Source organism: Onychomys torridus, chromosome 8 (genome assembly GCF_903995425.1).
Source record: "Onychomys torridus chromosome 8, mOncTor1.1, whole genome shotgun sequence".
NCBI lineage: Eukaryota > Metazoa > Chordata > Mammalia > Rodentia > Cricetidae > Onychomys > Onychomys torridus.
The window spans coordinates 60,707,134-60,809,921 of record NC_050450.1 but is presented as its reverse complement, the minus strand read 5'-3'; the positions used below and the strand labels follow the sequence as shown (position 1 = coordinate 60,809,921).

Here is a 102,788-nt window from a genome sequence, read left to right as displayed (position 1 = left end):
TCAATTAATTTCCACTGGTGTCTGGAACCAGGCAGAATTCAGGTGCTCGGGAGCTTGGCAGAATCATGATCTGCCTGTCCAAATGCCACTTCCAACTTGGAACCTCAGGCTGCCCCCTTCTTCCTGACCTATCAAGGGTAGAGAGGTTGGAATTCAACCTCAGAACACCCTGTTATCCAATCAGGCCCGTAAATCAGTCTTCCTAGTAACATAACATCAGTATGAGCAAATTGAGAAATGACAACAGGAAAAAGCTATCAGTGTTTCTTCCACTTCAGACCAGAGTCCTCCACATTCCCTCCCCAAAGGTAACTGGCAACACTTGCTCCCATAGCCCTAGCAGCATTGCATACATACAAGACTTTGTAAAAAGAAAAGCCTCTTTAGGGCAGGTAGAAGCCTATGGCATGTACATTCTGTCTTGTGTCTTCCCTTCCACCCCACATGAAAGCCTTTATTGAGAGGTTATTCTATTTCAACTTATATTAAGCTTGGCCAGAATTTTCATTCAATAGTTAATTTTGAATTTGAATTAAGATTAAAGTCAAAGGATGGAGAGACAGCTCAGAGGTTAACAGCACTGACTGTTCTTACAGAAAACCTGGACTCAGTTCCCAGCACCCACATGGTGGTTCAGAAATGGCTGTAACTCCAGTTCTAAGGGATCCAATATCCTCTTCTGGACCTCAAGGGTACCAGACATGTATGCATCATGCAGACATAGGTGTAGGCAAACACTTCTATACATAAAATAATAAAAATAATTTTTTACAAAAGATAAAGTCAAACTTCGTAGTTGGCACAACCTGAAATATGTGCAGTCCAGTGATTTTGACAAAGGCACCTACCTTGTAAGCTACACCCTGATTCCATCACCCTCCCCTCAAAGGATTTCCCATCTCTTCCAGAAATCGATTCCTCCTTTGGGCAGGGAGGTCCTGGTTTGTCTGTGTGCCTTGGTTTTACCCTCTGAACTTCACAGAAATGGCATCACATAGTTCATACTCTTGGATCTGATTTCTTTTGATAAACAAAATGCTTTTGAAATTTATTTCTGTTGCTACATACATCTGTTCATTTATTTACTGTTATTGTTGTCATGTACTAATCCATTGAATGAACTCACTATAATTCATCTTTTCTGTTGGTGGACATTTGGGTGTTTCCATTATGGGGCTATTATGAATAAAGCTATTATAGAAGTTGCTGGATGCTTTGTTTTTGTGGATATGTTCTTTCATTTCTTCTGGAAGGTCTGAGAGAAGATCTTCATAGCTGGGTATTTGGGAGTTGCTGGCAGGACAGAATCTTCTGCCTACATATGGCACCCAACATGGGGCACAAACCTATGACCCTGAGATTAAGAGTCTCATGTTCGGGCTGGAGAGATGGCTCAGAGGTGAAGAGCACTGGCTGTTCTTCCAGAGGTCCTGAGTTCAATTCCCAGCAAACACATGGTGGCTCACAACCGTCTGTAATGAGATCTGGCGCCCTCTTCTGATGTGCAGGCAGAACACTGTATACATAATAAATAAATTAAAAAAAAAAGAGTCTCATGTTCTACCAACTGAGCTAGCTGGGCAAGCATTTATAATTAATATAAGCCCCTGTATGGTAATTTGGGAAGCAGCTGCTGGGTATTTGGGAGTTGCTGGTGAGACAGAAACTTCTGCCTGTACTCCATCTTTTAAACAGCTGTTTATCTTCCACTGTAAGTATGCACCACGGAGTAAACAGGTCCCCTGTTGGTAGACACTCAGGTTTCTTCCCATATATGGCTGCTGCTGCCTGAGAGGAATCTGTGCATAAGTCTTTGTGCACTGAAGTAAGAAAAGTATGTTCCTAGAATGCATGCTTGCTCAAAGGATGTGTATTTGATTTTGGAATACCAACATGAGACAATTTGCTTTCTAAGAGGCTCTGTCCATGTGTGTTTTAAGAGCTGTGCCTAGGCCTGATCTCTCATACGCCTGAGCAACTCTGTGTGGAATCATATTCAACATTTTTTCTTTTATCTTTAAAAATGCTTTTTCATGACATTCATTCACTCATTCATTCATTAATGTGATGCTAAGATCTGATGAATACTAAGCTCAGATATAACAGTCATGTATTTCTTTAAGTTGTGAATAATGTTCCTATTTCCTTATGTTTGGACATATTTCCTTGTGTTTGTAGTCTATTTAGTCTTTTCCTGTAAGACTTTTGGTTCTTGCTCATGTTATTTTATTTTTTAAAGAAAATGTCTTTTAAGAGTTCTTTTCAGAGTTAGGCATTAATGATGCACACTTTTAATTCCAGCACTCAGAAGGCAGAAGCAGGCAGATCCCTGAGTTCAAGGCCAACCTGGTCTACAAATCAAACTCCAGGTCAGCCAGGACTACACAGAGAGACCATGTCTCAAAAATACAACACACACACACACACACACACACACACACACACACACACACACACAAAACACACATACACACATACACACACAAAGGGAGGGAGGGAAGGAGGGAAGAAGAGAGAGAGAGAGAGAGAGAGAGAGAGAGAGAGAGAGAGAGAGAGAGAGATTCTAATTTGTCAGAACTTTTTATATATTGAAGACATAAGCCATATGTCATGGGATTTTATATAAGATTCTCCGAGGCTACTCACTCTTATTTATTCTTTCTTTTCATTTTTGACCCAAGCTAGTCTCACATATTTTTCCATAATAATTTCTGAATCAGCTTCTCTGGTTCCAAAACAACTCTGGCTCTCTGGTCAGCATCTACATCTCTGGCTCTGGCTCCTACTCCTCTTCCCTGCTAACCCCAGGGAGCCTTGACCTCAGAGCTATGGATAATTTGGATGGAACAGTTGTGCTGTAAGGGGCTGCTATTGCTGGATGGTAGGGGATTTTCCACATTGCCTGCCAATAGCAACTCCTCCTCCAGCTGTGACAATGAAAAATGTCTCCGGACATTGCTAGATGTCCCTAGGAGGACAGAATCCCCTGTGACTGAGAGCAACCGACTCCCTTGCATTTAGCTGCACTGGCTTCTGGATGTCCTTTCTGTGCCTCAAATCTTTTCTTAGAAACATTCCTTAAACTGCTTCAAATTGCAGCCCCTCCTCCTGTCCACCTGGCATTCTCCCTGCCATCCTTGGATTTTCTCCACTGCCCTTCCTCCTCCTCCTCCTCCTTGCTCCCTATCTCTCGCCCATCTCCAAGAATGTGAGTATATGTTCACCTGTGGATCATCCTGTGCCTAGAACACATGGTAGATACACAATAAACACTGTCTGGATAAATGTGCAGGGATGGGTTTGTAGATTGTCAGGCAAAAAAAAAAAAAAAAAAAAAGATACTTTTGTTGCAGTAATGCCTTCTGTGAAAAGATGGCATTTCCTCATACATTCAAGTTTGTTTCATTGCTTCGTGTATGTAACAGTTTGTTTTTAAAACATTTGAAAAAATTCTTAGCTGGGCCATAGTGGCACACACCTTGGGAGGAAGAGGCAGGTGGATCTCTGAGAGTTCAAGGTCAGCCTGGTCTACATAGTGAGTTCCAGGAAAGCCAGGGCTACCATAGAGAAACCCTGTCTCAAAAATAAATAATAAATAAACAAATTATCTAATTCCTGTAGTCAGTATGTAAAATAAATTAGAAAAAGTGTTAATTAAATAAAATAAATGTTTTGCGGGGGCCAAGGTGATGGTTAGGGGAGAGAAGGGGTACTATCTGGGCAAGCTGGATGGTTGAATTCAATCCTCAGACCCAGGTTAGGAGTCAGATGTGGTGGCTTGCATTAGAAATCCTGGTGACCCTCAGCTGGAAGTTCAAGAGCCAGCTGACCTCCAGTACACAGCATATCAGTAGAAACCAGAGAGACTCCCTGGGTGTTGGATGGTTCTCTATACCCTCCAAGTCTTCACCAGGTAGTCTGGGAGAGTCTTGGAAGAGAGACCTTGCCCTGGAAGACTCTGAGAGACGGACTCAGCAGAAGACTCCTCTTATCTCCCCTTTCTTCAGCCCTTGCCACTCCTGTATGGCATGAAGTAGAATGCCCAGGAGCCTCCTCTCTCCGGGGCACAACTCTTCCAAAGCTCTGAGGGCTCCCTCCTGGCTACTGCTCCCCAGGGTCCTCCTTGCTAAGGCTGTGGTGAGGGTAGACACCAAGGCCACGTGAGACTCAGACCTATGCTAACAGACCCACCTCAAGGCAACATTGACAGTATTCAAGGCCTCCTCCAGAGGCCTGAAGCTGTGACCTGGTGCCGCAAGCACCAAGTACCCAATGCTATTGGACCCCTCCTCGAAAGACCAGGATTGCGAGACGGTCCCAGGCCACCGTACTCATGTTGAGAGTGCGAGACAGTAACCTCTGCCCTGGGCCCAGTGGTGCTGCTCTGAGAAGGGAGCTGGGTTTTTGAGGCTTGGCAGTGCCAGTCTGCAGCCTGCAGGGCATCTGAGACCAGGCTCCTGCCCACTGCTGGGTTGCGGCAGTGTCTGGTGGTTGGCCGCTTCACATTGATGGCTACAAGGCTTCTCGATTTACTGTCCCTGTGGTGGGAAACCACAGCTATGGTCTGTTGGGGCCTGAGTGTTGTGACAGAAAGGCCTAATGCTCAGCCTCTTCCTCAGTGAAGGGTCCCCAAGCACTCTCCTCCTACCTGATATTCTGCTAGGAGCAGGAATCCTGCCAGAGGTGTGTTGGTTCTTGTGCCCTAGTGAGGAAGGTGAGTGAAGAGAGAGCTGGGAGTGGCGGGAGGCAGGAGCAGGGACAGAGGCCTCCTGACCTTTCGATGCCATTGACAGTGTTGGTTTGGGAGCCCCTGGCTCCTTTCCTGAGGTGTTCACTTGGTGGCTCACCAAACCAGGGCAAAGCCACCTGGGTTTGGGGTTCACAAAATGATTCTGAGGGCAGGTAGGAAGTGTCAGGACAAAGCTATGGCCTCTAACCTGTTTCCTCCCCGCTGCTGGGATTCACAGGGGCTCACTCTGAACCTCCCTCCTGGCCTTACAGTCAGACTGGTCCTCTCTGCAGGAGACATAGGCCATGGAAGAGTTGGGCTCAGGATTGGGGGTAGTGAATCTTGTAAATGTTGGTGACTACAGTGAAGGCAAGTCCAGGTCAGGAACCCTGGTTCCAACAGTCCTTCCTCCCACATTCTAACGCAAAGCTACCTCACTGCTGTTTGAACTGTGAAGTGGGGTCCTCTGGCTTGGCAGAACCTAGCTCCTCCCATGCACCCAGTTGTCAGCTTGCCTGGCACTGGGCCAACCAAGGGACAGTTGTCCTCATAGACCGATGGCCTTGACTGTCATACTTTCTGCCCGAGAGCTCCAGGTCTGGCTCTGACTTGATCCTCACCAACTCCTGGGTCAGGGAGGGATGAAGGGAGGGAGGGAAGGAGTCTCGACCCAGGTCTGAGACAGGCCCTGGGCTGTCTGGAAGTTTACACCCTGCAATCGAGGGAAACCCTGCAGGGTAAACAGGAGGGGAGAGAGGGCAGGTAGAGCCATGATTACTGGGTGGGGTGCAGAAGGGGCCTGTGGGCAGGCAGGGCCCACCTTGAGGAGGTTATGACCTAAAAATGGAGCAGTGTGATATAAATAAAATACCTATGGGTTGTGTTTCTTTTTTAAAGTTAGGGTTTACTTCAGAATGCTCCCATTCTTAGCAAACAGTCCTCTCACATGCCAGCTCCCAGCTGGCCGGTTCAGGTTAGGTGCCCTTAATCTGAGTCTAAAGTCTAAAGTTGTGTGTGTGTGTGTGTGTGTGTGTGTGTGTGTGTGTGTGTGTGTGTAACTGTCAAGAGCAATTCAATTCTATGTTTACTGACCCAGTTAGGTACCTGATCTGTGCTGAGGCAGGGGGGTCACAGAGAATAATGGCTCTCTCCCCCTGCTCTGGAGGATAAGCCTGAAGGTTGAGGTTAACTTCATCCATGAAGAGGGCCTCATAGGATGGACTTTGGGCAAAATTTTGAAGGCAAATGGTTTTTCAGGCTCTCCTTTTTTCTTTCAAGAGACAGTTGGGAGCACCTACCTGTGGGTCATGTGTGGCCTCATAATGGAGAGGTAAGACTCCAGCTGTGTCTTGAGAAGTCTAGCAGAAGATAGTCACATCTGTCTTCAGGGCAAAAGTAGGACTATGTATAAGATGCATCAAGGCAGAAGAGGGGGCCGTCAGTCTGTGTGGGGTCGTGAGAACAAGGGTCTAGAGAACCTGGCTTGATGGGGCCTTGGGTGCAGTGCTCCAGAAGAAATCACACTGAGATGTATGTAGCTCCTGTGCAAGGCTTCCTCAGGTCCAAGTACTTAGCAAGGACATGGGAGCAGCCAAGGGGCTGGTGGATCAGACTCAGAGGTTTCAGGCCAGTTGTGTGGCCTGTGGGGTTCTGACCACTGGGTTCCAGATCTCTCTCCTTGTGAGGGGGGTGACATTTAGTGGTGCATTTCCCCTCTTTAAACTTCATGTCCTCATGTCTAAAATGAAAGTTGTGTGGACCCTGGATACAGTTACCTGGTAGGATGTGAGTAAATGAGAAGGCTGTGCATAGCATCTTAGGGCCACATCTGCATCTTTGGATGGGTGGTGCCATTCTATCTTCTCCAAAGGGCTGTCAGAAGAAGGCTCATCTGACACTCCCTGGAGATACAGTTCATATTCAGGCATCCAAATCCCACCTTGGCTCTGTCTGAGGTACCATCATGGTGCTGATCTATTGGGAGGGTAAGGTTACTTGGTCCAGGCAGGGTCGGTGCCAGGGCCTAGCCATATAACTGGCTGTGTCATGCTCTTTTGATTTTTTCTTCCCTCTCTCCTTTTCCCCATGCTTCCCTCTCTCCCTTCTTTCTCTCTTCTCTTCTTTTCTGAACTTGGTCCTTTTGGGAAACAGGAATCTGCCTGTAGCAAGCAACCATATCAAACAGCCAAGCAGTGGCCCATCCATCCATCCATCCATCCATCCATCCATCCAGATCAGGGGATGAAATTGAGCAGCATTTTGAAATCTTCCAGAGGGCAGAGGCTCTAAGTTGGGCTTGACTCAGGCCTGCTCCCAGGCTTGCCTTGATGCTCCAGGACCTGGGCTCAGACCTGAGGCCCAGAGATGGGCTTGGGCAATACCACAGCATCCCAGCTGCTCCCCACCTTCAGCTGCCTTCTCAGAAACTGCTGCTGACTTGGCCTTTTGAGCAGGCTGCCTGGGAGGGGCTCCAACAAGATGGGCCTTGTGAAAGGCCTGTTACCTGCCAGTCCAGGGCATCTAAAATAGACTCTCAAAGGGCAGCAAACCCTCTAATTCAATGTGTCCCAACAGCGGGTCGGTGTGGGGATAACTGTGATCTGGCTGGTCTCAGGCTGTAATTACGGAGTCAGAATAAAAAATTACAGGCATTGTGTGGGCTTGTTTTAAATATAACGTAATCCATACCGTCCTCTCTCTTATTTTCTAGATTTGAGGTGAAATCTTTGGCAGTTGGTGTAGGTTTTGCCTGACGTGTAGTAGATAAAAATGGCCCTTTCACAGAGAAGAGGGCTCTGTGGGAGGCCTCCCTGGACCCTTAATGTCCTTCACTGCCCCCTGCCCACAATCACACATGCATAGGCATCTATGCTAGCAGTCTTTTCTGTTGATCATATTCTCCGTATGTGATCTCTCTCACCAACTGGCCTCCCTGTCTCCCATCTTCCCAGAGCCAGCCTACCAGAAGCATCTTTGTGAAACTTGGCCTCAATACTTAAAAAAAAAAAAAAAAAAAAAAAAAAATCTTATGAATGGTGCCCCTGTGAGTACAGGGCAGACTCAAGTCCAAGTTTCTCCTTGACTTCCCACAGCTAGAGAACAGAAGGGAAAGGTGAGGAAAGTGCCCTTGGATTTGCACAGCATGGGAACAGGCAACGGCTGCTTCTTGTATGTGTGATGTGGGCCTGGGCAGGTTATTTAACTCCAGCGCTTTGTTTCTCTGCCTAGAGAGGGTGGCAGCATCTCTCACATAGACCAGAAGCTTCAAAGTCAGGAGGAGATGCTCACTCCCAGAATGACCTTCAGGACGTCCTTTAGGAATTTCTTTATCCAAGCTTCCATTGACCCAGCATTTAAAGAAGACAATAGGGGCTGGAGCGATGACTCAGGGGTGAAGAGCGCTTACTGCTCTGGCAGAGGACCTAATTTTGCCTCCTAGCACCCACAGCAGGTGGTTCACAACCACCTGTAAGTCCGGATTTAGAGGACCCGAAGAAGCCTCCTTCTTGCCTCCACAGTCACCGTACAGTCACACCCCACCACAAATGGCCAAAATACACAGACACACACACACACAAATAAATAAAAATAAATCTTTTTCTAAAAGAAGGCAGTAGATTTACCAACTTCCAAACAACAAACATTTCTTGGCATCATAGATTGTGTGTGGTGAGGTGGACACACGTATGAATTCAACCACCCAGAAAAGCAGAAGTGAAGTGTGGACACGAACACTAAGCTAAAAAAAAGTAAAACTGTGAATGAAAATATAACGTGGAAATATTGACCATGCTGTGCTCTCATACTTAAAAAAAAAAAAAAAAAGATTTATTTATTTATTATATATACAGAAGAGGGCACCAGACCTTATTACAGATGGTTGTGAGCCACCGTGTGGTTGCTGGGACTTGAACTCAGGACCTCTGGAAGACCAATCAGTGCTCTTAACCTCTGAGCCATCTCTCCAGGCTCTATGCTCTCATATTTAATAATGTAATTGTTAAATAATTAAGGGATGTCCCTTCAAAAAAAGGCTGTTATGCAGTCATTGAAAGTATTCATGAAGGACATTTCCCTGTTTCTTTATGAGTTCATGTGTTCAACTCTAAAGCAAGACAGAAAATTGTCCATGCTAGACAGCTTCATCAAGGAGCATAGACAAAAGTGAGATGGAATCAGAAAAGCAGTTACCTTGGAGGAGTGGAGAAAGGGTAGATATTTTCTCTGTAAGTTTTGATAGTTTTCCAACATCCTAGAAATGGGTATATGTTTCTCGAGTAACATTTTTGAAAACTGTTAGAAGTTAAAGCAAGGGTATCCTATTGAGGGTTGAGTCCTGGCCTGGTCTGTGTCTGTGGTTCTAGTGCTTTGGACTACTCATGGGTCTAGGAGGTTTGCAGAGGCCTGAACTCTCCAGACTCACCTGCCTCTGTGGACTAGCTGCCTGGGGCAGGTGGGCTGCCGGGGGCAGGTGGGCTGGCAGGGGCAGGCATGCTGCCATTTGCCCTCCCTGGGCATTCACCACATGCATCTGCACACACTTCCCTCATCATCAAGATGTCAGCTGTCTTGATGCCTGTCTGAAATCCTCCTGGTGCCATTGGAAGGTAATGGCAAGAGCCCAGACCTGGCCCTGCTGTTTCATAGGGTACTACTAGTGACCCTCTGTCTGCCTGGGGCCAAGTGGGTTTTCTGCTTGAAGGCTGAGTTCTTTCTATAACTGTAGGTGAGGTGCTATTTGGGTGACAGCCACTGTCATCTCTATGGAACTCTCTGTTGTCCACATATCTGAACTCTGAGGGACCTACTCATCGGCTCTTTTAGACCACAGATTTCCAACTACCCAGACATGAAACCCCATCTGGCAGGTTTCCTTGAGGTGTGGCACTTAGGACACCTCACTGGAGACAGTCACTAAAGGACAGTCTGGCCACTCCTAGCTACTCCTTAGTGCCATTGACTCTAAGCTACAAGTTCAACTCAGGTGAAGCTATCTGGACAAATGAAAAGGGTCCTTGTTGAGGCCCTGGTAGAAGATGGGCACCCTTGGACTCCAGAGGTGTAGTTCCCTAGGGGAAAGCATTGTGCTTAGGGCTAGCTTTAGGTAAGTAGGACTAGCCTGGTACCTCCATGAAGGGGCCATATCCCTGACTGTTATAACCCAGAGAAGAAGCTGAGAGATAGAGCCAGGAAGGCTTAAAAAGAGTGTAAAGACAGACACAGACCAGAACAGTGACTGGGAGGCTGCGGGGAGCCTGCCACTGAGATACTTACATTAGCACCTACAGGCAGGCTCACCCTGTCTATAATCAGGCAAATTAGAGGAGCCTTGATGTGCCGTTTTACACCCACTAAATTAGCGAACATTAGCAAAGTTATAACAGTGCGTACTGCGTGTATGGTAAAACCAACCTAAACATGCTGCCAGCTCAAGTGTGAATTAGCACAGCCCTTTAGGGTTCCAGGCCTATTAAACTGCTCATTTTCCATTTTAATTCCACTCCTGGGAATGTGTTGCAGGGAAGTAACCCAACAGGACAATAACTGCTTTGTACATAAAGATGACCAGCCAGGGCTATCTGCTGCACCCACTGTACTAAAGTCCAATGCTATAAATCTCTTTGTTCTGAGACAGGGCTTCACTATGTAGCTCAAGCTGTTCTTCAACTTGGAATCCTCCTGCCTCAGCCTCCTCAGGACTGGGCATGAGCTGTCACATCTGGCACAACTGTGTTTTAAAATAGGTAATATAACTAATTGATTCCATTATCAGAATTCTTATGGGAAAATAAAAACACCTATACACTAAAACTAATAGTTACATAAAAGCTGCTTGGAAAGTCTGGGCAGCCCCACCCTGCTGAGGTCCTATATTCTAGCTGCCCATCTGGTCGACTAGTCATCCCACCCTTGCCATACTCAGCCTGCCCGGCCACTCCCTGTCTGGAACAACCCTACGTGATCTTGAAGCCTAATCCACAGACCTCAGGCTTGGGTGGGCTGGGTACTGCGTCAGCAGAGCCTGCCCACCTCGCTTGGTTCATGTGGCGGCCCTAGGGATTTGGAAAAGGGCTCTGTGAGTCAGACCTGGAAAGGCCAAACCAGAAAAGATAAGGGATGGTGGAAGTGGGTCTTCATTTAAGAAAAGGGATAGGGTGTTTTGCAGGCTCTGCTGTTTGTAAGCACAGCAGTCTGTCGAAGCTGGCTGGTGTCTGGATTCCTAGCTGGAGCATCATGGGCAGGGGTGGGGGGGGGGGGGGGGGGATGGGAAGGGGAGAAGGTTAAGACAGCTTACGGATTGAAGACAAAAGAAGAGGGATCTTTGGGTCACCTCTCTCGGACTGCTCTGACTTAACATGAGGCACAATCTGACTCCGCACCTGAGTCATCAGTTCTGGGTCTTCTCCTTATCCCTGATGCCCATCACAGAAGCTGGCAGTCAGGGCGAATTCAATAAACTGGGTGAATGAGCAGGCACAGGGATAAGGCCGTGCCATATGTGAATGAGCAAGTCAGCAGACAATGCCCTCTTTGTTCAATGCCTTCCACATGGGCACTAATCTTGCTCTGGGGATGCTACACCCCTTGTATCTGTCTTTTTTTCTGCCAGGGGATGTCCCACCACATGGAGGCCAGGAACAGTCAGTGACCGTGTCCAGGTCCAGACAAGCCAACCTTGTTCATTTGGTCCAGGGTTAACCTAGTGAACACAAAGAGGCTTTATGACAGCCCCTGCCCCTGGTGCTCTCAGAGTCACGGGGAGAGACAGGAACAAACAAGGAAGGAAACTATGGATCACGCACATGGGAGCTGTCAACAGAGAGGGTAGTGGTGGGGAGGGCAGGCACCAAGAGGGGACTTTGGGGCAGAGGGCTGGATCGGGCTCCTTGGGGAGATGAGACTGGAGAAGTGCCTGGAGGAGAGGTAGTCTCCCTCACACAAGGAACACAGGAGGTCTGGGGCAAGTGTGAGTCTACGTGGGTCTCCCTTGGCTTTTGCCCTTGAACTCACGCCAGTCAATCTGGTCCCGGTTGGAGCAGAGTTCAGCATCATTTTCTCTGTTTGTGTCCAAACTCCTAGGACTCTGAATTCATCTTGGTCATTCATTCATTCATTCACTCCCTTGTCTGTTCGTTCCTCAGACACCCACAGCATAGCTGCTGGGTACCATTACAGGTTTTAAGGGGTACATGGTGAGCAAGTTAAAGCTGTTGCCCTTCAATGGGCAATGTAAGACAGTCATGGTTGCTCTGTGAGTGATGGGACTGCGTGTTCTGACAACTGTTATGGGGAAATAGAGGATTTACCGTGGTGACTGGGAGGAAATTGTAATTTTTAACCAGGAGACATTTCAATGATGGCATAGTCACTTTCTTGTGGCTGTGATAAAACACCACGACAAGGCAACTTAGAGAAGGAAGAGTTTATTCGAGCTTATGGGGGAGTGGAGTCCATGATGGCGGAGTGAAGGCCTGGGGGACAAGAGCTGGAGGCTGAGAGCAGAAGCTGGGAGCTCACATCTTAAACCACAGGCGGGAAGCAGCGAGGGAACTGGAATGGCCAGAATCTTTGAAACCTCAAAGCCCATGCCCAGTGATGTACTTCCTGCAGCAAGGCCACACCTCCCAGACAGCACCACCAGCTGGGGACTATGGAGGACATCTCACTCAAACCAAAGCTGTACCTGGTGTAACACCTGAGTAGTGTAAAGAAACACACACACACACACACACACACACACACACACACACACTGAAAAAAAATCTAGAGAAGACTAAAGGTCTCACAGCAAGAGTAAACTTCAGCATGTTTAAGGATTAGTATGTAGGCCAGCAAGCTAATGTGTCAGCCTTCTGTCACTCTCACAAAAGGTCTCAACTGATTAATTTATAAAGTAAAAAGGTTTGTTTATCCTAACGGGTTAGATGTCCTGCAGACCACTGCTTGTAGGACTCCGGTTGAGGATGCCTGATGGAACCCAGGCGTGTGTGGAAAAGCAAACTGGCTAGGAAGCAGAACAGGAAGAGGGAGGAGCTAGGCTTCACGTGAGTCGTCCTCCAATGACCCGAGGCCCTCCCATTAAATCCCACCTCCTAAAGGGTCCACAATCTCTCAGTGGTGTGTCTACCATTGCCCGTGCATGGCAGTTGGGTGTTGAGGGGCACTTAAGGTCCAAACTACAGGAATAGACAAAGAGGAAAGAGAGAAGGTGATAGATAGATAGATAGAGGCAGAAGGTGCCAGACTTGGCCATGGCACTGGCTCTCAAGCTCCTGGGACCCACATCTCCTGTATTATAGCTCGGTTTCTGCCTTGAGTGGAAGGTTTCAGCTGGCATTGGATCCAGGTTGTGCACACTGACGTGCTTGACGGGCACCAGCAGGGGTCACACGCTCATGAGGAGGTGCCTGATGGGTCTGACAAGGACAGTGACAAGCCATGCCTACTCTGCTGCCCTCACAGGGCCCAAGGCTCTAGTTTCTGTGGTTTCATTGCTCTTCATGGGAATGCCACTGGATTTCCAGCATTAAGGAAAGCAAGTCACATTGAGTGTGTCCCATAGGAGTGAGCACCGGTATGTAGTTCAGAGGGACCAGGGGCTAGGCCGTGTCAGAGAACTGGAGGCCAGGGTAGGTATAGTATAAGAGGCAGGGAGGCCCCCAATGTGTTTGAAATGGGGTGGAGGAAAACACGACATAGCTTTTGTTTTGTTTTGTCTTTTGAGACAGGGTTTCTCTGTGTAGCTTGGTGCCTTTCCAGTAACTCACTTGGTAGCCCAGGCTGGCCTCGAACTCACAGAGATCTACCTGGCTCTGCCTCTCAAGTGCTGGGATTAAAGGCGTGTGCCACACCACTGCCCGGCTAAAACACAACATATCTTAAAGCCATAATTTTGGAATCATTTTGGGGCCAGATCAAAGAGAGAAAGGGAGAACAGGAAAGAGAAGACCTGAGGACACCTGACTAGAAGATGAACCTGGCTTCCTGCAGGACAAGGCCACAAAGGCTTGGTGCTCGCTTGGGAGAGAGGTCTGGGTGGGAGAGACATCAGGAGCCAGGCAGCAGGTGACATTGAGTGCTAAGCAGAGTGCCAAGTGAAAGTGGCAGGCCCAAGGAATTGTTCTGGGGGCCACCTGCAGGGTTCCTGCAGGGAGGAGAAGTTGAGCGAAGACAGATGGATTGAGGAGACAGACGGGGAAGTGTTCAGGTTCATGGAAGCCATGGAGAGGAGAACTTGGAAGAGGACACTGTCTCCAGTGTCCAGTGACACAGGGGGGTCAGGAAGGGTGGGGACTGAGAAGCCATCAGCGGGTCCTACAGTGAAATCAGCAGGAAGGGAGGCCAAGGAAGAGAGATTTGGAGAGAGAAGGACTAAGGATGGGGAAGCCCAGGCAGTGACAGCTTTTCAGAGTCTGGAAGAGAATAACGAGCTTGGGTGGGTGGTGGGCAGAGGACATAGAAGAGGGCGTCCAGATCTTGGTGAGGAGGGCATGACTTGTGTGCCTCCTGGCTTCCTTACCTTTCTTCAGCGTCAGGCTGCCTGGGACCTTCCAAGTCTCCTTTGGGATGCCCGTCGGGGGAAATTCCTACTGCATGCATCTTTCTAAGTGGTGGTCTGGCCTTTGTTTTTACAGAGTGAGTCACGGCGCTCACTACTGTGTGTGCAGGTGGGGCGGGAGCAGTGGCCCCAGACATGGAAGCTGGGCTCAACTTCAGCAGTTTTCTCTGTGACTCTGACACCCACACACCCACTGGGGTCATAAACCAGGATTTCCGTGGGTTGGCTGAGGAGGACTGAGCTCTAGGTCTACCTGTAGATTTAAGGCTTTATATTAAGTACATTAAAAAACTCGTCCATTTCTTTCTTTCTTTCTTTCTTTCTTTCTTTCTTTCTTTCTTTTTTTTCTTTTTCTTTTTTTTTTTGAGTCCAATGTGACATTTTGTTGCTTCTCACCCTTTGATTCTGGCTCTTGAGGTTCTTCTCACTTTCATATCAAAGCACCAGCCTGGTCTTTCTTAGAATTAACTGTCCCCTGCTCTTCTGATGACTTCCTAGGCTCCTCCCAGGTACAACACAGAGCACCAGACAACTGGTTCGCATGCAGCAACAGCTGGTGTTTAAGGGCACCATCCGCGAGCAGCCTACCCACATCTGGATTCTGGTGCTGCTTCTTCCTGGCCAGGAATGCTGGGTAAGGTAACTCAACTTCTTGACCTCTCCTGACTGCTTCATCCAGACCTAAGGAAGGCATAGTCGCTTTCAGTAGCGCCAGTGCTCAGCAGCCAAACTTCTGGGAGTGTCAAAATCTCTCTCTGGAACTGGGGAGGACAGAAGGGTCCTTTGAGTCTACATGGGCATGTCCAGTGATGCTTTGATTTTCCAAGATGAACACAGCCATGGCCATGGTCCATCACAGGACCTTGTCTGCATGGCACCCCACTTGGTTTCTGCTGTTTTTGCGGCTGGATGGGGATTGGCTGACCTCTGCTGTCTATTGTCTGTATGGCACCGAGTGAACTGGCTTTGGACTCCGTACTCAGCCAGGGAAACCTCAGAGACACCCTTTTCCCCACTATTTTTTTGACAGTGACTCTCAGTAGAAATGTATTCTACCCTGGGACTCTATACCAACATTCCACAAGACAATTGAAAAGTTCACTATGAGAACTCTGATATATCGTATTTTTTCTATTTTATCTCATGAACAAGAAAATGCTAGTTACATTATACTTCTATGTTCACTGGAATCTGAAAACATTGGTTCAGCCTACCAATAAGTCTTGAATGAGCTTCCCAACCTTGGTGTGTACCAGGCCACTCCGGGCCTTCAGCTACACCCAAGGCTGGCTGTTCATGCAATCAGATTATCCTTCCTTTAAATCAATGAGCTTAAGCCTTTTTTTTTTTTTTTTATTTTATTTTTTTTAATGGGGCTGAGGACAGAACCCAGGGCCTTGCGCTTGCTAGGCAAGCACTCTAACCACTGAGCTAAATCCCCAACCCCCGAGCTTAGCCTTTTAAATGCCCACTCTGGCCTACATAAAATATTGGTGAAATCACAATGTTCAGGAAAAGTTGGTTTTTACCCAAGACAAACTAAAAACTTAGCTATCAAAATGACAAAAAGTGTGTCTATACTTTCTAAACTCACCTTGCATCCTACACCTCCCTTCGAGAACTACGGATTTTGTCCATCACAGTGGGGGAAGTGGGCCACCTACAGGTGGATTCACTTATCTGCAGAACTGCCCAAATGTCTGTCAGCAAGGAGAGAGGTGTCTTTAGCGGCTCTCACAAAATGCTGTGCTAGGTCTATCAGTTTTATGAGCTGATAGAGAGACCCCGTTCTGGAATCTCCCCAGGGCACATAATTAGTGTGTAGACACTTTGTACAGCCACTGAAAAGTTCTTGTCATTTTCGAGGTCCTGATTTGTCACATGATGCATACTAGAACTGATTCACACTGGGACTTATTCCAATTTTCTCTTGTAATTTGAAGCCAATTGAGTTTTTCAGGCCTTGGCTACTTTTCTAGGTCCTTGGCAAACTCAGAGGCCCTGGGATTACAGCCTGTCTTAACTAATGAAGTAGCCTTGGGTTTGGGAAACTCATCAATGAATCCACATCAAGGAGCTTTAAGTCCCTCTCTCCTGGCCTTTCTAAGGGACAACATGGTCAGCCATTGACATTTAAATATGTGAGTTTCCACTGGTGAACTCTGCTGATGAATGGTGACAGCACCCTGCCGATGACCCAAGTGCTGTGTGACTGGCAGGCGATATTAGCTGTTTCTTCATGGAACAAAGGAGCCAGAGTAGCTTGATGATTTTTGAGTATTTTATTTTAGGACCAGGATCCATTTGTAAATAAAATCAAAAGCACAGAGCAGACCTGGGGTGGACAGATTTCTTAGTCTAACAGATATGCAGGTGAATCTGTGAGGCTATCTAGAGGAATCTTACTAAGTGCCTGTAAAAATGGGTATGTTTTCTCCAGACAATGGCAGGTACAAGCACCCACAGAATTCTTAAGCCCCTGAACAAATCTCAGCTCTAAAGAATTCTTGAACCCTTGAACAGATTGGTGGCCAGGCATGATGGTGCACACCATTAATCCCAGGAGGCAGAGGCAGGCTGACCAGTGTGGTCTTCCTAGTGAGAGCCCCGTTTTTAAAAATAAATAAAGTAGGGGGTGGCATGGTAGTTCTCACACCTTTTTTTGACAGTAACACATATGTTCCGAAACACAAGTTTTGTTGTCTTTATGTTGTAAAATAAAAGATCGTCCACACATGAACAGGGGTAGGTAGAGATGTGTAAATATAAACCACAGACCTCATTTAGGGAATCAATTATATTTCCACTAAAACACTTGAGCAATTTTATGATGGATTTTAATGAGGCTAACACCTCTTCTGAGAAACTAGTTACCTATATACTCAGTTTATGTCAACCTTGTGAACAAATGGCCTTTAACAAGTCTACCGATCTTTAACTAGACTTCATGTTTTTCTTTTGTTTAGGTTAATAGTGATGTCTCGCTGTCCATTTCCTGTCAAATGTTTTATTAGTTAGATGGGCTTTAGAAGCCAATTGTTCCCTTACTGCATCACTATAGTAAAATCTCTAACTCTGGGCCATAACTAAATTGTCCAGACCTGGTCTCCTTCCTTCCTCGTCTTCTCTCCCTCTGTCCCTCTTAAGCAACATGATGTGGTCTAATCTCTTGTTTGATTTCACTTAATTTTCAGATTTTAGTTCCTATTATTTTACACGTATGTGTGGTAACTCTAAGGCTGGAAGCACTCATGCAGTGTCCATGTGGAGGTCAGAGGACAACTTCCCTTTTCTTCTTCTACCATGGGTCCTGGCAGTGGACCACATCTTATCAAGTTTACTCAGGATTTTACCTGCTGAGCCAGCTCACCAGTCTTGTTTAATTAAAAAAAAAAATTTATCTGTGGTGTGTGTGTGTGTGTATGTGTGTGAGAGAGAGGTGCCCAAGTGGACAGGGAAAGGGTGACAGACCCTATGGTGCCAGAGTTACAAGCTTTGAGAGGTATCCAACCTGGGTGCCTGGAACTGAACTGTGGTCCTCTGTAAGAGCAGTAAGTGGTTTTGTTTTGTTTTGTTGTTGTTTTTTGTTGTTGTTGTTGTTTTTTGTTGTTGTTGTTTTTTTGTGCCAGAGCTGAGGACCGAACCCAGGGCCTTATGCTTGCTAGGCAAGCGTGCTACCACTGAGCTAATTCCCAACCTCGCAGTAAGTGTTTTTAATCACACTCTCTACATTTGAGCCATCTCTCCAGCTCCCTTGTTTTTTAAAATTTAATTGTGACCCACTAAATTAATTTCTCCAGCCTTTAATAGTTTTGACTGTACAGTATTCCTGGTAGGTCAGTTTATGAAGATAGAAATGCTGCTTCCCATCAAGAAATGAAACCAAAGAAGGAAAGCAGGCAAGATAAAGGCACATTGTAGGAGGTGAGAAACTGTCTTCTGATATTTAGAGAGAGCTGGATGGTGGCAGCATGTTTTTTAATCCCAGCACTCCAGAGGCAGAGGCAGGTGAACCTCTGAGTTTGAGACCAGACTGGTCTACAGAGTGAGTTCCAGGAACCCTATCCCGGAAAACAAAAACAAACCAACTAACATACAAAAATCCCACAACACCATAAAAAACCACCACCACCACCCATCATCACCACCAAATAAAAAAACCAAAATTAAGAGAGAGAAGTGATCCCCAAACTTTATGAATATGTGTATAGGGGCTGGAGAGATGGCTCACTGGTTGAGTGGTGTCTTTACACGAGACCAGAATTTGGTTCCCAGCATCCATATCAGGCAGTTCACAACAACCTGAAATTCCAGTTTCAGGGAATCCCACCCTCTCTTCTGGCCTCCACTGGCATCAGTACCCATATAGCATACACCCACATAAACAGACATACACATACATAAAAGTAAGTTTTATTAAAAATATGTATGTAATGCAAATAAAATTTGAGCTAAAATATTTAGTATTCATAAACAAATCAGTAAGAAAAACTGAAAAAAAAAATGAGCAAAGGTATGGACAGGCAATTTAGACAGGAAGGGAGGGAGGGAGCCTGTGTGAGGATGATGCTTAGTAGCGGACAGGAGAGCAGAGCCTGGAGTGCTAAAGCTGAGAAACCCAGAGGACCCCTGTGAAATTGAAACTGCAGACCTCTGAGAAAGGATGACTGGCTGGTGCTGGTATTCCGAGGTTACGTTTAATCAAATGGGTTCTTCAAACAGAAAATTTAAATTGTTCTATTTTTTATTAAATTGTATTCAGCTGCCACGAAGGGACGGGAACTGCAGCTGCCAGGGTTTAGTGTGGTTGGTTTCAGGGACTTCACAGGAAGTATAAGGAGGTACAGTGAAGGCAGTGGCCAGGAAGCGTCTCTGGTCCTCTAGAGCGAATGTGTCCTACAGCGCCCCCTGATGGCACAGTAGTAAGGAGCCACAGGTAGAGAAGAAATTTGCTGGAGTCTGCAGACAAGGGGGAAGCTCTAAAGGGTATAGCTAATAGTATTTATATTGTAGCCCCCATACTCTGCTAATCTTTTTCTACTTATCCTAATGTAACTATTTCTCACAGAAAAAATGGTATTATTACCATCTACTTAAAGAGACACAATGAGCCAGGCAAGGTGGCACATACATATAATCCCAGCACTCAGAGGGTGGAAACAGGAATACCAAAGTTCATGGGCTACAGAGTATGGCTCTATTTTGAAAATGAAAGAGAGAGAGAGAGCAAGTCAATGTAGCCATTGTGTCCATCTCTGAGACGGTGATATGTTCCATCCCTGGACTATAACTACCATAAGGATTTGTTCACAATCCCACCTGGATTTTCTGTTACCTAGAAAGGAAACAGTAACATTAACCTTCAGCAAAATCTGTATTAAGTAAGCAGAAGGAGGATTCCAGGCAGAGTGGAGTAACAGGTTTCCCTCTGGCCTGCAATACCTGGAGAAATGAACCTGAGCCGTGTGACTGCTCTAGCTCACTGCCCAGAGAGAGGTTTTGGTCTGCAGCATGGGAGAAGGAGCTGTGGCAGAGTCCTCTCACCATCCTGCGCTGAGGAGGGGGAGCCGAGTTCACATCCTGAAAACAAGAAATCTGCATAGAAAGAGAACTCTAGAGATGGCCCAGGTGCCCAGCAGGCACTCAGCTGGGTACTGACTGCTGCATGTGGAAGGAAACTACTCGAGAGCAGGAAACTGCCAAAGCTCACACACACTGAAAACAGGGCTTGTTCCCTCAAGTTGGGGTAGAAAATCTCAAATGGTGTCTCTTCGAAGCAATGAAACCTAGCCAAGACAATAAGCAAGCATGCAGAGCTAATGTACTGTATACAGGTTAAAAACAGACTGATCTAATGCTGTTCCTGGATGACACACTGTGTGACTTACTATGGGAGAGACAAGCTGCTGCGGTTTCTGACACTTTGGGACAGGTTTTCTGTTCTTTCCAGTCATGCATTTCTCACCATTGATTACTGGTGGGAAGAGCTCAGGCAGGGCAAGCAGAGGTAAAGGCTATTTAACACAGTAAGTACAGTTGAACCATACCTATACCGGCTTGGATACCTGTACCAGCTGTTCTAGGTTGGGAGCAATAGAAAGAATAGGGGAACAGGAATTCTGGAAAGTATTCTAAAGATGTGAGAAACACCTTGTTAATTGGATTCCTGGTTCTTCCTAGGGCCTGAGTAGTTTGGGGGGAGAGGAGCCTGTCAATGCCAACCTTTAAAAAATTTAATTAAATAATTATGTATATGTGAGAAGGGTAGGGGAGGCCTATGTGTGGCGGTCAGAGGACAACTTTTGGGAGTTTGTCCTTTCCTTCTACCCTGTGGGTCCCTGGAATCAAACTCAGGTTCTCAGGCTTGGTGGCAGGCACCTTTATGCTCCAAGCCATCTTACTGGGCTCCCCTTCCTTTTTCTTTTTTCTTTGTTTTATTTTTTTGAGCTAGGATCTTGCTTAGTAGCTTTGACTGGTCTGGTACTTATTATTATGTAGCCCTAGCTAGCCTGGAACTCATGGCAACCCTCCTGCATCAGCCTCTCCTAGTCCTGGGATTATGGGTGAGCACCACAACACCCAGTCATTTCTTTTCAATACAATAGGCAGTAAATATTGTAAACCACCCTCCGATAATATATATATAAAAAAGATTATGAGACTAAGAAGTGACTCCTTTCAAGAATTTGCATTTATTTAGTTTTTCACACTAACCTGGCTGGTACAACTGAAGGTTAGTTGTATACAACTATTACCTCACATAATAAACTCCATTATTAGACTGTGCCATCAAAGGCTTTCTTGACTGAAAATGGAGAATACTGCTCTCCATTCATTATTATTGCACATATTGTCTGGAACATTGTATGACATGAGCCAGGTACAGCAGCACTATTTCCTACAGAGAACAACGTGAGGATGACACACAGTGTGGCTAACATTAACGGACATTTACAAAGTACAACAGGTACATTGACAACACACACTGTCATTTTGAAGCTGTGGAATGTATAATATAGTATTATGGCAAATATGGGTTTTATCATATCTATCACTTTTTTGATACTTTGTATCTCTCTTTCTATTCTAGTTTTGAAACACAAAGAAGTGAAATGTGGAGGAAGAAACCTAGATAAAAATTTATTTTAAGAGATGGACAACAGAGAATCTACCAGGATCCTGTGCCCTTCCAGAAGCATCAATGATCCAGAAGCCAGGTGTCTGGCTTTTCCAGGTCACATTCAGCCAGTCTTCCAGATACTACTAGAAGAGGAGACAGAAGCAAGAATCCTTGTTAATGGAGAAAAGTCTGGAAGGACAAACACATTTCTGACATTATTTCCTGGTTAGAAATGAAAGGAAAGATGATACAGTAATCATGTTTCTTTATAAAACTTTGATTTATTTTGTTACATTAGACACATACCACTTTTGTAATAAAAACACTAATAAGGAACACTGTTGAAGAGAAGCTACTGCTGTGTTCACGTGTATTTAAGGCACAGTTGGGCATGTTAAAGAATTAGTAAACTGGAAGAGACTGACATTCCAAAGGCTAATTCTTTGTTCATAGCAGTTTTATGAAGTGGAGAGGTATCAGGGTGGTCTCAGTGTATGGTGGTTTCAGCATCTATAACAGTTGAACCATTTCTTCTGACCTAAGCCCCCATTCTAGAGGACAGCCCAGTGCATTCCCTGAGGTTAAAAAAGTGCCTGGAGGTGGCAAGTACTCTAACTCATGAGGGGTCCTGCTTAACCAGGGCCATTTGCAGCCTTCTGTTCTAAGGGTAAATATCACATGCATTACTGAAGAGAGGTGGAGGGTTCCTTACAGAGCAACACATCCTCTTCCTCTGAGAGCTCTTGCTCTGCTCCTCACCAGAAGATACTATTGCCACACTTCCATTACTGTTTTTCAGGCTTCCCACAATCCTGCTATGCAGAAGTGAGGGGTCTGCTCTGTGGACCAAACTCTAGCAAAGTTACTAGAACCTTCGATGTTTCTCAGCTTCACCACTGCCAGCTTTCTCAGCCCAGCGATTCTTTGGGGCACAGCGTAGGACGCTGGCAGCATCCCAGGCTGCTAGGCACTTGAGGCCAGGCTAGCAGTAGCACCTTCCACGCTGCCTCCAGACACACATGCCTCTGCCAACTATCCCAGGAGACAAACTCACTCCCAACTTGGGTACTATCACACCAATGATGGAAAGGCAGTTTTAAAATGTAAACTGCCTCATCCACTTTACTCCCTTGCATCAATTTTTTTTTTTTTTTTTATGATCACAGAATAAAACTCAGACTTTTTACTGTGATTTCCAAGACTCTATAGGAACTAGCATCTTCTTCTTCTTCTTTTTTTTTTTTTTTTTGGTATGCTAAACTCTCATATACTAACTGGTCTTTCTGTTCCATAAACATCTTCAGTTTGTTCCCACTGACCTTTTATGCTAGCTTTTCCTTCTGTCTGGAACACAGTCTAGAATGCACTCTTCTCTAGATCTTGGTATGGCTCACTGTTCACCCACACAATCTCAGATCAAATGTTACACAATTAGTAAGGCTTCCCTGACCATAGTCTCAAAAGAACCTCCCTGCTCTCTACCACAAGGCACCTTTTCCTTCACAGGAGCATAAGAGATCAGTATCTTGCTTTCCCCTTTATTTCTTCCTCTTGGCTAGAGGAAGATCTTAGTCTTTTCCACTGTTATATCTGACATGCTCTAACTAGTACCTAGCACACAGTAGGCACTCAGTACCCATCCTCAACCTACCTCAGGTCAGGTGTCAATGGCTTCCTCATCCTTTCCCTTCCAAGGTTATTTTTTATTAACTGACTTGCCTGGTTTTTTTCTAACACCCCCTGAGCTATTTAGAAAAAAAGTGTAGGTGGAGTACAGTGGATAAAAACTTAACATAAGAAAGCCTACAATGAAATACAAATAAAGGCCAATTAATAATTCATGAAAGACAGTTCCTTGCCCTGTAGGTTTCATGCACTACATAATCAAGCCAGTGGCCAAGAATTCATGACAACTTTGGTCCCTCTTCACAAATTTCAAGTGGTCAAGGCATTTTAGACGGACCTAAGACTACAAAACTTACCTGGTGCAGAGACTCAAAGGGCCTCTTTGTCCATCGGCCAGGCATATACAGTACCACAAGTCTGAAACTCCTCTGTGCTGGCTTCAGGTTAAACAGAACACTGGGCCAATAGCACGGTGGTCTAAGGTGCTGCTGCAATGTCAATACATGTTGGCAGCGCCCAGAAACCACAGCCTGTTTCTTACATTGATTTATGGGCTGCGTTCAAATGAAGCCAAAGATGCTTGGCTCTCGTGAAAGCTGGCTGGCTGGCAACTGGAAAGCACTTCAGTCCTGGCTAAGGGCCATGGCCCTTGGGTAGCACTTCATCGGGCCATTTTGGCACTCTGGCGAGCAGCTTGCTTGTCCCGCCTGGCTGGGCTCTCTACACGGTGCACAGTCGTCTCCACCCGCTGGGATGACGACGCCCTGACGTGGCTGGAAGACGTTTCCGTGCACTGCGAGGAGGTTTCCACGTGCTGGGAGGACACCTCGAGGAATCTAGGGAGTCGCTTCGCCGAGGGGGTGAGGGAGGGCCCCTCCCGGTGGCGCTGAGAGGTCTCCACCTGCCGGGAAGTTGTTCGAACCTGCCGGGAGGACGTCTCCACGCGGTGGGATGATGTTTCCTCGCGGTGGGACGATGTCTCCACGCGGATAGTTGACGTCTCCTTGTGGCGGATGCTTTCCACTCGCGGGGCGGAGGACTTGCTCCTAAGGGGCGAGGCCATCCTTCCAGTACACCCAGGTCAGGAGGGACAAAGAGGATCAAGGGTCATGCTCTGCGTCACGTCACACAGGGAAAGGTGACGTCAGGATGGTGTACTACGTCAGCGTAGGCTGCTGGACTCATAAACTCTGCAATCAATGAGGTCCTCCAGCACGCCCCGCTCGTTCACTGCGCGCGCAGCCGTCCCGAGCCACACGGATAGGCGGGGCCTCTCTTCTCAGAATGAGGCTGTCCCCGCCCTTGTGTCCCACCCTGCCCCGCGACCGGAAATAGGAGCCGTGGCTTCCGGAGCCTCCCTCACCGTTCGACCCTGCCGTTCGTTCGGGTTGGCTGTGATTCCGACTCTTTGCTTGTTATGGCTGCGGCCGTCGCTATGGAGACAGGTGCGTTGTGCCCTGCACCCCGAGTCTTCACCGAGGGAACGGTCCTTTGCCCCGACTTCCTCTCCCATTTCCCTGCGCCGTCTTTCGGGCTTAACTGGGCATCCTTAGGGTTGGGACCGGAGCGGGAGAAAGTGGTTGTATCTCTGAGATTGTGGCCTGTGTGAACATCTTTGCTCCTGGGCTGCTCAAACCCCCACTCCCTAGTTCCCGGGCCGAGGTGGGGGAGGCTGAGGGAGGACTCAGCCCTTCAACTGTCCGCTCTTTGGAACTTTTCCCGTGAACTTGCTTGAAATGTCGGTAACGTGTATCGTTCCGATGCGGATTGCCATCTTAGCTCCGCTGTTTGATCGTTTTGCACCTTGCTTTCTGTTTTTATATAGCACTTTGTTTTTGCTTAACGTAGTCATTGTTAGTAGTAGTTGTGGTTATAACTCATTAACAAAGGGGGCGGCACAGCTATTACAGACTATCCAGTGATCTCTGCTAACGTCTTTCCATAATGGCCTACAGGTGGTAAATATCCATTCCATTTATTTTCCTCAACTAATTTTAGAGAATTTATTGTTTTTGTTTTGTTCTGGAGACAGGTTCTCATTATGTACTACTAGCTGTCCTAGAACTAGCAATGTAGACCAGGCTGGCCTCGAATTCACAGAGATCCTCCTACTTCAGCCTCCCAAATGCTGGGATTAAAGGCGAGCGCCGCCACGCCCAGCTTGTTTTGTTTTATTTAAATCAGGCTCCACTCTTTGATTCCTAAGGAGTCTTTCCTGCACTTCGATTTTTTTTTTTTCATAAATTCCTTCATATGGGGGTGGGCGGTGCATGCTGAGGTCAGAGGACAACTTGCAGGAGTCGGTTGTCTCCTGCAACCCTGTGGGTTCCAGGGATCGAACTCAGTCAGGTTCATCAGACTTTGCTGCAAGCGCTTTTACCTGCTGAGCCGTCTCACTTTTATCTTTGCTTCTACAAAGCAGTATTCGTATCGTGACTTTCATTTTGGGTGGTTTTTTTTTTCTGTCTTTTTTTCTAGATGATGCTGGAAATCGACTTCGGTTTCAGTTGGAGTTGGAATTTGTGCAATGTTTAGCCAACCCAAATTACCTTAATTGTAAGTCGAGTACATCATTAAGTTGAGTAGCTAGCTGTTAATGATTTCTGACAGGATGTAATTCATAAGAGTGTTTACTTTGATATGTATGATATGAATGAGATTTTACTTGTGCTGGTCTGTAGATAGTAACTGAGCAAACAAGGACTTGTGTTTTTTAATTCCTTGTGTTTTTATGGTAGGGATGTTAAAAAGAGTTACGTTATTAGAGATTACAAGTCAGTAGTCCAGCAATTGGTTGACATACAGATTGTTTCTTTATGCCTTTCAGTTCTTGCCCAGAGAGGTTACTTCAAAGACAAAGCTTTTGTTAATTATCTTAAGTACTTGCTTTACTGGAAAGAACCAGAATATGCCAAGTATCTAAAGTAAGTTTAATTTTTATAATCTTAAGTCTGTGTATACTTTATTATAAATACAAAGTACTGACATTTAGCAGTTTTCTCAGTGTCAGAAGGGACACTATGTTTTGAGTCTTTCTGCCTTTAGTTAATGTAAGACACTGCCATCTCTAACGTGGATTATTACAGTAAACTCACTTGTTCCTGCTGTCACTCTTATCTCCCTCCCTTCAAACCAAACGAAGCCAAACAGCTGTCTGTGGAAGCCAACTTACTCTCTCAGTAATATAAACCAGAACATGCCACTTCCGGTTATGGAGATAAAATCCAGTTAACTGGTTTTAGACTAAGGCTCTAATGTGCTTTGGTCTTTTCTAACCTTGTCATTTAACATTCCCCTTGTCTCTCTGGGTTTCTAATGCCTTACTAAAGCTACTAAAACGCAGTGGCATAACCATAAGCTGAAAATGAGCACATAGGAAGTGGTGTTTTCTAGGAATCTTAGAGGGTCCTTCTTTACAGTGTCCTGTGTGTCAGGCACTATGCTAAATGTATCATGCACATTAACTCACTGTGAAAAAACAAACATGGACACTGTCAAGTTGCTTGATGACAATTTTATTATAGGATTTACTAAATTGTAAGAAACATTACAATCACATAACTATCCCTTTTAATGATAAAACCTTGAACTCATCTCTGCTTTGTCTTAAAAAAGAAAAACAAGCTTGTGTACACCTTTAATCCCAACATTTGGGAGGCAGAGGTGGGCCGAATCTCTTGAGTTCAAGGCCAGACTGTTCTCCAAAGCTTCTTCCAGGACAGCCAGGGCTGCACAGGTAAACCCTGTCTTGAACTCCCCCTCCCCTAAAGGGGTAGACAACAAAACACCCAGAAGTTTAGACTGATGCCCCTTTAATCCTAGCTCTAAGAAAGCAGAGGCAGGCAGACCTCTGTGAGTTCGAAACTAGCCTGGTTATGTAGCAAGTTTCAGGCCAATCAAGGCCACATAGACAGACCCTATCTTAAATATTAGAGGAAAACATTTGAAACCTTTTCTTCAAATCCTAGTCTCTTTTCAATTCCTGGGCTGCCTGTTGAACTGATGTAGTCCGATTGTGCTCTTCATGTGCAATTGTTGATTCCTATAGGAATCCAAAGAAGAGACTTTAAGTTATTATTAGGAGATTGTTACATTAGTGCTAGAAGATTTCAGATTGGCTATTGAAAGCTGTAGTCACCTTCAAGTTCAGTCTCACCAGCAGAGTTGTTGGATGATGATTATCTATATTCTGCTGGAGGCTTCCAGTGAGCCTGTGTCCCTCTATAGAGGCAGCCTACTCCATTGATGGCCAGAGGTTAGAGAGCTCTTCCTTACATTAGGATCAGACAGACCTCTGTGTAGCTCTAACCTGTTTGTAGGGTTTTTTGTGTTGCTTTTCTGTTAATCTGTGTCCTCTTGGAGATAACAGCTATAGATGTTTAAATTCAAGAGAGGTTGTGAATTAACCCCTGTTGGGCAGTTTGATTATATCTGCACATGGTTTAAAAATTTTAAAATAGCTGCCAAAATTTAAAGATAGGAAGGCTTTATGTAACAGAATTCCAACTCTTGGAACTTGGGAAGAGCCGAGTCTTTCTTTTCCCAGGCAGAGGCTGGTTGCAGCTGAGGAAAGCTGTCTCCTCCAGACTTCCCAGGATGTGGCCTGCTTACTGATAGCTAGTATGTTAGCAGCAGAGTTTCTCTTAAACATCTGTCTTTAGGTGCCGTCAGTAAGTGTTTTAGTGCCATGGTTTCCAGAGTTCTCAGGAACCTTTTTGATTATCTGCCAATTCAACAAAAAAACTAAACATAGGCTAGGCAAAGTGGTACATGCCTTTAATCCCTGCACTTAGAAGAAGGAGAGGGAAATCTCTTGAGTTTGAAGCTAACTGGGTTATATAGTGAGACCCTGGCTCAAAATAAAATAATTTGGGGGGGGGGGTGGTGGTGGCTAGAGAGATGGCTTAGTGCTTAAGAGCACTTGCTGCTCTTGCAGAGGACCCAGGTTTGGTTCTCAGCACCCAATGGCAGGTCACATCCATCCAAAATTCCAGTTCCATAAGTTCTGATGCCTTTTGGCTCTGAAAGCACTGTGTATACATAAGAGACACAAGCACCAAAATGCCCATGCATATAAATAAAAATAATAAAATTGAAAAAACAAACGAAAGCCAGGTGGTGGTGGTAGTGGTGGTGGCGGCGGCGCACGCCTTTAATCCCAGCACTCGGGAGGCAGAGCCAGGCGGATCTCTGTGAGTTCAAGGCCAGCGTGGGCTACAGAGTCAGTTCCAGGAAACGTGCAAAGCTACACAGAGAAACCCTGTCTCGAAAAACCAAAAACAAACAAAAAAACCCAAAAAACCACAACAACACACTAAACATAGGCCTTCAAATGTGGTCAGGGTACCACGGACCACATGGCATTTCTCTTCCTTGTGATAATTCAACATAGATTGACTATACTTTTTTTGAGTGGAAGAGGTTTGAGAGTCAAATTGTTGACTTTCTAGAAGCTTTACCAACTAAAATCCACTAGTTATTTCCATGAATTGAATGCAGGTTACTTGACTTCTCTGTTTATGTCTTTTTTAATTTTTAAAAATCAAATTGTGAGTATTTCCATTTGTACCTCTTCAATTTCATCTTGTAGACCTGGAGTTAGTGTGTTGTAGAATATGTGGAATTACTTACTCTGTAGTCTAAAGTATTAAGAATATTGTTTTCTACAAAATTGATAAGGGAAAGATAATTGCCTAAATTCCAGTTACTAAGTGCTACTTAACACCATTCTCTTGCTGGTCACATTATTTTGCACACAAAGAAACTGAACTTAAGAAATTTAAACACTGTCTTTGAAGCTACTACCTGATACTCAGAGCTGAATCTTTTAAATTACTGAAGTGCCATAAAATAGAATTAGCTAGTATAGTAGGAATAGAACATTCTGGGCTAAGCTATTACACTTACAGACAGCTCTTTATTTGGAATAAAAATAATAAGCCTTTACTGGAAGGGAAGCATAGCATTGGTTCTGCAGGGGCAGCCCTAGCCATCCCTCCTTCCCCCACCCCTGTGTAAGCCTTCCCACCCCATGACCCCTTCTCATTTTCTTATTACCTTATCATCCTCCCTCCTTTTAAAAGCTCCAGGACAAAATTATTAGCATTTACAAGAAAAATACCCCAGGGCAAGCAAGCTGTAAAATCTCAACTGCTCAAAGAAGAAGGAACAAAAGCTGACATGGAGGGCAGTCAATAAGACTGGGGGAAAGAAGGCAAAGAAAAAGTATGGAAGCCCAAAGTGTTGTGGAAGGCATGCTTAGCAGAAAGATTCTCTTGACTTTTCTGAGTAACTCCCAAAGGCAGGCAAAAGCTGCATCGGAATGAGACTGCCGGGATCTTCATTTTGATGGAACATTAATATTCGTCTACTCTGTAGTCTGTAGACCCCATTAGATTCTGTCTATTGTCCTGCTGTTGTCCTGGATCTAGTGTGGTCTCCAATCTAGGCTGGTATGTTACATTTGTCATCCTCTTTTCTTAGTCTTGAGTTCCTTGGTGTTCTCTCTGCCTCCCTCTCTGCCGCCTTATTCTATTTCCCACTTCCTCTCTCACTCAAACTTTTGCTGTTTCTCTTTGTTACTTTTCCTTCTTGGTTTGTTATAATCCAGAGTCAGGTGAAATCTCTTTGTCCCATTAGTGATGATGTTACTTTTGATCCATTGTATTAGATGGTGCCTTCTAGATTTCCCCACAATCAAGTTACTGTTTTTCTTTTTTATTTAATAAGTAACTTGTTAATTATATAGACATCTTGTTACATAAATTTCATCCCCTAATTTTAGCTTTTTTTTTTTTTTTTTTTTTTTTTTTTGAGACAGGGTTTCTCTGTCTAAGGGCCCTCTGGCTGTCTGTCCTGGAACTCACTCTGCAGTTTAGGCTGACCTCAAACTCACAGAAATCCTCCTGCCTCTGTTTCCTGAGTGCTGGGATTAAAGGCATAGACCACCACCACCCAGAAGTTTTAGCATTTTTTAATCAAGTAATATTTTAGGTTAACTTACAAAGTGATGGGTTCATCATGACATTTTCATATATGTGTCATTATACTTTAATATTATTTGTTCTCTTCTCCCTAATTTTATCATTATTGCAGATACTTGCCTCAGTTTTTATTATGGAATTTTCTATCATTCTATATTTATTAGTCAGAATTCTATAGCAAGGAAAAGTATTCATTCCCTTGTTATTTACTCATTCAAACATGTATATCAGTATTAACTTGTGGATTCTTGTCTGTATCCAGTGATCACAGTCATTTTTCTTGGCTCTAATTACTCCAGCAGAATTGGCTGCTGGAGCACCTTTAGATTGGCTCTTGTGTCCTTCTGACATATCCTTATCCATGTTTAGCACTTCTTTTTGACATGTTGTATCCTGCATTCTTGGTGTACTTTGTCTGTCCTAGTCGTAAATTAGTTGTTTCAAGGAACTCTGGAGATGCTATTTGAGAACGAAGCTCTGGAGACGTAAGTGTACTCATTGCTATTACAGTGGTTTGTCTCTAGGCCCTGTACATACAAAGCTAGGATTGGTGTGTATGTGTATGTTTGTATATGCATACATATCTATGTCTGTTTCTTTGTGTCTGTGTTAATTGACATGAAGATGGAGCTTGAGAGATGGGTCATAGGTTAAAAGCACTGGCTTCCAAGGACCCAGGTTTAATACCCAGCACCCACATGGCTGCTTACAACCATCAGTAACTCCAGTTCTAGGGGATATAGTGCCCTTTTCTGACCTCCATGGACACTGCATGGCTGTGATGCATAGACTTCATGCAGGCAAAACACCCATAAACATAACATTTTTTAAAAAGGCGATGAGAATGTACTGTTGTAGTTCTAGCTCAGTGACACAGTACGTGTACTACCTGCCCTTTCCCCTTCCTCACCCTTTTTTGGTCATCAAATATTTGGCTTCTTTTTACCCTAGTGTACTTGTCTTCGCTCAGTCCTGTAATATACATGATTTTTTGCTATAATTCCCATAGATAATTAAAGCACAACCTTTTTTTTTTAAATCTTTTTTTTTTTTTTTTTGAGCTGAGGATCGATTAAAGCACAACTTTTGTTCATGGTTTATTTTGGAGGAGGGATCTTGCAGTGCAACCCTACATGGCCATTAAATTAAATCTACTTTTCTTAAGTTTCTTGAGTACTGGGAGTCCAGGTGTATGCCTAGCAATGTATATGATTCTTGTGGAGTTAGTTGATTCACTTAAATAAAGGTTACCCTTTTATGACTTCTAATGGAAAACCAGTATTTATTAAACATATAACTATTTTCAAAGTCTTCAGAGCCAATGAGATAGCTCAGTGGGTAAAGGAGCTTGCTGCAAGCCGCATGACCTGAGTTTGATCCCTAGGACTCCCATGGTGCCCTCCACAAGTGCTTACTCTCCTTCTCACACAAATGCTAAATAATACATGCAATAAAATGTTTTTAAATTAAAAAGTGTTCATGTTCCTCACTTGGAAAACTAGAAGAGTATGGTTATCTACCGATTTTACTGGGTTGTGTGGTCTTGGGCAACTTACTTAAGGTTTCTGAATTTTAATTTTGCATAATGTTCTGAAATAACATGGTGGGAGTGACATTACCAAATAGGTACTTTGTTAATAGAACTTGTAGGCTTAAGATTATTTTTAGGGGAGTATCTGAATTAGAACTTGGGATGCCTTACATTATGTTGACAATTAACTTATGAACTTAAACCCAGGTACCCTCAGTGTTTACACATGCTAGAACTGCTCCAATATGAACACTTTCGAAAGGAGCTGGTGAATGCTCAGTGTGCGAAATTCATTGACGAACAGCAGATTCTACACTGGCAGCACTACTCCCGGAAGCGGATGCGTCTCCAGCAAGCCCTGGCAGAACAGCAACAGCAGAATAACACAGCAGGAAAATGAAGAGCTGGGGGCAGACTGGGCTCTAAGGACATGTATATAATGTATTGCTGTTGTACAGTACCCATAAAAGACAACTCTTCCTGCTCACCTTTATTAGGGTAGCACTCAGAACCATTAGTGTTATTTTTGGTCAACAAACTTTATATTGTTAATAGATTATTTCTGTTAAATCAGAATTGTTTGCTCTACTTTGATTTCTCTGGGGATTTGTAAATTTCAGTTGCATTGAAGAGAACCAAGTGAATAAGAATGTAAATGTTGGGTGTTGTAGAGCAGTTTAAGAACATGGGTATGGCGTACAGTGGTACCCTGAGCCAGATCATTTCTAGGAACCTTACTGACATCAGCTGATCCACTCCCACCCCACCCTGTCTTCCTGGAGTCAATGAGCTCTAACTGCAGAGCAAGAACTATAGGAAGATTCCTTCTTTGTGCAGGAAAGGACATACTCAGTTGCTCCCTGCTTTGTAAGATAGCTGAAATCTAGTAGTGGCATGGACAGGCTGGTAGTTAATGACTAACTGGACTCTTGTCCTTAAGGTGAGCCTCAAATAGCTTTCTTTGGGAAAGTTAGCATTTATTTGACAAGTACAACAAGTAGGCACTTCCTTAGAAATGCTTCTTTTAATCTGTTTCAAAAAGATTTTTATTTTATATGTCTGAATTGCTTGCATATATGTGCACCATATGCCTGGTACCCAAGGAGGCCAGTAGAAGAGAACATTAGATCCCCTGGAATGGAGTTGAAGGTGGTTGTGAGTCAGCATGTAGTGCCTGGATCCTCTGCGAGAGCAGCAACTACTATGAACCACAGAACCATTTCTAGCCCTACTTTTTTCTCTATTTTTTGAGGCAGGGTCTCACTTTGTAGCCTAGGGTGCCTTGGAATTTGTGATCCTTCTACCCCAATCTCCTGAGTACTGGCCTTAAAGATAGCTACTAGGCCTGCTCACATGCTGCTTTAAAAAAAAAAAAATTTTTTTTTATGTGTGTGAATGTTTGGCCTATACAATGTATGTCTGTACCACCTGCATGCCTGGTGCTCTCAGAAGCCAGAAGAGAGCATCAGATAACCTAGATGGAAGTTATAGACAGTTTTGAGCTGCCATGTGTGTTCTGGGAATCTCAGGTCCTTTAGGAGAGCAGCCAGTGCTCTTAATCACTGAACCCCCTCTTTAGTCCACATTCTTGTTTTATTTGAGGTACAATAGTTGGGCTTTTCTTTTGTGACAAGGTCTGGTCCTGTAGACCACCTTGCTTCAAACTTGTGATTCTTTTGCCTTAGCCTCTAAAGTGATAAGATTACAGGTGTGCATCACTATGCCTGACACAATTCTTTTTTGAAGAAATTGAGATTTAGACAGTAACTTGCCTGTGGCTAGAAGAACCAGCCTGTCTTCAAGAGAATCACATTTTAGACAGTTGTAGTTATGGAACAAAGCTACCTAAAATAAGCATATACATTCCATGTGTCTTCCCTAAATGGTTTAGTGAAGTTCTACATTTCAAAGGCAGAAAAGGGTTTTGCAAATGCATAGAATTTAAGGTAACAGATCCTAATAGATGCAGATTTTGAAGTTAGTAAGTTACTTTTTATCTTTAATATTTCCTCTGAGCTACCACTGCCATACTGAAGACCCATTTTACTCAAATCTTTTAAATAGTCATGTATTACAAAGCTAATTGGAAGTTTGTATTTTAATTCTTTATTGTTTAGACATACACTGATCAATTCAAAGCAAATATGTGGTTTCTTTTAAGCAAACCAGGGAATCAAGACACAATTGTGATCATCAAATCTTTTTTTTCCCGAGACTACGTAGCTCTGGCTGTCCTGGAACTAGCTCTGTAGACCAGGCTGGCCTTGAACTCACAGATTTGACTACCTCTGCCTCCCAAGTACTGGGATCAAAATCGTGCTCTACTAACACCCAGTGCTATCACCAAATCTTAATCTTCAGAGAATATCATTTCCACGAGGTTGGGTTGAAGGCACTCAGATTCCACAAGTTTTTGAGGCTGTAAAAAAAGAAGGTTAAGTTTTAAACACTGCTATGAAATGTTACTAGGGGTGGAGTGAATTCTACATTCAAAGTAGACATTTTTGAACATAGAAATGTTGCCATCAGAAACTATCAGATAGCCAGGTCTGGTGGTGTATGCCTTTAATCCCAGCACTCCAGGGGCCAGCCTGGTCTACAGATCGAGTTCCAGGATATCCAAGGCTACACAAACCCTTTATCAAAAAGAAAAAGAAAAAAAAACAACCTAAAGAAAGAAAGAAACTATCAGCTAGTTATAACAAGCTTTATGAAGTAGTTAAGATACTTAAGATGAATCATTAAAATACTTGGCCTGAAGGGCCTTAGCAGGTCCCATACCAGGAAGCCCCATAGACTGAAAACAAGAGACGGCAAGTCCAGTGCCTTGCCATCTCTTTCCCTCGACTCTTTAATTTAGGATCCTAGGGGCAAGGCTGAAATAAAGGGAGAGCCTTTTTAAACGTGAAAAATGGAGTTAGAAAACAGTGACACATGCTTTCAGGAATGAGTCAACTTCTGAACACATAATCTTAACAGTGGCTGAAAAACACTCCCCAAACACTCTTCTGCATTATTAGTTCATTGGGATTTGGCAGGGGAATAGGCACCAACTTGTGTTTCTGATTCACTCTGACAGCAATGTGATGTTGGAAATTAAATGCCAAGATCTTTTAACAACTTGAGTTTTAACTACATGATAGCCACAACATAAAGGTAGATACTCACTGTTCCATATTTAAGTAGTGTAGGCACTGCAGTTAATTTCAGTTTTTGTCTGAAGTCATTACTTGGGTCTTTCCAGCTATTCCAAAAGGAAAAGGATCATGAAAAATACTACTGTATTACAGTTTACTCAGCAGTGGATCTATATTTAGTATATTAGTAATCATTGCTTTTGTTAACATTTAAACATTTTGAGGATTTAACCTAGGTATCACCCTCTACAAAGTTTACATTCAAAGTGTGGCTAAGGTAAAATATAAAAGGTCAGGTCAATAGCATTCTGAACTTATTCCACACCAAATTTATTGATACTATGTGGCAGACAGAACATTAACGTCAAATTTGGATTCAGTAATTCTAATTGCTTGGCTTATGCAAATATCTGAGGTCCTTTCCACCCAAGTTTTAAGAACCTAGCCCATGTCTGGAGATAAGGGTATACATGATCACTTACTAAGGTCTGTCTCCTACTTGGCAGTAGATGAACACACAGTCTTCAGTAACATGCTTCAGTCCCTCTCGAACGACTGGCTCAGCTTTTTAAAAAAGTTAAGGTAATTACACATCCAACTGCGATAGCCCGCGCCCTGCCCCCACAACCTCTCCCCTCTCCCCAGTCTTAGTAGACTTTAACCTGCAGCAAGAATGAGGATGTTAAAGTCATGTTCTCTTTTGGACTCGAGAATCACTAAGTCCTAATCCTGACTGTCCTTAAGACACACCTAGAACATCAGAAAGCATATATGTTTGCTAACGTTAAGACCAACTTTTGAGTCCTGAAAGACACTAATCATTTGGGGAACTGAGAATTTTAAAGAATCAGGTTCCAAGATCTGAGTCCATGATAAAAATGAGGGCTACCCTTGGGTGGAGCGAATCAGGACCTAATGAGAGACAAGGGGCCAGCTCAGACTCTTCTGCGGGTCTACAGAACCAAGATCCTTATCTTTGCCACTACGATCTCACTTTCTGGCTTTAGTAGGGACCTTTCTTCCCCACTTCTGCGGCGTAGCAACCCGCAGTCCCAGTCTCACCTTCCACACAGTCCGGACACCAGCTCTTCCCTTCGGCATCCTTAGAACCACTAAAATAGGCGAAAATGGTCTTGCCCTCGTGCTCCTTCACAGCCTGGTCGAACTCCTCGAAGCCGGACACGCTCACCTCCTCGAAGGTGGCCATGGGTACAGTCCCGAGAAGAGCTCGGGAGGCGCTCTGGGGACCTGCCGCCTCTAGGCGGGCCGAAGTAGGGCGTGGACAAATTTCCGGGAGGGAGGTGCCGCTGGAGCTGTGCGGTGCTACGGGAGCCTCGGAAGACCATAACTCGGTAGGACAGTCACTTTGGTCTGCTGAAATTTCTTTTTGGCGCCAGCTCTCTTCTGACATCTAGACTTCTGACCTGGTCTGGTCCCCACTCTGGTCTCATGGACAGTAACTGCAAAACCCGTCTCACTACAACACCTTGATCCTCCAATGGCTCTGGAAGCTCAACGGTTCCCAAGCGGCCCCGCGCTTGTTGCCATGGCGACTGGGCGAGAGGCCGGAAGCGAGGCCTAGCTTGGGCTTGTCTGTCCGCCTCCGGGTCGCCGCGCCTCGCCGAGCCAGGTGGGCTCGGGCCGGAGCTGGGGGAATTCTGGGAAGCTGCGTTAGGCAGAGGGGGACAAGTGAGAGGAGATCTTACCCCGGGCTCCTCTAGCAGCTCCGCCCCTCCAATTACCTTTTCATTTGTCAGGCTTTAGGGGGGCCGGGGCTGGGGGCGGCGTCCGGGGCTGGGCGGGGGTACGGAGAGAGCTAGGAGGCAGAAAGGCGGCGAGGGCCGGACCGAGTGTTGTGAGTGCGTGTGCGGGCCACGCTGTCTAGGGGAACAGGTGCAAAGACAGCGTGCCCGAGCTTGCGTTGGGGAAAGGAATTGTCCCGGAGCTGCGAGCCCGGCAGTGGGCCACGGGCCCATACCCGAGCTGCGCAGGTGTACGCTGGCAGCAAAGATGCCGGCTCGTTGCGTGGTGGCCGGCAGGTCTTGGTGGGGTGTTCGGCCCCTGTGGGCAAGGAGGTGGGGCGCAAGGATGTCCCGAGGCTGTGGAGTAAGGCGCCGGGTGAGGTCTTCAGTGCGGCGGGTGCGCTGTATAAGCATAGGTCGGCGGGCTCTGGGGAGGAGACGAACTCCGGAGCCCCGTGGGGTAAACAGGGCCTCTGGGACACCTGGGACTGCAGGCTCAGTTGAAGCAGGAATGGACCCAGGGATAGTGTGGGTGAACGGGGCTGTGGGCGAGCCCGAGGTGATAGGGCCCGCTGGGTCTGTGTGGGTCACTGGATCTGGAAAGGAGGAGCCAGACAATAGTAATCCACCAAGCTGTGAGAGAAAAGGTCGACCAGGAACACTTGGCCACGAGAGCATCCTGGAACTGTGGTTGAAGGTGCAAGCTATGAGGGTAGCTTCAGGATGCTGGGAAGGAAGCAGAGTGGAGCTCCATCCTGTTCCTGCGGGAGAGGGGCCAGTCGAAAAGGGTGTTCCCGGGCGAGCGTCCTGGGTAGAGACCAGCAGAGGTGGTGTCACAGGACCCTGGGTGAGAGGACATGCTAGGACTTTCCCCCGGGCCTCAGGACTACCCCCAGCTAGGGGAATAGAGACGGGTTGTGAGAGACTCTCCACCTTCTGTAGGCAGGGACAAGCTGGGAAGGCGCCTCCTGCTGTGGGTGGGCCTGAGGTAGTGGAGAAGATAGGCTCTGCTGCCTCGGGCCCTTGGGAAGAAAGACAACCAGTGGGGCTACCTGTGGCCATAGGATGGTCTGAGGCTGTGAAAAGGTCCAAAGCTGGAGAAGTGATGGAATGTGGGGGTGCCCAAGGTTCATGTTGGGGAGGGCAGTCTGTGCACGTTTCTGGGCCTCTGGCAGAGGAAGCTGTATATAGGCCCATGTTATGGGAAAGGGGGGAAATTGTAGGACCGCCTGATGCCTTGATGGTACTACCCAGGGCTATGGAAGATGAAACTGCCTCCCGGGCAGCCACAGGGTTGTGGCAAAGGAGACAAGAGGTGGAGGATATAGGTTCTAGGGGTATTCCTGGCCTGAGGGCCGTGGGACGGTATGTAGGAGTGCCTTGTGCTAGAGAAGAGGGAGCCAGATGTGGAGGTGACCCAGGGTCATGGGGAGCTGCACAGGCTGCAGAGCTGTCTGCTTCTGAGGAGCTAGAGGCAGGTTCTTGGGGTGCCCAGGGCCCATGGGGTGTAGAACAGGCAATGGGAGCACCCAGGGCTTTGGGAAAGGAGGCAGATGATGCAAGTGTTCCAGGACTGTGGGAAGCAGGACAGCTGCCAGGCTTGCAGACTGTGGTGGTGTCAGGAGACAGGGGAGAAGAAACCAGCTATGATGTTTCAGGTCTGTGGGAGAGACAGCAGTCTCCAGGGGCTCCTCTAGCTGAGGCATTACCAGGGCCAGTTATGGAGGAGACACATGGGAATCTCCTAAGCCTATGGGAAAGAAGGCAGGTCATGGGGGAGCAAGAGGCTCAAGGTGCTGCGGCTTTAGGGATACCCGGGGCTATGGATCAGGGTGTCAGTTGTAGAGCTCTGTCATGTCCGTGTAGGAGGAGGAGGGCAGTGGGGGTGTTAGAGACAGTTGTGATGCCAAAATATAGGTGTGCCACAGAAAGAGTACCCTCGGCTCTGGGTGTACCTGATGCCTTGTGGGTGTGTCAGGAAAGCAGATCCACAGATACTGTGAACCTGCAGGGAAGGACTCCTGTTGCCTCTGGGAAGCCCAGGGCTCCTGAGGAATACTCATCTGTGGTAGAGGGTACTGAGTCTGGGACTCTCTCTGGTTCACAGGGAAGGAGACAAGCTGTTGGAGTTCCCATGACTCCTGAGATACCTGGTTCTCTGGAGGTAGAGGCTGGCTCCAGAAGTTTCTCAGGCTTGTCAGGAAGGAGGCTAACTGTAGGTAAACCTGTTACTGCAGGGATATCCCCTGATAGTGTGGCCATGTCTCCCAGGACATCTTGTTCTATGTGGGAGCATATTAGTTCTAGGAGAGTCTCAGACTCAGCAGAAGGCAGACCACCTGCAGGGGTATCCATGACTGTGGGGCTCCCCGAGGCCACAGGGGATGAGATACTAGCTGAGGGTTTACAAAGAAGACAGTCTGCCTCGATGCCCGTGGCTGCTAGAATTGCCACAACTGTGGAAGCACCCACAGCTTGTGGGCTCTTCAGGCCTCACAGGGTGGTGGATAGTGCCTGTGGAGAAAGCTCGGAGATATGGCAAAGAAGACAAATGACTGATTTGTCCACTGTTGCCAGAATCCCTAACCTTGAGATGGAAGCAGGCTCTGAAGGTGTTCCTGGTCTGTGGAGGAGACACAGTGGGGTAGTTCCTGAGGTAGTGAGGGGGACATTGCATCAGGGGACGCTTGCAGCTGTTGGGGCTCCCGTGGTCAGACATGTACCTGCTGCAGTGTGGGTGACTGGCTCCCCCAGAGAGGAGGCAAATGGAGGTGTCTCTGACCTGACAGTGGTTAGGAGACAGCCCGATGTTGGAATAAGGGCATCAGGGGAGGAAACAGGGAGTAGAGGGGTCCTGGGACTTGCAGGGAGGGGCCAGGCTGTGGGGATGTCTTACACCCATGAGCTTAGTGCCAGGATGTGGGGCAGTCCAAGGTCTGTGAGGGAGGAAACAACCTATGAGAATGTTCCCAGAGTATCTGCAGTGAGAACAACTGTGCCCTCAGTTTCAGGGGAGGAAACAGGCCTCGGCCATTTCAGAGAGAATCTGCAGGGCAATGGGGGCAGAGCTGTACGAAGAGTTCCTGAAGCTAGAGTGAGAGGGAATGGTTTGGGGGAGAGGAAGGAGGGTGGATTGAGGGGCACCTTCCAGTAGCTATGTAGAAAGCAAGTTGGAAATTGTCCTGGGATTCTGGGAGGGAAGAGGTTGGGGAGCGGTTTGTCTTGGGTCTAAGTGAAGGAACAGATTAGTGTAGGGACCTCATGGTTCCCTGGAGAGATACTTTATGGCAGTGTCACAGGGTGTGCAGAGAAACTAACTGGGAGACTTCTGGAAAGATGGGGAATGCATTGGGAGAGGGCTATCCTAGGACTTTGTATAGGGGAATGGTGTGGGGTGGGTGTCCCTGGACTTGTGTGTGAATGTGTGTGTGGTTGATGACTTGAGGTGTACAGCCCCAACTCTGCAGCTCATTCTGTGGCTTCGGCTCCAGCCTTGTGGTACTGGCAGGCCAGTTGGCATTGCCTTACTCATGTGCCTCCCATCTGCCTCTTGGATCATGTCTCCGTAGTCTTAGAAACAAGGAATCATGTACAGCTGTCTTTATGTTCCTACAAATGCATCTGCCTTGAAGAGAATCCAGTCTGTAAACTTCAGATTTTTTTTAAAAAGTTTAAGCTAGTTTTTTTTTTTTTCTCTTTCTCTCTCTCTCTCTTAACCTGGAATTTACCAGTTGATTTACTGTAGGATTCTTTGAGAGAACAAATTCTCCATTGTATTTAAAACTTATAGTTTCTCAGAAAATTGTTCAACACAACCATGTTGAGTTAAGTTGTTTCCTGTGTGCAAGTACTGATTATGGGAAATAAGAGAGTGACAAGACCCTCAAGTCTCAGGGAGCCTTGTCCAGCTGCAAAGCTGAGACACAGACCTTGAAATAGGTAAATAACTGTGTGAGGACGCGGTTAACCCTTGAGTGGCAGGGCCATTCAAGCTTGTTAAGAATCTTCAGAATAGAGAGAAGGATGCCGGTGGAGTTTCTTACAGCTTTCTAGATTCTTCGGTAGCTGTAGGCTCACTGCAAATATATACAGGTGTGGATGATGGGGGGAGCCAAACACCTAGAGAGCCTGTTCCACTGTTTAAACCTCAGCTTTATTTAGAATCACTCAGAATTTTATCTGAGCTACTTAACAGGAATACATTCTGCTCTTTTGACCAGTCACTAGGATTTATTCATGTAGAACATGTCCATGAAACTATCTGGTCACAACAATATTTTATCATAACAAGTAATATCTTACTGTAGACCCTTGGGATTTGAAATGAAAATGGTCTGATGGATTATCGTTAAAATAGTAGCTCCCTATTCTTTTGAAAATGAGAATTTCAAAAGTAGTTGCTTTTATAAGAAATAGACCTCTTTTTAAGCAGTCATTCTTGCATGAGGTTACTGTGAGTTCCTTCTGGAATGCTGCTATATAAGCATGGGGTTGTAGGTTGCTTACTCTGGTGTTTGAAGATTGTGGCTAATTTTCGACATGTTTCATTTAAGGAAGATTTGCCTGATGACTTGGTGGTCACTGATGTTCTTTATCACCTGATGTGATGGGACCAAGCCAGACAGCTTCTACCTGTGTTCATCTAGCATCCAGTATCCAACTAGATGGAAGGAGTGACCCTAGGACTCTTCAGCCTCAGGTTATTTTGCTGTTTTCTTCTGATATTTATTACAAAACATTTTAAACATAAAGAAAAGTTGAAAAATAAAAGGACATTGAACATTTTGATGCCATTTTCTAGATTCAGTAGTTGTTAATAATTTGCTATGTTTTCTGTCTGCTCAACCATCTGTCTCTAAGGTTTGTGTATAAGCATACTAAAGGAAGCTACAAACATTGATGCTTTCGTTTTAAATATTTCAGAACACTTTAAAAATGAACTCTTAATTAATTATTAATTAATTGTACCATTATCACACTTAAGAAAATAACTTAAATAAATTTACATGTGTGTGTCTGACTGTGTGTGCAGGGGTACTTTCAGAGGCCGGAAGGCGGCGCTGGACCCCTCCAGGCGACAGTGTGAGCCTGGTACCCCTTATCCACAATAGCTATTTAATTGGTCCGTTTTCAGGAATATGAAAAGTAAGAGTTCAGTACTTGGTTACTTTGTGTGTCTAGCCACAATGATGGATAGTTCAAATGCTATGTTTAAAAGTTACAGGTTCAATTTTTCTCCACTCTGATTTTTGGTGTGGTTGGCTTTGGTTCACTGTTTTCTGTTGGTATTCCTTCCTAGGGTTCTCTGTTACCTTTATGGAACTGTCTCCCCGAGCCCTTCTTCCCTTGTGTGTGTGCACATGCACTCACAGGGTCCAAATGCTGTGCACACAGATATGTCCAGGGAGGCATTGTCCTCCACCCAGTTGTTGTTTTCTTCTTTCCATCCTGCTCCTACTCACATCCCACGGGTAACCAGTCTCTTAACTCCCAGTTTCCTTTGTCTTTGTCCTTCTGTCCCAAGGACCAGATGCATGCCTGTATTGTTATGGTCTCATCTTTTCTTGATATTACAGCTACTATTTTCCTCCTTTTTTTCCTAAGAAATCTCCCACACCAGTTCCTAGAGCTATTTTTAGAGACATCCTCATGTCTTACTTATTTCTAGCACTCTGTTCTGTAGCTGTCCAAAAGTGTATTCCATGGCCAACCCTTTGTAGACATGAGGGTTGATGTCATTAATTGGCAATTACAAACCATATAATAGTTTGTAAAAGTAAGCCTTTATATGTGTATTGTTGGGAATGCATCTGCATGATATCTATCTTAGGGTTTTCATTGCTGTGAAAAGACCATGACCATGGCAACTCTTTTTTTTTTTTTTTTTTTTTTTGAGACAGGGTTTCTCTGTATAGTTTTGGTGTCTGTCCTGGATCTCACTCTGTAGACCAGGCTGGCCTCGAACTTACAAAGAGATCTGCCTGGCTCTGCCTCCCGAGTGCTGGGATTAAAGGCGTACACCACCACTGCCTGGCCCACGACAACTCTTAATAAAGGAAAACATTTAATTGGGGTGGCTTGCTTACAGTTTCAGAGCTTCAGTCCATTATCATCATGGTGGGAGCATGGCAGTATGCAGGAAGATGGTAGCTGAGAGTCCTGTATCTTGCTGGCAACAGGAAGTTGGCTGAAACACTGGGTGGTATCTGAGCATAGGAAACCTCAAAGCTCACCCCCACAGTGACTCACTTCCTCTAACAAGGTCAAACCCACTGCAACAAAGCCACACCTCCTAATAGTGCCACTCCCTGTAAGACTATGGGAGCCAATTACATTCAAACTACCACAGTATCCCAAAAGTGATACTAGACTGCTGGGTCAGAAGTAGCTGAATATTGCCCAGTTACCCCCAGAAAGGAGTGTGCCTCTGCCCACTACACATTCTCTCTCTTGCTTTCTCTCTCCCATCTCCCCTCCCTCTCCCTGCTCTTTCTCTCTTTCATCTCTTTTGTCTTTCCCATTTCCTGTGTTTTTTTAAAAAATGTGTATGTGAGTGTGACTGTGAATTTATGTGCATTACTCTATGATAATGTGTTTCACCATAGCCTTACCAAAAGCATATAGTGTTGTACTCTTATTTTATGGAATTTCACTGTCTTTTTATAAGGCTGAAGATGGTTTAAAGATTTTTTAAAAGTATGTGTATGTATATAAGTTTGTATATGAGTATGTGCACACGAGTGTAGGTGCCTGTCAAAGTGAGAAGCTTAGAGTCTCCTGGAGCTGGTGTCACTGGAGGCTGTGAGCCACTTGACATGGGGCTGGCAATCAAACGGTTGTCTTCCAGAACAGAGCACGCTCTTAACTGCGAGTCGTCCTCCTCTGGCCCCGGGTGAATGTCTCCCCTCCCCCACATACATGTTTAAGAGTCTGACTTCCTTTACTTTTCTCCTGCCTTGCCCATTGCCTGTGGTTTCTCACCCTCGTGTGTGCGTGTGTGTGCGTGTGTGTGCGTGTGTGTGTGTGTGTGTGCGTGTGTGTGTGTGTGCGCGTGTGTGTGTGTAAGTGTGTGTGTGCGCGCGCGTGTGTGTGTGTGTGTGTGTGCGTGTGTGTGTGTGCGTGTGTGTGCGCGTGTGTGTGTGTGTGTGTGTGTGTGTGTGTGTGTCTCCTGCAACAAGACTAAGCACTTGACTCCTGAGCCACCGCTCCAGCTCACTGTGGTTTCCTCTGTGACCTCAGTTATGGAGCCCTTTGTACTTGCAAATTATATTTTCTTCTAGTTTTTCAGTTCTTTGGTCTTTGCTTATCAAGGCTTTTTATTTGTGTGTTTGTGTATTTGTTGGTTCTTAACCAGGGGAGATTTTTAAAAGAAATTTCACTTACTTATTTATTCATTCATTTGTTTCTTTTTTTATTATTTGTTTGTTTGTTTGTTTATTTGAGACAGGGTTTCACTGTGTAGCCCTAGTTGTCCTGGACCTCACTGTGTAGACCAGACTGGCCTCAAACTTAGAGATCCACCTACCTCTGGTTGAGTGCTGGGATCAAAGCAAAAACCTTTAAAGACTTTCACATTAAAGAGGAGTTCATCAGTTTACCCCTCCCCTCAGTGTGGATATCAAAGTCTTCCGGTATTGAATTATGTTTAGAGGAAAGGCTTTCCCAAATAAGGCTACAGATTTCAATTTTTAAAAAATCTACACACATTTCAGGGTGTTTTGTTGTTGCTGTTATTTTCTTCTTAGTGAATTGTTCCTACTCCTCCTTGATCACCCATGTCCCCCAAAAAGTTCTGAAGTTTTAGCATATACATGTGATTATTTGAGCACATTCATTGTGAGTGTTGGGGAGATCTCCCAATGAAGGTATCACGAGTCCACTGAATTCAACAACATGGATTTCCTTACTAACCTTACATAGGTAGCCCTTTTATGTTTTAAAGTCATAAACTTATTTATTTCTTTTGGCCTGATAATCCTAGAGCACATTACTTAACCTAAGAAAATAATGTAAAGCAGAAAAACAAAACAGAACAAAATCCTAAAGACAAACCTGTACTAATAATATACCTGTTAGTGGAAAATTTGGAGCAATCTGTTCAATACAGTTATACTTTAGTCTGAAAGGCTGGTTTTTGAAGATTAGAAAATGCAGCTGTGAAAGTAATCTCAAAAACCATCAGGGGGTTGGGGATTTAGCTCAGTGGTAGAGTGCTTGCCTAGCAAGCGCAAGGCCCTGGGTTCGATCCCTAGCTCAAAAAAAAAAAAAAAAAATAGTCCTTCCATTTTGCCGGGCAGTGGGGGTGCACGCCTTTAATCCCAGCACTCGGGAGGCAGAGCCAGGCGGATCTCTGTGAGTTCAAGGCCAGCCTGGTCTACCAAGTGAGTTCCAGGAAAGGCACAAAACTACACAGAGAAACCCTGTCTTGTAAAACCTGAAAAAAAAAAAAAAAAAAAAAAAAAAAAAACCAGGAAGCTAGGCAGTGGTGGTACATGCCTTTAATTCCAGCACTCAGAAGGCAGAGGCAAGTGGATCTCTGTGAGTTTGAGGCTAGCTTGGTCTACAGAGTGAGTTCCAGGACAGGCTGCAGAGTGACAGAGAAACCCTGTAGCCAGAAGTTTTCTCTGGTCCTGCCCAGCCCTGTGGTCAGGATGAATTTCTTCCACACACGCTCGGACTCAAATAAACACACAGAGACTTATACTATTTTCAAACTATATGGCCTAATGGCTCAGGCTTCTTGCTAGCTAGCTCTTACAACTTAACTCAGCCCATTTCTAGTAATCTATGCATTGCCACATGGCTTCGTGGCTTAACAATATTTTCACATCTTGCTTCTCCTGGCGGCAGCTTACAGTGTCTCTCCTGCCTCTCCTTTCCTCTTCCTGTAGTTGGAATGTACTGCCTAACCTTATTCTGCCTCACCATTGACCAAACAGCTTTATTTATCAACCAATCAGAGCAACATATATTCACAACATACAGAAAGATATCCCATAGCAAAACCCTGTCTTGGGGGTGGTGGTGGGGGAACATCAGGAATGTGGAAGCATATTTATGTTTAAATGTAGAGCCTCATGAGATTTATCTATATGATGAAATCTGCTAAGAACTTAAGTCTGTGTAAGCCTGGGTAACTTGACTATTTAGAACAAGATGCTTTTATATGGGTGCAGGATAAAAGTATGTCCAATGATTAGATGAAAATCTCAGGAGGACCTAGGGGTAGCAACAGTGGCTTAGGTCTGCTATGTGGTATGTGCCTATGGAGCTGTTTTTAGGAAAACTCTAATCCAGGGTCTTTGTGTCTTGCTAGACTTTGACATCCTCAAACAGGACAGATCTATAGTTGGGAGTTGAAGAACTTACTGGTTGCTACATGAAGTGTTGTAGGGCAGCCTTTACAGGAGGACCAGTATGCAGTTAGCAGGTAGAAGGCTGTTTGCAGGACTAGATGACTTAGTACAGAACCATGTATGTAGCGTATGCAGGTGACTGGCTCTATGGATGCACTAGAAAAATATCTCTACATAAAATAAAATATTGGTGATATTATTCCTAGACGCTTCTGGAGGAGTCACATGACCGTGCATGTGCTGCCAGCAGTCAGGCAAAATGCTTAGTCACTCCAGGGTCTTATGACCTAAGTAATCCATGCACAGAGTGGTCACATAGTCTGCACACAGCGTGATCACGTAATCTATGTCCATGCATGGCATAGCCACGTAAACCCATATAAAAGCAGACTCTACCCGATTGCCAGAGGTAGTGTGTACCTCCTCCCCACCCTCACCTTTCTTTTTGATAGGCCTACCCACCTCCACCCTTTCCCTTCCCTAATAAAACCTCTTATAGTGGGTTCCATTGTACCTTGTGTTTTCTCACGCCTAATAAATAACGCTGACAAATAAATAACAATTAGGAACTGGAATGTATGTGTATATGTGTATGTATCTATGTATGTATGTATGTATGCATGTATGTATGTGTATGTGTGTATCAGCTGTGCAACATGTTATTTTTCTAATGTGAGCTTATTTTTGTTTATTTCTTAAAGAACCAGCTGCAGTTTAATAGGAATGTTCCTACACATCCCAGCAACTTGGCAGTCCGATACTCTTGTCCACATGCAATTAAAATTGAAAAACTGAAACACTCATATAATGAATTGTATCATTGTAAAGACTTGGATTTTAGAGCTGGAAATGATCTAAGCAGTTCTGTCTCATTTTCTGTCATATCAGAAGAGAGGCTTAGCTATGCTGTTCACCTAGCCAAAAGAGATGTAAAACGAAGACAGTTTGAAGAACACATGAAAGATCATCTCAGAAGTCAGCCCCATGTCTCTCACAAATGTGTACATACCAAGGTGGATAAGAAGGACTCAAAGAGTCAGAGTGTCTGTCATTGCAGCCACCAGCCATCTAAAGCAAGCGTCTCCAGCTCAGGTGCCAAGGTTTATATATACACATCTGATCATCCAGGGCGATCAGATCTTACTGTGCCAAATTCACCACCTACCCATGATCCAGGACTTCAGCCACAGCCCAGGATAGAGGAGCACAAAAACCTGTGGGAACAGAAAAGCCTTTTAGAAGTTCAGCGACTCCGAAAGGAATTGAGCAGTTGTATCCATAAAATAGAAGCAGTAACTAAAAAAGGTGAGAAAAACCTGGTTCTTCATTTGATGAGATGCTGTGGTGTGGGATAAATGCATTCATTTGGGGGACTTCTCCCCCCAACACACACACTACCAAGTTCCGCTGTGAGCTGGTTGGTTCAGTAGAGCTCAACAACCACTATAAGAGAGTTAGGCTTAGAGACTGACCTGGATCTCCTTTCTTTATTGAGTTGGCTCTGCCCACTCCTGCTGCCTGACCTTGCATCTCCTAATACCTACATACAAAGTATCCTGTGATATTTGCCTTGTTAATACTAAAGTGGGGGCTGGAGAGATGGCTCAGAGGTTAAGAGCACTGATTGCTCTTCCAGAGGTCCTGAGTTCAATTCCCAGCAAACACATGGTGGCTCACAACCATCTGTAATGAGATCTGGTGCCCTCTTCTGTATACATAATGAATAAATAAATCTTAAAAAAAAAAAATACCGAAGTGCTTCTCACAAAATTATGTTTAATTTGCTTTAAAAGACCATAGGATATGTGTATTGTAGATGAACCCACTTCATTTCTGACCACAGGGTAGAAGGCAAGAAGTATAATCATAATATACTATTTTCACAGTAATTAGTAATCTCAGGGCCCTTGCATTTCTTTGGGAAGTAGTAGATTCAGGAGTAGAGCGTAGGGTTACTATAGCCAACAAGTAGGATGCCAAGTCCAGCTCTTGAACAGTGAGGCATGAGTGTAGCAAAAGTTGCTATTGGGTTACGATAATACATAGACTAAAATTGTATTTTGCATTTAAAGTTTAATTAAAATATGAACATATAAATATGTGCATGTTGGGAGAAAATGTAAATACCTTATAAAGTACCTGTTGGTTGACACAAGATAAAACTAGGCACTGAGATGTAGCTGGATAGGAGACAAGAGGACTGGAAAATAGATGTGTTAAGGATGGTTACAAATTCATCTCCTAGTTCCTAGGAACCAGCTACAAAGAAACTGCCACCTGTTGCAGACCAGCAATACCTAAAACAGGAAAATGGAGCTGCCTGAGAAAACCAACTTACACATACACAGCCAGCCTTGCTAACCAGCATGTTGTGTAACGATTGAGCATCGCGGGGGTCCAGAACATCCACAGAACACCCCAGAAGTACTGTGGTTTATTTGTCATGGGGTCCATTAGTGTCAGTCTGTGGCATGACCCAACCAGATGCTTTATGTAGAAGCTAGGCTATCAGGGAACAAAGCTCCCAGGTCTCCTGCTCTGGTGATCTGGCTTAAGACCAGGACCTTTAGAACTGAGCTTTGGAAGCTCTGTGGGGAAGGACTGGCCTGGTTTACTTTGTTTCATAAATATTTTAGTGGACCACCAATACTTGGTAACTATAATAACAATGTCCTGACTGGGACAAATGACTAAAAAGACGTGTGAATACATAGTTACAGTTTCTGCATTCAGCAGTTGTGCTTTCCCAAGCCCAGCTGGTTGCATTGGAGCCACCTTCAAGGTGGAGTTAAAAACCCCTGCCTAAACCAGTTCCTGTTTCTGTTCTTTTTTTTTTTTTTTTCCGAGACAGGATTTCTTTGTGTAGTTTTGGTGCCTGTCCTAGAACTTGCTCTGTAGACCAGGCTGTCCTCAAACTCAGAGATCTGCCTGGTTCTGCCTCCTGAGTGCTGGGATTAAAGGTGTGTGCCACCACTACCCGGCTCCATGTGTAGTATTTTAAGGAGAAAATTAAGTTCAGAACATACTTACACTTGCAAAGTATTGCTTCTATTGAATTGTCTGTTAATTGTCTGTCTTGTAGAAGAATTTGTGTAAATATATTTGCAAACAGTGGTCTAGAAGAATTGCATAGATTGGATTTCCCCTGGGCCGTCTTCCCGAAATGGTCTGAGTCGATCTTTAAAAACTATGGGGAGCCTGTGTGTACAAGATTGTGCTTCTTGATGCATAGATGAAGACTTAGACTTACAATCATTCAAATGACTTTAGCACTTCTATCTTAATGTGTTGAGAAAGAATTCTCATTTGGATTCAGGATAAGAAAGCAAAAATAATCTCACTTAGCATGAAAATAGTCCAGTAAAGGTTTTTTTTTGTTGTTGTTGTTGTTGTTTTTTTAAATAGAGGAAGCTTTGTGGATTTTGGCTCAGTGTAAAGAAATTTTGAGACAATAAGAAATGCTTCACAGAGAAGTCCAGTGTTTCAGTGCATTTGGGTGTGCAGGACAGCTTGCCAACATCTTCCTGTCCCTGCTGTCTCTTGAGTCAGTACACAGGCTCTCATTCAGTCTTAGCCTTGGCTGTTGGAGGTTGAATCTGCTAGTAAGACCCAAGATTTCAGCTATTACTCCATTAAATTCTTAAGGTTTCTTTGAGTTTCTTTGTGTGGTTTTTAACCTAATGTGGGAACATACTTTCAGATAGACTAGAAGAGGCTTTGGATCCAGATGAAGAGCATCGAATCCGAGTGAGGAGACAGGAGCAAGCTGTGCGCTGTGCTCGAACGCTCTATGTTCTTCAGCAGCAGGTGTGGGAAAGCTGGTGTGTGTGTGGGGGGGAGGGAAAGTGGGGGAAGGAAAGCCGGGGGAGGTGGGAAAGCCGGGGTAGGAAGTGGGGGAAGTGGGGGTGGGTGAAAGCCAGGGGGTGGGAAAGCAGGGTGGGTGGGGGGTGGGAAAGCCGGGGGGGTGGTGGGAAGGTGTGTGTGTGTGTGTGTGTGTGTGTGTGTGTGTGAGAGTGTGTGAGTGTGAGATGGATTGGCTGTCCCGGAACTTGTTCTGTAGACCAGGCTGGCCTCGAATTCACAGTGATCTGCCTGCCTATGCCTCCTGAGTGCTGGGATTAAAGGCATATGCCACCACTGCCCGGCAATTCTATGTTAATAAACCTTTAAATCTTTTCTGGTCATCAAAGTACATGTTGGTGTTTATAGCTTGAACCAAAAGCTATACTTTTGTTTGTTTGTTTAAAGGCAAATGCCATAGTTAAATTTTCTTGTGTATTCTTTTTGAATCCTATGTTGGTTCTTATTCTACACCATTGCCCCAGAAATTGTGTGAGGCAAGTGCTATGCCATGGGCTTTATATATTCCTAGCTGAGATTGTTCTGAAACATGAATCTACCATGTCAGATTTTTACTTAAAGACTTTAGTGGTGCCTGGTGAGTCCCCCACCCCCACTGTGTGTGTATGTATGTGGTGTGTGAAAGAGTTTCACTGTGTAACCTCGGCTGGTTTAGAACTCAGATAACCACCTGTTTCTGCCTCCCTAGTGCTGAGGTCAAAGATATGTGCCCCTACACCCAGCAGAAAGCAAAACTCTTCAGTGTAGCACTTAAGACTCAGTGAGTTGTCCTGTCTGGTATTCATGTTCAGTTCTTCTCACACTGGAGACCTGAGGATAGCTCTAGTGACCATTTTGAACTGGAAACCATACAGTGTTTTGGGAGCACTGAGGAGAAGCCTTTTCTCATTTTTAAGTGATTTGAGTTAATAAGAGTTATATTTGGACAAAACAGGGTCTGTTTTTTTCTATAAGATAAATGGACAGGTATAAAAATGACATTTCCACCTTTTTAAAAAACAGGTAAAAGAAGTCCAGGAAGAATTGGATAAACTGAGTCCACACAAAATTAAACATACTAAGAAGGTATGTTATAATTCTGATGAGTGGTTAATAGAGTGCATTTTACAGTGTTTTGTCTGTGTACACCTGTTGGGGACTAAGCTGCTAAGGGTTCTGAATGTGGAGTTGCCTTCTAAGGAAAAGGATCTGAAACAGGTCACTGTATGGTCACTCCTGATATACAGACAGGTCACTATATGGCCACTTCTGGTATATAGGCAGGTCACCGTATGGTCATTCCTGGCATAGACCAGTCACTGTATGGTCACTCCTGGTATATAGGCAGGTTACTAAATGGTCACCCTTGGTTTATAGACAGGTCACTGTATGGTCACTCCTGGTATACAGACAGGTCACTGTATGGTCACTCCTGATATATAACTGAAAGGAAATGTCTCAGCTCTGGACCCCAAGACCAAGTTCTTAGCACAAAGCAGATTTATTTACCTCAGAGGGCAGGGAATAAGAGACAATGACAGGAGATAAGGAAGAGGGAGAAGGGAAGGGAACAAGGGAGAGGGGGCAGGGGTATTTGTCCTGGAGGACACAGGCCTGCCTCTGGATAAAAAGGAAACAGACCTAGCCCATAGGAAAATGGCAGTTTATAAAGGTAAAAGCGGAAAGTCTGTGTTAGCATGAGGTGATTAATTTTAATTAGGCATGTTAATTAGGTGAGTCAAAGGTGTTTTTTGATGGCTGGGCTTCAATACTTGATAGCTGGACTTTGGTGGTCAGTCTCAGGAGGAGGAAGTGGCCAAGTAAGGGACTAGACCTTGGTGGCTAGCTTTAGGAATGTGATCTAATGATTTTTTAGCAAGGCAGAGGGAATGGGGGAGAAGGGCAAGGCCTGCCAGAGCTGGATCTGGCCAGAGTCCCTTCATAGACCACAGGAAAGAAAAGAACCTGTTTCTAGAGAACTTGAGGGTTTTTAATTCTCTTCATGTTGGGAAAGGTTTTACAGCAGGAGCACTGTGTGGCAGATAGACTCTAGATATTCTTTTTAAAAATTAATTAATTTATTTTACATCCCCAGCACAGTTTCCCCTTCACTTCCCAGTCTCTCCCTCCTACCCCCCTTTGCCCCTCCCATTGCTCCTCCATTTCCGTTCAGGAAAGGTCAGGCTTCCTGTGGATATCAACGAAACATGACATATCAAGTTTGCAGTAAGACTGAGCACCTCTCCGTGTATTATGAGGAGTAGGGACAGCCCCTGCTCCCACTGTTAGGCCTTCTACAAGAAGACCAAGCTACACACTGTGGCATATATGGAGAGGGCCTAGGTCAGACCCATGCAGGTTCCCTGGTTGTTGGTTCAGTCTTTATGAGTTCCTATGGGCCCAAGTTAGTTGATTCTGTGGGTTTTCTTGTGTCCTTGACCTGTCTGGCTCCTACAGTCCTCCTCCCTCTCTTCAGCAGGATTCCCTAAGCTCTACCTGGTGTTTGGCTGTGGGTCTCAGCAACTGTTTCTATCTGGATGAAGCCTCTCTGATGACAATTGGACCAGGCACCAATCTATGAGTGCAGAGGAATATTGTTAGGCATCATTATGTTGACTTTTTTTCTCCAATTGTATTTGGTTCTGTCATAGGTCTCTGGGCCATCCAACCTCTTGGTTCTGGTGCTCCAGGCAGTGTCTGATGGGCTCACTCTCGCGGCATGGGTCTGAGGCTGGACCCAATATCAATTGGCCACTCCCACAATCTCTGCACCACCCTTAGCCCAGCACATCCCATAGGCAGGAGAGACAGTAGGTCGAAGGTTATGTGCCTGGGCTGGTGTATGAGTCCCTCTACTGGAAGTCCTACCTGGTCACCGGAGATGGCCAGTTCAGGCTACTATCCTTATTGCTAGGATTCCAGATATTCCTAAAGGTTGCTGTGGTGTTAGGAACCTGAAGTAACTAACCCTTTGCTTCCTCTTTGTTGTCAGTCGTGGGCAATGTCTAGGCTGGCGGCCGCTCATCGAGGAGCCATCCGGGCCTTACAGATGTTTGTCACTCAGTTTACTGACCGAGGGGAGCACCCAGTTCCTGCTCGGTGTAAGGAACTGGGAAGCCTTATTCGTCAGCTTTCACTGTGTTCTGCCAAGCTGGATACTGATCCTTCTGTGCCAGATGTGGTCATAGACATCTTGCATCAAATTGAGGTATGAAATGGACTCCAGTTTTTGTTAAAAGGGTGTTGTTTCAAGGCAGGGAAATAATGCTGACTCTCTCTAGTTCTAGTCAGTGAGAATATAAGACAAAGCTGCTGCCTGGTAACTTGGTGCTTTTCAGAGACATAAGTTTGCATTTTTATTGTTTTTATTCCCTAGTCTTTATTACATTTCTTTGAGAGAAGAATGATATAATATGTCAAATAACACATACTGTGGCACATATGCCCATGCATCATTTATACACAGAGTAATAAAAGAATAAAAAGAAAAATGGCAAGGAATTCTCAGATTAGTACTTAATTATCCAATTTGATCTAGATAGGTTCTAGAAAAGAACCACTTAGGATACATGCAAGTAAGGGCCTCAGCTCTTGGAATGACTGGAGACACTTGGCATGCCACAAGCGGATGTGCTCATCAGGAATGGACAGTGTTCTTAGCTCTCAGTGGTAACAAAGATAGCAGTAGCAATGAACTCTGGCTTTGTAGTTTCACAGGTTTGCAGTCCTGCCACACAGTGAAGCCTTCCATTCTTGCTGCAGTACCCTGACTTCAAATGCATTTGTTACTACTGATTTATATGGTTGCTGTTTTTAAAGCAAAGGTCAGAGTGTTCTCTTGAGGGCTGGAACTAGTAAGCCACCCATGCCAATGTTACTTCTGTCATGCATTTTCATCCAAAAATAGGAAAAGATAATCGTATATTAGTAAACTGTTGGCCCTTGTGGGAGACTGCATAGTCGGGAGAGTGCTGTTTACCACTAACTGCTCTGGTGGTTGTTAAATCATGCTTTGCCGTTGCAGTCCTGTTGGGTAGCAAATGTCTGTGATTGACTTTGGTTACATCTGTGTAGACATAGCTCACTATCAGGAGGGTGAATGTCAAGGGCAAATCTCAGAACTTTTGACAGCATATTATATCATGTCATTCATGCTTTTTCAACTTACCTGTATGAAACGTTACTGAATAAAATAATTTCATTTAGAGGACCTATCTTCCAAACCCCAGAAAGGATTTCAAGAGATTACCCTGAGCAAGAGCACCTTGAACAGTGCATCTTAAGCATAATGTAGATCTCCCCTAGTTCTGAAAGTATTCGGTATGTAGGAAATTAAATTCTTGTTGATTCCTTGCCTGACTATCCTGTTTCCATATGATCCTGCAAATTCAGCCTCCCAGACTATGCTCAGTTGTCTTTAATTTGTACTGACCAGTACTGCCTGGTGATGAGTGGGTGTGCCTTAGAGGATAGGGATACTTACCTCCTGCCATTACTGCCATAGGCAAATAGCCATTGGACCCACTAAGTTCTGTTAGCTTATGGCAATGTATGTTCAGTGTAATGTATTTACCCACATAAAACACTGCTTGAGTTTATGGGGTTTGTTGAAAATGAAGACCCTGTTTAAGCAGGTCAGCTATGTTTTGAAGACTGGTTAGTTTCCAAAGTGATGATTCTGAATTTTAAAGTTAGGATGCCTCTTAAAAATGGTCATACTCGTAACATCTTTGCTGTTGATTTTAATGAGCTAAACTAGTAAAAGAATTTGTAGAAGTTATTTTTATACATTAATCACAGGTTGAAATAATACTGATTTTAAATTAAGCAAACACCCTGTTAACCACTAGAGATAGCCATTTAATGACATGTCTCTTTGGAAGGTGTTATTTTTCAGTGTTGTGACTAAAGTCATACTCTAGTAATATAAACTAAGAGAATAATGACCATTTTCATGACAGGCTTTGGAGTCTCTCCTGGAAAAGAAACTGTCACCTAAAAAGGTAAAGAAATGTTTCACAGAAATTCGGAACAGATTTCCTATTGGTAGCCAAAGAATCTTAGAGAGATGGCCAACTGTACTTCCCAAGAATGAGAGGAGACCCTTGGTCACAAAGGAGACATTTCCACAGGAAGCCAGTCGACCTTCTGTGGCAAAGAGGCTTCTTGCTGGTATGTGTCTGAAATGTCATGGGTGATATTTTACTCTGTGAAAGTGGCTGCAACAGTTACTGCAGGGGTGGGGCTGAGGTGGTAGGATTTGTGGCCCTGTCCAGGAGAGTTGCCTTGCAGTTAGGATGAAGAAGCAGCAGCCAGCGTATGTCCTAGGACTGGAGGCTGGAATATGCTTCTCTGGAAGACGGTGAGCAAGTAAACCCCTTGCTCTGTCCCAGTGCTAAGCTGACGTATTGTTCTGATGTGTGGGTGCATTTCCAGATCCTCATCCTAGGAGAGGGGATTGTTAGGTTGTGTGGTATGCACATTTGAGCAGATGCTGCTAATTTACCCCATAAAAGGAGGTGGTAGAAGATCATGTTTTAAAGATGAGCAGTGTTTTATACAATAAGATCTGAATGTTTCCAGCTTCAGTGAGGAGTGGCCTCTTACTGTTGCACATTTCAGTTCTGTCCTCTGAAGGCTGCTCATGGCTTCCTCATGTCTTGTTCCTTCTGTGCTGGTTTCCCTTTTGTGTTCTCGAACCCTCTCTGTCGGTTCCACTTCTTTCACGTATGATGATCAAAGTCTGTGGATAGTGTAGCTCACGTCACTTTTTGGCTTACATGTATTGTAAATATTTTTTCCTACTTAGTCCCTATCTTTGGAATTTGTTTATAGTATTTTTTTCTGGTATAGAAACTTAATTTTGTAAACAAAACTGTCAATCTTACTTATATTTTAATACTTAACAAGACAACTGATTTTTCTTCATTATTTTTCAAAAATGTGCTGGTCATTGCTCACTCTGAGAACTGAGAATAAACTTACTCTGTGTGGGAATGCTGCTGGCAGTCCGTGTCAGCTCGTGGGGGAAGCGGTGGCTATGCAGGGTGAACGCTTACCGCAGCCCCTGATCTCGTCCTCCAGTCCAGGGGAGAGGCTTCCACATAGGGGTTTATAAATTCCTTGCTACATGTGTTTCTAGTTTTCTGTTTTGTAGTTTTCACTGCTGTTGTGAATGACATTTCTTATTAATTATGAAATTGGTTGTCACTACTTACTTAAAGGGAAGCTGTTGGGTTTGTGCACTGGACTCCTATCTGGCAGTGCCTTGAAGTCTTTTCTTATGACCCTGTGTTTTGTTGGTCCTGCACAGCTGAAGATTTCTGAAACTGGAAAGCTTGTATTTTTTCCATGCTAGCGATCCAGCCTTTGCACATCCAGGCAGACGCAGCACCACTGAGCTGCACAGCTGGCAAAGGGTACCCCCACCCCTGAGGTAGAGCCATCCTGCCCTTCTTGCTTGGTAGGCAGCCAGCCTTGTAACTGAGGCTGACCTGTAACTGTGCAGACCTGGGTCTTAGGCCTCTTGGTGCTGGGATTGCAGGTATGAGCCACAGTATCCTGCTGAGAGATGTGTCTGGTAATTAATTGTAACATTTTCAGTTTTCAGTATTTAAATTCTAATGATACAATAGTGATGTTTGTTATAAGTGGATGCTTTAGATTTGATGAAATAAAGTTTTGCTGCTTGATATTTTTTTTCTTGACATTTTCCAGATAGATGAGATAACCTATAAACATCTATGGGTAAAATCAGTAAACTAATTTTCCTTTCTAAAAAAGTTTTATCTTATTTGTAATTATAATTAGAAAGAAGAGAGGGCTGATAGGTATATATGTGGAGGGCAGAGGGCAATTTTGAGAGATCGGTTCTCTCTATCTGCCATGGGTTGGTTCCAAGGATTGAACTCAGGTTGTCAGTTCACACACAGTATATAAGCCCTTTTTATCTTCTGAGCCATCTTATTGGCCCTGGTCTTCATCTGTTAAACTGCAGTAGACCATGTAGACAGAAAAATGTACAAAGTGTCAGCTCACTGATGACCTAATACTAGGAGAGAGACTTCTGGACTTACAGAGTGACAGCCCCTCAGAAATGCCCTTTGCCCTCCTCCCTCTCACCCTGTCTCCTGTATGTTCCTAATTCTTAAAAAGGTTTTATTTTTGTTTTTAATTGTGTATGTGCAGTGCCCATAGAGAGTAGAAGTGGGCAGTGGATCCCCTGGAGCTGGAGTTACAGACAGTGTGAGTGGCCAGGCGGGTGCTGGGTGAGCACATGCTCTTACCTTCTGAGCATCTCCAGCACACAAGTTATTATTTTTTTTCAGAGACAGAGTCTCACTGTTTAGACCAAGATGGTCTTGATCTCCTAGAGATCATCCTGCCTCTGCCTCCTAAGTGTTGGGATTAAAGGTGTGCATCACCGCTCCAGGCTATTGTTGATTTTTGTTATCTCTATATTTACTGTTGTAGATCTCTTTTTTTAAAAGATGTATTTATTATGTATACAGTATTCTGCCTGCATGTGTTCCTGCAGGCCAGAAGAGGGCACCAGATCTCATTAGAAGTGGTTGTAGGGGCTGGAGAGATGGCTCAGAGGTTAGGAACACCGATTGCAGTCTGTGCTCTAAACCACTGAGCCATCTCTCCAGCCCAGATCTCTGTATTTAACCTTAGATTTACTGAGAGTAACGACATGTTGAATTTCCTCTGACTTTGTTTTGTGTTTTCCATTTGCCAAAGTTTGGGTCCCCCCCCCCTCATTGTAATTTACTATGTCAACATTTTTCTTGAGATCAGAAACTTCTGTGTATCTCATCTCTATGGTGTGTTTGTTGTTCTGCTGCTCTTCTGTGGACCCTGAGGAGCTTAGTGATCTTCCTGTAGCCTCAGTGGAGTACTCAGTGATGACAGGAGGAGCAGTCCATTGAGTGTGTGTGGAGGGATTCTGCAGTTCAGCTCAATTCTAACAGCTACAGAAGAGCCAGGTCCCACAGATGGAGGCTCAGTTCCAGAAGACTGCCCCACTTGAGATACCAGTTGCAGGTCTTGGGTTGTAACCTGCAGTTCTAAATCTAGGCTTGCTGGGATTGCTCACTGAACTCACATTTACTCCCATTACAAAGGACACTATACCAGATATAGGTGAATAGCCAGATGGGAGATACCTAAGGCCAGGAGTGTGGGAAGGGGCAAACTACCTCCAGGAACCCACATATGTATAGCAACCCAAAAGCTCTCTGAAGCCCATAGTGTAAGAGATTATCATGCAGCTTCATCACATAGGCATGCTTGATTATAACTGAAGCCCTGCCTGCTGCCTAATTTCTACCCTTCCTTGAGTATGGGGGTTGGAATAAATACAACTTGTTGTGGAGACAGAGGAGGAGGCCTGGCTCTGCACTCGCTCTCCTTGTGACCTTGAACAAATGCTTCATTTATTTCCTCACCTGAAGAATCTTAGGAAACCTGTTCTGCCTACTCTTGGAGGTAGCATGGTGGGACCAGATGGATGTGAATTCTGTTCAAAACAAAAAAAGTGTTGTACCCAATGTGAAGCATGGTAACAGTCACATGGACACCTTTACTGTGGAGTGAAGCTTGGCTGTAGGTAGCCGGTTTGCAATTTTCATGCGTTTGCCCCTGGAGAGCAATGTGGCAATCTTTAGTGGTTTTGTTGTTGTTGTTGTTGTTGTTGTTATGATCTTTCAGAGGGTCATGTTTCTCTTTCTGTTTTAGATGCCACTGTTCCTCTTCCTAATTCTTCATTCTAATTTCCCGAGCTTCCTACTCCCTACCCAATATCTCCAAAATGTCACAGGGAGCTGCAAGGGAGGGAAATTGTCTCTGTGTCATTTGGGATTTATGATCGAGCCTGATTGGATCAACTACCTTGAGATTTAAGTAATTGTTGGCTAGTGCGGTTCTTGGAGGCTTCTGACTACTGATTGCATTAGTGCCCTGTGTGCGGATGTAAGGAGCTGTGAGGCTGTGGCTGCCGTGTTCCCGTGAATTTGCACTGCATTTGCTGTCTGATTAATGCCATTCATAAGTGAAAAGGTGTCAGGACCTAGCAGCCAGAGTTGCTTCAATAGATGTAATCTTGGGAATTACTAAGCCTCAGACTGTGGGGTTGGTGCTGCATTCTTCTGTTCTGGTTTGTACCCTTGCTGTGAGAACAGCTGAGGAAAGAAGTGTTGGGGAAACCGGGACCCTAACTTACTGCTGCTAAGGAAGAATCTGAGTAAAGATTTCCTTTGGTTCTTCAATATTCTAATCAGAAAGGAATGGAAATAAGAAATACCATGTATTTACTATGCAGTTTAAAATGTTTTAGTCTGGAATTTTTTTCAAAAATTGTGACAAGTACTATTAAAGTCTCTTGAATATTTCCCCTCATTCCATTTTCTTTCCTCTCTAGAGGTTACTGTTATGAGCCTGTTCTGTTTTTATGTCTAGGCTGCTCATGTATGTGTCCATAATATATTGCTTCACACATCTGGTCCCGTATAGTATATATCAGCCTGTAGTGTGCTTCCCTCTTATTTAAATTAGTAGACTTGTTCATATTAATAGGTGAAATCTATTTTTTCCTAGTGCTAGGGTTCAAACCCAGGGCCTTACACATTAGGAAAGCTATATTCCCCAGCTCAGAGAATTCTAACTTTCTTTTGTGTGGGTCTCCCTTGTATGAATAAACCATATATAATTTTTTATCTCTTCATACTTCGTAATGAGCACTTGGGATTGTTCCCAGTTTCTGTCATTGGTCTGTGTGTGTGATACAAGATCTCACTATGTTGAGCAGGATGGCCCAGAACTCCTGGGATCAAATGATCTTCTCTTTCACCTCCTGAGTAGCTGAGAGTATACGTAGATGTCACCATGTCACTATACTGGCTGCTTCTGCTTTTATAAACAGTGGCAGGGTGAAGTGAAAGGCTGTGCTTCTTCTCTTTGTGTGTACATAGGTGAGTGCCCTGGGCTGAGTGTGCCTGTGATGCAGCTGCCTTCCTAGGGCATCCATTGATGGTGGATCGATTGAGTCACCCTTCAGAGGAGTTAACCAGTTCACTCCTGTGCTGGTGGTTGCTGGCTTTCCTCACTCCTCCTTTATGTTTGGTGTCATACTTCACATTTTCCCATTCTAATTCCTGTCAATGCTAGCTATGGCTTGATGTTCCTGATTGCGAAATGAAGTCTGTCATCTTTTCATGCTTTTATTGACCACTTGTTTTTCTGCATAAATTATAGTTTCTATACTTTTCAACATTTCTCTGTTGAACTGTTTATTTCCTTTATTGATTTGTAAAAGTTCTTTATATCATTTGAGTATTGATCCCATGTTAATTACATGTATTTTAGGGATCTTCCTTCCAGATTTGACTGATTTTTTTTATAGTGACTTTTGATCAAAAGCTATAGTTCAGTGTAAATAAACCCTAATAAGTCCATATTGTATTTGAGTTTAAGAAAGTCTTTTCTGTCCTGATGATGATATTTTCCTATTTTTTTCTTTTGAAAGGAGGAAAAAAACCACTTCCTTTAGGGCAGTCGTTCTCAGCCTTCCTAATGCTGCAACTCTTTAATATAGTTCCTCATGTTGTGATGACCCCAACCATGAAATTATTTTGTTGCTACTTCCTAACTATAATTTTGCTACTATTATGAATCATTATGTAGATATATCTGATATGTAGGATATCTGATGTGATCCCCAAAGTGGTCACAATCCACAGGTTGAGAACCACTGCTTTAGGACTTCATACTTTTGTGAGTTCAGTGCTGTTCAGTGTAGGGCATGGTTTCCACTCTGATATTTGATATGTGGACAGTAGCAATCTTCAGGTCATTTCTGCTGATCTATGGCTCCCATCCTGTGCCACTGTTCCTATGTTCCCTCCACACTGCCTTGACCACTGCAGCTCTTGCTAAGATTCTCATCTCTGGTCAAGAAAGATTCCTGCCTCCACTTCACTCCCCATTTTGTTGTTATTATTCAAATTTGTTGGACTAATTCTTAGACTTTTACATTTCACATGAATTTTTAAAATTAGATTTATCATTTTATGTGTTAATGTTTGTATGTACATATGTGTACCATGTACATGCCTGGTGCCCTCAGAGGTCAGAAGAGGACATTGGATTCCCTTTAACTGGAATTACAGATTGTTAGGAATCATTTTGTGGGTGCTGGGAACCTAACCTGAGTCTTCTAAAAGAACAGGTGCTCAAAAATGCTAAGCCATCTCTCCAGCCCCTTCATACAGATTTTAGGATCAATATGTTTAGGTTTTGTCTGTTTGTTTTGCTTTTTGGTAGTCTTCCTATTGTAACCCTGGCTGACCTGGGACTTGCTATGTTGTCCAGACTCAAACTCAGAGAGATCTGTCTGCCTTTGCCTCCTGAGTGCTGGGATTAAAGACATGGACCACTACACCCAGCAGGATCAGTCTGTTTAGAGGCACGCATGCACACCCCCCCACACACACACACATTAATTTTAATTTGATATACATGGTGGGGAATTGACATCTTTGCAATGTTCAGTTTGTTTGTAAATGAAAACTTGATTCAGATTTTCATTTGTGTCATTTCAATGGCCAGGTACATAATCCCAGCACTGCAAAAATAAAAGCTTTGAAATGTTTTCTGTGAAATTCTTATGGGTTTTTCATTAGATTTCCTCCTCATTTTCTTGGAGATTTTGATTTTGTGTATTTGTGTTTGCTGTTGTTTGTGGTCCCAGGACTGGAACCCAGGGCCTCACATGCTGACTGACACTCTACCACTGAACCATCATCCAGCCCCACCTTACAATTTTTGTTACCCATGTTAATGGGATATTTTTCCAATTATATTTCCTAAGTAGTTATTTTGTGACTTTTGTATGTTGCTTTTATGTGTAGAAACTTCACTGAACAGTTTTATTAGTAAGAGTTTATCTGTATTCCAATTTCCCTGAATTGGCTATATAGGCCTTTATCTCAATTTTTAAAAAGTTTATTTCCTATTTTTATTGCCAATTGGATGCTACATGTGCAGAATACAGTTCATACTATATTCTATATCAAACTAGGGGTTCAAAGATGTTGAACACAGAAAAAAGTTTTTAAGTGTTTCCATTTTTAAAAGTTTTTAATCTGAGGATAGAGAGATGGCTCAGTGGTTAAGAGCACGAGCTCCTCTATCAGAGGATCTGGGTTTGGTTCCCAGCTATCTATAACTCTAGTTCCAGGAGATCTGAGGGTACCATGCATACATATGGCACACAGATATATATGAAAGCAAAACACTCATCCATATAAAATAAGTAAATCTACAAAAGTAAAATAAAATATTTTATCATTTATTTTTATGTGGATGAATATTTTGCCTGCATCTGTGAGTATTTGTGCATCTGTGCACTCGGTGCTTGTGGAGTTTAGAAGGTGGCATCCGAAGCCCAGGAACTGAGGTTATGGATGAGCCACTGTGTGGGTGCTGGGAACTGAACCCAAGTCCTGTGCAAGAGCATTAAGTGTTTTTAGATACTAAGCCTCAGTGTTTCTGGAAATACTGGCTCAAGTATTTCTACTTCACAAATACAATGTCTTAGGTAGGGTTACTATTGCTGTGATAAAACATCGTGACCAAAAGCAACTTGGGAAGGAAAGGGTTTATTCCACTCACAGTTCATATACCAGTTCATCATCAAAAGCAGTGAGGGCAGGAACTCACACAGGGCAGGAACCTGGAGGCAGGGGTTAATGCAGAGGCCAGGGTTGCTTACTGGTTTGCCCATCATGGCTTGCTCAGCCTGCTTTCTTATAGAACCCAGGACCACCAGCCTAGGAATAGCACTACCCACAATGGGTTGAGCCATCCTCCATCACTCACTAATTAAGGAATTACCCTACAGCTGGACCTATGGAGGTATTTTCTTTCAATTGAGGTTCTCTCCTTTCGATTGACTTCAGTTTGTTTCAAGTTCACATAAATTTAGCTAGCACAGACAATTTGGCAACCCAGTGGAAATGAGGCTGCGATCAGCAGGGGGCCAGTTTGGGGAGTATCTTATAGTCAAGAGACCCTTAAGAGGCCAACCTGGGTAGGAGCAAGACAAGAACTGGAAAATCAGTAAATGTGGGTCCTGACATTGAGGGGGTTCCGGCCATGGTTCTTGGGCATTGGTGGTACAACGGTGGTGGTACTGGTAAGGGGGGGCAGTGGGTGTGGCGACAGAGCTTCGTGCTTTCCACAGCCAGGCTGGAGGTTAGAGCCTATGTGCTATTCAGTCATTCTACCAGTATGGCTAAGTAGAATTTCTGCTCTTAAATCTCTGTGTAGATGTCTGTCAGCCTGATGTGGAGCTTCCAGTGACTCAAAGGCTGGAGAATGAACTTGGTGTGGTAGATGAGGATACTCTTCCAGAAGAAGCCCCTTTTATATTGGGCCATAGTACAGGCATCAAGGATGAAGCACTAACCCCAGCAAAAACACGAGCAGTGAAAAAGAAGACTGTAACAGAGCATGCACCATTTAGGAAGACAGATACGTTAGAGTCAGCCAGACTGCAGCAGGTAAGAAGTCTTTCTTGTGATGTGCTTTTATTCATCTGATGTTCTCCAAGACCATACTAGCTACTCAAGGGTGGGACCAGCATTTGTTTTGGAACAGATGGATACCACAGCCCTGAGTCCAGCAATCTAAGTCAACTTAATTCTAGGTTTGCTTTTTATTTTAACAAAAGCCAGTTTGTAATGGTGGTATAGGATGTAGCATTCTATCCTTCCCTGCTTCAGTAAGATCCTAACTAATTGAATACCATGGCTGTAAATTAGGAAGCTTGTCTTAAAATTCAGTATTTGAAAGTGTGAGAGTTAGGAGGATTTAAGATTTGGTAGTTTCCTGGTTTCTTAGTCTCCTTTCTATTGCTATGAAAAAAACACCAAATTGGGGAGAAAGGGTAGTTTTGTTTTTGTTTTTGTTTGTTTGTTTGTTTTTGTTTAGGCTAGGGCAGGAGTTCTAGGTAGGAAAGTGAAGGCAGGAACTGAAGCAGAGACCATGGAGGAGTGCTTCTTACTGACTTGCTCCCCATGAATTTCCCAGCCTATTATATGCCTAGAAGTGGTACTGCATACAGTGAGCTGGCTTCTTTCACAGCACTCATTAGTAGAGAAAATGCCCCACTTGCCTGTAAGCCAGTCTGATGTAGGTACTTTCTCACTGGAAGTTCCCTCTTTGCAGAGGACTCTAAAACACTGATCAGCACAGCCAGTAACCGACAGGTCACATATTGGGATCAAGTCTTTATTTCTTCCCAAATACACTTGTAATGAGGTCACTGGGAAGGTAGAAATGAGTCTATAAGGAAGAATTCTACTTGGAGGTTCTTCTCTGCATCATGCCTGATGGCATTTGAAACTGTATGACTCATTGTGGTTAGACTAAGGTTCAAAAGGGTTAAATATTTTAGCCAAGAATATTTTATAATTTACCTGTAAGCAAACATGGACTTTTAAAAGGGGAGATTTAATTAAGGAAAAAGATAATAAATATTTTGTATGTATAAATGTGGAACAGCCAAGGATTCCAGGTCCACCCTTGCCCAGGTTTACTTCAGTGTGCTTTATATGCTTCTCACATTTCCCTCAGAGTGCTTTCTGTTAGCTTCTAGAATGAATGCAAAGAGGCACTTTGAGCTTCCTGTGAGTCAGAGGTTGAAACCAGAGTCTTTGATACTTGTTTGTCTCTGTAATTCATGTTTACATCTCACAGGGACTCCATATACCTGAAAGAAGTCGACCAAACCAACCTAACAGCAAAAGCAGGTTGCAACAGACAACAGTGTCATCCAGATTAAAAATGAACCGACAGCCTGTGAAAGACCACAGGGCTCCTTGGATACCTCCAAACCCCACCTCCCCACCAGCCTCTCCTAAATGGTATGCAAAAATTTAAGAACTATGAGTTTGCGTGGCTTTATTTTTCTTCCACAGATGGCACACATTAGAGCAAACGAACTAGTAGGCTTCATTCTTCCCCGTGGGCAGAAATGCTTATTTGGGTGAGTGATAGATGAGGTTTTTTCTCTAGAAGACTGTTGGTTCCTTTTTGTACCTATCCATAGATTGTGCTTACCCGGGGCTGGGCATTGTATCTCTCTTATGTCTTAACATCCAGTTGGCATTCATTTAATCTTTGCTGAGTAAATATTTTTAAATAATTTTAATTCCAAGTCTAGGTATCTGTGAACTCTGAGTTCATTCATATTTCCCTGATTCTGCCCTTCCTACAGGAGCTAGTCATTGTAATGTTCCTGACTTGTCACACACACTCATAGCATGAGGACAGTGTGGGTCTGCTCTCCACAGAGCTAGAGAGGAGGTACTGTCCTCAGGGGGAGCAGAGTTCGATTTGAAATAGGCTCAGGGGGCAGGGTGGCTAAAGATAAAGGGAGCTTGTTTGTTAAGGTTTGGGAGTTCTTGAGGGCGCAGTGGTAGAAACTAGAAGGTCTAGTAGTACAAAAGAGGAAACACACAGCAGGGAGTCCCCTTGGGGGTGTGCATGGTGTGAATCCATGGTAGTGTGGACCTATTAGCCTTGAGAAAAAGGAAAAAACAGTACTGAAAGAAGTTTGTGTTCCACTGTGTCACAGAGCTGGGTCTTCTACCTGATTGTTGGGGGGGGTTGTTGTTGTTGTTGTTTTGGGTTTTGATTTTGGGGGGCAGTTTCTCTGTGTAACAGCCCTGGCTCTCCAGGAACTCACTTTGTAGACCAGGCTGGCCTCAAACTCACAGAGATCCACCTGCCTCTGCTCCTGAGTGCTGGGATTAAAAGCATGTGCCACCATCTCGTGGCTGATTGTGTGTTTTTGTTTGTTGTTGTTTGCTTTCATGGCTTTGTTCGGATTTCTTTGTTTTATACATGTCAATATAGGGATGTGAGTTGAGTTGGTAATAAAAAAAAAAAACAGGTTGATGTCTGCTCTGTCTGCTAACCAAGTGTACAATATACTATCTTCTAGACTGGTGGTTCTCAACCCCTTTGGGGGTCAAACAGCCCTTTTCATAGGAGTCAACATATCAGATACCTGCATACCAGATAGTTACAATTTATAACAGTAGCAAAATTACAGTTATGAAGTAGCAATGAAAATAATTTTAGGGTTGGGGGTCACCATAATATGAGGAACTGTTTTAAAGGGTCTCAGCATTAGGAAGGTTGGAACCCACTGCTCTAGACAGTACGTATGGTAGGTAGAGATGTGGGACAGATAAGGCTTCCTAGATCACAGTGCTGTGTGAGACCTAACAGACATTTAGAGGATTTGGGATATTATTAGTGACACATATTTAAAGCAGGCTTTGTTGAAGTACATTCTTTATTCTGTGACAGTTTTTTTTTTTTTTTTTTTTAATTAAAATAGTGACTGCTTCTTTGAGGCAAAGGGATCTTCTCCCTTTGACATTGGGCATGAGAGCCAGAGGATCTCTCGCCTTCACATTCATTTTCCATCAGGCGCCAGGTGGTAGATCAGCGTTACTGTGGTGCACTTAGGATGAGTCACAAGAGGGACGAATGATTGTAAAGGCGTGCTTTTCCATTTGGTGCAGTGCTGCGTGGCTAAAGGTGAAGTCCAGTCCCTGCCGAGATGCTGCGAAGGAACAGTCCCTCCAGCAGGAGGACGCCCACCAGGGAAGTCAGTTGGGAGGTGCTGCCCAGCAAGAAGCAGCCAGGTTCGTATTAGCATTCTTCAGAATTAAAGGCTCCATTTACATAGACTCTGAAGCAAAGCCCTTCTTGTCTTTCCTGTATCTAAAGGTGATTATTTAAAATCAGATTGCTGAACTTTCTTATTACACTCTCCAGCTTACCACAGTACCACCATTCTTTTATTCTTTCTTATTTCATTCATTCAAAACTTCTCTGTATGTCATTTGCTAGTTTGTAAATGGCACAGTTGTGCGCTCTATGCACTTAAAAAAAAGCAAATAAGACCATAATCCCAGTCCTTCTTATTTGTAGCCAGTGGAAAATACATGTAATTAGCTGTGATTTAAGATAGAACATGGTATACACCCTAAGATCTGGACAAGTTCAGAACGGAGAGTGTTTACCTCTTGCTGCCGAGAATGAAGCTTCATGCTGGGAGGTAGGAATTAAAGCAGACTCGCAGAGGCAGGAGTAAATGAATGGGAGGGGTATAATGAGTGCGTTCCAGAGGAAGACAGCAGTGGGGACAGCTCGCTCTGCATTTGTTTGCCTGAAATTACCCTGGCGGTTATGAGAAGGCAAAAATGAAAATGGCTATTAGGGCTGGGGCAGCTCAGGAGTACAGCATGGCTCCAGTGTGTGAAGAATGTGCGCTGTACTCCAGTATATCTCCATCTTCAGCCCTTCACAGAAGAGTAGGTCGTTAGATAATTGGTTATATTCACATATCTTAAACCAGAAGAATCAAAGCTCTTTGACATCCACATGCAATCAAATTATTCAGAGTTAACTTTTCCCTTTTGTTTGTATTTGGTTTTATTCGCTGGGGTCTTTTTCTTTGTCTAAACAAGGAACTGGTCCTGAGAACAGTGATGGCTGGCTTTTCTGTTGGCAGCTTCTTGTGTATGTACTAACTGTATAAATACCTTTTTGTGGGAACATATTGTGGAAGCTTTCATGGATATACAGAGAATACATTACTTTTTGAATCCTTTAATAGAGCCAGGATTGGTGCTAGGCTGGGGGAGGGGGCTCATTTCTGCTCTGTTTCTGTGATAATGACACTCTGTGGCATTGAGGCATGTACTATTGACTTGACTCTTGTACTATCTGTTAGGCTTTCTTGGCCAGATGCTGAGTCTTCCAAAAGATTGAAGGAACTAGAAGAATTGGAAGCCGAAGAAATGGAAAGAATGCAAAAGCAGAGGTAACTATTTGTTTCTGAGGTGAACGAGAAGCAGGCTTGTTCTGCATCATCTCACTCCTTTGACTGACGGTGGCGCAGGATTGTTGATGTCAGCTACACTTGTGCTCACTGGCTTTCTGCCTCCTAAAACTGCCAAGCTGCCTATGAAGCCTGTGGTAGAACCAAAGATAGAAGCCAAGGGAGTCCTGACTCTGCTTTAAGGAGAGTTGGCATGATTTTACCTCCCTCTAGGCTTGAGTGGCTTGAGGCTGAAACTTGTAGACGAACCAAGGAGCTGGATGAACTGAAAGCCGAAGAGATGGATAGACTTCAAAAATTAAGGTATGTTTGCTACTGGGGAGTGATTGGGTATGTGTCCCTATTTTAATTGATTCTTATAGTTTGAACAGCCAACCTGGACTTTTTTGACCTCACCTCATTCCAAGATCAAGTAATTTAATGAATGAGCATTTGCATGTTTCCATTTACACTAGTACGTCACAGTTTCCTGAGAGTGTGTAGAGTGTGAAGGAGAACTACAAAGCCATGTATGATCTAGGAGGAGTCCTGTGTTTGCTTCTTGTTTCCTGCAATGCATCTCACAGCACTGTGCTAAGCGGATTCCAGTCTTCCTGAGGGCAGAGTGGATGTGCCTGGTGTGTGTGAATGGTGACTGTGTGGATGCTTTTGTTTGACATGTTAGCCTGAATGCAGTGTGAGGTTTTCAGGTAAGGTTGCTTTCTCCCCAAAGAGTGCTGCCACCTAGCAGGCAATGAAGAAATATGCTTAAGATGTAATGGGGCTGATGCCACCGCCACAGTTGATCAATTTTTCCAGCTCTGATAATCATTCACCCTGTAGTCAAAGGAACAAAGCACTGATTGAAACATCTGTACCTTCTATCACTATTTGTGACTACATTCGGTCCCAGTTACAGGGCTGTGGTTCTTTCCTTAGAGGCCAAGTAACCTAAGGTTAAGATTTCAGTTATACAATCACAGATCTTAGGATTTGAAGGATTCCCCCTGCTCACATAACTGATACTTCCACTTCTGCTGTCTCCAAGAAGTGGCCAGCATGTGTGTACATGCCTCTGTGACAGGCTGGTCACAGTTGTTGGAGGGAGTCTGCCTTGGTCATCTCTGGCTATTATAAGGTTGATTGCCTGTGACTCCTCTCCACATCTCATTTATTCCTTTATGTGTATTTCTTTCTGAAAACATAAATGTAGCATACACATAGAAAAACACATATACGGTTCAGAATATTATAAATAAACACCCCTAGGCCGGGCGGTGGTAGTGTACACCTTTAATTCCAGCACTGGGGAGGCAGAGCCAGGTAGATCTCTGTGAGTTTGAGGCCAACCTGATATATAGAGCAAGATCCAGGTCAAGCACCAAAACTACACAGAGAAACCCTGTCTCAAAAAACCTAAATAAATAAATAAAATAATCACCTATGCATTGCCTCCCAAATCAGGTAATACTGTTGTAGAAGCTATACCTCCTTCCCCCTAGAGATGCCTTCTGTCCTGATTCCTGAGTTAATCTTTTCATTACCCTTGCTCACAGTCTACTACTGATGTATGCATTTCTGCCAACAGTCTTAATTTTGGAAACAGAAGGACAAGTTTAGCGAAGCACGGGGAGGACAGTTTTGCTAGTGTTAGAGGAAGACTCAGGAGACTAGGTTGCAGAATCTGGATCAAAACCTGACTTCAAGCTTTCCTCAGAGTGTTCAAGAGCCCCATCCCAGGAATCAGAGAGTGAGAGCATGAGTGGGTCATGACAGACAAGACAGGTTTCAGCCACCTCAGGGCTGTAGGTGAACTAGGTCCCCTGAGCTGCTGGAGCCTTGTCTGGAGCGTGAGCTGCCTGGTCGTGCTCTGCTTTCTCAGCTCCTCTAGCATCCTATGGGGATGAGGTGAGGACCCTCAGCAGATAGGTCCCAGAGGGTAAGCTCTTCATCAGCATCAGGAAAGACAAGACGAGCATCTGGGGTAGCCTTGCTTCCATGGATTTCCTTGTTGTGTCCTCTTTCTGTTTGCGTGCTTGTTTTGATGAAGCATAGCCTAATTTAGCTTCTCTTTTAAATTGCAATTTTATAACTTTATTTGAAACTGCAGATAGTTCTCATCCACATTGATTGTCTATAGGTTTTTTGGTGGGTACATAGCAGGGGGTGGTGGTTTGCTTGTTAGTGTTTTGTTGTTGTTGTTTATTTTGTCTTGTTTTATCTGTAGGGGTTTGAATGTGGTAAAAGGATATAGATTACCAAAGTATAGAGCTTGTTTGGCGACTCCTCATATTCTGGACAAATGCATGCAGATATAATAGGAATGTTGATTTGACCCAGATGACTTTGTTGAGCCTGCTATCAGTGTGCACATCTGGAGCCCCCATCACTTTTATGGCAGATTTCAGATTTCTTTGAGTGTGCAAGGGGCACACTTCCTGAAGCGCCCCCTGTGGATACCCTTGTGTATGTTGATGTATTCTCAGGTCACCATAGTCAGTTACTTTTCTATTACTATAATAAAACACCATGGACAAGGCAACTTATGAAAGAAAGCATCTACTTGGCTTACAGTTTCTGAAAGTCAGACATGATGGCAGCAGGAAGGAATGGCTAAGCCCTCACATCTTGTTCCACAAGGAGGAGGCAGAGAGAGGTACCCACACTGAGTAACATGCCCAGTAACACGCCTCCTGCAATAAGGCACACTCCTAATCCTTCCCAAACATAACAGTTCCACCAACTGGGGACCAAGTATTCAAACACGTGAGCCCGTGGAGACCATTCTCATCACACCACAGCAGCCACCTCAGTGATGGCAAGATGGCTCTTCTTCACCTCTTTCAGGAACTGTTATGCCAGGTCCTCTAATTTAGCTTCTTAGAGAGAATGAGCTAGGAATGGTGGTGTATTTCTGTGATTCCAACACTTGGAAGACTGAGGCAGGAAGATTGCCATGTGGCCAATCCATTTTACAGTAGCTTGACCTTGTCTCAAAAAAAAAAAAAAAATTAATTGGAGGGAAAGGAGTCTTTTTCCAGACATTTCAAATCTAAAAATGTCTGTTCTATGCTTATATTTGCTAATTTTATTTTATAGACCCATTATGTCTTATTATAGAATTCTTATTTAGAAATGATTTTTAGTGGAAAATTTGTTAATATTAAACTTTTTAATTAGATAATTATATAGTCATACAAAGTTGTAATAATACAGAAAAATCTTGGAAAATCATTTCTCAACTACCTAGTGTAACATCTTAAACTGTTGACTACATGTAGCCAGGCTGTAGATATCGACACAGTGAGGGTACATGTGATCAGCTGACATTGCTACAGTCAAGAACATACCCATTACTACAACATCGCTCATGTTACCTTTTATAGCCATACATACATCTCTGCTGCCCCAGCCATCTTTTGACTCAGTGAGCATAGTAGCCACTTATCTGCTTTCCCTTTTTATAATTTTGTTTCAAGATCATTATTTCTACAGTGTATAACTTTCTGGAATTGGCTTTTTTTTAAAAGATTTATTTATTTATTATGTATACAATGTTCTGCCTGCACGACAGAAGTGGGCGCCAGATCTCATTATAGATGGTTGTGAGCCACCATGTGGTTGTTGGGAATTGAAGTCAGGACCTCTGGAAGAACAGCCAGTGCTCTTAACCTCTGAGCCATCTCTCCAGCCCCTGGCATTGGCTTTTTAGATTTTTGGTTTTTCCAGTGGGAGGGGAGTGTTGTGCTGTAGTGTACATACTGTACATATGGAGGTCAGAGGCTACTTTGCAGAAGTCAGTTCTCTCATTCAACTGTGGGGATCAAACTCTGGCTATCAGGCTTGACAGCAAATGGCTTTAGCTGCTGAGCCATCTCACCTGCCCTAGACTTGACCTTTTTTTTCCTGAAGTAATTCTCTCGAGAGTCATTCTGGTCACTACATGTGTTATTTGTTCATTCTTTCTTTTGGTGAGTTGGATTTCATGGTTTAGCCACTCATTTTAGTAAACAAGTGAGGGACATCTGGGTTGTCATTAGTATGGCATGATTATGACTAAAGACTGTATAAACATATATGTGTTGTGTGATGTATCTTTATTTCACTGTAGGAAGTTCCCAGAGTGAGTTTGCTAGGTTGTATGCTTCTCATATGCTTTGGTTTCTGTCTTAGTCACTGTGAAGTCTTGCTGTGAAGAGACACCATGACCAATGTTACTCTTATAAAAGAAAGAATTTAACTGGGGGCTTGCTTACAGTTTCAAAGGCTTAGTCCATTATCATCATGGTAGAGAGCATGGCGACAGGCAGGTGTGGTGCTGGAGACATAGCTGAGAGCTACATGCTGATCTGCTGATCTGTAAGCAAGGGTGAAGCGGGAGACAGAGACAGAGAAAGAAAGAGAGGGTGGGATTTGGTCTCTCTTGGAGCTACTGACTCCAGATCTCCCTTTGATGAGACCCAGGGACATTGCAGTCCGAGGAGCACTGTGGGTTTGTCCTCCTCTGCTTTGCCTTCTCCTGGAGGAGTCACATAACGGTGCACAACAGGACATGCTGGCTTCTGAACTGTCAACTCTCCTTCTCAACAGTGCCTCTGCCACCCAGTTAGCCGACAAGGTAGAGGAGGCAGTTCTGGAGCGGTTGAAGCCCCTCCTGATCAAGGCCCAGGTAACTGGTTCATCTCATTTGCTTGCCTCTGGCAGTTCTGAAATGAAAAGAGTTGTTACATAGGTCATACTGACCCTTTTCCAGAGGGCCAAATGTCTCTTCAGTGGTGGGAGCCTGCAGTACAGAACAGGGTTTTACTCTGGGGCTATGTCAGCCTCCAGACTCCCACACAATATCCGCTAGCCACATGTCCTCTGTGTAGCTGGGGGTGAGAGAGCATGGGTGACGGGGAGAGAAGCAAGCACTGCTTTTGAGAAGGGTGACATTTTAACTTGGGGAAGGAGTTTAGAGTAGATTTTCCATTCTTTCCAAATCAATCTATTGATAATGATGGTGTTCACTTAATCATCCTTTGGATGCTGGTCTCTATGACCTTGATAACTTAGAATGATTGGCTATTTTCCAGTAGGAGACGGAGATTTGGGGCTCTTATCTGCACAAACTAGAAGTTTCTCAAAGATGAAGTGACTTACAGCCTACTACGATTGTATGTCCCCCTCCTGTAGGCAGTAGGGTTCAATAGTGACACCTGATGGACCCACCCTGGACATAGAAGCCTGGTGTTTTCATGCTTATAGAATCTAAGAATTTTATGACCTCAATTGATTGACTAGCATTGTAAGCCTAAGAAGTGTTAGATTATTAGAGTCCATGGAAATTCCAGGATTATTAACCTCAGAGGGCTCCTAGAGATGGAGTTGTGCAGTCTCCTTATTTGACTCTTGAGAAAATGTAGAACAGGCAAGTTGCATGACTTGCAAAGCAACATATAGCTACTTTGGCAGTGTTTACAAAGTAGAGATTAAAAAATGTCTGGAGCACCAAGAACAACACATGGCATTTGTTCTCACAGGACCGAGTGCTTTAATTGCTACAAAAAGCCTACTGTAGCTAGAGCTGATGAATAGTTCCACATAGGTAAATCTGCAACATGGCTTATAATCTGTGAATGCATTTGTCCATTTCAATAGAGAGTTAATTCTTCTGTGGAAGCAAATAGTCATTTGAAGGATCATCTGTCACCGAGTGCAGCAGCAGCAGCAGCAGCAGCAGCAGCAGCCCAGCCTGCAGAGCAGGTGTGTCATGTTGGTATTCTGGTATTATTGCATGATCATGTCTCCAGGCAGAGGGAAATGATATGCAGATTACTTTGCAAACACTACATTATACTACTCAAGGAGAGTGAAAATTCTTTTTCATATGTGGCATGTTAATTCTTCGAGTGTATATTTAGTTCTGTGTCTGAATAGGCTTTGCAAACAGCTCACAGACATCTCCAGAGCCACAGGTTTTTGTTGGTGCACTTTTATCTCTCTAATGACAGAGTGTAGATTAACTGTGGCCCTGAATGTTGATGGCCTGAGGCAGAAGAATAGTTCCCTCATTGCTTTCTCATCCAGCCTACTTTGGCTCATTACTGGCCTAATTTCCTTTCTTTTTAAGGCCTAATGTTTTTGTCAAGCAAGCAAGTTTTGAGTACTCAGTACAGGACCATGTCTGGTCTAACAGAAAGGAAAGAAGGTCCAAGAAAGAAATGAAAGCATTTGAGGAAAATAAAAACCTCTTTTGTGGTTGTTCAGGCTAATCTTCCCCTGGGGGATTTGCTTTTTATGTTTAGGAGAATGTCTGTCTGCCTGGCCTTAGGAACTTTGGAGAAGAAGGTGCAAGTTACATTCTTGTAGTCTTCTAAATCTTGAAAAAAGATGCTTGCTGCTGTAATTGCTCCAAACAAGTAATAGGCAGAGTATAAAGGAGTTAGAAGGAAGCAGGAGTGAGTTTCAATAGCCAAGTGGCCTTGGGAGCAAGAAGACTGTAGGGCAAGATTGTTGGAACTAATGTAACTACTAAGCAGGGTTTTCGCTGTGTTGTTATTGTGTGTTGAGTTCCATGTGAGGTCAGGCTGCTAAGAATGGAACTAAGCCTTCATCGGTCATTATGGTCTCACGTGTGTGATAGCTTGGTGTGTTTTGTGCATCATGGCCACTAAAAGCCCCTTTTAGCCTCCCAACAAAGTGATGGGCTAGCATCTAACCTAGGAAAGCAGCTCCATAAGGCATTTCAATATGAAAGGAAAGTGAAATGGATTACTAATACTAACAGTAAAATAGACATATATAAATATTATGAATAAAACAGGTTTTTATATGCAAATTACTTCGTCGGCCTTAAACCATCTTTAATACAATTATTTGGAAAATAAAACCCATCTCGTTTAGAATTCTGGGCTGTAGGAAACATTCTCATTGCAAGTTTTCCAGGCTGTACATCAATAGTCAGTGTTAAAAATAATCAAACAGGTAACTAATGACTGCTGAGAGAGGGAGAATTAGTCTTTCCCAGGGATGAGCTTCCTGATTGATTATCCGTACACACAGGCAGCACTAAGTGTCTTCAGCGGGTTGTGTTTATATAGGGTGTGTGTGTGTGTGTGTGTGTGTGTGTATAAAACAATAATAAAGAAATAGAGGAATAGAGGCTAGCACTTTGAGAGAGAGTAAGGGGGGACATGGAAGGTATTGGATGGAGAAAAAGGAAGGGGGAAGTTATGTAATTATAGATAGATAGATAGATAGATAGATATGTATTATATATAGATAGATAGATAGATAGATAGATAGATAGATAGATTTATTTATTTATTATGAATACAGTATTCTGCCTGCATGTGTCCCTGCAGGCCAGAAGAGGCCACCAGATCTCATTACAAGTGGTTGTGAGCCACCATGTGGTTGCTGGGAATTGAACTCAGGACTTCCGGAAGAGCAGACAGTGCTCTTAACCACTGAGCTATCTCTCCAGCCCATGTAATATATTTTAATTAAAATATTTTTTTAAAAACTAAGAGTTTGAGGTCAGCCTGCTCTACAGAGTGAGTTCAAGGACAGCCAGTACTGCACAGAGAAACTCTGTCTCGAAAAAAACCAAAAGAAAAGGAAGAAGACAAGCCCAGAGAGGCTGAGTAAAGTTGTCCAAAATTGAAAGGCAGAACCAGGCCTTACTCCCAGGAATGTCTCATTCTTTACCAAGAAGATATTAAAAAAAAAAAAATACAGATCAGATTATAGACCTATATTAGTATCAAGAAAAATAGTTGGGTGTAGTAACAGAAGCCTTTAATCCTAGCACATGGGAGGTAGAGGCAGGAGGATCTCTGTGAGTTTGAAGCTGGTCTGGTCTACAAAGTGAGTTCCGTGATGTGTAGAGACCCTATCTAAAAAAAAAAAAAAAGAAAGAAAGAAAGAAAGGGGGAATGCTTTGCAAACTGTAAAGTACTTTGTTGATTTAAAGCACACCAAGTCTGTAGAGAATGTTAAAGTTCTCTTAGATTATAACAAGAGCCTCAAGCAAAGAAAAGAACCCTGAACTTTGTAGTACAATGAGGCTTTTACAAGGACATGGGTCAAAAGAAAAGACATGCCATCTAGAATGTGTGATGTATAAAATAGGGTACATTCCCTAAATGTGGCAGAAGAGATACATGCTCTGCCAATCAGCACAGTGGATGAAATGGGTGGTTAAATTGTCAGTAGAGGCCACTGCTTGGATAGTGCAATCACTTAAGCAACTGATAAAAATTGTATTGGCCAGTGCATTTGTTATGCACTGACTGAGAAGTTTGTTCTGGCATAGGCTCTCTGCCAGTTGGATCACTCTGCTTTGGGGTTATAGTGATCAACAATAATCTTTAATTTTTCGGTTCTCTTTTTATTACCTTTTCATCCTTTCTTCCTTCATTTTGTAGGCTTCAGGTGTCAATTATGAATCCAGGAATATTCATCAGCTGGATGACTGTTTAGAAGATGCTGCTCATGAGCTCTGGGCCATGACTCATGATAAGATCTTGGGGTTAGAAACTTCAGCCACATTGGGGGACAGCAAGGACAGTCCTGATCTACAGACCATGATACGCCGGATGGAGGAAATGGAAGTAAGGTCTGGGCCTCTGGTCTGTTTCGCCAGTGGGGGTTCCCCTCCACTCCTGGTCATGTGTGGACACTCAGTATGACAGAGCCACAGGGTCCTACTTTTAAATCTAAGCTCTCTTGCCAACTGGGTGTGCTTTGGTTCAGTCATTTACCCTGTCTACTAAGTAGGGTTTCTGAGAAAAGAAGAAGATATAAAATATTTACCAAACTATCTGACACATCACCTAATAAGGGGTCCATACTGTTACCATCCTGTTAACAGTGAGTGACATGTAATTCCAAAAACAGATACCAGGACAAAATTGATTGCACAGTTTGGACCATTGACTTTTGCATCCATCATACCTCTTCGACCTTGCTGTAGTCAAATCATAGATGTCCTTACCACCGTTAATTTCCAGACTACTACTTTTAGAATGACTCCCTTTTCTTACAAACTTTTAGACTTCAGACATGAGCCATCCTACTGGATTGTTCAAGAACAGGAATTCAAAACCCAGTGATCAAATGGTGTGGTCAAGGTCATAAAAACTGCCGAGAGAGCTAGGGTGCCCCGTCTAGGTCTGACCCCACACTCAGCATTTTTGTTTCAGGTGTATCATGATTAACTCACTTCTTCCTCATTGCTAAATAGGAAATTATAAAGAGGTAACTTTTGGTTGGTTTGGAAAATGTAAAGACACACTGCTTGTCCTCTTGGTTAAACCACTTCCTTCTGTGGGGTGACTGCCTAGACCTGAGCAGTAGAAATAGCCAACATACGTCTGTTGAAGCAAAGCTAAGGAAGATGGAAACACAGGTGATCCATAGATGGACAGGGGACATGTGTCTGTCATCACAGGAAGCTCTAGGGGACAAGCTGGCTGAGGGAGCAGCCACGTTCGTCATGCTGTTTCCTTCGGCTTCCCTCAGGAGCTGCTCACTTTCTACCCGAGCAGACGCCTGTTCTCATCAGTGTCTGTCTGCTGAGCTGTTTCCACACTTATACTTCTAGTTTATAATGAAACTTACTTTTTCTCATAAATTAAACTTTTTTTTTTAAAGAAATACCAGGAGACAGTTCGCCAAAGATATAATAAAATTGTATACGCTGACCCTCACTTATGGATGCACGAAGAAAGAAATGGTAGGTGTTTCTCCCCAACCCCACCCTCAATATTTTACTCTGAAAAATTTCAAACATACTGGAAGGTTGAGAAAACTGCCCAGTGATGACCAAAATCCTCACCTGGTAGCTGCGAGGTTACCATGTCACTGTTTACTCCTCTGTCCTCAGTTCATCTCAGGTTTGCATTTCAGGTGATCTTATCTATGCATTCCAAAGTAAACTGCTAGATAACAGTACATTTTCCTCCAAATATGTGGCATCAGCTTGAGTCTCTTATTTATTTATGGTTTTGTTTTGTTTTTCTAAGATAAGATTTATATATAAGGAATAGGGAGATGGCTTAGTGAGAGGCTGAAACAGGAGAATTGACAGGAGCTCCCAGGCCAGCTAGCCTGGCTTAGGCAACAAGAGAGACCCTGGTTCAAACAAAGTGGAAGGCTCTCGCTGGCATCTAAGGTTGTCTTGACTTCCAGACATGCTCCATGCCATCTCCATGCCATGCCAGTGCCTGTATTCTTTTTTATTTTATTTTTAAGATTTATTTATTTATTATGTATACAGTGTTCTGTCTGCATGTGTCCCTGCAGGGCCAGAAGAGGGCGCCAGATCTCATTACAGGTGGTTGTGAGCCACCATGTGGTTGCTGGGAATTGAACTCAGGACCTCTGGAAGAGCAGTTGGTGCTCTTAACCACTGAGCCATCTCTCTAGCCCCCAGTGCCTGTATTCTTACACCTTCATACCGCCATCTCTCTCTCTCTCTCTCTCTCTCTCTCTCTCTCTCTTTCTCTCTCTCACACACACACACACACACACACACACACACACACACATTTACTAACTAGAAAAAAATTACATGTAACACACAGCTCTTAATCACATCATTTAAGGAGTTTTGACAAATAGATGTATTTCTTACCCAAACTCCTGTCTAGATGTAGCACACTCCATTGCTGCAGAAACTTTCTCTATCTCCTTCCCAGTCAGTGCCCTAACTTTAGGCAACACTGCTTTTCAGCCGTGTTGACTAATCCAGAGGTTCAAGTAAGTGCAACCTCTTGCTGGAGAATGTGTTTTTGTCTAGACCCTTCCAGTCAACATAGCATGTTATAGTCTACTGTTGCTTATTTCCTGTTGAAAATAGAAGCTTAGAACACTCCTCACCCACAAATTGCTGCATCAGAACACAGATTTATTCTCTTATTGCTGGAGAGATCAGAAGACTGGAAATAAGTCCTAAAAAGAAGTGAAGATGCTGGTTCCTTGGGGTGCTCCAGATGAGGGTCTATTCCGTGCAGTTCTCCCAGTTTGTACGGCTGCCTCCATCCCCCAGACATGGCCTTGTTATCCAGGGTCAGTTTCTATAATCAGCCGTCTTTCCTCCCGTAGTCAGGCCTGCCTTTGCCTATTGTAGATACCTACAATCACATATACAGATTACTCTCCCCACCCATCTCATCTCATGATCTTCAAGTCCCTTCTGTAATGGAGGTAACACAGACTCCAACTATTGATTGTAAACATCTTGGGGTCCATTTACCCTACTAGTTAGCCTTCTCTCCTTCCTTCCTTATCCCCCCCTTTCTTCCTGAATAGTACTCCTTGAAATGTACATGCCACTTCTAATTTGCATGTTTGCTGGTGGATCTGTATTTGTTGTCTTCTAGTTTGGGACTATTGAGATAAAGCTAAGGTGCTGGGGAGATGGCTCAGTGGTTAAGAGCATTGTTGTCCAGTTTCCAACAGCCACATGATGGCTGTAACTCCAGTTCCTGGGATCTGGATCTCTCTTCTAGCCACTGATGCAGCGGGCACACAATGTACACACTTACATAGAATAAAACTAAATACATCTAAAAATTTATTTTTAAAAAGCAAATAATGACTCTTAAAAGCAAGTATGGTGACAGATTCCTGTCATCTGAAGCTGAGGCAGGAAGATCAAGAGTTCTATCCTGGGTGACATATGAATCCCAGGCTAGCTTTACTTACAGACCTTGTCTCAAAGAAATCTGCTGTAAGCATATTAATATGTAGTCTTTGTGTAGACCATCAGTTTTTATTTCTCTTGGATAAATACCTAAGAAGTAGACTTGCCAGGTCATGTGCTAGGTGTATCAAGCTTTATAAAAACCTGCCAGACTGTTGCCAAGGAGGCCGAGGCGTGTCCACTCCTGTCTCCATTGAGTTGCCCTTGCTTGCCTCTGGCACTATCAATCTTTTACATTGTGTCCTTGTGATGGATCTGGCAGGGGATTGGTGTCTGGTGGTATTTGGGTTCCACCTTCTAATATTTTTTAAGCTTTATTATTAATTTTAGTTATGGGTGTGTGCCTTCAGGGGTGGGAGGTGGGAGTGCACAAAGGTATTGGATCTCCCCCTAGAGCTAGATCTGCAAGTGGTTGGGAACTGCCAGATGTGCTGGGAACTGAACTCAGGTTCTCTGCAAGGGCAGTTTATGCTCTTAATTACTGAGACATCTCTCCAGCTCCTCAATTTCTCTTTCACTTCCTTCTTTCCTTCCTTTTTTGGGGGGGAGGGTTGTTTGTTTGTTTTGAGACATGTTTCTCTGTGTAACATCCCTGGGTATCATGGAACTTGCTTTGTGACCAGGCTGGCAATGAACTCAGAGATCCACTTGTCTTTGCCTCCCCAGTGGTTGAATTAAAGATGTTCGCCACCACTGCCTGGCAGTTTCTTTCTTGATGAGTAATACTTTGAACCTTTTCAAGTGATTAGTAGCCAGTGGTGTATAATTCTTTATGAGACATCCAAAATCTTTTTGTCTGCTCTTTAGTTGGGTTGCCCTTTTATTTTTTAATTATACAGATCATATGTATATTATAGGCATAGGTTCTTGTCAAATGTATGTTTTAGGTTGGTTTGTTTTGTTTCTGGGTTATGAGGTTTTGTTGTTGTTGTTTGTTTGTTTGGTATTTTGCAGTGCTGAGGATTGAACCCAGGACTTTGCATATGCTCAGCAGACACTGTACCTCTGAGCTAGTCTCAGCACTGCCTTTCTGTTTTTAAAGTAACTGCTATATTCACATAGTTGTCTGACCGGTGCTCATCGCTACTTTCTCAATTACAGAACACTTATTTTCACACACCCAAAACAACCCTCTGTGTGTATCAGTGGTTACTTCCAACCCACCTCCCCACACACCCACCCACACACCACCACCACCACCACCACCACTTGGTGGCAGCCAGCATTCAAGTGGATGTTTTGGAGGTATGTGTTTCCTGTGTGTAGCTTAACTACTTCCTCTCTCAATGATGTTAAAGTTTTAATTCTGATAAAACCTCAATCAACTTTGAATATCTTTTTTTGTGGCCCAAGGAACCTTTGCCTCACTGAGGTGAGAGGATACTGTTTTCTTCTAGAAGCTTTGTGGTTTGTTTGTTTGTTTGTTTGTTTTAGCTTTAATGTTTAGCATTATGGTTTATCTTAGATAAAAGTTTGTGGTCTGAGGAAAAGGCTGGTGATGTTCATTTTTCTAGCTCCATCTGAAGAAAGACTTGCTTTTGTCTTCCACTTGTCAAACTTACACATTACATCGTGGCTGCAGTTGCTGGGCTGCTGTCACAGTTTGGTTGGGAGCGTTAATCAAATTCTGCTTGTCTCATGTTCGTCTTCCTAATGAAAGAGTAGATGTTGTTGAGCATTACTCCAATGGAACTTAAATTCAATGCATATTACGTTTGCCTAGAGATGTGTAGGAAGTTGCAGGTAGACGCTTGATAACAGCTTATATCACATGGAATTATTTCAAAGTACAAACATTGTAATTCCAGCATCATGAGACCACTGTACGAATCTAGGCAACATGCTTTAGGACTCAGGTACATTACAGAACCAAACTTAGAGTGGTCTTAGGGTTATGTGGTGTCTAATCCTTTTCTCTCAGCTCTGTAAATAACTGAAGATTGATTTTACTCTGTAGTGGTAACACTCTTACAAAAGCTGACCTTGGCAGTGTTTGTTCCTGACAGTGTGCAATCACGAGCATGTGTGTACATCAGAGAAAGTATCTTGCCTGAACAACTTTACTTGAGTGACGGGTTTCTCTCTTCCACTTGAAAGACATTTAAAATTAGAAATCATCTGAAACTCAGGAGAGCTCTCAGGTCTGCAAGGTGTAATTAATAAATTAATGTTTTGATTCTCATGCAGATTTTTTGCAGCAATGCAGCAATGTCCAGAGGCAAGTTAGATCCGTTAATTAAGTGTTCAGGTCTGAGTGGCTTCCTTCTTCTTCTTCTTCTTCTTCTTCTTCTTCTTCTTCTTCTTCTTCTTCTTCTTCTTCTTCTTCTTTTTCTTCTTTTTCCTTCTCCTCCTCCTTCCTCCTCCTCCTTCTTTTTCTTCTTCTTCTTCTTCTTCTTCTTCTTCTTCTTCTTCTTCTTCTTCTTCTTCTTCTTCTTCTTCTCCTCCTCCTCCTCCTCCTCCTCCTCCTCCTCCTCCTCCTCCTCCTCCTCTTCCTCCTCTTCCTTCTCCTCCTCCTGTAATCAAAGCATTGAAAGGTTAAAAACCAAACTTCATGACTTCAGACTCCTTGACTGGCAGCTGGGTCCCAGTGAAATGGTGTCTCCTGAGGCCTTTCACAGACCGGGCAAGGAGTCTCATCTGGAGCTAGGGAGTAGTGCTTGTCTCTGAAGACTGATGTTTTGTTTCTCTGTAACTTAAAAATTCGCCTTTGTGTTTGAAGCCACTCGGCACCAAACCCGACCTGTGTCTTAGTGTCTGAGGAAGATGGCTGTGACTTCTCAAAGTTCACTAGCTACCACCACACTCTTACGAGGGACACATTTGACATCAGTCATTTTATGCCTGTCCTTTCTAGACCAGAACAACCCAGCAGTAAGTGAAAGACCTCTGGCTCCCCATCCAATCAAGATCACTAAGACAGCAACTCCCAAGGATCCAGCTGTGAAAATCTTGTTAGAGAGGCCCTGCAATGCCAAGTAAGTGGCAGTACATTGTGATTTTTTTCTAGTTGGTGGCATTGGGTGTAGTTAAATTCTGCATCCCTTTAGTTCCAACAGAAATTGTTTGGAGCAAGTGAGTTCTTGCAGACTCTGAGGAGTCAGTAAGACAGTGGTTCTGTGGTGGGCATTGAACACTTGCATTGTAAGGAAGCCTCTAGCACCTAGCATTTAGCTAGCTTTCACTCTGGCACTTAGTGTGCTGACACTTAGTGTGAGTTCTATTTCCTCCTGCTCCTGGATCAGGAGCACCTGCAGTGTTGAGGATTAGTGTGATTGGAAGAGAAGTGGGCAATGATGGTAGAATGCTGAGTTTTGTTCAGTATGAGGGGGACAAACCCCTGTGGTACAGGAACAGCTCACCCTTGCTTACATTTGGATGCCTCCATCCTTCTTGTGTGTTCTCAGCTCACTGGATGAAAGTATGGGAACAGAGGAGGAACCAGAGAAAAGAGAGGCCCCCTTTTCCTCCATCGGAGAAGATCTGTATCAGAAAGAAGGCCGAACTCCCCTCTTTGTCCCTCCAGGGATGCGGCACAGCATTGGTGATTACTGTAGCCAATTTGAGCAGTTCCTACGGATCATATCTCATGAGGCTGTAGGCTCCTTCAACCCATGGCTAATAGCTGAAAGGTCAGTAAAGTTTCCGTGTCTCTCTTATAGGCCAAGGACCAAATCCTAGACTTGAAGAGAAGCTGGAGAAAGGACGAGCTGAGGTCTTAATCATTGCTTTGGGGTTCCAGTGGCTGCTCCTGGCTTGGCGGGCAGCCTCCTCTGTGAACTGCTATTCTTCTGATACAGGAAGCCATGAAAACATCAGGGCTCTGCCACCTGGAGGAGCAGAGTGCCCTGCAGTTTCCTCTCAGGCAGACTGTCAGGCCAAGCTCAGGGAGCCATAAAATGTTGTAGACTGGGGGACTTAAAACAACAAGAATGTCTTTCACAGTCTGGAGGCTGGGAGTTATCTAAGGTCAAAGTGTCTGGTGGGTGTCCCCTTCCTGCTCTGTTCTCTGGTGACAGAGGTTCTCTATCCTCTTGGGGCACTGTTCCCATCTACCTTGTGACCTCATTTGGGCTTCATCACCCTCCAGGCCCAGGCATCATATGGAGTCAGGGCTTCACATATGAACACAAATACTCCAGTCAGGGCTCCGTTCTTGACGCTGTTCTTGAGGCTTGAACTCCTTCAGAGGGCACAAGTGGTGCTGGGCAAGAATAGCCATTATCCAATCCTCAGTCTGAGACACACTGGCCTTGACAAGCAGCTAGCTTCTGACCGCACTAGTCCTCATTCACCTCTCTCCTGTACCTCCAGGGACCTCCAAGTACTGCTTTAGTACAAGTGCAAGGTGGTGGTTATCCTTGAGCGAAATAGTAGATTGCTTGTATCTTTCTTAAGTTTGAAACATGCTTGTTTTCATTCTTATATTATATATTTATGAGCTTTTGATATCCTGCACAGCTTCTCCGTAAGTTATTGGAGCCCATGTGCTGCCCTGGGGCAAGAAAGAAGACTTAGGACTTCAGGGAACCTGGATTCCAACATGGGACATCCAGAAAAATGTCAAAACCATTTCAAAAGCAATTGTGCTTAAGCATAGGAAGCAGCCAGTTCAGATTGGAAGAGGAAGACGGGACAGGTCAGGAAGGATGTTGCTTTGAGGCAGAGTGAAGAAAGTTGAAAGAAAACCTCACACCATATGCCACCTGCTGTGCCAAGTGAATGAGAAGTGCCCTGTGTTTCCTTTGTAGTTTAGTGGAGAAGCAGTGATAGGAATATAGAGAGGGAAGCAGATACAAAGACTGGTCACTTCCAGAAATGACACATTTCTGCTTCCAGAAATGATACACATGGTGATTTGAACCACCTCTCCCCTGAGGATAACTGTTAATAGAAAAGCTGGATTAAAAATAAAATGTATACACTTGACAGCATCTAGGTACTAACTAGGTAATGAAGAATAACTAAGTCAGGACCATGGAGAAGACAGGTGCTCAGCCCACAGTATGGTGCTGAATGGTTCACTCTGGAGGAGAACACATCCATAGCCTCCTTAGGTCAGAAAACAGAGGTTAGAATCAAGTGGTGCAATATTACTGCCTTGTAGAGTTTCTTTACTTCATTGTTGGTGGTGCTGGTGTCAAATCCAGGACCTTGTACATTCTAGGCCAGCCGTCTACTGCTGAGCTACATCCCCAGACCTTGTATTACTTCTGCTTGAGGCCTTGAAAGCTTGCATTCTCTGCAAGTGCAGGTGACCTGGATATATAGGTCTTCTTATGGACTTTACCCAATGCTACATCTTCTCAGTTGCTGAGGTGACTCTGGATTCTCTTGTTCCCCAGGCTCCATATATAAACAAACGTATTTTCTCTGGAGGAAAATCATGTCATCATGGGAGACTTAATTTATTTCTATAATTTTCAAAAGCAGTGTCTATTTGATAGTAAAAATAGCCAGACAGGAGAGAGAAACAATAGTTAACGGCACATCCACACCAGCTCCAAATAGGGACGCTGTTTACAGACCCAGATAACTGCCTGTGTGGCCATAGAAATAAAAGACACAACTCAGAATTTTGCCAGAGGACTGGGAGCTCATCAAAATCCAAACATACATCTAAAGATAAAAAATACACTTTCTGAAAGGAGGAATGTACTCGATAGGCTCAATAGCAAATTAGATTCAACAGAAGAGAAACTTGGAGTGGCACAGAAAGGCAAAATTAAAGATGAAAGTCAAGACAGGAGGGTCGGGAACATAGAAGACCAAGCAGTACAGTCTAATATATGTGAGGTTATGGTCTTTGCAGGAGAGGAGAGAAAGAAAATGAGTCTGAAACAATATCCAGAGAGATAATGGCTGTCGTCTCCAAAGGAACAAGTCATGAAGACATAGGAAAACAAAACGTAGGCAGTCTGAAAATATCCCTATATATTTACCTATTAATTATGGAGGGAAAATAGTGATTCATAAGGAAGAAGCCTGGCAGACATCACCACAACTGAGTGATCAAAATCAGTAGTCATCAGTAAAAGGAAGAGCACTTGGGGGCACAGTAGCCCTCTTTTGAAATCTGTTCCAAAAATATGTGGCTGACAGTGGTTGTAAGGGAATACTAGACAACCCCTGATACAAGGACAGTGTGAGAAAAAAAAAAAGAAGAACTTTACTCTTCAAGAAATGTTATGGTCGTGAAAGGGAGACTGAGGAACTTATTTTAAATGAAAGTATCTAAAGAAACGTGACAACTAAATAGCCTGGATTGGATCCTGAAAGATAAAAAGGTTTAATGGCATTGTTTAGATGATCGGCAAGGTTTGAGTAAAGTCTGTAGGTAAGATTAGCTAATGGTTTATAGTGATGTTACTACAGCTGTCTGCATGGTGTCTTTTCCAGGACACATGGAAGTTCTTGAGGGATACCAGGTCTGCAGCATACTCTGCAACAGTTTTAAATGAAGAAGGCTGTGTATTGTGTGTGCATGCATATGTTTAGGTAGAGACATCTGGGATTTGGAGGACCTTGCCCTTTCCCACAGAGAAAGCATGCACCTTCGCTGAGCTAGGGCTGGGCTGTGGCCAGTTCATTCATTTCCAGTCACCTCTAATGTCAGCATCTCAAGGGTGAGGGCCATTTGTCTTTTGATGCTTCGCAGGACTTGGGGATGTGGGTGCTACCATCTTAATACCTGGGAGAGCCAGGCTCCTCACCTATTTCTTCTCCAGAAGTGTCTTCACTCTTCTGGGCTTCTGGATCTCCACACAATTTCCAAGTTGATTTACTAGGTTTTCATGAATACTGGACAGCTCTGTGTTTGGCTGCCCACGCCTTCAGCTGTGTCCTTTGTCTTCCAGCTTTTCAGATGAGCTGGTAGATGAAGCCCTGGGGGCCGTGGCTGCGGAGCTGCAGGATGTGTGTGAAGACTATGCAGAAGCTGTGTTCACCTCAGAGTTCCTAGAGGCTGCTACATGAAAGCTGGCCAGGCAGGGCCCTCATATCTCAGGAGGAGAGACAGCACCACCCTGTGCCAGCCCATGGGGAACCTTTGTCCTCAGCTGCCCACTGAAGGGAAACGCCAGTGAGGTCATCCTCACTCTGTATTCTCTCCTTGTCTTAGCAGTGGTTCTGGAAGTTATAACAGGATGGGTTATGTTTCTTAGTGCCTGAGGAACATGAGAGGATTATAATGAGACAATATTTTCAGAATGTGTAATTTTCTTGCTGAAATGGTGTGTTCATTCCTCTGACTCAGTTTGAAGATCAAAATGTTTTGAAAGGTAATGGATAAAGACATTTCACATAGGAATCCCAACTTCAGTTGAACCACAGGGGAGGGCCTATCAGTGCTAACCCAAATGCAGTCACTGTCTGCTCCCAGCACCTGGCTCCTGGTAAATGTATTCCTCACATTGTCACTGGTGCTGTCCTGTGAGGACACCTCTCCCTACTCGGGGGCAACCAACATGGAATGCAGAGTGTAGTGATGCCACCAAGCCTCTCAATTGTAGGAGTGGGCAGTCCGACACACGGACCAAACACCTTCCCCAAGTTTTACGTCCTAGGGGATTTTTCATGTTTTCAGTTCCTTGGAGTCATTTATTGCCATTTTGATACATGCAGGTATGAAAAACATTTCTCTGAGCGCAGGAAGTTTGAGGCTAGGAGAGGGCAGGCCTTCCCCATGCCAGCTCACTCTCCCAGAGGGCAGAAGTTCCTCTCCACACCACAGAGCATCCCGTCTGAAGGAGGGAGCCAGGTGGGTGACTGGAAGACTTTTGGACTCTCCAGGGGACCGAAGATGCCCATATGGCCTTTTGAAGGCTCGTAGGTCCTGGTGCTAAGATTTTCAGAAACTCTGAATTGAGAAAAAGAAGTGTGTATAAAAATAAGACAACTGCCTGAAAAAAAGCTTGCCTGGGTCAGTTATCTGGGTGAGGTTTGGTGCAAGAAATGGAAGAGCAGAGGGAAAGACGCACCCAAGGACTCACCTGAGTCTGGCTGCTGCAGACGCCCTAAGTAGCCTCCTGTGGTTGTTCCTAAGGTATCAGAAGTTCAGGTGATGAGTTAAGCTGCTTGGTCACACTTATTTGTACAAAACTGATTTTTGTTTGATGTTTTCTTGTTTAATGTTGTATAACCTCAGAATGTAAAGGATATCTAGGGTTCATAGTCTTCAGTTGGAGAGTTAGACATGTGCACTTGAGCCAGTAAAGCCCTTGTCTTGGTAGTATAAAGTATTTGTGTGGCAGTTTTTACTGTGATGATTTAAAACAAAAATAAACTTGGTATTTTAAATTGTGATCATGTCTATTTGAAATAATTTACATCTTCTTTTTCCCACAGGCAATGTGAAATGGGATTTACAGAAACCACTGAGAATACTTTTGTATTTGATATGAACATAGTGGACTATTTGCCACCTCAGAGAAAAATAAATGCTAATAAAACCTAACATTTATTGAGCACATACTAGAATATTGCTCTAAGGTGTTCCCTCACTAACTCAATACTTGTGTACTCTGTGTGAGACAGATACCACCATATCCCATTAGTAGATGAGAGCAGGAAGGGAGAAATTGGGCAGCTAGTCTGTGCTCGTGGAGTCACTCACTCCCAAGATTACTGTGTCACTCGTGCCTGCTCCTGCCTCTCCTTGTCTCTAGTGTCCTAGACACTGCTTCTGGAGCAGTGCCTTTGCTAAGTACTTCTTTCTGAGGCCTGTCCTTGCTGGTGACCTGCTGTGCCAGGTGACCCCCACAAGCTCAGATGGATAAGCGAGCTTAACCTCTGCTTTGTGCCCAGGTCTGCTTCATAGCCCAGACCCTTGTGGCTCTTGGCAGCCACAGTAAGACACAGAAGTAAACTATAAGAAATAAGAATTTGGAAATGAGAATTAGATCCTCTGACTTTAGATGCTCTTGCATACAGCCTGGCAGCCAGACCACTAGAAGTTTTGCTTTGTGAAAAAGGGCTGAGCACGTGTGAGTCATTCTCTAACTGCCTTCAGTTTTCTCATGGCCTAGTCACAGCCTGTTTTGGAGAGCCATGCGTGAGTTGAGTGTGTTTGTGTTGCCTGAGCTCCCCCAGTTTGCTGAGCTGCTTGTGTGCTCTGTAGTGTTCCTTTCCGTAGGCCAGCTTTCACTGCCAGACTGTGTCTCACCTGTTTAGTCCTCATCTCCAGTGAAGACTTCTTGAGGGCAGGAATTCTGCCTAGCACATGCTTGTTGCTCTGTAGGTTTATTCGAATTAATGTACCGGGGTGGATCACATCCACAGATATGTGTTGGCCTTGTGTGACCCTGGCAGATGGCCATATAGGAGGGAACACATTGGTCCCTAGGGTCTACTGATGTTAGCTTCCAACTCATTGTGGAAAACTTGTCTCCATCTACCTAGACTGGGGTTAGGGGGTGCCCCAGTTGCTCCCGGGCCTTAGTCAGGCTGCTCCTGTTAATTAGATGTGGGGCAGGCCGAGGGCTAGAGAACTGAGTGGGGTGCAGGTGGGAAGGTGACCCCTGCCCCTTCTCCTTGGTATGGTCACCCCTCCTGTACCAGGGTGGTGTGCTGAAGGGGAACAAGGGTGATGAAAGTTTGTACCCTCCTCCCTGGCACTAGGTCCAGGTGCCTGCCTCCCTGAACTGGGGAGCTCCAGGAAAGTGAGCAAAGGAGGCAGGGCTGGGAGGGGCCACAGTGGCCACAGGCTGCAGGTGGAAGAGCCCAAGTGAAGCAGAAGGACCACATTCAGAAGCTCCTGTGTCCTCTGAGTGCAGTTAGTGTGGCAGTTTGACACTGGTAGGAATTGCCTGCAATGGCTGAAAACCAAGGTATACCCTTACTATGGCTCCTGGTCACCGTGGAGGTACCCTTTGGAGCAGTGGTTCTCCACCTTCCTAAGCACTGTGACCCTTTAATGCAGTTCCTCATGTCAGTGACCCACCACTATAAAAATAATTTCTAATATTGCTACTGTTATGAATCATAATGTTTTCCAACGGTCCTTTGGGGGTCGCAACCCATAGGTTGAGAACCACTACTTTGGTGTTCCTCTAAGCAAGCCCCTGCTTCTTTGGGCCCATGCAAAGCAGAAGAGAAGGCGGCAGTGATGTAGCTGTATGTCCTTACCACTACTGACCTCCCATCATCTCTCAGCTGGTGCTAGAGCTGTTTCTAGTCAGTTTCAACATGGGTGTGTATTTCAGTAGCCAACAGTGTGGGCCTGGGTTGGAAGGGCTCCTGTCAGCCATGCTGTATGTTTACCCTTGGTCCTTAAAAAAACCCCTCCAAAGCTAGACTTGCTTGCTGACACCTGTGAGCAGCCCATCTTCTCCTCCCATGGGAGGACTGTGCGAGTCCCCTGTCTAGCCTGCCAGGCCTCTATCCTATAACACAGGCCCTGCTGTGCTTCCACCCAGGATCTTGTGTGTGTCTTTGGTCCAGCCAGCACTTGCACACACCCTATTAGGTGTCCCCCTAATGCTGAATGTGCCCGCTGACCTTTTTTTTTTTTTCCATCAGCGTCATATGTATCCCCAACCAAGAATGGCCCTGGAGAAGACCTTAGCATCTCCCCCTTCAGCTGCTTCTGACCTTGCTGTAGTCTCCTGCCCGGGGCACTTGTGCACAGGCCGGGCAGCAAGATCCAGTCTTTTCCTGGTAGAATCATTCATTTCTCTGGCCCTGGGTCCTCCAGCTTTGGTCTCTCCCTGTTCCCACTCCACTACCATAAAGTCCTCTGTGGGGAGCCTCCGAAGCCCTGCCGTGCGGTTCCTGAGGTGCCTTTGCACTATCCGCAGGCCAGCCAGGAGGCATCATGGCGGCATCTGGGGGTGGGGCTGAGAAGTGGGCTGCTCATCACCTTTTGTGTTCTGACAGCCCTTCTATTACGCACACCTCTGCTCCCAGGCACTGAGGCCCTTTGCTTGCTTCCACTGCAGCCCTCCACCCTGTCCCCTTCTGCGTTCCCTCTTTGGGTTTCATGCCTCCACTTGCCAGGCGCCCTCCCTCCCTCCATCTCTATCCTGGTCCCTGCCTCCCTACCCAGGATTTTTCCTCCTCAGCTTTTCCCAAGTCCCCCCCCCCCCCCCCCCACGCACACCACCACGTGTCCACTCCTCTGACTTCCTGGTCTTGGTGAGGTCTCCTAAGACCTCCCGTTCATAGGCTCCAAGTCACTAGGCTGTACCAAGAAGCCCCATATGGAGCCTTCAGTCCCCCAGTCTGCCTCTCAGTGCCTGAGAGTTCGTGGGCATGGGAAATTCCAAGAAATTTCAGGCTCAGAAATCTGTGTTCCAGGGGGGCAAGAGTACTCAAGTCCTCATGCTCACCAAGTTGAAGCTATATTTGACCTAGAAAAACTTGGCAAACACTGGTTACTCAGGTGCACACAGGAAGCAGGGACCATGGAGACTGGACCAGCTACCCAAATGTTTGTAGAATTCTTCAGGATCCTTAAGACCTCCCAGGAGAGCCACAGCTCCAAGGTACCCCGAGAGATTAGAGGGTTTTCATTATCACTGATACCTAATGGAGTTATCCAGAGCAAGGGCAGCTGTACATGTTCTTGGGTTTACCACCAGCTCACATCTACCCTGTCTTAAAACTCCCAGGTGCATTATATATATATATACACACATATACATATATACATATACATACATACATACATACATATATACATATATATATACACACACACACACACACACACACACATATCTGGGTCATATAACAGCCCCTTTATGTACCGGTAGTGGTTTGTGGTTGACATCCCTGTATGTACTGGTAGTGGTTTGTGGTTGACATCCCTGTATGTACTGGTAGTGGTCAGGTGGTTGACATCCCTGTAACCCCCATACCTTAGTTTCCTCATCTGTAATGTGGACAAAAAACACACCTGCCCCAGGTTATCGTGAAGATGAGAGGATATGAAAATAGCGATCAGCACCTGGCCGTAAGTTCTGATATTTAGTCATTGTTAGGGTTTTTGTTTTGTTTTTTGGTTTTTTGTTTGTTTGTTTTATTTTGTTTTTTCGAGACAGGATTTCTCTGTGTATGCCTTTCCTGGAACTCTCTTTGGAGACCAGGCTGGCCTCGAACTCACAGAGATCCGCCTGCCTCTGCATCCTGAGTGCTGGGATTAAAGGTGTGTGCCACCACCGCCCGGCCCACTGTTAGGTTTCTTACAGAACCTGTTAGGAGAGGGCCTTGGCATGCACCAAGCAGCTGGGCTCAGAATGTGCTCCTGGCCTCTTTCATTGCTTTTTTCTGCTCACTGTCCTGCGAGGAGCCTTGCCATGTCCTTCCGTCTGCACACCTGGTAGTGCTTCTCTAGCTTTGTTCTTTTCTGCCCTGGGCAGCACATCTGGGGCCTCTCCAGCTGCTCTGCTGTCCTGCCTCAGACCCCCATCCTTGTCTAGGCCCTAAGAACTTTCTAAACTGGATCACAGCCTTACGTAGTAGATGCAGTATCAGTTGTCCCATTTTACAGATGGAAAAGTCGAAGCTTATGGACTTGATTCGGGCCAACTAGACAGAGTGACAAACCCAGAAGCATCCATCTTCATCTTTCACCTCCAGTTCCAGTTCCCATTTCATCACAGTTGTCTGGATGTCAGGGTCCAGGGGAGGGCACTGCAGTACAAGGGGACGAACACAGTATTTCAAGCCAGACTTGGTGACAGCTATTCTGTGATTGGAAAATCTCCGCCTCACGTGGCTTCAGTTTCATCTGTAGAATGGGTTAATACTGTCCATATCGGTGTTAGTGTGAGAATCAAACGAGGTGGTAGAATTATAGCACTTGGCTGCACCCGGGTGATGGAGTGACTTGATTGTTACTCTTACAGAGACCAGCTTCAGGCAAGGTCCAGCCTAAGCGAGAAAGTAGGGGGCAGCGGAGGCAGATTAAGATAGAAAGGATGAAAATAGTGCCAGCAGCTAGCCTAGAACATGGGCTCTGTGGCAGGCTGCCTCAAAAAGAAGATATATGGCTCAGTCGCCCTCATCTGCTCGGAACCAAGCACAGTGGCAGTCATACAGCAGGGCCGCAGTAACTACTCGCTCCCACTAAGAATGAAGACTGCACTTGGATTTGACAGCTAGTTGATCTAAGAGTCGTCTACTTGAGAGCTGTAGCTCAGTGGATAACATGCTTGCTCAGTGGGAAGCATGCTCAAAGCCTCAGGTTCAACCCCCAGCACCAAATAGCACATTGGTGCACATCTGTAATCCCAGCACAGAGGAGCTGGAGACGGGAGGATCAGAAATTCAAAGTCCTACATGGAGCCACATGGGTACCAACAGCCAATTTAGCATTCACGGCACAAAGACCTTCATCTTTCCAAGATGGCCCCTGGCCTATCTCATTGGCATTGGCCTCTTCCAGTAATGAGACACAGTCCCATCTAATCCCTGTGCTCTGATTGGTCAGGTCAGAGACACCCGTCTTCTGGAACAGAGGATGGCTCACCATCATCTCAGTAACATGACTGCACCTGGGTGGGAAACGTAGACAGGAAGAGTTGGTGGTAGCCAAGCAAAACCAGCCAGGAAATGTGCCTGAAGCGTGCTAGCTCCCTGGTGGAGGTCATAGCGCAGTCACTTGGCACAGGAAGACCCAAGGTTCAGTTCCCAGCACAGAAGCAAAACAAACACACCATTGTCTCTAGATGAGGTAGCAACAAATCGCAATTTGTGCTAATGTTAAAGTTCACTGTGTTTATAGAAACACAAACGCGGGCAGGATGAAAATGGAGCTGAAGCAAAAGGAAGAAAAGGGGGGATTCATTTCTACTGAATGAGGATGGCAGTTGGTTCAAATTAGACCTTGAACAGTAGATAGTTCAGACTGTCCTCATCAAGGAAGAGGGCAAGGGCTCGCCAGCAGAGAGGACTGCACAGATGAGGCTCTAGTGTCCTGAGGAAGGTAGACACAGGTGTGAGTGTACGACATGGTTCAGACAGCATGGGTGCCGGAAGGTTTCAGCTGAGGCCTCTCCACAGCACCTCAGTGCAGGTGACCAGGAGAGCTCCTGGACTCGGGAGGCTGGCTGGATAGTAGGTGGCGACAGTGCCTTCAGCCTTCTTCTTTTTTTCCTTTCTGGCAAGGAATTTCATCCAGCTTCAAGAAGATGCCCTTGAACTTGGAATGGGCAGCTCCCTCCACCCCGTCCCTCCCTTCCCTTGAAATCGAGGTTTGCCCTAGATTGCCTTCCAGCTCTCTAATCTTTATTCCAGGTCTAAGTGGGGGTGTCTACTGGGAGCCCCGGGCCCTTGCCAAGTGCTCCATCTGTGTTAATCAATCCTTCTGAAACCCAAACCCGCACACGCTCCAGCCTCACAATAAACGTGGAAAGAGTCTGTAGGCGCCTGGCTTTTATGGCGAATGAGAAAATGGATTGAGAACAATGGGAACTGTGCTAAGGGCACTGCAGAGGAGCAGATGCTGAGGACTGAGTGGCCGTGTCAGGGGCAGGTAAGCTGCAAGACAAAGCCCCTGCAGGCTTATTCTGTCAGCTCTCTGGCTTGTCTGCTCTGTGTGATGGAGGAGTCCTGGCGATTAAAAGACCCTGCCCAATCTCTTCTCGGCCCTCCCAGCCTTTGTCACTCATTTAGGTGGCTCTCTGGCCAGCATTTGCTTTCAGAAATTCCAGGCGTGTGTGCTAAGTGCGGGGTCACCTGGATAGTCAGGTCTTCGTGTGAACAGTCCAGGCCAGGGCTTTGGGACCTGTTCTTTCTCTGTCAATGTGTCTGGTCCTCCGTCCATTCAGAGCTGAGGCCTGTTACGGCTGGGAGGCTGCTGCTGCTGCTGCTGCTGCTGCTGCTGCTGCTGCTGCTGCTGCATTGTCTCATGATCTGAATGTGTGACAGGCCACCTGAGCCTGAGAGACAGGATGCTGACCAGAGAGCTCACCAAAGCTTTCAACTAACTGGTAGCTGTTCACAGCTCCTAGTCAGGAGCAAGCCCCCCGGATTCCCCCACATGGACTCCAGGGACTGTTTCCATCTGAAGAAAGGGATCAAAGCAGGGGTTATTGCTAATCTGAAATGTCAAGATCCCTTTTAAACCTGATCAAACCTGGCATGCTAGGAGTACAAGTGTAAGCAAGCTCAGGCAACACCAAGTCCATGGCCAGTCTGAACAGCTCTGGGAGACCTTGTCTCAGAAGTAAAACGGGGATGAGGTAGATAGAGCTCAGGGGTAGAGCCATTATCTAGCACGTGCGAGGTCCTAAGTTGAATGGTAGCACCGAGGAACAGACAAAAACCTGGTCAAAGCCCTGGATCCCTAGGGGAAACACAGGTAAATGCACAAACCAATAGTCACATAAAAATAACCACATCGGGGAGCGGCGGTGGCGCACACCTTCAATCCCAGCACTCGGGAGACAGAGCCAGGTGGATCTCTGTGAGTTGAAGGACAGCCTGGGCTACAGAGTGAGATCCAGGACAAGCACCAGAACAACACAGAGAAACCCTGTCTCAAAAAAACCCCAAAATAAACAAACAAACAAACAAACAAATAATTAAATAGATAAATAAATAAATAAATAAATAGCCACACATATACACAAGCACATGCATGACTATATGTGTAACGTAAATGCACATGTGTTTCTTTATACACACACTTGCATGGATGTATATATGGCCTTGTATGCACAAATACATGTACACATAAGATCTCTTGTCCAGTTTTAGGGCCTGGGATCCCCAGGTCCAGGCAGGCCAAGCCTCAGGTTATGCACCCAGAAGCAATGATTCCAAGTCCTGGCCCCACCCCTTCAACATACTGAAGTGATTTATGCATGTCCTTTGCACCAAACATTTTCCAGTATCCTACCCAGAGGCAGGGGGTTTTGTGGGGGAGGTGTTATTACTCTCTTGTCTACAGATAAGAACAGAAGCCCAGAGTGGAGCAGGACTCCCAGGAAATCACAGAAAACAGTGTGTGTGTGTGTGTGTGTGTGTGTGTGTGTGTGTGTGTGTGTGTGTGACAGAGACAGAGACAGAGAAGACCTCCAGTCATCTTCCCAGCTTGTGGCTGGTTCCACCTCACCAACATTTCCTCTGACTGGTTAGCTATTGCTTATTCATCATGCACGAAACAAAAACCAATTCATACCCCCACCCCAGGAATTTATAATGCTTTCACTGATGGGGTGAAGGGTAGAGGGGAGGAGCGAGAAATCCACTTCCTGGTTGAGGTCCACAGGATTTTGGCCTAGTGCTTATGGTTAAGATCTGTTTAAGATGGCTTGCCTCTGAAAATCCTAGATGTTCCTATTTCCCAAAGAGGAACTGTTTCAATGTCCTGATATTGAAAACTTCACAGCCTATAGTAGCCCCAACGTGACACCCACAGCCCTTTTGCTGGCCTGGCTAGGGTGCTGGACATCTGGAGGCCAGGACCCCTGGGCTGCAGTTTCCTGTGGAGGTACACTAGATCCCTTTCTGCTGAGTGTGCTGCTGAGTGCCTACTGCAGGTTCAGAGTACCTGGCTCAGCTCACTTGCCCACTACAAGGTGTGTGTGTGTGTGTGTGTGTGTGTGTGTGTGTGTGTGTGTGTGTGTGTGTGTGTGAAGGGGTGGGGATGGGGAGGCCACTGTGTTTCCCGAAGCTTTCTATAGCCTTTAACCTTGGCAGGGCTTTGAGGGGTTGTTGGGTCAACGAGATGAACCTGCTCCCAGTGTCTTGTTTGGAATTCATGGTATTAGTTCCCGTCACACTTTTATTGGTCCTGGCTGCACTACTCCTTCCATGTTATAGCTCCTGGATTTCCAGGTCTTCAACCTAGGATGTACTCATCCAGTCTAGCGTTGGCCAACCAGGCCTGGCCTGAATGAGCAATGCAAAATGATGTTCCTTCCTGAGCCTTTGGCTTTCAGATCATTTTAGTTAGGTCTGGTGTATTACGATGGGGGAGAGGTGCTGTCTGGCCAAGACCTGCCTCAGTTCCTGTCTACTTTCTAAGCCATTCCTTGGGGTTTCCTGCAGATTGCTTACTAACTCCCTTCGGACTCCTAGGGCCCAAGCCTGTTCCTTACAATGGGAGTCATTTGTCATTTGAACCTCCGATGACTTCTCCAAGCCATGCAGCCTGAACAGTAGACATGAGGCCTTCCCTGGCGGCAGGGGCTGGAAAAGGAACTTTCTTTTGGGCATAGAGAAGGAAGAAAGGAAGGAAGGAGAGGAGACAGACAGACAATTGCTCTTCCACTGTGTGTGTGTGTGTGTGTGTGTGTGTGTGTGTGTGTGTGTGTGTGTTGTATGCACATATATTTACACATGTGGGGGCAAATATGGGGTTCACATGCATGTGGAGGACCAAGACTAACTTCTGGTATCTTCCTCAACCATTTTCAACCTTATATATGGAGGCAAGGCCTCTTAATTGAACATAGAGCTCTCTGATTCAGCTAGTCTAGCTGGCCAGCTTGTTCAGGGGTTCCCCTGTTTCTGCTTCTCAAATGCTGGGGTTGCAGGCAGTCCAACACACCAACACGAGTGCTGGGAATCAAGTCCAGTCCTCATGCTTTCATGGCAAGTGCTTTTCCTGCTGAGCCATGTAGCATGAATCTTAAAAGTCTTATTAATAAAATCAAACCTGAGGCCAGTTATTGGGGTGAACGCTGGAAGATCAGAGAAGCAGAACAAACCACAGCTACCTCACCTCGCCAGTTCCTCGGCTGATCCTGTTTCCTCAGACTGGATGCCTCTGAGTCCTCATCCAGAATGGATCTCAGCTGAACTATGCTACTCCAAAGCCTAAAAGCTTAACCAGCCAAATGCTTCTAGTTTCTGGTCTCCATGCCTTATTTATCTTTCTACTTTCTGCTGTCACTCCCTGGGATTAAAGGTGTGTCTCCATGCTGGCTGTATCCTTGAACACACAGAGATCCACCTAGCTCTGCCTCCCAAGTGCTGGGATTAAAGGCGTGTGCTACCACTGCCTATCCTCCTGTTTAATATTGTAGCCGTCCTGTTCTCTGACCCCAGATAAGTTTATTTCGGGGAACACACAGTATTTCGGGGAACATAATACCAACACAGAGCCATCTTCTTGGCACTGCCTGATTGTTTGAGATGACGTCTTTTGCTGAACCTAGAACTCCCCAACTCAGCCCTACTAGTTGCCAGCCCCTGCAAAACTCCCTTCTCTGCCTGCTCAGTGCTGCTGTGCCCTAGAGAATGCTGAGGATGGGAACTTGGGTCCCCATGCTCACACAACAAGCACTTTGCTGGCAGAGCTATCTCCCCAGCACCGGGTTTGATTGGTCTTGTTTTACGGTCACCTTATTACCTGGATCTCAGCTCGTCAACCATACAGCATGGTACTGGGCACACCGGGCTGGGGTGGGATATAGCGGACAGCATCGAGTTATCCCTCTGACTAGTCAGCTCCCTCCTTAGTGTCAAGGAGGCCCCGCCTACAGGGGATTCCCTCACCAGGTGCTCCCAGCCTGTCCTTCAACACACACGGCCCCTCCCCTCTCCCTTGTAAATTCTATGACCAGAAGGGAAAGTACAGATGAACACTTCCCTTTTCAGCCTTTGCTTTCTGCCCTTAGAAACAGATTTATATAAAAATAACCAGGAGGGATTTCTAGAACCACATTCCTATTCCCCAGCAGCCTTTCTGTGCCAAGATATTTCCTTGATGGACTGCAATCCTTCAGCCTACAATTTAATTGGCACCTGCTTGGTGAAATGTCCCCCACCGAGGCTTGCTGAGCGGCTGGGAAAGGGCTGTTTCCATCTCCATGATACTGGGAGTCCCTGGGGTGTCCTTTGCCTCGGCATGTAATCTAGTATATCTTTAATAAGTGGAGTCAATTCACTTTCAAAACCCTTGTAAAAATTCAGCCTTTTAGTCATTCTGACCAGAAGCATTCAAATTGCAATATGAATAGATAGCCCCACAGCCCAGGAGATCTGCCTGGGAGACCAGCTTGGCAGTTGCATTGATAGCCTGGGAGGCCTCTGCCCAGACAAAGGCCGTCACATCTGTGCTCCAGAGAATCCTGCTGACTCAGTGCCTCTACCTGCCAGAGCACCTCCCTTGGGGATTCGGAAAACCACAGGGTCGTAGCTGAGCTGCCAAAGCTCTGAGAAACCCGTGGGACCAGTGGGCTTGTAGCAAGCAGAGACAAGGAGGCATACAGATACAGCCGGCTACAGCTGAGGCCGAGGCGGAGTTGTGGCAGAGCCCCAGTTTCTCAGTTTCCTGGAGAGAGAGAGAGAGAGAGAGAGAGAGAGAGAGAGAGAGAGAGAGAGAGACCCCGTCCGTCTGTCTGTCTGTGTGTGGCACAGGTGTGGAGATCAGAGGGCAACTTTCCACTTCAGATTCTGAGGCTTGAGTAATTGTGCTGCAAGTGTGTTTATCCGCTGAGCCATCTCACTGGTCCTCTGTCTTCCTCCCTTCTGTGGTTGAAAAGTGAGTGTGGAACTTCAAGTTGGCTTTCTTGCCGTGTCACTTAATCACACGCTGTGGAGTCTCAAGAAAGATGTGGAACCTCTCTGAGCCTTGGTTATCTTATCTCTAAATGAGCATGGTTAGAATGCCCATCTCATTCGCTTGATGTAAAAATTAAGACAGATAACAGAACACTCCTAAAACATGCTCTCCTCACCCACAGACGCCTGTTACTCTACTGTTTTTATTGCAGAAAACTGTGTTGTTACAGTAGAGACTGGAGAGCAAACACAGCCCAGGGCTTCCCAGCTGGCAGTGTTAGGGAACCAGGAGCCTCCCTCTAGGTGAAGGGATTTCTTCCCTGACAAGCTTTAAGGTGCTCTCTCTTCTCCATCTTACGCACGCTGGGCCAGGACTCTGCCACCTACCCACACCCAGCCCTGAGATTCATGCTTGGTTTTTGCTTTATTTTTTTTCTGAGCCAGGGTCTCATTTATCTCAGGGTGGCCTTGAACTTAGTACTTAGTGGGGGATGACTACAGACCCTCCTGCCCCTACCTCTAGCTTACACCCTGGGCCTTCACACATGCTAGGCAAGCACTCTGCCAGCTGTATCCATTTCTGTTGTAGAGAATATCTTTCCATTATGACTGTTGTTCAGACCCTCCATGTTTCTCCCTCTTCTCGTAAAGGTTTGTAGTGGGTACCATGTGTCCAGCATAGAGAATGAAGATATTTCTGTGCTGGGGCACAATGCGGCTGCAGCCATAGCTAGCTCTACAGGACACTCTAGCTCTAGGGAAGGGCAGTGGGGACCTGGGCTCTAGGTCTTATCATCTTACAACCAAATGAAGACATTGGTAGAATGTCCCAGTTGCTTGTGGACATAAACCATGCATGTATGAGTCCTTTCCCATGGGAACAGGCCAAGTGCAGTAGGCATTTATTACATACAGTATCACATATGAGATCTAGGTGATCCCTGCCTGATCTTTCTGTGCCTCAGTTCCCTTATCTGTCCAGTGTGAATGGCCATTAGATTATTGTCCTTATTACACTACTGTGTAGAATCCTCAAAGGTTATTTGGAGAAAATTAGAGAAATAAAAGGAAGTCCATCATGCAACAAAATTGTGCCAGGCAGTGGTGGCACACGCCTTTAATCCCAGCACTTGGGAGGCAGAGCCAGGCAGATCTCTGTGAGTTCAAGGCCAGCCTGGTCTACAGAGCAAGATCCAGGACAGGCACCAAAACTACACAGAGAAACCCTGTCTTGAAAAAAAAAACACACACACACAAAACAAACAAACAAACAAAAAATCGTATGCAGCTGGCAAAAGGAATAAGATAAATCAAATGTCCATGGGGCTGGCATTCTACTGCCCAGCATAGTGACAATGAACAGTGTTGGCATGTTTCAAATTAGCAAGGGAAGATGTTACGGATTCTCACTACAAAGAAGTGATATGTGTTTAAGGTGATGGATGTGCGATTATCCTGATTTCATCATTGAACAATGTATATACGTCTCAAAACATATATATGTCAAAAAAGGACAACCTTAAAAATAATATTAAAAAGAGGGCCAGCAAGATAGCTCAGTGAGTAAAGGAGTTTGCTGGCAAGCCTGTCGACCCACATGGTGGAAGGAGAGAACCCACTCTGGAAACTTGTCCTGATCACTCTGGATGTGGCATCCGAGCATGTACATGCTCACACACACTAAATAAAAATGTATTAACGCCGGGCGGTGGTGGCATACGCCTTTAATCCCAGCACTCGGGAGGCAGAGCCAGGTGGATCTCTGTGAGTTCAAGGCCAGCCTGGGCTACCAAGTGAGTTCCAGGAAAGGTGCAAAGCTACACAGAGAAACACTGTCTCAAAAAAAAGAAAAAGAAAAAGAAAAAAGAAAAGAAAAGAAAAGAAAGAAAGAAAGGAAGGAAGGATTAACAACATTAAAAGGAAAAGAAAAAGGCAGACACTGTCCAATGTGATATCCTTATGAAATGTCTTTCCTTTTTTTTTGAGACACGCTCTCATTGTATGTCTCTGGAACTCGTGGAGATCTGCCTGTGTCTGACTCTTCCAGAGCTTGGATTAAAGGCATGTGCCACCATGCCCCACTGTCTATATACTGTCTTAACACTTGATTGTATAGTGTCTTGGCATGCATGTCTATGGGGGAGGCTTTTGAAGTCGGACTGGAGAACATGCACATTTCAGAGAGGCTCCTTAGAGGGAGGAGGGGATTTAGTGGTAAAAGACCAGTGGTGAGAGATGCCAGGCTGCCAGAAAACACAGTAGACCCTGTTCTATTCAACCATGCTCATCTTGGGTAAAAACGAAATGACTTAGCAGTTCTTTGGACCTCCATGACCTCCTGGAGACCTCCACTCTGACTTCCACCCTGTGCCCCTGTCGTTGGCAAGACTAGTCAGAGCTAGAAACAAAGAAGGATTCCAGAGCAGCAAAGCCAGAGAGGCAAGCCTTACCCGAGGCAGGTGGACCGGAGCCATGATATGTGTAGATAACATAACATATGATGATAAAGCCCCATCTGTTACACAATCTGATAGTGACTTCTGCCCTGACTGATAGTGCTGTATTAGTAACACCACTCCACCCCACCCCCAGCCCCGCCAGTTATGTATTGTTTCTTTGGTACCCTATCATCTACAACTGTGTTTGTTTCAACATTCTAGAATTCATGATAAATAAGTGTGTGTGTGTGTGTGTGTGTGTGTGTGTGTGTGAGTGATGGGGCAGGATGGGGAGAACTGTGATCTCAGATCACCTGGAAGTGCTGGTTCCATCACTCCATGCTGCCAGGCATTTCCCAGGAGTGCAGGATACTAAGCCAATGCTGCTGGGAGTTTTAGATTTTTTTACCCAACACCAGGTAGAATTTGAGAATAACAGGACTTGCCTGGGCCCAATTTTAACGACTTGGACCTTAAACAAAGGCAAAACACAGGGCCACCTGCAGAAGAACACGAGGAGGTAAAACTGTGGGTGTCATTTCCATGGGCAGGGAAGAGGGGTCCTGGCAGAGCCACCTGGGTATGTGTGAAGTAAGCTCTCTCCCTACCATCCTTCAATTTAGAACTGCTGCATGTCACTCTGCCTCCCCCAACACCTTCTTTTCTTGAAAAACTAACTCATCACCACTTGAGACCTCCTCTCCACTCACTCTGTGGAAGTCCACAAAGGTGGAACAGATCATAGTTTCTGAAAAAACGGCAGGTGGAGATGGTTCACCCATTATCAGATGCTGGCTGTGTAAGCCGGACAACCTGAGTTTGATCCTTGGACCCTACAAGAAGGTAGAAGGCAAAAACTGCCTCCACATGCTCACCATGGTGTGTGTGTGGCATATGCTAGAATAAAAAAAAAAAAAAATCGAGCTTTTTACATTTATTTATTTATTTGATGTCATATATGTGTATAAGTGTTTTGCCTGCAGGTATGTACATGCGCCATGTGTATGTGTGGTGCTCACAAAGAGATCAGGTTCCCTGGAATTGGAATTATAGTTTGTGAGCCACTGGGTGCTGGGAACCTAACCTGGACCCTCTGGAAGAGCAGTGAGTGCTTTTAATTGCTGAACCATCTCTCCAGCCCCACAAACAATTACACACACACACACACACACACACACACACACACACACAAACCTGACGAAGTTTAGCTCAATGGGGTCTTCCTTCCTTCCTTTTTCTTCTTCCCTTCTTCCTGTCTTCTTCCTTCCTTTCAGCTGTCCTTAAACTCAGGATGATACCAGTTCAACAGACTCAGCAGGATGTTGCCAGCATCCTTTGAACACACTTGAGGAACAAGTGTCCACAGCTTGCTCTAGTAAGAGCAGCATGAAGAAACCCACTGATAAGAAAGTGCTGTGAGGTAGGGGCCTGCCTCGTCTGTGATCCTCCACACCCCGGGATGTCGAGGTTGACATTGAGGGAATTTTCCTGCTTCTTCAGGAACCCCCTGGGTACCACAGGCCTTCTTTATAGCATCTGCCTTGAGGGTAAGGTCACCATGGGTGACCACTTAACTCGGGAGACGGGGGCATCATGGAAACTGGGACATGCATGGTTCTGACCTTCCTGGGATGAAGGTGGACGGACACGCACAGTACTTGAGTCCTAGCGGCCGGGA

The 102,788-nt window shown here is 44.8% G+C and overlaps 4 protein-coding genes across 14 annotated transcripts; 2 read left to right on the top strand and 2 right to left on the bottom strand.

Moving 5' to 3' along the window:
- Positions 1-20,621: 20,621 nt before the first annotated feature.
- C8H17orf100 (chromosome 8 C17orf100 homolog) lies at positions 20,622-24,354 on the bottom strand. Of its 2 annotated transcripts, none has more exons than XM_036195720.1 (2): positions 23,391-24,354; positions 20,622-21,551 (listed from the first exon to the last, which is right to left on the bottom strand). In XM_036195720.1, the coding sequence occupies exon 1, from the start codon at positions 24,095-24,097 to the stop codon at positions 23,696-23,698; it is 402 nt and encodes a 133-aa protein (XP_036051613.1). In that variant the 5' UTR covers positions 24,098-24,354; the 3' UTR covers positions 20,622-21,551; positions 23,391-23,695. The 2 variants fall into 2 exon arrangements, with proteins under 2 accessions (XP_036051613.1, XP_036051614.1); XM_036195721.1 differs by having other exon boundaries at positions 20,622-21,548.
- On the top strand, positions 23,845-32,115 carry Med31 (mediator complex subunit 31). Its single transcript, XM_036195722.1, has 4 exons — positions 23,845-24,479; positions 25,513-25,590; positions 25,862-25,958; positions 31,756-32,115. Exons 1-4 carry the CDS (start codon positions 24,452-24,454, stop codon positions 31,946-31,948), a joined length of 396 nt encoding a protein of 131 aa, XP_036051615.1. The 5' UTR covers positions 23,845-24,451; the 3' UTR covers positions 31,949-32,115.
- A 1,695-nt stretch (positions 32,116-33,810) lies between these two features.
- Positions 33,811-36,404, bottom strand: Txndc17 (thioredoxin domain containing 17). The gene is made up of 4 exons (XM_036194857.1): positions 35,748-36,404; positions 35,168-35,249; positions 34,717-34,792; positions 33,811-33,967 (listed from the first exon to the last, which is right to left on the bottom strand). Exons 1-4 carry the CDS (start codon positions 36,094-36,096, stop codon positions 33,899-33,901), a joined length of 576 nt encoding a protein of 191 aa, XP_036050750.1. The 5' UTR covers positions 36,097-36,404; the 3' UTR covers positions 33,811-33,898.
- On the top strand, positions 36,048-87,518 carry Kiaa0753 (KIAA0753 ortholog). 10 transcript variants are annotated; one of them, XM_036194849.1, is made up of 19 exons: positions 36,048-36,315; positions 40,985-41,126; positions 46,485-47,088; positions 49,484-49,590; positions 50,647-50,709; positions 52,616-52,831; positions 54,585-54,795; positions 62,953-63,185; positions 64,384-64,550; positions 66,222-66,344; positions 67,439-67,528; positions 67,760-67,849; positions 72,116-72,194; positions 73,166-73,270; positions 75,937-76,122; positions 77,165-77,246; positions 82,072-82,192; positions 82,622-82,846; positions 86,072-87,518. In XM_036194849.1, the coding sequence occupies exons 2-19, from the start codon at positions 41,034-41,036 to the stop codon at positions 86,187-86,189; spliced, it is 2,913 nt and encodes a 970-aa protein (XP_036050742.1). In that variant the 5' UTR covers positions 36,048-36,315; positions 40,985-41,033; the 3' UTR covers positions 86,190-87,518. The 10 variants fall into 10 exon arrangements, with proteins under 10 accessions (XP_036050742.1, XP_036050739.1, XP_036050748.1 ...); XM_036194846.1 differs by having other exon boundaries at positions 40,981-41,126; XM_036194850.1 differs by lacking the exon at positions 36,048-36,315 and adding an exon at positions 36,527-36,803 and having other exon boundaries at positions 40,981-41,126.
- Positions 87,519-102,788: the final 15,270 nt, after the last annotated feature.

Coding starts and splice junctions, on each gene's coding strand:
- C8H17orf100 (XM_036195720.1), bottom strand. CDS start 24,097: ATGGCCTCGCCCCTTAGGAGCAAGTCCTCCGCCCCGCGAGTGGAAAGC.
- Med31 (XM_036195722.1), top strand. CDS start 24,452: ATGGCTGCGGCCGTCGCTATGGAGACAG. Junction 24,480..25,512: donor GGCCGTCGCTATGGAGACAG/GTGCGTTGTGCC, acceptor CTTTTTTTCTAG/ATGATGCTGGAAATCGACTT. Junction 25,591..25,861: donor CAACCCAAATTACCTTAATT/GTAAGTCGAGTA, acceptor TATGCCTTTCAG/TTCTTGCCCAGAGAGGTTAC.
- Kiaa0753 (XM_036194849.1), top strand. CDS start 41,034: ATGGGACCAAGCCAGACAGCTTCTACCTGTGTTCATCTAGCATCCAGT. Junction 54,796..62,952: donor GGCAAAGAGGCTTCTTGCTG/GTATGTGTCTGA, acceptor ATCTCTGTGTAG/ATGTCTGTCAGCCTGATGTG. Junction 77,247..82,071: donor GATGCACGAAGAAAGAAATG/GTAGGTGTTTCT, acceptor TGTCCTTTCTAG/ACCAGAACAACCCAGCAGTA.
- Txndc17 (XM_036194857.1), bottom strand. CDS start 36,096: ATGTCAGAAGAGAGCTGGCGCCAAAAAGAAATTTCAGCAGACCAAAGT. Junction 35,250..35,747: donor GTGTCCGGACTGTGTGGAAG/GTGAGACTGGGA, acceptor TTTTTTAAAAAG/CTGAGCCAGTCGTTCGAGAG. Junction 34,793..35,167: donor CAAGTAGGAGACAGACCTTA/GTAAGTGATCAT, acceptor CTTTTGGAATAG/CTGGAAAGACCCAAGTAATG.